Here is a 144,179-nt window from a genome sequence, read left to right as displayed (position 1 = left end):
TACCAATTGTAATCTTTGAGATATCATTTGAAAGATCACATTAGGTACCCTAGGTACATATAACAAGACTTAAAATACTTAAGTTCTACTGAACTTAGTTGTTGTAGACCAAAGGGCTTAGCACACCCTGACTACAACTCCTAGAGAGGTTCTAGTAGGAAAACACATAGTGTAGGTAGGTGCACACACCACACCTCACTAGAATCATGTCTACCACAGGTGAGCCAAGTATGACTCTCCCTGTGGGAGGTGACCCTCCCAGGGCACCCTCTAGATATGAAATGCTCAATTTCCAAGAGATGAGACTCTTGTGTACCTCGAGGAGATTGAAACAAGGTTCCAACCCTACTATTTCCCACCTAATAGAAGTCCTAGAAAGGGCTGATGCTGAGAAGGCCTCTACACAAGGTCCCTCAGTTCATGCAGAAGAGGTCTTTCCATCTACAGATGATGCATCAGACCCCACTATCATAGGTGAGAATGAGGATGAGCCAGAGGAAGAATCTGAAGAAGAGGTTTTTCAAGATAGCCAGTTCCAAGTTGGGAGACTTAGCCAGGCTAACCTAAGCCTACATGGGGCTGAGCATGGGCAAGCCCCATTCAGACCTATTAGTAGACTTAACCAGGGGTATGAGAGGAGGAGGTCTCACTCAGGTGACTCCCACCACTCTAATGCCTCTAGGGGATCCAATACCCTTGCTCAGAGAAGGATGTCCTCTCCTGAAAGGAAAGAGCATCAGGCTAGGATGAGGGAAGCTAATCTGAGGATTGAGAGGCAAGAACTAGAAGTTGCCCTTGCCAAAGAGAAGCTTGCCCTAGCTAGAGAGCAGAAGTTGGGTGGGTTAAAACCCACTGGTGGCAACAATATCCCTAAGGATAAAGACTAGTCCTATGACAGTAGACACCTGAGTAAGATTGTGCTCCCCTACAAAGATGGGGATGACATCCACAAATGGATAACTGCTTTGGAGAGGGCTTGCAAAGTACAGCAGGTACCCCAAAGTCAGTGGGCAGCAATCGTGTGGCTCTCCTTTTCAGAAAAAGGTAGAGATAAGCTCCTCACAGTTAGTTATGAGGATGCTAACAATTACACTGTCCTGAAGAGTGCTCTGATTGATGGGTTTGGCTTAACCACTGAACAGTACAGGTTGATGTTCAGGGATACCCAGAAGACACAGACTCAGGACTGGACTGATTTTGTAGATTGTGCTACTAAGGCTCTGGAGGGCTGGTTTTTGGGCAGCAAAGTACAGGACTTTACAGGATTGTATAATTTGATTATGAGGGAGCAGATCCTTAATAATTGTCAAAACCAGCTTCTACACCAGCACCTGGTGGACTCAGATCTGACCTCTCCACAAGAATTGGGTAAGAGGGCAGACAAATGGGTCAGAACCAAGATTAGGCATAAAAATCAGGGTGGTGACCAGAAGAAAGATTCTACTAAGCCTCAAGAGAAAGGTGGGGATAAATCAAAAGACAAGTCCTACACAGGGCCCCACAACTCCAATGGTGGGGGTGGGTCCCAAAACACTTCCTCTAACCAAAATAAACCTTATTGCCATGTCTGTGAACAGCCTGGCCACTGGAAGACTGACAGCAGTTGCCCAAGGGCCAACAATAAGGAAAACATTCCCCCAAGTAATACTCCCAGACCTCCTGTTACGATTAGTAGTAATCCCCCTGGTGGTGGGAGTGCCCCCAAGAATTTGGCTGGGTTTACTTTGGGAACTCAGATGGACTCTGGCCTAACCAGGTCCCCTACAGTAGCTACTCTTGTCTGTGAGGATGGCATGGGGTTTGCCAACTTCACTGCTTGTCCCAACACTTCGGGCAAGTACAGACAGGGCCCCTCATCAATGGTCAGAACGTTGAGGCCTATAGAGACACAGGGGCTAGCATCACTATGGTGACTGAGAGTCTAGTCCCCTCAAGGCAACTTTTACCTGGAGCCACATACCAAGTGACCAACATTGATGGAGTGCAGAAAGATCATCCCATGGCAGTAGTTAATCTCAGCTGGGGTGGTGTCACTGGCCCCAAGAGAGTGGCAGTGTCTACAACCTTGCCTGTAGATTGTCTACTGGGAAATGATCTAGAGATCTCAGCCTGGGCTGAGGTGGAACAAGAAACCCATTCTAAAATGGTAAATCTCCATGTAAAGGTTAATGGGGCTGAGATGGCCACAGCCCCAGCTCAGGATATCCTCCCTGAAAAGGTTGGTAGGGCTGTGCTAGTCTCAGCCCAATCTCAAGCAGACTCCTTCCCTAGAGAGATTGACAGGGCTGTGATGGTAACAGCCCAAACCCAAACTGAGTCCCTTCCTGAAAAGGTTGGTGGGGCTGTGATGGCCACAGCCCAAACTCAGACATATTTTAGTGATGTGAAGCCTGAAACTATGGATCACTCCACTCAGACAGAGAGTATTGGGGAGGAAGAAAAGTCTCCCTCCCACCAGACATTAGGTGAGAGTCAGCCTCCTCAGGGAACTGACCCTACCCCTTGTGAAGAAACTGCCCCAGAGGTAGCCAGGCCTGGCCAGACAGAGCCTCTGATGTCAGTGGACCCTTCCAAGGTGGGACCCAGTCTGGAGCAGGTAACCTGTCCCTCTCTACCCTGCCTCAGTCAGCCCAGGGCTGTAGAGGTCAGGGAGGCCAGTGGACTCCAAGGGGCCCCCTGTCCACAAGAACACCCCCATCACCAGATTAGGGGCACCAAAGCTAGCAGCCCTAGCAATGTGAAAACTTTAAAAACTCCTGAGGGATCTCCCTTACACTTAGTTAGGAACCTCCCCCAGATGGACACTGTTGGGCACAGCCAAACATGGGACCCAAAGGCCCCAAACCTGATCTGTCCCTCCGGTAAGCCAACAAAAGGGACCCAGCCTCCAGCTGTAGGCAGCCAGAGGTTGACCCTGAGAGCACAGTGCAACTCAGTCTTGGAAAGAAAGGCATGTATGGTGGATAGTGATTGGAGGAAGTTGAGCCCTACATTAGTGGAGCCTCACTTCAGTACTCCATCTCAACACCAGCCTTTACTTTGCCAAAACACACCACCGGTAGAGATTCCCTATGGCGGAGACCCTCTGATACCCCTAGGGTGAGGGGTTGCTTAGTGGACCATGAGACAGGGGGTAACCATGCTAGTGCAGGTACTTCCTTATATGGCCACTTAGGCAATATAGGCTTACCTGGTCAAGGATAGCCTTATCTCCTTTCGTTTGGGGGGGTGGTTGTGTAGGAAGGTGGATACCTGACTATGGTTACCCCAGATTTTTTGCCTTGTGTTTAGCTGGTTTTCGATTTAGTTGGCCTGGGATCCTGCTAATCAGGGCCCCAGGCTATCTGCTCTCTCTGTAAAATGCACTCCATGTACCCTAGGTACATAACTAATTGGATATTGAGTCACCTTATCAGCCCCTGTACAGTGTACTATAGGTACCCAGGGCATAGGTGCACCCCAGGCCTACCAGGGGCTGCAGCATATCTTTTGCCACCCCTGGCTGGCCATCCAAACTGACACAACTGGCTGATCACTCAGCTGGGGCAAGGTCGTGTAATCACCCCTTGCTTAGATATAGTATTCCTATGTCTAACCTTATATCTGGACACATATGCACCTATAAGTCACTCCTATGGCAGGCCTTAACAATCCTGAAGGCAGAGTGCTTGGTTTTATGTGAGATGGTGCTCTAGCATGAGCTGAGCCTGTCTGCAGCTTTCGGAACCATGTCCTTATAGCTGTTCTAGGATATTGCCATACCATATACTCTTAAGTGCATTATGTACCTCGCGGTCAGATGCTAACTTTGGTTTGGCTTTATCAAAACATGTCGTGTAAGGTGTCATACGCTTTGGAATACTACCCCCTCGCCAGTCCTGGTGACAGGGGTAGCATTCCACCCGTCTAGAGGGAGGAGACATGTTACTTCCATTAATCCCGGGGAAAGTTAACAAGAGCCTCAGCATCACAAAATGGATGCTGCTGACACAGACACAAGTGTGACCTCCTGCTGCTGGGAGCCCTTTCAGCGAGGGAGGCTTGGACAATAGGTTTCCTGTTACAGGGAGGTGCTAGCACCACCCCAGACAGGCTATAGTGTATTGGGGCAGGGAGGGCTGAATGAAATGAGACACTGCCTGGGGCACACAAGGTGTCCCATGCATAGTGCAGTTCAAACCGGTGCTGGGGCACTCCAGCCCCAGCTCTGGTGCAAAACTGGACAAAGGGAAAGGGGTGTAACCACCCCCTTCCTGGGTCCCACCCATAGGAGGGACCTAGCAGGTAATCCAGCCCCTAGATTTGGTATACAGGTAGTAGCTGAGTCTCAAGACTTTAGATAATCCTGACTGAAACTCTGATATGAAACTCTGGACCCTTCGACATCCTACTCGACGTAGAAGACTGAAGATTCTCCCTTGTGGTCAAGGAGTGACCACCCTGTGCAAGCAGGCACCATCAAGCGCTCAATGGTTTGCTTTGACATTGCTCCCACCGGAGCTCGAACACAGAGCCTGACAAGACCCAGACTTCCAGACATCCAACAGCCCGAGCCACAGCAAAGCTGAGACCCGTGGATGTGACGAGAGACGTGGGACTGGCCATCTTGGAAAGCCAGCGAATTGCTTTCCATGCAACTTCTGAGGCACCCTCGAAGTTGTGCATTGGGGATTGGGAAGCCCCAGCCCCGAGCACCAACTGCACCAAAGATCACCTCTCTACACTCACCGAGTGCTGCGTGGGGCCCTTATGCATTTTCCTGCTTGATGCATCTGTCCGGTCACTTGCCTGTTGCCTAGTGGCCCCTGTGACGGCGAAACCTTGAATTTCCAATGCTGGTCTGGTTGCTCCAGACCCGCCCTTGCTCCCCTGAAAAGGAGCAGCCCATCAGACCTTGCTGGTCTGATCTAGAAGCCATCTTCGATTCCTGCATGGGTTGCATTTGCCATGGCCTGTTGACTCCGAATCGAGAACTGACACCACCGACTGTGAGAGCCTTTGTGGGACAGTCCGTATCCAGCTCCTGGTCATTGTCGACACCTCCTGGTCCACGTGGCAGTGGAGACAAGCTTCACAAGAGCACATGATCGCATCCCAACATCGCCTGGTTCCTTTCTGGTCACTGGCTAGTGACCCAGACTCTGTCCCCTCTGCTTTTTAGGTACTCTTCATCCTCGATCCAACCTTGGATCCAACCGGACTCTTCTCTCCTGGTCGCCTGCAGCATCTTTTCTCCAAGGCTCCATAGAACTCCACGACGAAACCCGACACACTTTGACACCTATGCACCCGCTTCCTGTGGGTGAGTTAACGTGAGTACTGCGGTGCTCCTGTAAATATTAACTCTCCTACTGTCCTAGTTTCAAGTGGTTAGCTTCTAGTCCAGTCGGAAGACTCCTAAACCTTTAACTTTCTAACTTTTACACACCCATTGACTTCTATGTGTGCACGCGTGTGCATTTAGACACTGCACCTGCATCCCGTGGGCCTCCTGCTCCCTAACTACTGTTAGTCCAGTGTAGCCCCAGCGATTCCCAAGACCCTAGGCCTTACCATTGTTCGTGACGTGGCTCTTATACCACTATTTTAGTATATGGTTTAGTGGGACACCAGGGCCTATCCATATTTGTGCAACTTTTGTATGTTATATTAAGTTACTTGTTATGTGCTTGTGCTCCTGTTCTCATAAAGAGTTCAGTGGGTTGTTTTAGAAATAAATACATATATATTTTGAATATATAACCTGTGTGGTGTCCTTTTATTTGATATTAAAAGGATTGCATATGGTAAAACAGCTGGCTTCACATGCCCTCTTGAGTTTAGCCTAAGACTGCTTTTGTCCATGCTACCCCTAGGATAGCTGGTCTATAAGGTTGACTTTACAACCATCACCATAAGGGTTGTTGGACTGGTGCAAGGTGCTCACTAGAATAGTGAACATCATATACCAGGCCAACTTCTCACATATGCCTATATAAGGATACGGTATTTTATATCTATATAAGAGCATGAATCGGGAAAATTACACTAGGGTCCTAAAACGCTATACAACACCCACTCCCCGTATTATGTCTAATATTACTAAATCTATAAGCATAAGAAACATAACTAAAGCATGTGTTTATAATCCCACCCAAAATACATGAAATGCATTAAACATGGTTTACACACATACATTAGTATTTGTCTTGTACGCATTTTAAAAGCAATGGCTGTCATTAAAAAAATGCTATCTAAATGAAACCTGAAATGACAGTTATGAAATGGCTCTAAATATACAGAAGAAAAAGGTCGAGACCATTCCATAGCATAATATTTGAACAGTTAACGTTTTTATGAAATAATGCCAAATAGTTCTAGTTTTAGCAGATTCGTTTGTGCCAAGTGTAAAGGGTCTATTCTGGGATGAAGAGAAAAAAGTTTTCAAATGTAGATTGTGGAAACATAGAGTTCTCAAGTTTGAGGGTTTGTTTTGAAAAACCGAAGGCCGAATTTCAGAGTTCATGGAACGCTGTGTGCACTTTCAAAAGTTATTCTCGGTGTCGGGAGAAAACATCAAATCATCTAAGCTGGCAAAGAAACTGTCTACCATAGTTGGTGAAAGTGGAACTACTTCATCAAGTAGATCAAATGTGCAAAGATGTGAAGCATCGCCGTCAGCGTCAGTCGCATTAGCAATGTTCGATGTAGATGGTACCTCTGTGCCTGTTGTTCCACGTACCTCACCAAGAGCTGGATTCGCTGGTGAGATCTCAATGAATGCCGTCATCAGGATTGGCAGCCGTTGGGGGCAACACGATGCATGAGTCGTTACCGGACCTAGCAAGGTGTCAACATCCGTTGGCAGTGCTGATGGAAGTGTAAGACAGATATCTAACACGCATTCTTCTCCGCAAAGCAGGCATCGTAGAACAGGTAAGATGCAATCTTGCCAGATTGGTCTGAATGAAAGGAACCAAGTGGTATTCATATCTCTTAAATGAGCCAAGCAAAGAATCTGTGTAATCCTTTCACAATACCGTATGGCTAGGAGCGCTTGTTCCATGGTAGTCTGGGTATCGTTGGTGACTGGACTTGTCATATCGGAGCAGGAGAAATGAAAATAGAATTCCTACTACGAGTCCCAAAATGAGAGGCAGACCGCCGAATACAGAGTGCACGAAATTTGGAAAAATGCCGAGGACTGCTTCGAATGGTGTTAACAGTCCCGAAAAGATAGTCTTAAATACATGTGCGATGCCACTGGTATCAGACATGTTTAAGATTTGACCTAACATTTCTGCGAAATTTACTGGGCAGTTTGTTGATAATAAGGCATGTATCTCTGCAGAAGTCCTTGCAACTTGCAGATCTAACGTTTCTCTAGACGAGGTCAGTGGCACAGTTTTTTGTAAAAGAATGGCTTTCATTCTGCTTAAAGTATCAATTCATATAGAAGAGATATTCAGTGAAGGCCATAACGCCGTCTCCCTGTCTGTAGTAGTCTTTGGATACAATACTTGCATACAACAAGGGACCCTGGCTGACACACTAAGCAGATAGGCTCTTCCTGGCAACATGCCACAACAGCTGTGATCGTTGAGCATAACCTAGCTCCCATTGGAAAGCCGCCTAAAAATTGGCTCTATCACGGCCGCTGGAGTACCGTGCATGTGGCAAGAAAGGTTATTTAAAGAACCTTCGCAGGTTCCATGTAAATTAATACCTTTACATAAAAGTGTACTGCTTAGTGAGTTTTTACAATTTTTTGTACTAAGAAATACCTCCTTTCCCCCACTCCAATATTTGTGTGTATTTGGTAAATTCCAGGTTGACTTAATGTATCCTTTACCCAACCTTTCATACAGGCCTGCTGGTATGTGCTGTAGACAATACTGAAATTGGAAAATCGTCACTGGTATTGAGATGGTGCCATGTATTATCCATTCAATGACAGGTTTCTCAGAAATTGTCAATGGTAATCTTTCCAGTTTTTCAATGCTCAGCACCGTATAGTCTGCTCCTCTTTGTGCCAAAGAGATTTGTTTATCTGTAAGGTTAAGGACAGTAAACAATGACCTAGTATTGATTAGACGCCATGGCACATGGCCTGAACGGAGATTTTGCAACGTCTAGCCTAGTAGCATTATAGAACGCAATTGAGACTGGCCATTTTGTAACATTAGCAAACCCTGTTCTATTATGTCAATGGCAGATGATACAATGCTGTCCAAAGAATAGATTTCTTGAGGACAGAGTCGTTAACCCATTGTCCACTACAGAGAGTGCTTTCTCTAAATTAATACGATCAATTTCTCGTATTTTTTCTGCAGTTTCCATTTGCGTTATTTTCCAAGCTTCGTTGTACGCAGCGTAAATACCGGCGTATATGAAACGTTTTTGTCGTTGTTTGCGAGGCCCGAGTAAGAAGTCTCGCAAGTCAACGTCTTCTTTAAGTAAAGTCAAGTGTTGTTTAATTTCTGGGAGTGTGGATGTCTGTAGCCAATCAAGGCATAGTTTTCCTACACTGTATCTGGTGACTATCCCTGGATGTTGTCTCTGGGAGTACCTTGGATCTGGCCTATTCATTTTGAACCCTTCTCTTTTGTTCATGAATCTATCTTGACAGTTATTTGTGTCTATGGGCCAGATTAACCATTGTTTCCAATCAGGATTGGTTCTGTTGTGTTTTAAAATCTGTTTTACGTCTACCTCCTCATCTGCAGTGCCATTACTGTCAAGTGTGGCCTTAGGTATGGATGGTTTGTTTAAATCTTTTATCTTAGCTAAGCCAAGACATGATGTTTGTTGAACGGTGTCATTCAAAAATATAATTTGTTCTGGTATAATGCAGGCTCTGAAAAAGGCTTCTAAACCCTGCACCTGCCATTCTTTTGTGCCCCAGACAGTTTTTGTCTCAATGTTGTCTTTCCAAAAGTTAAAACCTAATGTAGACAGCTGAGCATAAAAGTTTGCAGAATAAATTTGTTTAGTATTGGTCAACACGGTTTTCATTCCTGTCTTATTCACATTTTTGAAATAAAACATTTCTGGGTTTGTGACATTAAAACCTGTAAAGTATGGAAATTTCCCATAAAATGTTTTAGAGCTGCTTTTGGTGGCGTTGGACTGTGTTCCCATTGATTATAAATAAAAACATTTCTAGGATTTACAGATTTGTGCAAATATTGGTGACCAAAATGATTATAACAATACAGTTCTTCATAACTTGTTGAACCTTCTAAGTGTTCATGTTTTTGAAATTTTGCTGACATTTCTAAGTCTGACATGATATTATTAACAGTTTCAAAGTCCCAATCATCTGAAAAGGTGCTTGATGAAACAAAATCACTTGAAAATTCCACACCAGTTCAAGGTTTGTTTAACCGTTCCACCGGGCCCAAAATGTCATAATCAGTTGTGTCCCATGCAATACCCCCAGGTATAGGAACGGCTGTGATGTTTACTGATGACCGGTCTCTTTGCTCATGATGAGATGATTTGTAAGGTTGCAGGAGTAAGTTGATGTTCTTACTTGCTGTGTCCATTGTACTGTATTTTCCATCTATCATTCGTCCCAAACTTAAAACCAGAATGAGCCATAGTAGTAAAAAAAGTACACCCAATCCTATCCAAAATTCAACCCATGGTGAAACCAGATATGTTTTCTCAAGTTGATGAAAGAGTTCTGTTATTTTTTCTTTGAAAGTTTTATTAACTGGCGTTGTTTCAGGTTCACTTGGATCCTCAGAAAAGTTATCGGAGTTGATAAAATAGCCAGAGGCAGTTCTGTCAATAATTGGTATTGCATCTGGATTCTTTGAAATCACTGGAGTTGCTTCCTCCTGTGACATGTTTCTATAGTCAGATGCTACATCATTGTAGACAGGAGTTTCTTGACAAACTGATATTTGGGTGTCAAGAGGGACGAGCTCCATAGCTTTGTTGCTTAGCCCTTCTTTTCTCTCTGTAAGTTTATCAAACGTGATAAGTCTTTCAGTTTGAACCTCTTGAATAGTAGCCACATTTGATCGTCTGCTACTTCTTGGGAGTCCACTGGGCCTACTACTTATTATTGGCCACATGATGTGGTTTTACCAGGTCAATTGATACTGTTCTGTTCTCCCATTTACCAGCAAGCGACGGTAGTAACACTGATCTTGTTCCAAGAATTGCTAAGACAGGTACTGCTTTTCTATAAGAAGCCCCAAATTCCTTCCTCACCGCGATCTTTTCCCTGACTAGATCCCCAATCTTTGGAATCCAGACAGGTCTTGCTGGAACAGGTGGTTTTTCTTCAGTGGTCGTCGGCTTTTGTGTTGTGTTACTCAGACTTCTTCTTGTTTCATTTAAGTCCTGTAAAACAGCCAAACGGTCTTTGATATCAAAAGGTTTCTGTTCCACCACTGAAGTGCGACAATCAAGGTCCTGGATAAGTATTCTAGTACCAAATAATAATTCATATGGAGTGATTCCCCCCAGAGAATTTCTTGACAGATTATAAAGACTTCTTTGGACACTATTTAGATGTTTGACCCACCCGTCACCCGAACCTAATACCCTAGCTGTTATAGATTGCTTTATGTCATGTTTTTTTCTTTCCACTACCGCATTTCCCTCAGGATGGAAGGGACTCGAAAACTGCAATGCAACGCCCAAGCTGGCCATGGCCTCCTTGTAAGCTCGAGAGCTAAATGCAGGACCCTGGTCAGAATGTAGTGTGCCGATTGCGTATGTGCCGATAAAGACTCGCAAATCTTTTATAATAGTTCTGGCATCAGCCGAGCGCTGGGACCACATCCAAATGAATCTTGTGCAGGAATCCACTGCGACCATGATATATTTATAGTTACCATCCCTTTGTAAGGGACCACAGTGGTCCAGGCAAACACATGCTAGTGGTTTATCTGAAATCAGAAGGGGCGTCTGTGCAGGTCGTTTCACTGTTGAAACTTTTATTTTTTGGCAGATTTCACAATCCAGAACATAGTTTCTAGCTTGTTTCCTCATGCGTTGCCACCAATATCTCTGTTTTAATAATGATACTGTGGCGGAAACTCCTGCGTGTACAGAGGCGAGTCCTTCATGTGCTGCTAAGATTAGTCCTAACCTATGTTCCATGTTTGGAATTGCCCTATCCCCCACTCCAGGGATTCGAGCAAAAGGAACATTATTTACATCAGTTATATATGAGTACTTTACTGGAAGGCCTTTCGGGAGTGTCTTACCACTGTCTTTTACTGAAGCAGTGACAGCTTGCATTATTTCGCTGTCTATTTTCGTTTTTGAACGAGTGATTGCAGCTACGGAAGCCGTTTGCACAGCTGCCTTTGCGGCTTCGTCAGCCAATGACTTCCCTTCAACGTGAACGCCATCACGCTGATGACTCAGTGTATGAATCACATGAGTCTTTTGTATTTGCAAAAGAACTACTTGTTCCCATAGCAGTTTATGCTTAATTGTTCCACCTATAGCGTCTTTGAAGCCGTTCTGAACCCAGTTCTGCAAGTATTCATTGTAAGATTGTACGCAGTAATACGAATCGCAAACTATCAGTGTGGGGAATTCGCGATCGGTATTTTCAAGCGCCATCTTGAATGCCTGTAGTTCAGCTCGCTGAGCTGTACAGTCTCCGAGTGATAGAGTTTTAGTGACCATAGGTCTGAATTTACCTTCGCACCAGCGACCTTTAACAATCGCGCACGCAGCACTATAGGCTTGTTTACCCCCAATTGCGGGTTCTGCTGATCTGTCTGTATATATTATACAGCCGTAATGTTCAAGTGGCAGAATTTCAGTCGGCAGAGGACATTCTAATTCGTTTTGTAGGAATTCTTGTGTTTTTAAATAGGGGTCAAATACGTATTCAACGTCTGTTGCAGCAAGAGAATTAACCCATTGTATCCATCTTGGATGTATAGCTTTAGCATTTGGAATGCTTGCCTTTGTCACTGCCTCTAAGGCAGGTACCAGTGTAACGATTTTTATGCGTTTACCCTGCGCGAGGGCTCTTTCTTTTGCTACAGCCGTCTGAACCGCTGTCAGTATCTTTTCTGTTGAAGGGAATTTCATTTCAGTTGTGTGTACAGGTGTGACTTGTATGCTATTGGTACCGTCTCACCTTCATTAAAGGTTAGGTATGTGAATCCGCATCTCCCTGGGATGATTCGGATCACTAGGTTACGCACGTTGTCGTGTGTTTGTAACTGTGTTTTTGCTAACATGTTTGTTTGCACTGAGCGCAACATTTCTGTGTGTTTTTGTGTCCAATTAGTAGGTTTGAAATCAGGGTTGATTAGTTCGTAGAGAGGTTTAACCATTTCTGCATAATTTAGAACATAAGTTCTTCCTAAATTCAGGAAACCTAGAATTGACTGTAAGTTTTTCAGTGTTTTTGGAGGTTGGAGCAGCGCACATTTCTCTACAAAGTTAGCTGCCAGGCTTTTGCCTTCACTTGATAACTCGTAGCCTAAGAATAGGACGTTGAGGTGGGCAATTCGTGATTTCTTGAAATTGTATTTATACCCTTCAGAAGCAAACCCAAGTATTATGGTGTTCACTCTTTTCAAGTGTACGTCCAAATCATCGTCTGTAAGATAGATGTCATCGACATAGGATAATGCCTCATCATTGTACATTTGTAGTAACTCCGTTACTCTGGCTGAAAATAACCATGGACTATTCTTGAATCCTTGGGGGAGACGGCAACATTGTTGCTGTGCCCCCTTTTTGGAGAAAGCGGTCAAATACCTGCTTTCAGGTGCTATGTTTTGACAAAAGAAACCATTTGAGATATCTAATGTATTTTTATATTTTTTGCGCACAATCTTATTCATCAGTGCTGCACTATGTGCATTTTGTACTGCAAAAGTTTTGCAACAAGAGTTTAGATGTCTGTAATCCAAAACTAGACGATATGAATTGTCTGGTTTGGAGACAGGAAACAAAGGATTATTCATTGATGAGGTGGATGTTTCAATCACCCCTTGGTATTCAAGTTGATTTAAAATCTCCCTGACCTGTTTTTTAGCTTCCTGTTTTACAGGATATTGCCTTTGCATTGTTGGTTGAGTTTTCAACTGGATTTTATGGTGAGGGGTATCCTCATCATATCCTACATGATTTTTGTATAGTGCTGGGGCCTGGCCCACAGCCCATTTCCTTGTATATGTGTATTTTTTATGAATTGGAATGTGATTTGAGAAGGCTGGCATAATTATATCTTCGCCATGTGGGCATTCCCTAACAAATTCAAGTGGCCAGTCTTGTTCAGCTAGTAGGATGTCATAACCCTTAGAGAGTTTCTCCCAAAAGAGTGCTCTAATTTTTCTTGGTTTGTCCCCCTCCATCCGGAGTGTTAATTCATATAACTTATGTGGTTCACTAACCCTGGTATCTGCAGTTTCAACTTAGATGCTTTCATTCAAGTCCACTGTCTCCAGATGATCCTTCAGGATCTTATAAGATATGGTTACCTCTGCTGCGCTGTCTAGCATTGTTTGGGCCCACTCCCCGTTCTTGAGTTGTATCCTCAAGATCCTCGGCATGTCTGATCTTTAGACTTGCTACCTTCTTTTTTGGAAATTGGTTTTTCTTATTTTTTGGAACGTGCTGTTCGTCTTTGGACTTCACCCGTTCTTCTTTTTTTTCTGAAAGTCCTCTTCTTTCGGATTTCCGCAAGGAAGTCTGAAAGGTACGAGAGGAATGTGTATCATTATCTTGATATCTATCAGGTTTTCTCAAATTATCCCTATTTCTAAGGTTATATCTTTTTTCGGAGGGCTCTTGCTGAGGAGACCGTCCTCTGGACTGGGAACACTTCTCTCTAGGAAGTGTCTGTTTAGTGCTTTCCTACTTCTTAGGAGTAGTGAGAGTGTTTTGGGGGTTTTAATGGTTTCCCACCCAAACTATCTCTACCTAGTTCTTCATAGGATTTTTCAATAGTTCTGGCAAGCTCATACGGTTGCTCAGTAATATCTGTTTCTTTTAGTTTGTGGCAGATCGCCACTGATGCTGCTTTACCTTTAATGTTGGCTAATAGTATAGCCGAGACCTTTTTGAAATCCTTCAGTAATTTCATACCCAGATTTAAGGCCGGTTCTGGACCGTATTCATTTTGAATCTGTCTTAGAACGTCTGGTATTACCGCCATAGACGGGACACCATGTGTTTTTGTGTAGATTGAAGTGAAGACTGTATCCCAAGTGTCACAGTCCTCTACATGTGGTGCAATCCCCATTGGTAAACAGATTGTCAGAATTCTGTGTTTCTCATGAGGTTTACTATCAGGGAATACTGCCTCTATTTGAGTAATTTTTTGTGCTAACCAGAACGGAATTTGTTCTTGTTTTGCAGGCAATTTACCAATGACTGACTGTATAGTCTGTGGTGTAATTTTGTCTTTATTGCCCTGGTGAGGGGTGTGCTGGGGAATTTTTACAGCTGGTTGGACTGTTAAAGTCCGCATGACATATTGAACCAACTGCCTGTGTATTTTAATCAGCTGTTTTAGCTGGGTTAACAATTCAGGAGCTGTCATTGTTTCAATGTCAGGATGTGGTGTATAGCTGGCTAGTACTGGCGATGTTGCTCCTGGTCTACCTAGTGGACCGAGCCTGGTAATGTGGTTTTGATGTTGTAGGGCGCCTTTAAAACAGAGCTGATGCTCTTGGTAAGTTAGTGGAATTTCAACGTCCTCAAAAGGAACATATTCCGCTGGAGGTTCCTCTAATTTATAGTAGTGGAACTCATGTGTTGCTGTATTTGCTGCTGGAAACAGAATCCATGAATAGAATACCTCTGTCTGCTGATATTCATGTGCCTCTATAACAAATATTACTTTACCACCTCTTGGTGATATTCTATTTTCTATAAGTTTTATAATAATGGTTTTCCTTATATTTGCCGGCATGAGTATAGCATCTGGGTCATTTTGTTGGAGACTTGTGTCACTCTCTCTAATTCTTCGTCACTCATTGTGTTGACCGAAATTTTGCAGAGCAAGTTTCAAGGAAACAAAGATTCGGTGCACAATATTTTGGAACACTGTATCCTTCAACGTTGAAAAAACTAAAAACTAATACATAGGATTTTTTCGTCCTACTCAGTTTAAAGCGGATATTTTATCCTTTAACCCACTCCAGACTTCTATTATTGTATTTTACGGGAAAAAGAGGTCTGTGTGAAAAGCACGACTGAGTTACTCTAGTATCTAGCATTAAATTATCGCCTTACCAAATATTGGGCGCCATGTAGTGTAGTTCCTATATTCCCAATAGGCTCTGCGCATTGGAATAGTGTATCCTGTAGTTTAGACGTAGGACTGAAGTCAACTAGGTCTCTACCGAATATACTAAACTTAATTGTGTGTGTGCCAGCTAGCTCAGAGGTCACTAGAAACTTTCTTGAATAAACAAGAAGGGATTCGTTTCTGACAACCGCCTAAAACATGACAACTTTGTTTTCCAAGAATAAGAAATATATCTCTAGAGTCGCGGAAACAATAGATAGTTATTTCACTCAGTCAATCGTGCATGCTTTGTTTCACCAGAGGTGCAGAGAAATAGAGAGACGGGCGTTTTCAATAAAAGGGTATTTATTGAACAGTCTTCTTTCTCAAGCATAAGAAATGCGCTGCTGCAATCGTAATACTTGCTGTAAAGTACAGAGCATATAATACGAAGAGTATTATAAAATAGTACCGTAAAAGCATGATATGGTTTCTAAGCCATAAGATACCTAAAATGCATAAAATACATACAGTGATAAATAATGACTAAAAGACATTCTTTATCACTCAACTGGTGCTTCTAAAATACGCCTACCCTGGTGTACCTAACCTAGGTCTAGTACAAGGGAAGAAGTAAGTGAGGTGTAGCCTAGTATTAGTATTAGTTGCCAAGAATCTATTCCAAGAATTCTCTTAGGGTCTAATCAGCTCCGTACCTTGGTTTTAGAATGTAGGAGGACTTTTATCTCTCTCTCAGGACTCAATTTCCCAGCAACCCGCAAGGGTAACCTGGAAACACCGGAGCTGGATTTCTCGACAAGAGAAAAGACAGCGTCTCTCAGTGCGTCAGCTGGAGGGTCGGCTTCCTTCGGCACTTGCTGCAGCAGGGCTCGTCGGGCAAGTAGATAGTTGAACTGCTCCAAACCACTGTGTGTTTGTTTGGACAAGTGTGGGCATATTTATACCTTGAAGGTGCCGAGTTTGACGTAAGATTGGACATAAGAACGCCATCGGAGACTTAATTCTCTGAAAACCCCATGATTTCTTGGCTACCTTAATATTCATGCAGGGGGAAGTCCCTGACTGCTGACAGCGGGTTTTTCCAAGAAATCGTTGTAGATTTTTGGAACTGGTGGAAGTAGCCAAGCCGTATTAGGACTACTTAAGCTATGTCTTAATATGGTTATGATTTCTATGCCTATATAAGGATACGGTATTTTATATCTATATAAGGGAATGAAAAGGGAAAATTACACTAGGGTCCTAAAACACTATACAACAGTGCCTGGGTTGCTGAGACCAAAAATAAAAGAACACATTCCTCAGCACTCGGCCATCCTTTATCCATTGACATGGTAAGTCACATTTACATTGAATTCTTTTCCTTGTCATTAAATAAGTTCATAGCATCTGAGGGCCCTCAGTACCTTTTTAGTGGGGTCTTTGGCATAATTATAATGTGTCGAGACTGTAGCAATATGGATGTTATTACAGTGACCAAGGTATTTTATCAAATACTTTGTCTCCAAGGCTGTCAAAGCCTGCTTTAGACGCATGTGCTAACAATATGTCATCTGAGGACAATACTGTCTTTAAGGCTGGACTGAGTTGCCTTAAGTGAGGCCGATTGAGTTACTTTCTCATGAAGGGAAACTCATTTAACCTGTTTCCCTGCACTCTGTATGTGCGACTCTGATAATCCAGATGGATTGCTGTTTAGGATACTCTGCCGTTCTGTAACTCCCTCCCACTTCCAAAAGGAGGACAATGCTTTCAGTGGTTCAGAATACTTTCCCATTACACCTCCTACTTGCCTTGTTTCCATTATTACAGATAGTTACCTTTTGCATAATAGTGCATATTTGCTGATGTGTCTTCCTTCTGTGTGTCCTCGTCACCCCGGGCGATTGTTCAAGTTGTGTCCCGACATCATAAAGCAAGAGCAGGATGTCATCTGACATGAGGGACAATCTATTCCCTAGAAAGCGCTAGGATACATTTATCATGGGATTGAACTGGGTATCGGGGTAAACAGGTTGCCCACCTGTAGACATTGATGATTAGATGAAAGAAGCTAGGGAGACATGTCCATTTGTTTACGGTGTGATTAATCACAATGTTCTTGACTTCTCTATAGCTTAACCGATAGGGATGTACTAAAATGAGGATTGTCTGTTATTCATGGTTATTATTATTCTCACTAACTGTAGCGTAAACCTTCCTCCCTCAACTCATCAGATAATCTAATTGCTATTGGTGTATCATACGCTAAAATAATTGCACTGACAAGGAAACACCGTCACTTGGCTGGCAATCGCATCCTTTTATCTCCGTCCTGATATAGCTGCTAGAGTTGTGTAGAGAGTGGTAGCAATTGAGGCATAGGATTAAGAGTTGTATGCTAGGTTTAACATTAAAACGGAGATTTTCATTTTGAGTAAGCTGTGGATTTTCAAAATATTACTATCTCTACGGTACTGATTACTAACATTTAGAAAGCCGTTTTTTTATTGCATTGCATTAGTTTGAAAATATTCACGTTCTAATGGACTAACAGTGGACTTTTCCATCTGCAGAAAATACCGACTGACCAGAGGTGGCAGTGTTGCAGAAAAGAATTTCACTGCATTGCTGAGACCAAAAAAAAAAAGAACCCATTCCTCAGCACAAGGCCCAAGTTCTAATGGACTAACAGTGGCTTTTTCCATCTGCAGAAAACACGGAATGACCAGAGGTGGAAGTGTTGCAGAAGAGAATTTCTCTGTGTTGCTGAGACCAAAAAAAAGGAACCCATTCCTCAGCACTACGCCAAAGTTCTAATGTACTAACAGTGGACGTTTCCATCTGCAGACTATACCAAATGACCAGAGGTGGCAGTGTTGCAAAAGAGAATTTCTCTGTGTTGCTGCGACCCCAAAAAAAACCCATTCCTCAGCACTCTGCCCAGGTTCTAATTGACTAACAGTGGACGCTTCCATCTGCAGAATGTCCCAAATGACCAGAGGTGCCAGTGTTGCAGAAGAGAATTTCTCTGCAGTGCAGGACCCAAAAAAAAGAAAGAAACCATTCCTCAGCACTCGGCCCAAGTTCTAATGGACTAACAGTGGTCTTTTTCATCTGCAGAAAATATGGAATGACCAGAGGTGGAAGTGTTGTAGAAGATAATTTCTCTGCGTTGCTGAGACCACAAAAAAAGGAACCCATTCCTCAGCACTAAGCCCAAGTTCTAATGGACTAACAGTGGATGTTTCCATCTGCAGAATGCAGAATATACCGAATGACCAGAGGTGGCAGTGTTGCAAAAGAGAATTACTCTGTGTTGCTGCGACCCAAAAAAAAAAACCCATTCCCCAGCACTCTGATCAAGTTATAATGGACTAACAGTGGACGCTTCCATCTGCAGAAAATACAGAATGACCAGAGGTGGAAGTGTTGCAGGAGACATTTTCTCTGCGTTGCAGAGACCCTAAAGAAAAGGAACCCATTCCTCAGCACTCGGCCCAAGTTCCAATGGACTAACAGTGGGCATTTCCATCTGCAGAATATAACTAATGGCCAGAGGTGGCAGTGTTGCAGAAGAGAATTTCTCTGTGTTGTTGCGACCAAAAAAAAAACCATTCTTCAGTACTCTGCCCAAGTTCCAATGGACTAACAGTGGACGCTTCCATCTGCAGAATGTCCCAAATGACCAGAGGTGCCAGTGTTGCAGAAGAGAATTTCTCTGCATTGCAGAACACCCAAAAAAAGAAAGAACCCATTCCTCAGCACTCGGCCCAAGTTCTAATGGACTAACAGTGGACGTTTCCATCTGCAGAATATACCTAATGACCTGAGGTGCCAGTGTTGCAGAAAAGAGTTTCTCTGGGTTGCTGAGACCAAAAAAACATAAGAACCCATTCCTCAGCACTCTGCCCAAGTTCTAATGGAATAACAGTGGACGTTTCCATCTGCAGAATACACCTATTGACCAGAGGTGCCAGTGTTGCAGAAGAGAATTTCTCTGGGTTGCTGAGACCAAAAAAAGAAAAGATCCAATTCCTCAGCACTAAGCCCAAGTTCTAATGGACCAACAGTGGACGTTTCCATCTGCAGAATACACCTATTAACCAGAGGTACTGTAGTGTAGTTCCTATATTCCCAATAGGCTCTGCGCATTGGAATATCGTATCCTGTAGTTTAGACGTAGGACTGAAGTCAACTAGATCTCTACCGAATATACTAAACTTAATTTTTTGTGTGCCAGCTAGCTCAGAGGTCACTAGAAACTTTCTCGAATAAACAAGAAGGGATTAGTTTCTGACAACCGCTTAAAACATGACAACTTTGTTTCCTAAGAATAAGAAATATATCTCTAGAGTCGCGGAAACAATAGATAGTTATTTCACTCAGTCAATCGTGCATGCTTCGTTTCACCAGAGTTGCAGAGAAATAGAGAGACAGGCGTTTTCAATAAAAGGGTTTTTATTGAACAGTCTTCTTTCTCAAGCATAAGAAATGAACTGCTGCAATCGTAATACTTGCTGTAAAGTACAGAGCATATAATACAAAGAGTATTATAAAATACTACTGTAAAAGCATGATATGGTTTCTAAGCCATAAGATACCTAAAATGCATAAAATACATACAGTGATAAATAATGACTAAAAGTACTCAACTGGTACTTCTAAAATACGCCTACCCCGGTGTACCTAACCTAGGTTTAGTGCAAGGGAAGAAGTAAGTGAGGTGTAGCCTAGTTTTAGTATTAGTTGCCAAGAATCTATTCCAAGAATTCTCTTAGTGTCTAATCAGCTCTGTATCTTGGTTTTAGAATGTAAGAGGTCTTGTATCTCTCTCTCAGGACTTGGTTTCCCAGCAACCCGCAAGGGTAGCCTGGAATCACCGGAGCTGGATTTCTCGACAAGAGAAAAGACAGCGTCTCTCAGTGCGTCAGCTGGAGGGTCGGCTTCCTTCGATACTTGCTGCAGCAGGGCGCGTCGGGCAAGTAGATAGTCGAACTGCTCCAAACCACTGTGTGTTTGTTTGGACATGCTTGGGCGTATTTATACCTTGAAGGTGCCGAGTTTGACGTAAGATTGGACATAAGAATGTCATCAGAGACTTAATTCTCTTAAAACTCCATGATTTCTTGGATAACTTAATATTCATGCAGGGGGAGGTTCCTGACGGCTGAAGGCGGGTTTTTCCAAGAAATTATTGTAGATTTTCGGAACTGGTGGAAGGAACCAAGCCGTATTAGGACTACTTGAGCTATGTCTTAATATTGTTATGATTTCTATGCTGTAGGAAGGTGGATACCTGACTATGGTTACCCCAGATTTTTTGCCTTGTGTTTAGCTGGTTTTCAACTTAGTTGGCCTGGGATCCTGCTAATCAGGGCCCCAGGCTATCTGCTCTCTCTGTAAAATGGACTCTATGTACCCTAGTTACATAACTAATTGGATATTGAGTCACCTTATCAGCCCCTGTACAGTGTACTATAGGTACCCAGGGCATAGGTGCACCCAAGGCCTACCAGGGGCTGCAGCATATGTTTTGTCACCCCTGGCTGGCCATCCAAACTGACACAACTGGCTGATCACTCTGCTGGGGCAAGGTCGTGTAATCACCCCTTGTTTAGATATAGTATTCCTATGTCTAACCTCATATCTGGACACATATGCACCTATAAGCCACTCCTATGGCAGGCCTTAACAATCCTGAAGGCAGAGTGCTTTGTTTTATGTGAGATAGTGCTCTAGCATGAGCTGAGCCTGTCTGAAGCTTTCAGAACCATGTCCTTATAGCTGTTCTAGGATATTGCCATACCATATACTCTTAAGTGCATTATGTACCTCGCGGTCAGATGCTAACTTTGGTTTGGCTTTATCAAAACATGTCGTGTAAAGTGTCATACGCTTTGGAATACTACCCCCTCGCCAGTCCTGGCGATGGGGGTAGCATTCCGCCCTTCTAGAGGGAGAAGACATGTTACTTCCATTATTCCCGGTTAAAGTTAACCAGAGCCTCAGCATCACAAAATGGATTCTGCTGCCACAGACACAAGTCTGACCTCCTGCTGCTGGGAGCCCTTCCAGCGAGGGAGGCTTGGACAATAGGTTTCCTTTCACAGGGAGGTGCTAGCACCACCCCAGACGGGCTATAGTATATTGGGGCAGGGAGGGCTTAATGAAATGAGACACTGCCTGGGGCACACAAGGTGTCCCATGCATAGTCCAGTTCAAACCAGTGCTGGGGCACTCCAGCCCCAGCTCTGGCGTGAAACTGGACAAAGGGAAAGGGGTGTAACCACCCGCTTCCTGGGTCCCACCCATAGGAGGGACCTAGCAGGTAACCCAGCCCCTAGATTTGGTTTATAGGTAGGAGCTGAGTCCCAAGACAGAAACTCTGATATGAAACTCTGGACCCTTCGACATCCTACTCGATGTAGAAGACTGAAGAATCTCCCTTGTGGTCAAGGAGTTACCACCCTGTGCAAGCAGGCACCATCAAGTGCTCAACAGTTTGCTTTGTCGTTGCTCCCGCCAGAGCTCGAACACAGAGCCTGACCAGACCCAGACTTCCAGACATCCAACAGCTGATCCACAGCCACAGCGAAGCTGAGACCCATGGAGGCGACGAGAGACATGGGACTGGCCATCTTGGAAAGCCAGCGAATTGCTTTCCGTGCAACTTCTGAGGCACCCTCGAAGTTGTGCATTGGGGATTGAGAAGCCCCAGCCCCGAGCACCAACTGCACTGAAGATCACCTCTCCACACTCACTGACTGCTGCGTGGGGCCCTTTTGCATTTTCCTGCTCGACGCATCTGTCCGGTCACTTGCCCGTTGGCTACTGGCCTCTGTGACGACGAAACCTTGAATTTTCAATGCTGGTCTGGTTGCTCTAGACTGGCCCTTGCTCCCCTGAAAAGGAGCAGCATATCAGACCTTGCTGGTCTGATCCAGAAGTCATCTTTGATTCCTGCGAGGGTTGCATTTGCCAAGGACTGTTGACTCCGAATCGAGAACCAACACCGCCGACAGCGAGAGCCTTTGTGGGACAGTCCGTATCCAGCTCCTGGACATCATTGACACCTCCTGGTCCACATGGCAGTGGAGACAAGCTTCACGACAGCACCTGATTGCATCCCGACATCCCTGGTTCCTTCCTGGTTCCTTCCTGGTCACTGGCTAGTGACCCAGACTCTGTCCCTTCTGCTTTCAGGTACTCTTCATCCTCGATCCACCCTTGGATCCAACCGGACTCTTCTCTCCTGGTCATCTGCAGCATCTTTTCTCCAAGGCTCCATAGAACTCCACGACGAAACCCGACACACTTTGACACCTATGCACCCGCTTCCTGTGGGTGAAGTACCGCGAGTACTGCGGTGCTCCTGTAAAGATTAACTCTCCTAGTGTCCTAGTTTCAAGTGGTTAGCTTCTAGTCCAGTCGAATGACTCCTAAACCTTTAACTTTCTAACTTTTACGCACCCATTGACTTCTATGTGTGCACGCGTGTGCATTTAGACACTGCACCTGCATCCCGTGGGCCTCCTGCTCCCTAACTACTGTTAGTCCAGTGTAGCCCCCGCGATTCCCAAGGCACTAGGCCTTACCATTCTTCGTGACGTGGTTCTTATACCACTATTTTAGTATACGGTTTAGCGGGCCACCAGGGCCTATCCATATTTGTGCAACTTTTGTATGTTATATCTGAAAGAAACAGGTTAGTATTAGATTCCTTACCTTAGAATATCCCCAGGCGTCAGTCTGGATCCGGAAACTTTTGCGTAGCAGTACCCCTGCGCGTCGGTAGGCGTCGTCTGCAGGCGTCCCCTGCGGCTCCGCGTCGTCGGCGTCGTGCGCCGTGATGACGTCGCTGGAGTATATAGACGCCGCCTCCGCGCGCTGACGTCAGTTCTTCTTTTTTCCGCGCCAGTTAGCGCAGATCCGAAGAGCAGTACTCCGGTCTTTTGACCAAGTTTTTTGTTACCTAACTCTTTCTTCAGGTGCCGGTAGGATGCCCGGTTTTAAGAGTTGCGACGGGTGCGACCGCATGATGTCGGTCACCGACCACCATCGACTCTGCCTCCGGTGTCTGGGCACGGACCACGACGTGGAGTCCTGCGTCGACTGCCGGGCCTTGACAAGTAAAGCTAGGCGGGAGCGGTCCCGCAAGCTGCTCGAGCTCCGAGTGTCGGCCCCGCGTCGAGAGCGGTCCCGGTCCGGTCGGAGGTCGAGGGAGCGGTCGACAGAACGATCGCGGAGCCGCCATGGGCGCTCCGGGAGTCGCCACCATTCCTCCGGTTCATCAGGTAAGCGACATAAGAAGTCGGGGCGTCGTCATCGTACCCCCGACTCCCCCCGACGCCCGCGTGATGCGGCCGGGGGTTCGGGTGGCCCCACCCCCGCGGCCCCGCGTGGGTCGCCGACGCCGTCTGCCCCATACCCGTCGGTCTCTGGGGAAGGCGCGTCACGCGAGGAGATTGAGGAGTTCCTCATGGTTATGAGGGCGATGTCTTCTCCGGCGGGGCCTACGGAGCCTGCGCGCCCGTCGGTCCCGTCTGGGGGCCCGAGCGGTTCGGGGGCACCTGCCCCTACGCCGCCGGGTGCTCCGGCCCCGACGCCGCCGGCGGCTCCGGCCCCGGCGCCGCTGGGCCCTTCAGGGTCGTTGCCGGCTGGTCCACCGGCCTCTCCGGCGCCGATTCCATTGGGGCAACCCGTGGTGCCGCCTCCGCGCGGCGCCGTGACTCCGCCGTCGGTTCCGGCCGGCGTCGGGGCTCCGGCGCCGGCGCCGCGCGGCACCACCCCCATTCCCTCTCTGACTCCTGACGCGGAGTCGGACCGGCATCGTCCGACGCCGAGTCCGGCGCCGTTGGGGCCCATTGGCTCCGAGGAGCCGGTCTATATCGTCGACTCGAACTAAGGCGATGAGGACGATTATGGAGAGGGTTGGGAGGGGTCTGAGGACCCTTTGTCACGTGCATGCCAGTACGACGTGGACTGGGTAGGTGACTTAGGTGATGCCAGTGGTCTGGATGAGTCGCCCAACCCTGGGTTTGTCTCGCCTTCCCCTGTGGCGTCGGAGGCTGGGGCTGCCTATTCGGTGGTACTGATGAGGGCTGCCAAGGCCTTGAGCCTTGAGCTCCCCGTCGCTAAGGTGAAGCCTAACATCCTCACCGAAGTATTTAAACCGCAGTCATGCCCACAGGAGCCTCTGCTGCCGTTTAATGAGGCCCTGACGGATGTCCTCTTGGGCACCTGGTCCAGGCCCGCTTCTGGTTCACCGGTTGACCGAAACGTTGCCAGGTGTCACCGTCCGTGTTCGGACGACCCTGCCTTCCTCTCCACCCATCCCTCCCCGGAGAGTCTGGTGATCCAAGCCTCCACTTCCCAGTCCGCATTCCCGTCGGCCCCGCCCGATCGGGAATCTAAGCGATATGACCAATTTGGCAAGAAGGTCTTTTCGTCTTTGAGTGCAGGACTGCAGTCTTGCAATACCGCATGCCTCTTGGGCCGCTACACCCACTCTCTGTGGGATACGGTCGCGGAGTGCCTGCCGCAATGCCCGCAGGAGGTGCGGGACAAGCTCAACCAGGCCTTGGTTGAAGGCCGGGACGCGGCGAGGTACTCCATACGGTGTGGTCTTGACACGACCGACTCGCTGGGACGGGCTATGTCCACGACAGTGGCGATTCGTCGCCATGCTTGGCTGAGATCCGCCAACTTCTCGCCGGATTTCCAGAATGCCCTCATGGACATGCCTTTCGATGGCAGTCGCCTGTTCGGTGACAAGGCGGACAACGCGCTTGAGCGCTTCAAGGACTCCAGGGTCACGGCCAAGTCCTTGGGTCTTTCGACCCAGCGCCAGCAGACGGGTTCGTTTCGCCCCTTTCGTGGCCACGGAAGGGGCGGTCCCACACGTGCTGCCAGCCACGCGCCGCAGAACGCTCCTCAGCGCGGTGGCGGCCGTGGATTCCGCCGGGGTGGCGGTAGGGGACAGCGGCGAGGTCAGTCCACACCTCCCCCCACAGCAGCCTCCAAATCTTCCTAGTCCGAGCTTTCGGGCCCATGTGACGCCAGTGGGTGGCAGGGTTCGCCATCACCACTCCCGCTGGCGCACGATTACGTCGGACAGGTGGGTGCTGCAGCTCGTCCGAAGGGGCTACTCCCTCCCCTTCGAGTCCACTCCTCCAGCCATGCCACCGCAGAACCACCGTGTGTCGGGGGACCACTTGACACTTCTGCAGGAGGAAGTTACGGCCCTCTTGGCCAAGGGGGCCATCGAGCGCGTTCCTGGGCCAGAAGTAGGGTGTGGTTGCTACTCCCACTACTTTCTGGTACCCAAGAAGGACAAAGGGGGCCTGCGTCCTATCTTGGACCTACGGAACATCAACGGCTTCCTCCGGAAGGAGAAGTTCAAGATGTTGACTTTGGCTCAGGTCTTGGCTGCTCTAGACCCACAAGACTGGATGGTGGCGTTGGACTTGCAGGATGCGTATTTTCACATCCCCGTCCTGCCGGCCCACCGGCGTTACCTGCGGTTCACGGTAGGCCACGAGCACTTTCAGTTTATTGTGCTCCCATTCGGCCTTACCAGCGCCCCACGGGTGTTCACGAAAGTGATGGCGGTGGTCGCAGCTCATCTGCGCCGGTTAGGGGTTTCAGTCTTCCCCTACCTCGACGACTGGTTGTTGAAGGCGGGCTCGCCCCAGACAGTCGTCCACCACCTTCAGATGACGGCAGACCTCCTGCACGAGCTGGGGTTTTCCATCAATGTGCCGAAATCACACCTGTATCCCTCTCAAAAGCTCCTTTTCATCGGAGCGGTTCTCGATTCGGCGCAGTTTCGGGTTTATCCTCCGGAACGGCGGGTCCGGGATATTCAGGCTCTGATTCCCATCTTTCAGCCGTTATACCGGGTCTCGGTCAGGTTGACGCTGCGGCTTCTGGGGCTGATGGCCTCCTGCATCCTTCTGGTGCATCACGCCAGGTGGCGGATGCGGGCTCTGCAGTGGGACCTGAAGTTTCAGTGGGCCCAGCATCAAGGCAACCTATCCGACCATGTCCTGATCTCGGAGGGCACTGCGAGACAGTTGCAGTGGTGGCTTACGGACCGCGATTGGGTCAGAGGCAGATCCCTCTCCCTTCCCCAACCGGAGCACGTAGTTGTGACGGACGCGTCCCTCCAGGGCTGGGGAGGCCACTTGGGAGAGGCGGAGATCAGAGGCATCTGGTCTCCGGCGGAGTCCCGGCTCCATATCAACATGTTGGAGCTGCGGGCGATTCGCCTAGCACTGAAGGCATTCCTCCCCTTTGTCAACGGGAGTGTAGTGCAGGTGTTCACGGACAACACCACCGCCATGTGGTACTGCAACAAACAGGGCGGTGTGGGGTCGTGGACCCTTTGCCAGGAGGCTCTGCGCCTCTGGCAATGGCTGGAACGTCAGGGCGTGACTCTGACGGTTCAACACCTGGCAGGTTCTCTGAACGCCAGGGCGGACGAACTCAGCCGTCGGTGCTCGGTGGATCACGAATGGCGTCTGAACTCGGACGTGGCGAACGGCCTCTTTCAGCAATGGGGAGAGCCTTGGTTAGATCTATTCGCCACAGAAGAGAACGCGCAATGTCATCAGTTCTGCGCGTTGGAGTTTCCAAGACGGCACTCGCTCGGCGACGCCTTTCGGCGCGAGTGGAGTTGCGGTCTGTTGTACGCCTTTCCGCCTATACCACTTCTGCCCAGAGTGCTGAAGAAGATCAGGCGCGACCGGGCCCAAGTTATCCTTGTGGCTCCGGACTGGGCTCGAAGATACTGGTATCCCGAGCTACTCAGCATGTCAGTCGGTCCCTCGATCCGCCTGCCCCTTCAGGAGGACCTTCTGTCGCTGTAGCAGGGGACGGTCCTCCACCCGAACCTGTCCAGCCTCCACCTCCATGCGTGGAGATTGAGCGGCGACAGTTGAGGCCATTCGACTTGCCTCCTGAAGTCTGTGATGTGATTCTGGCAGCCAGGCGTCCCTCCACAAAGTCGGTATACGCCTGCCGGTGGAAGAGATTTGTGGCATGGTGCACAGCAAAGGCTGTGGATCCCCTTTCTGCCCCTCTTTCCGAGGTTCTCCTCTTCCTTCTTTCTCTTGCCCAGCAGGGCTCTGCTCTGGGCACTATCAAGGGCTACCTTTCTGCCCTTTCCGCCTTCTTAAGGCTACCTGATCAGCCATCTTTATTCAAGTCCCCTATTGTGCTGAGTTTCTTGAAAGGCATCACGCACATGTATCCACCTGTTCCGTTCGTGATGCCTCAGTGGGACTTGAACCTGGTTCTGACATTCTTGATGTGTGCTCCCTTTGAGCCGCTTCATTCCTGTCCTCTCCGTCTTCTCACTTTAAAGACGGCCTTCCTGGTTGCCATCACCTCTGCCAGGAGAGTGAGTGAGCTCCAGGCTCTTTCTGTTAAACCTCCTTTCTTGTCCGTCCATCCTGACAAGGTGGTTCTTAGGACTAGGCCTTCTTTCCTGCCCAAAGTAGTTTCTGCTTTTCACATCGGGCAGTCCATCACCTTACCCTCCTTCTTCCCGCCTCCGCATCCTTCAAAAGATGAAGAGCGGCTCCATCGTCTGGACCCAAAACGTGCGCTTTCATTTTATATGGATCGCACACGCCAGTTCCGGGTGGATGACCAACTGTTTGTTGGCTACGTGGGTGAGAAGAAGGGAAGGGCGGTACAGAAACGAACCATCTCTCGGTGGGTCGTCCTGTGCATCAAAGCATGCTACTCTTTGGCTCGGAAGGAGCCTCCTGTTGGGCTGAGGGCCCATTCCACTCGGGCCACGGCGGCTACTACTGCCCTGGGCCGGGGAGTCCCTTTGCAGGACATTTGCCAGGCGGCTACGTGGGCCTCGCTGCACACCTTTGCGAGGCATTACTGCCTGGACAGTCAAGTCCGGAGGGACGGCTTCTTTGGCCGTTCGGTCCTCCAGGATTTTCTGGTGTAGGATTGTATTGGTTCGCAGACCCACCACCGGGGTTGGTATTGCTGGGGTATCTATTCTAAGGTAAGTAATCTAATACTAACCTGTTTCTTTCAGATGAACAAGTTACTTACCTTCGGTAACGATATATCTGTAAGAAACAGTAGTTAGTATTAGATTCCTTACCGCCCCACCCGTCCTCCCCGTTCTGTGAACTGATACCTAGGGTTAAGGACATCCCTTTCAGGGCCCTAGTTTCAGATGGCACCAGTGTTAGTTCTCACATGGCTCTGCGTGTTCTGGCGCGGAAAAGCTGTGTGCAAAGAACTGACGTCAGCGCGCGGAGGCGGCGTCTATATACTCCAGCTACATCATCACGGCGCACGACGCCGACGACGCGGAGCCGCAGGGGACGCCTGCAGACGACGCCTACCGACGCGCAGGGGTACTGCTACGCAAAAGTTTCCGGATCCAGACTGACGCCTGGGGATATTCTAAGGTAAGGAATCTAATACTAACTACTGTTTCTTACAGATATATCGTTACCGAAGGTAAGTAACTTGTTCATTAAGTTACTTGTTATGCGCTTGTGCTCCTGTTCTCATAAAGAGTTCAGTGGGTTGTTTTAGAAATAAATAGATATATATTTTGAATATATAACCTGTGTGGTGTCCTTTCATTTGATATTAAAAGTATTGCATATGGTAAAACAGCTGGCTTCACATGCCCTCTTGAGTTTAGCCTAAGACTGCTTTTGTCCATGCTACCCCTAGGATAGCTGGTCTATAAGGTTGACTTTACAACCATCACCATAAGGGTCGTTTGGACTGGTGTAAGGTGCTCACTAGAATAGTGAACATCATATACCAGGCCAACTTCTCACATTGGTGTGAAGCGGTTGGGATTTGAGCTTGCTGTTGTTTTACCAATTGTAATCTTTGAGATATCATTTGAAAGATCACATTAGGTACCCTAGGTACATATAACAAGACTTAAAATACTTAAGTTCTACTGAACTTAGTTGTTGTAGACCAAAGGGCTTAGCACACCCTGACTGCAACTCCTAGAGAGGTTCTAGTAGGAAAACACATAGTGTAGGTAGGTGCACACACCACACCTCACTAGAATCATGTCTACCACAGGTGAGCCAAGTATGACTCTCCCTGTGGGAGGTGACCCTCCCAGGGCACCCTCTAGATATGAAATGCTCAATTTCCAAGAGATGAGACTCTTGTGTACCTCAAGGAGATTGAAACATGGTTCCAACCCTACTATTTCCCACCTAATAGAAGTCCTAGAAAGGGCTGATGCTGAGAAGGCCTCTACACAAGGTCCCTCAGTTCATGCAGAAGAGGTCTTTCCATCTACAGATGATGCATCAGACCCCACTATCATAGGTGAGAATGAGGATGAGCCAGAGGAAGAATCTAAAGAAGAGGTTTTTCAAGATAGCCAGGTCCAAGTTGGGAGACTTAGCCAGGCTAACCTAAGCCTACATGGGGCTGAGCATGGGCAAGCCCCATTCAGACCTATTAGTAGACTTAACCAGGGGTATGAGAGGAGGAGGTCTCACTCAGGTGACTCCCACCACTCTAATGCCTCTAGGGGATCCAATACCCTTGCTCAGAGAAGGATGTCCTCTCCTGAAAGGAAAGAGCATCAGGCTAGGATGAGGGAAGCTAATCTGAGGATTGAGAGGCAAGAACTAGAAGTTGCCCTTGCCAAAGAGAAGCTTGCCCTAGCTAGAGAGCAGAAGTTGGGTGGGTTAAAACCCACTGGTGGCAACAATATCCCTAAGGATAAAGACTAGTCCTATGACAGTAGACACCTGAGTAAGATTGTGCTCCCCTACAAAGATGGGGATGACATCCACAAATGGATAACTGCTTTGGAGAGGGCTTGCAAAGTACAGCAGGTACCCCAAAGTCAGTGGGCAGCAATCGTGTGGCTCTCCTTTTCAGAAAAAGGTAGAGATAAGCTCCTCACAGTTACTTATGAGGATGCTAACAATTACACTGTCCTGAAGAGTGCTCTGATTGATGGGTTTGGCTTAACCACTGAACAGTACAGGTTGATGTTCAGGGATACCCAGAAGACACAGACTCAGGACTGGACTGATTTTGTAGATTGTGCTACTAAGGCTCTGGAGGGCTGGGTTTTGGGCAGCAAAGTACAGGACTTTACAGGATTGTATAATTTGATTATGAGGGAGCAGATCCTTAATAATTGTCAAAACCAGCTTCTACGCCAGCACCTGGTGGACTCAGATCTGACCTCTCCACAAGAATTGGGCAAGAGGGCAGACAAATGGGTCAGAACCAAGATTAGGCCTAAAAATCAGGGTGGTGACCAGAAGAAAGATTCTACCAAGCCTCAAGAGAAAGGTGGGGATAAATCAAAAGACAAGTCCTACACAGGGCCCCACAACTCCAATGGTGGGGGTGGGTCCCAAAACACTTCCTCTAACCAAAATAAACCTTATTGCCATGTCTGTAAACAGCCTGGCCACTGGAAGACTGACAGCAGTTGCCCAAGGGCCAACAATAAGGAAAACATTCCCCCAAGTAATACTCCCGGATCTCCTGTTACTATTAGTAGTAATCCCCCAGGTGGTGGGAGTGCCCCCAAGAATTTGGCTGGGTTTACGTTGGGAACTCAGATGGACTCTGGCCTAACCAGGTCCCCTACAGCAGCTATTCTTGTCTGTGAGGATGGCATGGGGTTTGCCAACTTCACTGCTTGTCCCAACACTTCGGGCAAGTACAGACAGGGCCCCTCATCAATGGTCAGAAAGTTGAGGCCTATAGAGACACAGGGGCTAGCATCACTATGGTGACTGAGAGTCTAGTCCCCTCAAGGCAACTTTTACCTGGAGCCACATACCAAGTGACCAACATTGATGGAGTGCAGAAAGATCATCCCATGGCAGTAGTTAATCTCAGCTGGGGAGGTGTCACTGGCCCCAAGAGAGTGGCAGTGTCTACAACCTTGCCTGTAGATTGTCTACTGGGAAATGATCTAGAGATCTCAGCCTGGGCTGAGGTGGAACAAGAAACCCATTCTAAAATGGTAAATCTCCATGGAAAGGTTAATGGGGCTGAGATGGCCACAGCCCCAGCTCAGGATATCCTCCCTGAAAAGGTTGGTAGGGCTGTGCTAGTCTCAGCCCAATCTCAAGCAGACTCCTTCCCTAGAGAGATTGACAGGGCTGTGATGGTAACAGCCCAAACCCAAACTGAGTCCCTTCCTGAAAAGGTTGGTGGGGCTGGGATGGCCACAGCCCAAACTCAGACAGATTTTAGTGATGTGAAGCCTGAAACTATGGATCACTCCACTCAGACAGAGAGTATTGGGGAGGAAGAAAAGTCTCCCTCCCACCAGACATTAGGTGAGAGTCAGCCTCCTCAGGGAACTGACCCTACCCCTTGTGAAGAAACTGCCCCAGAGGTAGCCAGGCCTGGCCAGACAGAGCCTCTGATGTCAGTGGACCCTTCCAAGGTGGGACCCAGTCTGGAGCAGGTAACCTGTCCCTCTCTACCCTGCCTCAGTCAGCCCAGGGCTGTAGAGGCCAGGGAGGCCAGTGGACTCCAAGGGGCCCCCTGTCCACAAGAACACCCCCATCACCAGATTAGGGGCACCAAAGCTAGCAGCCCTAGCAAGGTGAAAACTTTAAAAACTCCTGAGGGATCTCCCTTACACTTAGTTAGGAACCTCCCCCAGATGGACACTGTTGGGCACAGCCAAAAATGGGACCCAAAGGCCCCAAACCTGATCTGTCCCTCCGGTAAGCCAACAAAAGGGACCCAGCCTCCAGCTGTAGGCAGCCAGAGGTTGACCCTGAGAGCACAGTGCAACTCAGTCATGGAAAGAAAGGCATGTATGGTGGATAGTGATTGGAGGAAGTTGAGCCCTACATTAGTGGAGCCTCACTTCAGTACTCATCTCAACACTAGCCTTTACTTTGCCAAAACACACCACCGGTAGAGATTCCCTATGGCCGAGACCCTCTGATACCCCTAGGGTGAGGGATTGCTTAGTGGACCATGAGACAGGGGGTAACCATGCTAGTGAAGGTACTTCCTTATATGGCCACTTAGGCAATATAGGCTTACCTGGTCAAGGATAACCTTATCTCCTTTCGTTTGGGGGGGGGGGGGTTGTGTAGGAAGGTGGATACCTGACTATGGTTACCCCAGATTATTTGCCTTGTGTTTAGCTGGTTTTCAACTTAGTTGGCCTGGGATCCTGCTAATCAGGGCCCCAGGCTATCTGCTCTCTCTGTAAAATGCACTCCATGTACCCTAGGTACATAACTAATTGGATATTGAGTCACCATATCAGCCCCTGTACAGTGTACTATAGGTACCCAGGGCATAGGTGCACCCCAGGCCTACCAGGGGCTGCAGCATATATTTTGCCACCCCTGGCTGGCCATCCAAACTGACACAACTGGCTGATCACTCAGCTGGGGCAAGGTCGTGTAATCACCCCTTGCTTAGATATAGTATTCCTATGTCTAACCTTATATCTGGACACATATGCACCTATAAGTCACTCCTATGGCAGGCCTTAACAATCCTGAAGGCAGAGTGCTTGGTTTTATGTGAGATGGTGCTCTAGCATGAGCTGAGCCTGTCAGCAGCTTTCGGAACCATGTCCTTATAGCTGTTCTAGGATATTGCCATACCATATACTCTTAAGTGCATTATGTACCTCACGGTCAGATGCTAACTTTGGTTTGGCTTTATCAAAACATGTCGTGTAAGGTGTCATACGCTTTGGAATACTACCCCCTCGCCAGTCCTGGTGACAGGGGTAGCATTCCACCCTTCTAGAGGGAAAAGACATGTTTCTTCCATTAATCCCGGTTAAAGTTAACCAGAGCCTCAGCATCACAAAATGGATGCTGTTGCCACAGACACAAGTCTGACCTCCTGCTGCTGGGAGCCCTTCCAGCGAGGGAGGCTTGGACAATAGGTTTCCTGTCACAGGGAGGTGCTAGCATCACCCCAGACAGGCTATAGTGTATTGGGGCAGGGAGGGCTGAATGAAATGAGACACTGCCTGGGGCACACAAGGTGTCCCATGCATAGTCCAGTTCAAAAGGGTGCTGGGGCACTCCAGCCCCAGCTCTGGTGCGAAACTGGACAAAGGGAAAGGGGTGTAACCACCCCCTTCCTGGGTCTCACCCATAGGAGGGACCTAGCAGGTAATCCAGCCCCTAGATTTGGTATACAGGTAGTAGCTGAGTCTCAAGATTTTAGATAATCCTGACTGAAACTCTGATATAAAACTCTGGACCCTTCGACATCCTACTCGACGTAGAAGACTGAAGATTCTCCCTTGTGGTCAAGGAGTGACCACCCTGTGCAAGCAGGCACCATCAAGCGCTCAATGGTTTGCTTTGACATTGCTCCCACCGGAGCTCGAACACAGAGCCTGACAAGACCCAGACTTCCAGACATCCAACAGCCCGAGCCACAGCAAAGCTGAGACCCGTGGACGTGACGAGAGACGTGGGACCGGCCATCTTGGAAAGCCAGCGAATTGCTTTCCATGCAACTTCTGAGGCACCCTCGAAGTTGTGCATTGGGGATTGGGAAGCCCCAGCCCCGAGCACCAACTGCACCAAAGATCACCTCTTTACACTCACCGAGTGCTGCGTGGGGCCCTTATGCATTTTCCTGCTCGATGCATCTGTCCGGTCACTTGCCTGTTGCCTAGTGGCCCCTGTGAGGACGAAACCTTGAATTTCCAATGCTGGTCTGGTTGCTCCAGACTCGCCCTTGCTCCCCTGAAAAGGAGCAGCCCATCAGACCTTGCTGGTCTGATCTAGAAGCCATCTTCGATTCCTGCATGGGTTGCATTTGCCATGGCCTGTTGACTCCGAATCGAGAACTGACACCACCGACTGTGAGAGCCTTTGTGGGACAGTCCGTATCCAGCTCCTGGTTATCGTCGACACCTCCTGGTCCACGTGGCAGTGAAGACAAGCTTCACAAGAGCGCATGATCGCATCCCAACATCGCCTGGTTCCTTCCTGGTCACTGGCTAGTGACCCAGACTCTGTCCCCTCTGCTTTCAGGTACTCTTCATCCTCGATCCAACCTTGGATCCAACCGGACTCTTCTCTCCTGGTCGCCTGCAGCATCTTTTCTCCAAGGCTCCATAGAACTCCACGACGAAACCCGACACACTTTGACACCTATGCACCCGCTTCCTGTGGGTGAGTTAACGTGAGTACTGCGGTGCTCCTGTAAAGATTAACTCTCCTAGTGTCCTAGTTTCAAGTGGTTAGCTTCTAGTCCAGTCGGAAGACTCCTAAACCTTTAACTTTCTAACTTTTACACACCCATTGACTTCTATGTGTGCACGCGTGTGCATTTAGACACTGCACCTGCATCCCGTGGGCCTCCTGCTCCCTAACTACTGTTAGTCCAGTGTAGCCCCAGCGATTCCCAAGGCCCTAGGCCTTACCATTGTTCGTGACGTGGCTCTTATACCACTATTTTAGTATATGGTTTAGTGGGACACCAGGGCCTATCCATATTTGTGCAACTTTTGTATGTTATATTAAGTTACTTGTTATGTGCTTGTGCTCCTGTTCTCATAAAGAGTACAGTGGGTTGTTTTAGAAATAAATACATATATATTTTGAATATATAACCTGTGTGGTGTCCTTTTATTTGATATTAAAAGGATTGCATATGGTAAAACAGCTGGCTTCACATGCCCTCTTGAGTTTAGCCTAAGACTGCTTTTGTCCATGCTACCCCTAGGATAGCTGGTCTATAAGGTTGACTTTACAACCATCACCATAAGGGTTGTGGACTGGTGCAAGGTGCTCACTAGAATAGTGAACATCATCTACCAAGCCAACTTCTCACATATGCCTATATAAGGATACGGTATTTTATATCTATATAAGAGCATGAAACGGGAAAATTACACTAGGGTCCTAAAACGCAATACAACACCCACTCCACGTATTATGTCTAATATTACTAAATCTATAAGCATAAGAAACATAACTAAAGCATGTGTTTATAATCCCACCCAAAATACATGAAATGCATTAAACATGGTTTACACACATACATGAGTATTTGTCTTGTACGCATTTTAAAAGCAATGGCTGTCATTAAAAAATGCTATCTAAATGAAACCTGAAATGACAGTTATGAAATGGCTCTAAACATACAGAAGAAAAAGGTCGAGACCATTCCATAGCATAATATTTGAACAGTTAAAGTTTTTATGAAATAATGCCAAATATTTGTCTATAGGAAGTATCAAATGAATCACGTGTTCTCTAAGAATAGTTCTACTTTAAGGAGATTACTTTGTGCCAAGTGAAAAGGGTCTATTCTGGGATGAAGAGAAAAAAGTTTTCAAATGTAGATTGTGGAAACATAGAGTTCTCAAGTTTGAGGGTTTGTTTTGAAAAACCGAAGGCTGAATTTCAGAGTTCATGGAACGCTGTGTTCACTTTCAAAAGTTATTCTCGGTGTCGGGAGAAAACATCAAATCATCTAAGCTGGCAAAGAAACTGTCTACCATAGTTGGTGAAAGTGGAACTACTTCATCAAGTAGATCAAATGTGCAAAGATGTGAAGCATCGCCGTCAGCGTCAGTCGCATTAGCAATGTTCGATGTAGATGGTACCTCTGTGCCTGTTGTTCCACGTACCTCACCAAGAGCTGGATTCGCTGGTGAGATCTCAATGAATGCCGTCATCAGGATTGGCAGCCGTTGGGGGCAACACGATGCATGAGTCGTTACCGGACCTAGCAAGGTGTCAATATCCGTTGGCAGTGCTGATGGAAGTGTAAGACAGATATCTAACATGCATTCTTCTCCGCAAAGCAGGCATCGTAGAACAGGTAAGATGCAATCTTGCCAGATTGGTCTGAATGAAAGGAACCAAGTGGTATTCATATCTCTTAAATGAGCCAAGCAAAGAATCTGTGTAATCCTTTCACAATACCGTATGGCTAGGAGCGCTTGTTCTATGGTAGTCTGGGTATCGTTGGTGACTGGACTTGTCATATCGGAGCAGGAGAAATAAAAATAGAATTCCTGCTACGAGTCCCAAAATGAGAGGCAGACCGCCGAATACAGAGTGCACGAAATTTGGAAAAATGCCGAGGACTGCTTCGAATGGTGTTAACAGTCCCGAAAAGATAGTCTTAAATACATGTGCGATGCCACTGGTATCAGACATGTTTAAGATTTGACCTAACATTTCTGCGAAATTTACTGGGCAGTTTGTTGATAATAAGGCATGTATCTCTGCAGAAGTCCTTGCAACTTGCAGATCATACGTTTCTCTAGACGAGGTCAGTGGCACAGTTTTTTGTAAAAGAATGGCTTTCATTCCGCTTAAAGTATCAATTCATATAGAAGAGATATTCAGTGAAGGCCATAACGCTGTCTCCCTGTCTGTAGTAGTCTTTGGATACAATACTTGCATACAACAAGTGACCCTGGCTGACACACTAAGCAGATAGGCTCTTCCTGGCAACATGCCACAACAGCTGTGATCGTTGAGCATAACCTAGCTCCCATTGGAAAGCCGCCTAAAAATTGGCTCTATCACGGCCGCTGTGGTACCGTGCATGTGGCAAGAAAGGTTATTTAAAGAACCTTCGCAGGTTCCATGTAAATTAATACCTTTACATAAAAGTGTACTGCTTAGTGAGTTTTTACAATTTTTTGTACTAAGAAATACCTCCTTTCCCCCACTCCAACATTTGTGTGTATTTGGTAAATTCCAGGTTGACTTAATGTATCCTTTACCCAACCTTTCATACAGGCCTGCTGGTATGTGCTGTAGACAATACTGAAATTGGAAAATCGTCACTGGTATTGAGATGGTGCCATGTATTATCCATTCAATGACAGGTTTCTCAGAAATTGTCAATGGTAATCTTTCCAGTTATTCAATGCTCAGCACCGTATAGTCTGCTCCTCTTTGTGCCAAAGAGATTTGTTTATCTGTAAGGTTAAGGACAGTAAACAATGACCTAGTATTGATTAGACGCCATGGCACATGGCCTGAACGGAGATTTTGCAACGTCTAGCCTAGTAGCATTATAGAACGCAATTGAGACTGGCCATTTTGTAACATTAGCAAACCCTGTTCCATTATGTCAATGGCAGATGATACAATGCTGTCCAAAGAATAGATTTCTTGAGGACAGAGTCGTTAACCCATTGTCCACTACAGAGAGTGCTTTCTCTAAATTAATACGATCAATTTCTCTTATTTTTTCTGCAGTTTCCATTTGCGTTATTTTCCAGGCTTCGTTGTACGCAGCGTAAATACCGGCGTATATGAAACGTTTTTGTCGTTGTTTGCGAGGCCCGAGTAAGAAGTCTCGCAAGTCAACGTCTTCTTTAAGTAAAGTCAAGTGTTGTTTAATTTCTGGGAGTGTGGATGTCTGTAGCCAATCAAGGCATAGTTTTCCTACACTTTATCTGGTGACTATCCCTGGATGTTGTCTCTGGGAGTACCTTGGATCTGGCCTATTCATTTTGAACCCTTCTCTTTTGTTCATGAATCTATCTTGACAGTTATTTGTGTCTATAGGCCAGATTAACCATTGTTTCCAATCAGGATTGGTTCTGTTGTGTTTTAAAATCTGTTTTACGTCTACCTCTTCATCTGCAGTGCCATTACTGTCAAGTGTGGCCTTAGGTATGGATGGTTTGTTTAAATCTTTTATCTTAGCTAAGCCAAGACATGATTATTGTTGAACGGTGTCATTCAAAAATATAATTTGTTCTGGTATAATGCAGGCTCTGAACAAGGCTTCTAAACCCTGCACCTGCCATTCTTTTGTGCCCCAGACAGTTTTTGTCTCAATGTTGTCTTTCCAAAAGTTAAAACCTAATGTAGACAGCTGAGCATAAAAGTTTGCAGAATAAATTTGTTTAGTATTGGTCAACACGGTTTTCATTCCTGTCTTATTCACATATTTGAAATAAAACATTTCTGGGTTTGTGACATTAAAACCTGTAAAGTATGGAAATTTCCCATAAAATGTTTTAGAGCTGCTTTTGGTGGCGTTGGACGATGTTCCCATTGATTATAAATAAAAACATTTCTAGGATTTACAGATTTGTGCAAATATTGGTGACCAAAATGATTATAACAATACAGTTCTTAATAACTTGTTGAACCTTCTAAGGGGCAGATTTATGACGGCCTTGCGCCGCCGGTGCATCACTTTATTTGACGCAACGGCGGCGCAAACAATGCGCCCTATTTACAACGTGACGCATCTAGGAGATGCGTCACGTTGTAAAGCCCTGCGCCATCAGGAGGCGTTCCGGCGCAGGGTGGGCGTTCCGGGGCAGGTGCGCCTCGCAAAAGTGGCTGAGTGAAATCTATAAGATTTCACTCAGTCACTTTCAGGACAATGCTGCGTCAAAAGCCTGCGCCTGCTTGAAGCAGGCGTAGGTCTTGACGCAGCATTGTGGAGATGGGGCACCCCCGAGCCTTGCTGGAGCTGCGTCGCGCTTGCGACACAGCTCCAGCACTGCGACACCTTTTCGGCACAGATGCGTCACGCATCTGTGCCGTTTTTGCCCCATGGTGCGCCGCATTGTAAATGCGGCGCACCATGGGTGGCGGAGCAGCGGCGCAGGATGACTGGCGCATCCCTGGGGATGCGCCAGTCATCATAAATCTGCCCCTAAGTGTTCATGTTTTTGAAATGTTGCTGACAATTTCTAAGTCTGACATGATATTATTAACAGTTTCAAAGTCCCTATCATCTGAAAAGGTGCTTGATGAAACAAAATCACTTGAAAATTCCACACCAGTTCAAGGTTTGTTTAACCGTTCCACCGGGCCCAAAATGTCATAATCAGTTGTGTCCCATGCAATACCCCCAGGTATAGGAACGGCTGTGATGTTTACTGATGACCGGTCTCTTTGCTCATGATGAGATGACTTGTAAGGTTGCAGGAGTAAGTTGATGTTCTTACTTGCTGTGTCCATTGTACTGTATTTTCCATCTATCATTCGTCCCAAACTTAAAACCAGAATGAGCCATAGTAGTAAAAAAAGTACACCCAATCCTATCCAAAATTCAACCCATGGTGAAACCAGATATGTTTTCTCAAGTTGATGAAAGAGTTCTGTTATTTTTTCTTTGAAAGTTTTATTAACTGGCGTTGTTTCAGGTTCACTTGGATCCTCAGAAAAGTTATCGGAGTTGATAAAATAGCCAGAGGCAGTTCTGTCAATAGTTGATATTGCATCCGGATTCTTTGAAATCACTGGAGTTGCTTCCTCCTGTGACATGTTTCTATAGTCAGATGCTACATCATTGTAGACAGGAGTTTCTTGACAAACTGATATTTGGGTGTCAAGAGGGACGAGCTCCATAGCTTTGTTGCTTAGCCCTTCTTTTCTCTCTGTAAGTTTATCAAACGTGATAAGTCTTTCAGTTTGAACCTCTTGAATAGTAGCCACATTTGGTCATCTGCTACTTCTTGGGAGTCCACTGGGCCTACTACTTATTAATGGCCACATGATGTGGTTTTACCAGGTCAATTGATACTGTTCTGTTCTCCCTTTTACCAGCAAGCGACGGTAGTAACACTGATCTTGTTCCAAGAATTGCTAAGACAGGTACTGCTTTTCTATAAGAAGCCCCAAATTCCTTCCTCACCGCGATATTTTCCCTGACTAGATCCCCAATCTTTGGAATCCAGACAGGTCTTGCTGGAACAGGTGGTTTTTCTTCAGTGGTCGTCGGCTTTTGTGTTGTGTTACTCAGACTTCTTCTTGTTTCATTTAAGTCCTGTAAAACAGCCAAACGGTCTTTGATATCAAAGTGAGGTGTTGATTTCAAATCAGGCCTACATACTCTGCTAAACTCTCGAACACCTTAGTATAGAAGTTGGCACGGACACTGGAAAATGCAAAAGACAAGTTTATTAAGACCCCATGGGGTGGTGGTACATTCCTACAGCACCCTTCGGCAATGTAAGAAGTAGCACACCGAACATCGGTGCGCGACCTCTTTTATACAGTTTAATGACAATAAAAAGATAGGCGGTTACAAGTTACACACTTTAGGTACATATAAGGTCATTTTTGGAATACAGCCAGCATGTGGGAGGAGTTTAATAGCACTGGTCAGTTTACGCTAACATTCCTAGAGAATGACCAGTCGATGCATAGTGCGCATGTGCGCTTGACCAGTACTAAAAATAGCCTGTTGCCGAGCAGAATAAATGACCATGGGTATCGAGAAAGGACAAAGGGGCACGCTGACCACGAGGCAGCGTGTTCATACAAAATGGAAGTCAGAAGAATTCAAAATGGCCCCCGTACATTTTGGTCAAGTTAACGGAAAAGATCGTGTAGCTGAGCTAAACGCTAACTCAGGAGCTGCCAAAACACGACAGACAGCCCTTTTAGCGTTTAGCAAAAGCTACCTCATAACGGACGTAATCAGGATTCTCGTCCTCAATATTGATGGCCATTATTTTCAGCACTTCATCGTTGATCAATTCCTCTTGCTTAATAATAGCTCGTTTGGACGGGATACAGGCTGTGATACATACAGAGCATAAAGTAGGGCCACATTGAATACATAGACAGAGGAAAAACAGTGTTCCAATAAAAATACATAGAATGGTTAATAATTTCCAACCCCAAAGTACTAAATAGGGTCCAGAACCAACCAGAAAGGGTCCAAGTTCCATTTTCTGGGTGGATCTCAGCAGCTATCTTATGTAATTTCGTAATCGAATCATACACGGAAGGTGAATTATCTGGCACGTACACACAGCAACTACTACCGAGAATGCGGCATGCTCCACCACGATCAGCTAGTGTCACGTCTAGAACCATTCGGTTCTGGAGCGTCACAATTCTAGTAATCTGCAATTCTTCAGTTATATTTCCCAAAGCAGAGGCAGTTTCATTAGCAACGGCTTCCACCACACGTGTAAGCCTCCTAATCTTTCGGCTATTCAACGCAGCTCCTACAAATGAAAATAACCCTAGATTGAAATCTACATATTGCTGTAAAGTAGTATCAGTTTGATCTATCCCATCAAGATCTAATGTTCTTTTAACTCTGTTTAGTACGAAGTCATGGTATAAAACGTAATCATTGTGATACATAGGAGGAGCAATGAATACAGGCGGCAGTACAAAAGCTATGTAACATGTCCCTAACCATCCCAGTGGCAGACGATGGTATCCCTTGTTCCCACAAATGAAATATGTATTACGCGAGGCTACAAATGCAATTCCGTTTGGCGTATCAAAAGCAAGTGTAACATTACATTCGCTGCGGCCTACAGGGATTGTACCTTTATTTCTAATACAAAGATCTGCTTTTGTATCAATAACCGTTATCACGTGTAAATCCGTTACATTTATAAGTCTTTGATTCGTATAAACACGAGGTGTAGATACATTGTCCGGACGATATTCTTCCCATTCAAATTTAGTTCCTTCAGCTTGTGGATAACCATCTTTGTCATTAAAACATATCTTGTTCAATCGAAAGAGTAGTCCACCTTTCGTTGGCCATCGTAAAGTAAAAAGAAGAGTGTACCAAGCATTACAAGAACCATTATGAGAAAACGGGAGAGGAATAAGTGGCATTCCTCCTCTCTTCTGATGTCCAGGCAACATTCCACATACCCAACAGTTTGATGTGTTGGTCATGTTGTGAGTGTGATGCAAAATCTGAATAAAACTATTATTCAAATAGGTCTGTCTATGTCTCTCTTCATGATAAGGCAAAGTAAAATGAAAATGTTCGGACGGGCTTGGAGTGGTAGGCAGTAAGTGTTCTCGTGCAGGAAACAATTGTTCTATAGTCCAAGCTACCACTGCAATCACTACTATAGTCAACACAAACAATACAGCACCAAGAATTCTCCCTTTTCGTGTCGAAGGAGATGCCATAATTTGCAAAACAAATGATCTTCAAAAGCAACACTAAGAGAAAAAAACGATGGTTCTGGACTGAGGCTGCCGTTGGTTTGTTCTCCGAGATTCAAGACGGGTGTCGCTACACTGGGCCGAACTGATCCCCCCCCTTGATATTCCCGGCTTCCGTTTCACAAACCTCAGAGCGGTTACCAACCAGTTCAAAAATGCAAAAAGAAATTATTTCCTAGAACGTAGATTGTACTTCACTCCATCAGAAACAGTGTGGTCCGGGAAGGCTCCTTCCAATTCATTGGACGTAACAGCTGGGCTCTTTTCTGCATCCAAAATTTTCCTGTAGTCAGACAGCACCACAGGGCTCACCAGGTCCGGGGAAACACGACGACAATGGGTAGAATGGATCCACCGTTTCTTGTTGGTCACTCGTACTGCTGTTCGGGTGGCGAGCAGCACTTGCTCAGGACCATGCCACCTCGGTTCCAAACTGCTGGACCTCTCAAATACTTTGACCATCACGTGGTCCCCAGGATGAAGATCGTGAGCCTCACCGGTGGAGTTGTCGGGGAGCGCTTCTCGAACCTGCTGATGAATAGAAAGTAAATCATTTGTTAATCGTGCCAGATAGTCATTCATCATTATACAAGGCACATCATGTATCAAACGAGGCTTAGGAACTCCCCAGATATTCATCGGCCTTCCGAACACCACTTCATATGGTGTGAGGCCAGATCGAGAATGTGGCACTGATCGAATAGACAGCAATGCCAAGGGCAAAGCGTCCGGCCATTTCAAAGATGTGGATGCCACAATCTTTGCTAGCTTCAGCTTCAGAGTTGCATTGTATCTTTCTACCAAACCTGCTGATTGCGGATGAAAAACAGCGTGGAATCGTTGCTTGATTCCTAATCCTTTCAGGACGTACTCCACTACTTTCCCAATAAAATGAGGACCATTGTCATTCCACATAAATTTACAAACACCATAGCGCGGGAAGTACTCTTTGAGTAACACCTTAGCTGTTGTCAATGCTGTATTGTCTTTCGTAGGGTAAGCCTCAATCCATTTACTGAAGGCACACACCACCACTAAGACATACTTGAGGTTATTACAGCGTTCCAGCTGGATGTAGTCCATTTGCAATACTTCGAACGGTGCAGTAGGTGGAACAAACCCTCCTTTAGGAGTATGAGTCCCTTGTCCAGGATTGTGCTGTAAACATATCAGACAGGTCTGCACTACTCTCTTAGCCGTACTAGCAATTTCAGGATTTTCCCAAACCCGTGTAAGCAATTTAATAATTGCGAGAGCTCCAATATGTGCCAGCCCATGTGTCATTTGCACCATTGTTTGTAAATAGGCCATGGGTAGTTTCCATCTTTCCATATCTTTACTGCGCCAGCAACCCTCATCATCCAATACTCCTTCAGTGGCCCATTTCGTAAGTTCTACTTCAGATGCTGACTTCTGTATATCTAATATTTCTTCTCTAGCATCATGCCACCGCTCGGCTTGTGATTTCACCACGTACATGGGGGAATTATTTTGTAGCATAGCGGTCTCTCTCGCAATGCGATCTGCGAAAGTATTGCCTTGTCCTACTTTATCCGTCACCTTTTTGTGTGCACTGCATTTGACTATTGCTACTTTCTTTGGACATAATAGTGCATTCAGGAGATCGCGTACCAATTCTCCATGCATGATGTGTACTCCGTGTGAAGTCAAGAATCCTCGTTCCTTCCAGAGTAGGCCAAAATCATGCACTACTCCAAAAGCGTAACGACTATCCGTGTAAATGTTCACACATAGCCCAGCACTTAACTCACATGCTTTTGTTAAGGCTATCAATTCAGCTGCTTGGGCCGATTTCTGGGGTATCCGTGCTGCTTCTACCACTGTCTTAAGTGTCGTGATCGCATAAGCTGCGGAAGTCGTGCCATCTGGTAACTTCACACACGATCCATCGACCCACAGCTCCCCATCTACATCTGGAAATGGTGTATCCTGTAAATCGATACGACCCTTTGTCTGTTCCTCAGTCAGAAAAACACAATCATGTTGTTCTTCCTTCTGGGTCTCAGCAACAGGATCCGGCAGTAAAGTAGCAGGATTCAGTGTCGCACATCTTTTTAGTGTGATGTGCGGCGCCAACAACGTTAGCTCATATCCTGTTAGACGGGCACTGGTTAGATGCTGTGTTTTCGTTTGATTCAACAACGCATCTACCGCATGGGGAACTAACACCAACAATTTGTGTGACAAAACTATTCCTTCACTTTGTCGTATTGCTACTGCTGTTGCTGCAACTGCTCGAAAACATCCAGGCTATCCTCGAGCCACAGGGTCGAGTACCGCCGAGAAGTATGCACAGGGTCTCTGTTTGTCTCCGTGTGTCTGCACTAAAACTGACAATGCGCACCCATCCTTCTCGTGTACATACAATGTGAAGATCTTCGTATAATCAGGTGTACCTGACACTGGTGCAGAACAGAGAGCCTGTCTCAATTGTTCAAAAGCATTCTGACATTCATTTGTCCATTCAATGGGAATCGGTGTATCTTTGGACAGCAATGCTAACAAAGGCTTAACAATGTGAGAAAAACCCAATATCCATTGCCTACAGAAAGACGTCAAACCTATGAAGGCACGAACATCCTTCTGAGTGCGGGGAACTGGTGTATCTAACACTGCTTGAATTCGATCTGGTGTTAATGCACGGCCCTCCTTAGACAAAAGATGACCGAGGTAGGTCACCTTTGGTCTACAATACTGTAACTTCTGGGGAATTCGACAAAATCTATACGATTTATTATTTAATGTAAATCCAAAGAGATATCGACTATCGGGATGTACAGGAATCGAGAAAAAAGCGTTTTTCAAATCGAGAACTGTAAAAGTAGTTGCCGTCGGTGGAACCAACGTAAGCAACGTGGTGATGTCAGACACCACCGGGTACTGAGGCACTACTATCTTGTTGATTTCCCTCAAATCAATAATAAAACGGTAAACCTTAGCATCTGTATCTCTTTTAAGGATCGGTAAAATTGGGCTGTTGCAAACATTGTAGGGAACTTCCTCAACTACTCCTGCCAAAATCAAATCATTCACAATGTGTATCAAAGCAATTTCACCTTCCCTCAAAATTTTATATTGTGGGACACGTGGCAGAGATACTCCCTCCTTTACAGTAATATGTACTGGAGGAATACTCATCTGCCCTACATCAGTATCAGAAGTGGCCCACAATGTTTTTGGTAGGGAGGCTAATACTTCAGATTCATGGAGAAGACACACTCGCTCAATTTCTGGATAATTTTCATTCAACACCACCCGCACTCCTTCCGGGGCACAGCGAATAGTAGCTCGAAAATGTTTTAACATATCAAGTCCCATAATATTATCTGGTGTATTCGGTGACAGTAAAAAGGGACAAGGGGCAGCAAATTTATCAACATGAAATGTAACGGGTTGAGACAGTGGGCTAGAAGTAGGTGTTCCATCGAACCCTATAGCTGTAATTACCTCGCCAGACAGGGGAGCCCTTGGAACCAAGTGTTTGGACAAAGCGCTACGAGTAGCTCCTGTATCGACCAAAAATTGATCAGTGGAACCCAAAACATGTGCTTCTATGTATGGACCCCTTTGATCAACCGGTACCTCAACCGATTCCACACCCCATCCTACGCAATCCTATGCATAGCGCTCATAGCGTGGCTCGACAGAGCCACCCTCATTGATCTGATATTGATTGCGACTATCGAATGTATTATAATCTGTCTGACCACGACCCCTTGCTCCATATCCTCCCCGATCATTCGTCCCATAACCTCCTCGATCATTTGTCCCATAACCTCTCGGTCCTCCATAATTATTCCTGGACCTACCACTTCCTCGTCCCCTCCAATTATGCTGTTCCCGAAACAATGGACAATCTGCAATCCAATGTCCAAACTGTTTACAGTATGCACACTGATTCACAGATATGTCGGAACGAGGAGGAGGAGCGTTATTATACGATCCTCGTCCCCCTCGATTGTTTCCCCTCATAGCCTGAACCTGAGCCAACATTACCTTCGTCTTCAAATCCTTCACTTTCTTATCACTACTTTCTTTTGCCTCCGATTCCTGTCTTTCATAATATTGAGCCATAGTCAATAAAGAAGCAGGGGTTGCCGTGGTCCACGAACTTTCACTCGCTTTTAATCGTTTTGCAATCTCCGGTAGGAGATTAGCCACATATTTGTCAATGAATAAATGTCTGCCTGTATCTTCTGTCAATGATTGTCCACTGTAATCATGGAACGCTTCCTCAAAACGAGAAAAGAAATCTGAAACCGATTCATCCGTTTTCTGTTTACAAGAGGCTAATATGGTCCAATCAATCTTTTTAGCGGGAACGAGCGTTTTTAATTTATTTAGTATGCACCCTGGAAGGTCCAATATTAATTGACAAGGCTTACATGCTGGTTCCCTGTCTAAATCAGCTTGAACTATATCTTTCCAACCTGCCCCAAGAGTCGTGGAATCATCAAACTTACGAATCACTCTCCACATATCAGGGGGCAATATTAGTCCAAAAAAACAGATCAATATCAACTAACGTCATAATACACGATGAAATTGCACTTTCAACACTTTCATAGAAAGCCGCTGGGTTTTTACGAGGATCAGGCAAAGCATTCTTAAGTGCCATAACATCTGCCCTATTCCAGGGCGTATAAACCCAGTTATACACAAAATACCCCTTGGCGTCTTTAGATGTTTTATCATCATCTGTGCCATCCCCTTTATGGGGGACATACAAAGGCGCAGCTTCTCGCATAGGTCTAATATTAATCGCGGCGGTCTTATCTGTTCCAAAGATAGAGCATTCTTTGGATATCTCCGTCGATCCGGACGCAGGCGGACCCTTTGACTTTTCCAACTCCCGTAGTCGTGTCGCCTCATTCCGTAGCTGAACCAAACGTTTGAAAAATTCATCCGCATCTGAAAGAACAAAAAGACCTTTACGAAAATTATCGCGACCCTTGGATATCTCCTTGGGTTCTAACTCTGGAGAATATTTTTTAAAGCGTTCAACAACCTCATCTCCAAAATGATCTAAGAAATACATTCGCTCCTGATCAGACCATTGTTCCATTTGCTTACTAATTTCAGAAACAGTGACAGTATTAATATTTAACTTTCGTGCAAACGAACGCAATTCCGCAGTTCGTTCCGCATGTAACCTTGTACGCCGTGTATTCTGGTCGTCCTCATCCGCATCCTTGTTCGGAGCCGTAGGTGCGACGTACGGAGGCGGACAACGATCTAGTAATGAAAAATCATCTGTTTCATTAGTAAGGACCGGATAAAGAGGACGCCGGATGGGAAACTGACCATTAACCTGTAAATTATGTTCCCGAGTCTCCCTCTCTTTCTGTTCCTGCAACTCCTTCTCCTGTAGCTGTAAAGCTTTGTCACGTGCAGCCTTTCGCTGCACCTTCTCCGCCAAGGCTTCCTCACGCTTCATTCGTTCACGCACCTCTTTCTCCCACATACGCACACAATCAAACATATCTTGTCTAGACCTTCGCTGAAACAAACACTGCTCCACATACTGAACCTTTCGTAAATCAAATGACCCATGTAGTGGCCACTGTAATTCACGATCGGCTTTGCTGTATTTGTGCCATAAAGTGCTGTACATTATTGGCGGGATGCCAAATTTTACATACATCTCGCGATTAGGAGTCCCCTCTGGGGGAGCCGGCTGTGATTTATTTAATCGATAATTGGTACCATTCTCAAAGCAGCACATCCTTCGGAGCGTGCTGAAAACAGGCATGTTCAAAAGTACCACGGAAACGCGATACTACATAAAATGGCACTTAATGTGCTTCATACACGGTGTGCCGTTCAAATCAAATAAATTAGAGAAATATCCCTACATGCCTGCCTATGTGAGGTGCACTCCACATATAAATCAAATTCAAAGATTCAAATGTTAGCTAACTCAACAAATTCAAATTCAAAAAGCCATAGTAAGTGTCAGTAGACTACCTCACCAATCAGAAGCTTACAACATCTCTTCAACAAATTCAAATTCAAAAAGCCATAGTGAGTGTCAATAGACTACCTCACCAATCAGAAGCTTACCGAATATCTTCAAACGTCCAAGATCCATCTGCCAAGTTCTGTGATCGAATCAGCCAAAACGGCACTACACGACAATCCAAGATCGGAATCTCAGTCGAGGACCGGCGCCACCTGGAAGGTCAGATCAGAAGGAAGGAAAGAAACACCGTGGATGCCAAGACTCGGGTCACTCAATGGCAGCGATCGCTTCCATGGCGAGTTTCCAAACCTTCGTCGCGACCTCTCCTTCGGGCATCCGAGTCACCGATGAGTCCCTTCGTGGTCGCCAATTGAGGTGTTGATTTCAAATCAGGCCTACATACTCTGCTAAACTCTCGAACACCTTAGTATAGAAGTTGGCACGGACACTGGAAAATGCAAAAGACAAGTTTATTAAGACCCCATGGGGTGGTGGTACATTCCTACAGCACCCTTCGGCAATGTAAGAAGTAGCACACCGAACATCGGTGCGCGACCTCTTTTATACAGTTTAATGACAATAAAAAGATAGGCGGTCACAAGTTACACACTTTAGGTACATATAAGGTCATTTTTGGAATACAGCCAGCATGTGGGAGGAGTTTAATAGCACTGGTCAGTTTACGCTAACATTCCTAGAGAATGACCAGTCGATGCATAGTGCGCATGTGCGCTTGACCAGTACTAAAAATAGCCTGTTGCCGAGCAGAATAAATGACCATGAGTATCGAGAAAGGACAAAGGGGCACGCTGACCACGAGGCAGCGTGTTCATACAAAATGGAAGTCGGAAGAATTCAAAATGGCCCCCGTACATTTTGGTCAAGTTAACGGAAAAGATCGTGTAGCTGAGCTAAACGCTAACTCAGGAGCTGCCAAAACACGACAAAAGGGTTTCTGTTCCACCACTGAAGTGCGACAATCAAGGTCCTGGATAAGTATTCTAGTACCAAATAATAATTCATATGGAGTGATTCCCCCCCAGAGAATTTCTTGGCAGATGATAAAGACTTCTTTGGACACTATTTAGATGTTTGACCCACCCGTCAACCAAACCTAATACCCTAGCTGTTATAGATTGCTTTATGTCACGTTTTTTTCTTTCCACTACCGCATTTCCCTCAGGATGGAAGGGACTGGAAAACTGCAATGCAACGCCCAAGCTGGCCATGGCCTCCTTGAAAGCTCGAGAGCTAAATGCAGGACCCTGGTCAGAATGTAGTGTGCCGATTGCGTATGTGCCGATAAAGACTCGCAAATCTTTTATAATAGTTTTGGCATCAGCCGAGCGCTGGGACCACATCCAAATGAATCTTGTGCAGGAATCCACTGCGACCATGATATATTTATAGTTACCATCCCTTTGTAAGGGACCACAGTGGTCCAGGTAAACACATGCTAGTGGTTTATCTGAAATCAGAAGGGGCGTCTGTGCAGGTCGTTTCACTGTTGAAACTTTTATTTTTTGGCAGATTTCACAATCCAGAACATAGTTTCTAGCTTGTTTCCTCATGCGTTGCCACCAATATCTCTGTTTTAATAATGATACTGTGGCGGAAACTCCTGCGTGTGCAGAGGCGAGTCCTTCATGTGCTGCTAAGATTAGTCCTAACCTATGTTCCATGTTTGGAATTGCCCTATCCCCCACTCCAGGGATTCGAGCAAAAGGAACATTATTTACATCAGTTATATATGAGTACTTTACTGGAAGGCCTTTCGGCAGTGTCTTACCACTGTCTTTTACTGAAGCAGTGACAGCTTGCATTATTTCGCTGTCTATTTCCGTTTTTGAACGAGTGATTGCAGTTACGGAAGCCGTTTGCACAGCTGCCTTTGCGGCTTCGTCAGCCATTGAATTCCCTTCAATGTGAACGCCATCACGCTGATGACTCAGTGTATGAATCACGTGAGTCTTTTGTATTTGCAAAAGAACTACTTGTTCCCATAGCAGTTTATGCTTAATTGTTCCACCTATAGCGTCTTTGAAGCCGTTCTGAACCCAGTTCTGCAAGTATTCATTGTAAGATTGTACGCAGTAATACGAATCGCAAACTATCAGTGTGGGGAATTCGCGATCGGTATTTTCAAGCGCCATCTTGAATGCCTGTAGTTCAGCTCGCTGAGCTGTACAGTCTCCGAGTGATTGAATTTTAGTGACCATAGGTCTGAATTTACCTTCGCGCCAGCGACCTTTATCAATCGCGCACGCAGCACTATAGGCTTGTTTACCTCCAATTGCGGGTTGTGCTGATCTGTCTGTATATATTATACAGCCGTAATGTTCAAGTGGCAGAATTTCAGTCGGCAGAGGACATTCTAATTCGTTTTGTAGGAATTCTTGTGTTTTTAAATAGGGGTCTTTTTTTTTTTTTTTTTAAATTGTTTTTTTATTTATTGCAAGAAAAAAGAGCATGGATACAACAAGTAAAATCATCTCGATCGTATACATATACATAGTTCTCGATAGATATTATTGTCATTGGAAAGAGAAAAAAAAAAAAAAAAGAAAAATGAAAAGAACACAAAAGTTAACAAAACAATTTTACAAAGAAAAAAAAAATCGTGTCAGAGGAGTGTGGCATGTCGGTCTCACAGTATATTTATCCATTTAGCTAGTAAATGTACCCCACATTTTCTCCCTTTTTTTAAGCGCTTTAGGGCCTCTTAATTTAGCCAAAGAGAGTTCCATAGTGTATATTTCATTAATGAGGTACCACCATTCATTAATGCTAGGTGGTTCATTCGAAATCCATGTACGCGCGATAACCAGTCTGGCACATGCAAAGACGATTGTTAACAGATCTTTATGGATACTATTCGTATCTTGTATGTCCAGCAAGACCAGATGGGAAGAGAGTACAGGCATAGTTATACGTTTCCTGCTGAGGGCGTCCACTATTCCCAACCAAAAAGTTGTAAGCTTAGGACACTCATAGAGCATATGCTCTATGCCAGCTGCTTCTAAATTGCATTTTGGGCATTTGGTACGTTCAGTAGAGATATTGCCTGATGACCAGCCGGAGATTCTTTGAGGCGTGTAATAAATTTGGGTTACTGTCCTATAATGTTGTAGCCTCAGGTTTGATGACTGGACAACTCGATTTATTTGTTTTAGTGAGCTTTCAATCTGGTTGGGATAGATGTTGATTCCTAGCCTAGTGGTCCATTTATCTGCCATTTTCTCGCAATCTCCAGCTTGACCTTTATTAAGGATGATATAGCTCTTACTAATAATCGCTTTGGTCTGATTAGAGAAAATAAATTGTAAGATATCTGAATGTTCAACATTCTCAATTTTCTTGTGATTAGTTAAGAAATTTTGTATCTGAATATATTTAAAATATGTTGTCTCATTGATGTTATATAGTGCTTTTAGAGCATTAAAACTTAGAAGGCCATCAGGGCCATAAAGATCCCCTAGCTTGTTGATGTTCTGATCTATCCATAAGGTGCAAGCACTATCTGCGAAGATGGTTGGCAGCCCAGGGTTTCCCCATATTGGGAGTTCAGCATTGTAGAAGGACATTTTTTCAATGTCCATAATTTGGTCCCAAACTCTTTTAATGGCTCTCGCGGTCTTGAATTTGACTCTCTTATAGTAATTTGGATCGTGTACCCTGAATAGAAACTTATTGCTATGTGAGCCTAGCATAAATTGGTGATAGAATGTGGAGACCTCACTAGCCAAAAGGCTACGTATGCGTTGAATAAAAGTCGCAAGAAAGTACATTTTTAAATCCGGGAAATTTAATCCCCCTTTATCGACAGGTGATTTCAGTATCGTCATTGACCGACGGGCTTTTTTGTATCCCCAAATGTATCTACTGCAGATACTTTCTATTTTCTTAATGTATGATTTATTAAGTTGCAGTGGGATAGATCTAAATAAGTATAATATTTTCGGGACTATCTTCATCTTTATTATATTAATACGTCCAATCAGGCTAAGGGGTATTTTGTTCCATTTTTTAAGCATGGAGTCGATATCTTTGAATAGGGGGTCGTAATTTAAAGGGACGATCTTCTCAATATTTGCAGTGAGTTTGACCCCTAGATAAGTAGCATTATGACAAAGTCCTATTATCGGGTGTGCAGGTTGATAGTTAGCTATCACTTGTGTTTTGTTTACGTTAAGTCTATATCCCGATATGTCGCCAAATTCTCTAGCTTCCTGGATGATTTTAGGTATGGCCCGCACCAAGTCTGTAGTATATATAGCAATGTCATCAGCGAAGGCTGTGATTTTAAGGCACATGTCTTCATGTTCTATTGGAGTTATGTGTACCTGAGCAGTTAGTGCGTTAAGGAATGGCTCTAGAGCTATAGCGAATAATAATGGTGATAGAGGGCACCCCTGTCTGGTGCCTCTTTTTATTAGAAAATTATCGGAATTCTTGTGTTTTTAAATAGGGGTCAAATACGTATTCAACGTCTGTTGCAGCAAGAGAATTAACCCATTGTATCCATCTTGGATGTAAAGCTTTAGCATTTGGAATGCTTGCCTTTGTCACTGCCTCTAAGGCAGGTACCAGTGTAACGATTTTTATGCGTTTACCCTGCGCGAGGGCTCTTTCTTTTGCTACAGCAGTCTGAACCGCTGTCAGTATCTTTTCTGTTGAAGGGAATTTCATTTCAGTTGTGTGTACAGGTGTGACTTGTATGCTATTGGTACCGTCTCACCTTCATTAAAGGTTAGGTATGTGAATCCGCATCTCCCTGGGATGATTCGGATCACTAGGTTACGCACGTTGTCGCGTGTTTGTAACTGTGTTTTTGCTAACATGTTTGTTTGCACTGAGCGCAACATTTCTGTGTGTTTTTGTGTCCAATTAGTAGGTTTGAAATCAGGTTTGATTAGTTCGTAGAGAGGTTTAACCATTTCTGCATAATTTAGAACATAAGTTCTTCCTAAATTCAGGAAACCTAGAATTGACTGTAAGTTTTTCAGTGTTTTTGGAGGTTGGAGCAGCGCACATTTCTCTAGAAAGTTAGCTGCCAGGCTTTTGCCTTCACTTGATAACTCGTAGCCTAAGAATAGGACGTTGAGGTGGGCAATTCGTGATTTCTTGAAATTGTATTTATACCCTTGTGAGAAGTTGGCCTGATGTGCAGTGCTCACTATTCTAGTGATCACTATATATCAGTCCAAACAACCCTTATTGATGATTGGTTGTAAGTCAACCTTATAGACCAGCTATCCTAGTAGCATGGATACGAGCAGTCTAAGGCTAAGACTCTAGAGGGCGTGTTAAGCCAGCTGTTTTACCATCACATTACCCCTTGAACACCCAGTGAAAGGACACCACACAAGTGTTATGAAAATAAACAATGTATTTATTAGAATCACAACAACCCTGTACTCTTTATGAGGACAGGGTGCTAAGCACACAACAAAACTCTTATGAAAATACTTAAGTTAGCACGTTATACACAAATGCCCGAGGGGCACGAAAAACCATATACTCTAAAAGTGGAATGCGAAATTACTAGCAGGTAAGTACAGTACTAATAGGCTTTGGAATCGCTAGGACTTGACTAGGGAATCGTTAGATTACTTCTAGGAGACCTAGGGGACTCGGGTGCAGAGTGTGCACTCTCACGCGGGATGCGGGACAAAGTCTATGGAGGCTAGATTTCACAAAGTTAGTGTTCACGGGCGAACCCGACCTGGTAGGGAGAAAACGACAGTGGATCCTGACCCTTGGATAGTGAGGCTATGCTGGGACACCGAAGTGCCGAAGTTACCTAGCCCAGGGGCTGCAGCTGCATAGGTCTGAAAAGACGTCGGGAATCTCGTTGCCGGACCAGGAGCCTGGAAGAAGGAAGTTGCTGGCAGGCGACCAGTGAAGAAAAGTTCGATGGATCCAAGCCTGGATCAAGGAAGAAGAAAACCTGAAAGCAGAGGGGACCAAGTTCTTGAATCACTAGCCAGTGATTAAGTGGGCACCAGGATGGCACCGGGCGAAGTCACCGCAGTCAGGTGAGTGGGCGCTGCTGGGCTCTGCAGTCTCTCGGACCAGGAGGCGTTGTCGGCGACCAGGATGGAGGTGCGAGCTGTCCCACGAAGGTTCTTGCTGTCGACGTCGCTGGACCCAGGATTGGGCAACAAGTCTTGGCAAATGCAAGGCCCACGCGGTGGACCTAAAATGGCGTCTTAGCCGGACCAGGAGGGTCCAGGGTACTTCTCCGATGGAGGGAAGCAAGGGCCAGTCTGGAGCAACCAGACTAGCAGCAGTGTTGTCGTCGGGCGTCGTTCGGAAGGCCACAAGCCAGCGGGCTAGTAGCCAAACAACGCGGAGAGCAGCAAAAAGCAGAAGGGCCCCACGCCGATCGTGGAGATGCTGGGGGGCTGCTCTCCGGTGCTGGAGCTGCTCAGGGTGGGGGCTTCTCGGACCCCAAAGCACTCACCAGGAAATTACTCGGTGGGCTTGCTGTGCAGAAGTCGTGCAGTCTTGGCGATGGCCGGTCCCTCGAGGTCTCGTCGCACCCACGGTTCTCAGCTGTGCTGTAGAGGTGGGTAGAGGTCAGAGGTGCCAGGGAAGCCGGGTCTCGTCGAGCTGGGCAGTCGGATTCCGGAGGAAGGACGTGCAGCAGACCGCAGTGTTCTTGGATGGTGCCTGCGGATGCAGGGTGACTACTCCTTAGCCACAAGGGAGAATCTTGAGGAAGAAATCGTGAAGTCCTTTCGTGGAAAGTGGTATCTTGATTCCAAAGATGATCTGCCTTGGAAGGGGGCCAGTCTCTACCTTTATCTTGGAAAAGGGGGCTGGCACGCGACTAAGTCCTGCCCTAGGGGTGGGACCAGGAGGGGGGTGGTTACACCCACTTCCTTGGCGGGCTTTTCCCCAGCACAGGGTCTAGAGTGTCCCTGGAACTGGTTTAAGCCAGCCTATGCACAGTGAGCACCGGGGTGCCACGTGCAGTCACCTTCCTCTGAAGCCCTGCCTACCTACAATACACAAAACCCTGTCTGGTACGGTGCTGGCACCGCCCCTGGCAGGAAACCCTTTGTCCTTATCTCCTGCTCTGGGAGGACTCCCAGCAGCAGGAGGGCAGACTTGTGTCTCGGTGGCAGCATCCATTTTGTGGATGCTAAGGCTCTGTCTGACTTTTAACCGGGTTATAGGTTACATGCATGTCGTGTCCCTCTAGAAGGGTGGAATGCTAACCCCGTCGCCAGAATTGGCGAGGGGTTAGTATTCCAATTCGTATGACACCTTACTCGACATGTTTTGATAAAGCGATACCAGAGTTGGCATATAACCGCGAGGATTATAATGCACTTAAGAGTATATGGTATGCGATATCATGGAAACGGCTAAGGGATGGATCCCGAAAGCCGCAGACAGGCTCAGCTCATGCCAGAGCACCATCTCACACGATTCCAAGCACTCTGCCTTCAGGATTGTTAAGGCCTGCCATAGGAGTGACTGATAGGAGATCTGTGTGTCCATTTTAGGGTTAGATATAGGTATACTATATCTAAAGCAAAGGGTGAGTACACCACCTTGCCCCAGCTGTCGTGCAGCCAGTGGTGCCAGTTTAGTTAGTCAGCCCAGGGGTGGCATAATACATGCTTCAGCCCCTGGGAGACTTCTGGGTGCACCTCAGCCCTGGGTACAGGGACTTGGAGAGGGCCCAGTGCCAATTCAGTACCTGAGTACAATTTGGATAGAGAGAACAGCTAGGCTGTGGGTCTGATTAGCAGGCCCACAGCCAGGGAAAGTCGTAAACCAGTGCAGCGAAAAGCAAAAATCTGGGTGATCATAGGATTGCAGACCCTACTCTCCTACAACCCTTCAGAAGCAAACCCAAGTATTATGGTGTTCACTCTTTTCAAGTGTACGTCCAAATCATCGTCTGTAAGATAGATGTCATCGACATAGGATAATGCCTCATCATTGTACATTTGTAGTAACTCCGTTACTCTGGCTGAAAATAACCGTGGACTATTCTTGAATCCTTGGGGGAGACGGCAACATTGTTGCTGTGCCCCCTATATGGAGAAAGCGATCAAATACCTGCTTTCAGGTGCTATGTTTTGACAAAAGAAACCATTTGAGATATCTAATGTATTTTTATATTTTTTGCGCACATTCTTATTCATCAGTGCTGCACTATGTGCATTTTGTACTGCAAAAGTTTTGCAACAAGAGTTTAGATGTCTGTAATCCAAAACTAGACGATATGAATTGTCTGGTTTGGAGACAGGAAACAAAGGATTATTCATTGATGAGGTGGATGTTTCAATCACCCCTTGGTATTCAAGTTGATTTAAAATCTCCCTGACCTGTTTTTTAGCTTCCTGTTTTACAGGATATTGCCTTTGCATTGTTGGTTGAGTTTTCAACTGGATTTTATGGTGAGGGGTATCCTCATCATATCCTACATGATTTTTGTATAGTGCTGGGGCCTGGCCCACAGCCCATTTCCTTGCATATGTGTATTTTTTATGAATTGGAATTTTTTATGAATTGGAATGTGATTTGAGAAGGCTGGCATAATTATATCTTCGCCATGTGGGCATTCCCTAACAAATTCAAGTGGCCAGTCTTGTTCAGCTAGTAGGATGTCATAACCCTTAGAGAGTTTCTCCCAAAAGAGTGCTCTAATTTTTCTTGGTTTGTCCCCCTCCATCCGGAGTGTTAATTCATATAACTTATGTGGTTCACTAACCCTGGTATCTGCAGTTTCAACTTAGATGCTTTCATTCAAGTCCACTGTCTCCAGATGATCCTTCGGGATCTTATAAGATATGGTTACCTCTGCTGCGCTGTCTAGCATTGTTTGGGCCCACTCCCCGTTCTTGAGTTGTATCCTCAAGATCCTCGGCATGTCTGATCTTTAGACTTGCTACCTTCTGTTTTGGAAATTGGTTTTTCTTATTTTTTGGAACGTGCTGTTCGTCTTTGGACTTCACCCGTTCTTCTTTTTTTTCTGAAAGTCCTCTTCTTTCGGATTTCCGCAAGGAAGTCTGAAAGGTACGAGAGGAATGTGTATCATTATCTTGATATCTATCAGGTTTTCTCAAATTATCCCTATTTCTAAGGTTATATCTTTTTTCGGAGGGCTCTTGCTGAGGAGACCGTCCTCTGGACTGGGAACACTTCTCTCTAGGAAGTGTCTGTTTAGTGCTTTCCCACTTCTTAGGAGTAGTGAGAGTGTTTTTGGGGTTTTAATGGTTTCCCACCCAAACTATCTCTACCTAGTTCTTCATAGGATTTTTCAATAGTTCTGGCAAGCTCATACGGTTGCTCAGTAATATCTGTTTCTTTTAGTTTGTGGCAGAACGCCACTGATGCTGCTTTACCTTTAATGTTGGCTAATAGTATAGCCGAGACCTTTTTGAAATCCTTCAGTAATTTCATACCCAGATTTAAGGCCGGTTCTGGACCGTATTCATTTTGAATCTGTCTTAGAACGTCTGGTATTACCGCCATAGACGGTACACCATGTGTTTTTGTGTAGATTGAAGTGAAGACTGTATCCCAAGTGTCACAGTCCTCTACATGTGGTGCAATCCCCATTGGTAAACAGATTGTCAGAATCCTGTGTTTCTCATGAGGTTTACTATCAGGGAATACTGCCTCTATTTGAGTAATTTTTTGTGCTAACCAGAACGGAATTTGTTCTTGTTTTGCAGGCAATTTACCAATGACTGACAGTATAGTCTGTGGTGTAATTTTGTCTATATTGCCCTGGTGAGGGGTGTGCTGTGGAATTTTTACAGCTGGTTGGACTGTTAAAGTCCGCATGACATATTGAACCAACTGCCTGTGTATTTTAATCAGCTGTTTTAGCTGGGTTAACAATTCAGGAGCTGTCATTGTTTCAATGACAGGATGTGGTGTATAGCTGGCTAGTACTGGTGATGTTGCTCCTGGTCTACCTAGTGGACCGAGCCTGGTAATGTGGTTTTGATGTTGTAGGGCGCCTTTAAAACAGAGCTGATGCTCTTGGTAAGTTAGTGGAATTTCAACATCCTCAAAAGGAACATATTCCGCTGGAGATTCCTCTAATTTATAGTAGTGGAACTCATGTGTTGCTGTATTTGCTGCAGGAAACAGAATCCATGAATAGAATACCTCTGTCTGCTGATATTCATGTGCCTCTATAACAAATATTACTTTACCACCTCTTGGTGATATTCTATTTTCTATACGTTTTATAATAATGGTTTTCCTTATATTTGCCGGCATGAGTATAGCATCTGGGTCATTTTGTTGGAGACTTGTGTCACTCTCTCTAATTCTTCGTCACTCATTGTGTTGACCGAAATTTTGCAGAGCAAGTTTCAAGGAAACAAAGATTCGGTGCACAATATTTTGGAACACTGTATCCTTCAACGTTGAAAAAACTAAAAACTAATACATAGGATTTTTTAGTCCCACTCAGTTTAAAGCGGATATTTTATTCTTTAACCCACTCCAGACTTCTATTAGTGTATTTTACGGGAAAAAGAGGTCTGTGTGAAAAGCACGACTGAGTTACTCTAGTATCTAGCATTAAATCATCGCCTTACCAAATATTGGGCGCCATGTAGTGTAGTTCCTATATTCCCAATAGGCTCTGTGCATTGGAATAGTGTATCCTGTAGTTTAGACGTAGGACTGAAGTCAACTAGGTCTCTACCGAATATACTAAACTTAATTGTGTGTGTGCCAGCTAGCTCAGAGGTCACTAGAAACTTTCTCGAATAAACAAGAAGGGATTCGTTTCTGACAACCGCCTAAAACATGACAACTTTGTTTCCCAAGAATAAGAAATATATCTCTAGAGTCGCGGAAACAATAGATAGTTATTTCACTCAGTCAATTGTGCATGCTTTGTTTCACCAGAGGTGCAGAGAAATAGAGAGACGGGCGTTTTCAATAAAAGGGTATTTATTGAACAGTCTTCCTTCTCAAGCATAAGAAATGCGCTGCTGCAACCGTAATACTTGCTGTAAAGTACAGAGCATATAATACGAAGAGTATTATAAAATAGTACTGTAAAAGCATGATATGGTTTCTAAGCCATAAGATACCTAAAATGCATAAAATACATACAGTGATAAATAATGACTCCGATTGGTGCCGTAGGGATGCCCGGCTTTAAGCACTGCGAGGATTGCGACCGCCTGATGTCGGTGACGGATCCTCACCACCTGTGTTTAACTTCTCTAGGCGTCGATCACGACGACAAGGCCTGCTCCGACTGCCAGGCCCTCTCTTCGAAAGCCAGGCGGGAGCGGTCCCGCAGGTGGCTCGAACTCCGGCAGTCGGTCCCGCGCCCCGAGAGGTCTCGGTCCCACGGGAGGTCGCGGGACAGGTCGCGGGCTCGGAGCCACCACAGTTCCGAGAGGAGGCCGCACTCCTCCGGGTCGAAGTCGTCGTCAGGTAAGAAGCACAAGAAGTCCAAGAGGCGTCATCCGACTGCCCCCGACGCTCGCGCGATGCGGCCGGGGGTTCGGGTGACACCACCCACGCGGCTCCGTCGGAGTCGCGGACGCCGCGTCCAGCTCCACACCCTCCGGTCCCTGGGCAAGACGGGACGCCGGAGGAGATCGAGCGCTTCCTCATGGCCATGAGGAAACTCTTTCCTCCGACGGGCTCCGTGGCGCCTTCGGGCCCAGCGGACCCGTCTGGGTCCCCTAGCGGGTCGGGGGTTTCGGCCCCGACGCCGTCGGATGCTTCGGCCCCGACACCGCTGGACCTTCTGCGGGATCTGGATCGTCGCCGCTGGACCTTACGACCTCCCCGGCGTCGGACCGTCAGGTGTCGCCTCCGGCGCCGTCCTCGGGCGGCGCCGTCCCCGATGCCCCCTTCATTCCTGTTCCTACGTCGGGACGGCCCCGATGGGCGCCGCTCCAGACGTCGTTTGGGGAGTTTCACTTCTATGAACAGGCCCCATTAGTTGAGAATGTTAATGTTAATGTTAATGTTATAGTGATTTGTATAGCGCACGGCTGCCCCAGCCAAGGGGCGTCCCGGCGCTGCGAACAAACATGATGCAGAGAATCAGATGCACAGAAAAGAAAAAGGTTTATTGAAAAAGATGAGTTTTGACGGCCTTTCTGAAGGCTAAAAGATCCTGCATACCACGGATAGCTTCAGGCAGACTATTCCATAACTTGGCAGCCAGAAAGCTGAAGGAACGGCCGCCAAAAGTTTCAGGAGATGGGTGATGAAGAGGATTGGGAGGGGTCTGAGGACCCTCTGACCAGAGTGTCAGTCTCATGAGGATTGGGCAGGAGACCTTGGGGAGGCCATTGGCCTGGACACCTCTCCAGACACTGGTTTTGTCTCCCCTCCTACCGTGCTTCGGAGGAGGGGGCTACCTACAGTGTGGTGTTGATGAGGGCTGCCAAGGCCTTGGGCCTTGAGCTCCCCGTCGCGGCCATGAGGACTAATCTCCTCACTGAGGTCCTTAAACCGCAGTCAAGCTCGGCCGAGCCTCTGCTGCCCTTTAATGAGGCCTTGACCGACGTTCTTCTGGGCACTTGGTCCAAGCCCGCTACGGGTTCGCCCGTAGATAGGAACGTGGCCAGACGCCACCGCCGGCCCCGGGCGACCCATGTTTCCTGTCCACCCACCCTACCCCCGAGAGCCTGGTCATCCAGGCCTCTAATTCCCAGACCGCATTCCCGTCGGCACCGCCGGACAGGGAATCCAAGAGGTACGAGCAGTACGGCAAAAAGATCTTCTCGTCCCTAAGCCGGGGACTGCGGTCTTCCAACACCGCATGCCTCTTGGGCTGCTACACCCACTCTCTGTGGGATACGGTCGCGGAAGTGCTGCCAGAGTGTCCGTTGGAGGTACGGGCCAAACTCGGCCAAGCCCTTGTGGAGGGCTGGGATGCAGCCAAATATTCCATATGGTGTGGGCTGGATACCACCGACTCACTGGGTAGAGCTATGGCAACGACGGTGGCGGTCAGACGCCACGCCTGGTTGAGGTCCGCCAACTTTTCGGCCGATGTCCAGAACACATTGATGGACATGCCGTTCGATGGCCGTCGCCTCTTTGGCGACAAGGCAGACCATGCGCTCGAGCGCTTTAAGGACTCCAGGGCTACGGCCAAGTCCTTGGGCCTCTCGGCCCCGCGCCAGCAATCGGCTGCCTTTCATTCCTTTCGTGGCCACGGAAGGGGTGTACCCACACGTGCTGCCAGCCACGCTCCGCAGGGTAATACCCAACGCGGTGGCGGCCGTGGGAACCGTCGTCCCGGCGGTCGGGGACAACGGCGAGGTCAGTCCACACCTTCCCCCGCAGCATCCGCCTCAAAACCCTCCTAGTCCGTGCTTTCAGGCCCATGTGACGCCAGTGGGGGGCAGGGTTCGCCATTACCTCCTCCACTGGCGCACCGTCATTTCGGACAGGTGGGTTCTGCAGATCGTCCGAAGGGGCTACTCCCTCCCCTTCGAGGCGACTCCTCCAGCCATGCCACCGCAGAACCACCGTGTATCGGGGGATCATTTGCGACTTCTGCAGGAGGAAGTTACGGCCCTCTTGGCCAAGGGGGCCATCGAGCGCGTTCCTGGGCCGGAAGTAGGGTGTGGGTGCTACTCCCACTACTTTCTGGTGCCCAAGAAGGGCAAAGGGGGCCTGCGCCCTATCTTGGACCTACGGAACGTCAACGGCTTCCTCCGGAAGGCGAAGTTCAAGATGCTGACACTGGCTCAGGTCCTAGCTGCCCTGGACCCAGGAGACTGGATGGTAGCGTTGGACTTGCAGGACGCTTATTTCCACATCCCCGTCCTGCCGGCCCACCGGCGCTACCTGCGGTTCACAGTTGGCCACGAGCACTTTCAGTATACCGTGCTCCCCTTCGGCCTTACCAGCGCCCCACGGGTGTTCACAAAGGTGATGGCGGTGGTCGCAGCTCATCTGCGCAGGTTAGGGGTTTCAGTCTTCCCCTACCTCGACGACTGGTTGTTGAAGGCGGGCTCGCCCCAGACAGTCGTCAGCCACCTCCAGACTACGGCAGATCTCCTGCATCGGCTGGGGTTCTCGCTCAATGTGCCGAAGTCACACCTGTGCCCCTCTCAGAAGCTCCTTTTCATCTGAGCGGTTCTCAACTCGGTGCAGTTTCGGGTTTATCCACCCGAGCAGCGGGTCCGGGATATTCAGGCTCTGTTTCCCATCTTTCAGCCGTTATCCCGGGTCTCGGTCAGGTTGACGCTGCGGCTTCTGGGGCTGATGGCCTCCTGCATCCTACTGGTGCATCACGCCAGGTGGCGGATGCGGGCTCTGCAGTGGGACCTGAAGTTTCAGTGGGCCCAGCATCAGGGCAACCTATACGACCACGTCCTGATCTCGGAGGGCACTGCGAGACAGCTGCAGTGGTGGCTCCCTTCCCCAACCGGAGCACGTAGTTGTGACGGATGCGTCCCTCCAGGGCTGGGGAGGCCACATGGGAGAGGCGGAGATCAGAGGCCTCTGGTCTCCGGCGGAGGCCCGGCTCCACATCAACCTGTTGGAGTTACGGGCGATTCGTCTAGCACTGAAAGCATTCCTCCCCTCTGTCTGGGGGAGTGTAGTGCAGGTGTTCACGGACAACACCACCGCCATGTGGTACTGCAACAAACAAGGCGGGGTGGGGTCGTGGACCCTTTGCCAAGAGGCTCTGTGTCTCTGGCAATGGCTGGATCGCCAGGGCGTGACCCTGGTGGCTCAACACCTGGCAGGTTCTCTGAACGCCAGGGCGGACGAGCTCAGCCGTCGGTGCATGATGGATCACGAATGGCGTCTGAACTCGGACGTGGCGCAAGGCCTCTTTCAGCAATGGGGAGAGCCTTGGTTAGATCTATTTGCCACCGAAGAGAACGCGCAATGTCATCAGTTCTGCGCGTTGGAATTTCCAAGGCGGCACTCGCTCGGAGACGCTTTTCGTCGCGAGTGGAGCTGCGGTCTATTGTACGCCTTTCCGCCTATACCACTTCTGCCCAGAGTGCTGAAGAAGATCAAGCGGGACCGGGCCCAAGTCATCCTTGTGGCTCCGGACTGGGCTCGAAGGTACTGGTATCCAGAGCTACTCAGTATGTCAGTCGATCCCCCGGTTCGTCTGCCTCTTCAGGAAGACCTTCTGTCGCAGCAGCAGGGGACGGTCCTTCACCCGAACCTGTCCAGTCTTCACCTCCATGCTTGGAGATTGAGCTGCGACAGTTGAGGCCATTTGACTTGCCTCCTGAAGTCTGTAACGTCATTCTGGCAGCCAGGCGTCCCTCCACGAAGTCGGTATACGCCTGCAGGTGGAACAGATTTGTGGCATGGTGCACAGCAAAGGCTGTGGATCCTCTTGCTGCCCTTCTTTCTGAGGTTCTTCTCTTCCTTCTTTCTCTTGCCCAGCAGGGCTCTGCTCTGGGCACTATCAAGGGCTACCTTTCTGCCCTTTCAGCCTTTCTGAGGCTGCCTGATCAACCTTCTTTGTTCAAGTCCCCTATTGTAAATAGATTTCTTAAGGGCATCACAGACACACTCGTTTCCTCCTGTTCCGTTTGTGATGCCTCAGTGGGACTTGAACCTGGTTCTTACATTTCTGATGTGCGCTCCCTTTGAGCCACTTCACAACTGTCCTCTACGCCTTCTAACTCTGAAGACTGCTTTCCTGGTTGCCATCACCTCTGCCAGGAGAGTGAGTGAGCTCCAGGCCCCTTCTTGTACTCCACCTTTCTGTCCATCCGGACAAAGTGGTGTTGCGTACTAAGCCATCTTTCCTGCCCAGGTTGTCACGGCCTTCCACATCGGGCAGTCTATCACCTTGCCAACCTTCTTCCCGCCACCGCATCCCTCTAAAGAGGAAGAGCGGCTCCACCGTCTGGACCCAAAACGTGCGCTCTCATTTTACTTGGATCGCACACGCCAGTTCCGGGTGGTTGACCAACTCTTTGTTGGTTACGTGGGCGCGAAGAAGGGGAAAGCGGTGCACAAGAGGACCATCTCCCGGTGGATCATCTTGTGTATCCAGGCATGCTACTCCTTGGCTAGAAAGGAGCCCCCTGTTGGATTACGGGCTCATTCCACCCGAGCCACGGCAATTACAACTGCCCTGGGCCGGGGAGTGCCCTTACAAGACATCTGTCAGGCAGCTAAGTGGGCCTCGCTGCACACGTTTGCAAGACACTACTGCCTGGACAGCCAAGTCCGGAGGGATGGCTTCTTTGGCCGTTCTGTCCTCCAGGACTTTCTGGTGTGATTATTGGTTCGCAGACCCACCACCGGGGTTGGTATTGCTGGGGTATCTATTCTAAGGTAAGGAATCTAATACTAACGTGTCTCTTTCAGATGCACAAGTTACTACTTGTGTAACGATATATCTGTAAGAGACATTAGTTAGTATTAGATTCCTTACCGACCCACCCATCCTGCCCGTTGTGCGAACCGATATCTAGGGTTAGGGTTTACCCCTTTCAGGGCCCTAGTTTCAATGGCACCAGTGTTGGTTTTTGACATGGCTCTGCGTTTCTGGCGCGTAAAAGCTGTGTCTAAGAACTGACATCAGCACGCGGAGGCGGCGTCTAAGTACTCCGACGACGTCATCACGGCGCCGACGACGGACGCGGAGCCGCAGACGACGCCTACCGACGTGCAAGGGTACTGCTACGCAAAAGTTTCCGGATCCAGTCTGACGCCTGGGGATATTCTAAGGTAAGGAATCTAATACTAACTAATGTCTCTTACAGATATATCGTTACACAAGTAGTAACTTGTGCGACTGAACAAGAGGCCTGAACTAGTATAGAAAAAAGCAGCGGAAATTTTACAATGGTGTTTTTCAAATAAAAGGTCAGATTTAAACCACCAGCAAATATCTGAAAACTGGAAAGCTGGAAGTAGTGAAGTTGTAAGGAAATAAAGAATTTGTAGGGTAAAGTAAAGGAGAAAGAGTGAAAGAAGGAAGAAAAGTGAGAAGAGGACTGAAACAGAGGCCTGAACTAGCATAGAAAAAGCGGCGACCATCTTAGAACAGTGTTTGTCAAATAACCGGACAAACTTAATGCCACCTGCAAAGATCTGAAAGCAGGAAGTAATGAAGGTGTAAGGCTGGCTCCACCTTGTTTAATTTTGGAGCCAGATGGCTCCAACCTTGGGCGCAATTTCTTTAAAGGGCCTCTGAGAGCCCATGCCGCATTGTTCCCTACTCCACAGCTGCCCAGCAAGTAGTGGGCAGCTGCACCTTTTAGGTTCTTCACTTTAAGGGGACATGGGCTTAATCTAGGAGTGAGACGCACTCCTTCGCCCCTACCTTGGCCTGCACAACTGCGCAGCACTTAGTGCCAGCTGCAACGTTTAGGCCCTTAATTGAAGCTGCCCAGCTGCCCAGCAAGTAGTGGGCAGCTGCCACGTTTAGGTTTGTGCCAAGTGCGCACCCGTGACTGTCGCTGCATTGGCAGCGCGCCCTGACTTTGGACAGAGGGCATTTGGGCCCCTTAGAGATGGCCAGTTGGCCCAGGGGACTATTACATTTGTAGGGCGCAAGGCCCTAGAGTGCTTTTTATAGGTGCTAGGAAATGTAATGTTTGCAGTATGTTTTATGCACCTTGATTTATGCTTATAGGTGTGCTTTTATGCTTATTAGGTTTTTACCTACTACGTCTCGACTTTTCTACATTCAATCATGCGCCCGCCTAACCCCACCCGAAACTCTACGCTCGTGCGCTATGGACCCAACTCCTAGTCCATGAACTACCCTAACAAAATGTCCAGCAATGCTAAAAAGGACTTCAAACACAGTACTCTAAAACAACACCCGGAAACACTCATTGTAGATAACTACGACTCAGCGTCCAACGGCAGCACGAAAACTAACTTCATTTTTTACACCAATCGCCCGGCTAAATGGAAAAACACCTTCTCTCTTCACCTCCAAGTCACAAAGTCAGTAATCATTCCCTATGGTGAAAAAATCTCCACTACCATATCCCCGACCTTCAAAGGGGAACTCACCATTTCCATCTACAGAACTGGAACCATTCTCATACAAGCCACTGACCTGCATCTCACCACTTTTTTTTTCAAAACCAGATTTTATTGACATTTCAAATATGGATTGCAGAAACATTCACAGCACTCCAGACACTGGAGAGGCTGTAAGCAAAGAATCAAGAATCATAGTGGCAGCAATCAGCAGATAATCTATATAAGACGAATGGCATTAACCTCCCGGATCCCTCCCTCCAACCCCACAACAACCCCCCACCCGGTTCCCACCCCCGTCCCGTTCACGATGGTCACCAGTATCTAAAACAACATGAGCTGTACAGAAGCATGTATGCACTCTCACTCCCGCCCCGGTATACATGGCCGTTGGTCCACTAACATGTCCTGCCGCAGCGGCGGCTCCATCCACAGCCCCCTATATTCTGCCCATCTCTTCCATATTTTATAATGTTTTCTGGGGCAGCCTCGGGCCTCAAAGACGGGGCGTTCCAGTCCCATACAATAGTCCATGCCCCGTTTCCAGACTCCAATCGGGGGCGCCCCCGGATCTTTCCAGGCACGGGCCACATCCCGCTTAGCAACTGTAAGGCCCAAGAGCAAGAAATGTCTCTTATAGATGTTGCCGCCCACCTGCTCCAAGACATGCTGAAGACCCAGCTGCGACGTGCGCGGGAGCTGCCAGCCCAGGACCTCATCCAAGCAATCCCAAACACGCTTCCAATAGCGGGCTATAACCCCACATGACCACACCATGTGCAGAAACGTGCCCATCTCCCTACCACATCTCAGACAGTCAGGAGAGGCAATCAATCCAGCCCGCCACAGCCTCTCTCTCGTGTAGTATGCCCTGTGTAAGTATTTAAATTGGATAAAGCGCAGCCGCACGGCGACAGCCGCCTCCCTCGGGGCCGCAAGAGCCTCCCTCCACCCTTCCTCATCAATCTCACCAACATCGCTCTCCCATTTAGACCGCAGGCCATCTAAGGAGGACGCACAGTGTGTGACTAGGGACTGGTATATGCACGATATCTTCTTCTCCGTCAATTCACCCATGAACAGTTTAGCTTCTATGGGACTAAATTCCGGTAGGGAGTCCAACCCCTCCAATGCGGGGGAGATAGCATGACGGAACTGCAAGTATTGGAAGAACTGGGTACTCAGCATTTCAAATTCGTCTCTCAGTTCCTGGAAGGACTTCAGGGTCGTGCCCTTCATAACGTGTCCCAATGCCGAGATGCCTATCAGGTCCCAGCCTCGAAACCCCAATAGGGTCGACAAGGCCGGCAGGCGGCCATTCTGCCACAGCGGGGTCTCCCCCATCAGCCTATTCCACCACCCCATACGACCAAGCGCTCGACGCCAGACCTGAAAGACAGTTTGCGTAACTACCGGAAGCTTCTTCCTTTTCCCTGCTGAGTAGAGGAGCGTGTACAGGGTGTCGGGTTCCATTAAGTACCTCTCCAGAGCGTATGCCGGGTCGCTCCGATCCCCATACCACCATTCATTAAGTATCAGGAGATGGGATGCCTGGTAGTAGGACAGAATGTCCGAAGACGCCAGGCCACCGCAGTACGAGGACAAGAAGCAGGTGCGTAGGGCCACACGCACCGCTCCCCCAGCCCAGAGGAAGTGACCCAGGGCCGAATTGACCTGGCGGAACCATTGTGGCGAGATAGGATATGGATGGTTCTGCAGTTGATAGAGTAAGCGCGGGAGGGCGACCATCTTAAAGATGGCTGATCGGCCATATAGATTCAAGGGCATATGGGACCACGACTTCATGTCCGATCGGACTCGGTCCCAGACCGGAACAATATTACGCTCCCACGATACCCCAGGGATGTCGGTCAGGAACACCCCTAGGTACTTAAGGCCTCCCGTTGCTATTTGTAGAGCCGACGCCCAGGTACCGGGAGCTACCCCTCCGCCCAGGGTCCACAGAACAGACTTCCTCACATTGAGATTCAGCCCAGACACCTCACCAAACACTCTCATGATCTCCAGAACTCTGGGGCCCGACCTGTCTAGGTCTGTAAGAAAAAACAGTACGTCGTCCGCGTATAGCGCGATGCGGTCCGACGGCCCAGCCACCCACTCGAACCCCTTCAGTTGCGCATCAATTCGCACCCACGCCGCAAGGGGTTCCATTGCGAGAGCAAATAGGTATGGCGAGAGCGGGCAGCCCTGCCAGGTGCCCCGTCCGATGGCAAATGCGTCGGAAATCGCACCCGCACGGACGCCGTCAGATCCGTATAGAGCAGTCGCACATACGAGAGGAAGTGAGGGCCAGGATTCAAGCGAGGCAGAAGCGCCTGTAGGTATGTCCAGCTCAGGGAATCAAAGGCCCTATCTATGTCAGCTAACAGGAGCGCCGCCTGGGTGCCAGTGGCTTTCATCATTTCCAGAGCTACTTGGGCCCGCCTGATGTTGTGCCTAGTGGCCCTGTGGGGCATGAAACCAGCCTGGTCCGGATGGACCAGAGTGGTAATGAGAGGCAGGAGACGATTGGCCAGTGCCTTCGCCAGGATCTTCGCCTCTATATTTAGGAGAGAGATAGGGCGGTAAGATTCGTGTCTATCCGGCGGCCTCCCCGGCTTACAGAACACCACTATCTTGGCATGTCTCCAATCCGGCGGCATCCGACCTCGCTCCCTTGCAGCATCCAACGCCTTCTTGAAGTGGGGCCCCAACTGGAGGTGGTATTTCCATACAAACTCGCACGGGAAACCGTTCGGCCCAGGGGCCTTCCTGGCATTCAGCTCGCCCAATGCCCTACCCAGTTCCTCCGCGGACAGAGGGAGCTCTAGATCAACACGCTCCTCATCGGAGATCCCCCGCGCCGGGAGATCCGCCAGAAATTTGTCCACCTCCGCCGCCAAAAGGGAGTCCCTGGGGGCGTACTGCGCCTCATAGTAATGTGCAAAACTGGCAGCCATGGTCCCAGGGTCAGTGATAGGGGTCCCGGCTTCATCTATCAGTGCCGGCAGTGTTTGAGCCTGGAACGCGCCCTGGCTTGGCCTGTACAGCATAGAGCTGGATTTATCCCCCCACTGGTAAATTCTAATCTGCGTGGCAAGCCATATAGTGCGCGACTCCTCAAGCAATATGGAGGCAGCATCATTCTGTGCCTGCAGGAGCCGTCGCGTATCCTCCTCCGCCCCCGTCTCCGTAGACCGCGCTTCCAGAGTGCGGACACGATCCTCCGCCTTCTCCAGGTCTTCCTTCCTAATCCTACGGGCCCTCGCGCACCAGGCTATGTCCACGCCTCTGAGCGTTGGCTTCATGGCCTCCCACAGGGTCACCGCATCCGTGTCCGGCCCCTCATTCTCCTCCCAGTAGTGAGCTATAGCTTCACGCATGCGGGATTGGTAGTCATCCCGTTGTAAATGCCAAGTAGATAGGCGCCATCAAAACGGCTGTCGCCGCCTGTCGAGAAGGATATCAACCGTGACCGGGGAATGGTCCGAAAGCCCCCTGGGCAGAATAGCGGTCGATGCCACCCTACCTATGACGGCGCGCGGGACAAACAAATAATCCAGCCGCGAGAATGAGCGATGTACCACAGACACGTATGTCAATTCTCTACTGTGTGGGTGTTGGCAGCGCCAGGCATCCATCCATCCCATACCTCCAACCATATCGCTCAGTTTCGTAGGAGCAGCCGCCAGCGGTCCGCCAGCAGGCCTGAAGCGATCCGCAGAACCATCCATTACATCATTCCAGTCTCCGCCAATCACCGACAATACGTCCGGCACCTCGGCCCAGATCGCAAACAGCTTCTCCACTAGAGACCATTGCAAGGGGGGGGGGGCATACACACTACCAAACACCACTTGTTCCTCACCAATCATTCCCTTGATGATGACATACCTTCCCTGGGCATCAATCCACTGCGAGGAATGGGTATAAGAAACCCTACGATGGACCAAGACCGCCACCCCCCGGGACCCCCGGGCAAACCCTGCGTGGTACACCTGGTGATACCCATATCGAGAGTTTTCGTACCTAGCAGATGGGTTTCTTGTAGTAGGAGGACATCCGCTTTTTCCCTTTTCCCCTGACGCAGCACAGCCCCACGTTTGATTTTGTCGAGCATGCCCCTCACGTTTCAACTCACAACTTTCAACGTAGCTCTGGGGGGCTCCAAAGATTGACCCCTAACCGCCATTAAAATCAAACGGGTGCAGCCGCCCGGGCATAGGAGAGCGCACCTGCTCATGTGACAAGAGTCGAACCTGGCGAACCATCGTGTGTGAACAAGTTACCCCTGTGGACCCAAACATTGTGCATCCCCCCTCCCCCAACCCCCAGACCCAATCCCAACTCAACACCCCGCAAACCAACCACCCCCCTCCCCTATACCTCAACAACATTGAAGTACCTGTCACGGTGTAGGAACGCCCCAGCCCCCAACCGGAGGTCAGCGGCCACCCACTCCAATGGATCCCCAAGAATCTCTCCCCCAACAGTCCCAACTACCCACCCAACTAATCGACTCCCCCCCCAGCATCTCCCACTTAAGTAGGAGGCAAAGCCCTTATATAAGAGCTATCCGAATCCCCCCCGCCCCCACACCGTCCCATGACTGATAAAATGTATAGCAAGCAGCAATGACACAGTTCTAGTAGCAAGCCGCAGTCCAAACAGACATAGGAAATCCCTTCTCCCAAGGGAGCTTGAAATCATCACGAGTAAGGTCAGTCCCCTGAGGTACCACCATCCTTGCCAGAGTGGTCTGAGTCTGCGGGCACACCATCTCGCTTCCCACCCCGTGAAGGGGAGCGTTTTCGTGACCTTGCCCTTCTATTTCTTCTGCCCTTGACGGCTGGATCCTCGCGCTCCGGCGACGGGCCCCTCGAGCGGCCCGGCTTCATGCCTGGCTGATTGTGCGGCCGGACCCTTACTGTCTCATCCGTCCATTTAAATACATCCTCCGGAGTGTCAAAGAAGTGAGTTCGCGACTGGAATATTACCCGCAGGCGGGCCGGGTAAAGGAGGGAGTACTGGATCTTCAGGCCTCGCAGCTTTGCCTTGGCTGCGATGAACGCGTGGCGCTGTTGTTGCACAATCCTGGTATAATCCGGGAAGATCATTATCTTCTGGTTTTTAAATAAAAGCGAGTCCTTGGTCCTTGCCTCCCGTAGGATAGTGTCCCTGTCGTGGAAGTTTAGAATCCTTTCGATCACTGGTCTGGGCCGCTCCCCCGCCGGCGGTTTCTGCGTCAGGGCCCTATGTGCACGCTCAACCACAAAGCATCGTGACAGTACATCGGGGGGAAGCCAGGACTCCAACCGTTGGGACAAGAATAGTTCCATGTTACCCTTCTCGCAACCTTCCGGGAAGCCCACGAAGCGCAGGTTGTTTCTGCGCGCCCGTCCTTCCGCATCCTCCACGCGGAGCGCAAGGCCTCTCTGAACGTTTTCCATCGCCGCCATTTTCCGCTTCAGGGTCACAACGTCGTCCTCCACCCCCGATATTCTGGATTCGGCTTCTGTAATGCGCACCACAACGTTCCGCAGGTCTTGACGTAGGAGGGTCACATCTGCGCCAACCGCCCCGATCTTGGCGTCCAGCATGTCCCTGGACTGGGTAATTGCCCGGTAAAAAAAGAGAGTCCCTGTAAAGGGTAGCAGACAAGGATAGCTGTGGCTAGAACTCAGGGGGAATGATTTTGACCTATAACTGCTGACTTAGCAAACATAAGTATCAAACACAAGGGTATGCAGTGCACTGTGACTGAATCAAATGATGAAGAAAAAATTTATAAAAATATGAAGAATTTATTCATGAGTACCTCCCACTCGGGTTACAATCTATTGCAAAGTTAAAACTTTCTTACAATACCATTCCGGATAGTACCACATATAAAAAATAAACAATTAAAACAAGATATACAATAAAAAGGGTCTTAACAAAAGGTCGACGCGGCGTTTCGGTGTCACTTTATCTCGGCACCTTCATCAGGACATTTAAGACTTTTGGACTTTGTATCTAAGAATAAATGACAGTATTTTAGTGTACTCACAATTATGCCTCTGAATACAATCATTTGAACGTGTTCTTGCAGCCCCCAGATTGCACACTCTAATGGTCACTCCCCTGGTTCCCAGAGACTTTATAACTATTTTGCCTCAGGTCAACTTGTTTATGGTCAATACTTTGGTATACATAGACTAAGTATCTCCCAGACAATATCGTATTCAAAATGCAATTCTGGTCAATATACCTGAAAATTACGGTTGAGGCAGCTTTTCAATTGCTGTCCGTTTAGCGTACTTTCTATAGTGATGCTTTCGAATATCTATGAATCAGACGTTCTACTGCTCACCAGTCAACTAAAAAAACATAAATAATTACATCTTTAGTCTATGTTTTCTCTATACACATCACGGTAATTCAATGCACACCCAGCCTCTGGCGCTAGTTACCTTTGATTATGGAGTTCGTTTTTATACATTTAGTACGGAGAAACCACCGTATATGGGGTCAATGTCCATCGATTCAACAGGTTGTGGATGATCTGAGTATACATAAAACAGGAATCATCTTTAGTCTAAAACGGGATTTGTTACCAATGCCACTTCTTGACTTTACAGCTCTCATTCTGCTGTTGCAATTGCTACTCGGTTACTCACCGGCTTATTCGTGAGTGTTCTTAATAAAATCGGTGTACCCTGAAGATAGGACCGAGTTCTCCTGTTGATTCTGGTTAAGGCTCAATTTTCCATGTATAGGAGGTCTGTGCAATGGAATAAAAGGACGTTCATTATGAAGCTCCTGATTTCCATTATATTCAACTTTATCACTACTTGCCTCCTTCTTTTGGTTTAATTAAAACTATACTTAGAGATCCTATGCAAGTCCCATTGCCTCACAATGTTACCAGAGTTACTGATAACTGCTTGGTATACCAGGGTTTTGACAAGGTTGCCCGTTTACTCAAGAGCCCACTCTCACTCTTAAGCCTCCCGACCGAGCCCTACGTTTTTCATACCTTAAATCCTCAGTTCGGCCTCCCTGTTCCTCCGTGCTTCGTCCTTCCTTTCCATTCGAAGTGGAATGAATGGAGAACGGGGTCGCGTTTTTATGCTGCCACTACCAACATTGACCCGGAAGTTTAAACTTTTACCGAACGTCGTCCCTGGTTATGATAATAGTAGATAAAGTGCCAATTTTATATCGCGTCTGTCCTTCGTAAAACTTTTATTACGATCCATATCGGCTATTCGGCATCATTACTGATTTTAATATTATTGGTGTGGCCGAGTAACCCCGGAACCCGGAAGTGAATCATACTGCCTTTCTTACGTAGTTACCATTCTTCCATGGATTAATAACGGAATAATGCATAACACGGGTCTAATAGTTGGCAATCGCTGATATTAAGGAATTCCGTAAATTAGCATAATGCAGTATGTACTCTTCTTTATAATTTGTTCACGTCTATATTTACGTGGCGGCCATCTTGGATTGGGACGCTCTCGGCCTCAGTTGTTTTGACCATTACTACCTATTGTATATCGACAGTTTCTAGATGCATGTTCGTTTTACATATGTTAAAAACGGAACCTGTTTACCAACAACGAGTATATACTCGAATAATCGAGAGTGTGGCATTAATTACTATTACACACAACATTCCTGTCATATCGTGCAAACTGGCTTCAGTCTATGTACATTTAGATTTCTGGTGGTTCAAATAGATACCTCTAGATCATAATAACTAGCCATTTGATCTAATATGTATTTATGGTTATCTTCACATTCCATTTATAAAAAACAATGTGTATGATGGTACAGTTTCTATAATACAGTAATCAGATTAAGACCGGCAGTTAACCCTCAGATAATTGACATCATTTGTAAATAAAACACTCAACATCAGGATAATACACATGATTCACAGTCTATTGGTCATATTACCGTTCTTATAGTTGTCCTCACATTTGTCTCATAAATCTAATTGGAACAGTATAGTTTTAAGGCTCGACTCTCAGTGTCACTATACTAGCCTAAGGGAAATTCATCTAAGGGTAGTGAATAGGAGAATTCACAGGAATAATCGTTCCCACTCTTCCCTGTTATTAAGCCCAGTTCTGAAGGTATTAAAAAGGGACATATAAAACTGCTCCCTCTTCTTTCTTTTTGCAGTGTCATTGCCTCCTCTGATGCTGTGGGTGATGCATTCCACCCCACCCCATTTCAAATCCTCTATTTTGTGATCAAACGTGATCCAATGCTCTACTAGGGGGGCTGTCATTTTTTTAGTTCTGATGGCGGATTTGTGCTCTGTAATCCTAGTTTTAATTTCGCGTCCTGTCTCGCCTATATACGCTTTATTGCAAGGGCATTTAATTATATAAATCAAATTTTTTGTTCTGCAATTGATAAAACTTTTGATCTTATGCTGAACTCCATTATGGGTGATTGTATTGCCCTTAAGTTGCGAAGCACAATTACAGCACATATTACACGCGAAATTCCCTGTGGGTAGAGGATTATTGTCTATGGTTCCATGGGTGATTTGTTTATTTTCTTTGAAGGTATGAACAAGACAGTTTCTTATTGTCTTGTTTCTGCGGAAGCTGAACATTGGTTTTGGTATACTGACATACTGTCTGTCGTTCAGTAGTGACCAGTTACGGTTAATTATATTTTTGATTTGATTACTCACTGTACTAAAATTAGTTACAAAAATTAATTTATCCTTCGTGTTATCCTTGTTCTGGTTATCTTTATCAAATAATGCTTGTCTGTCGTAATATTTGGCACGCTTGTATGCCTTTCTGATCAGGCTTTTGGGATAACCCCGGTTTCTTAGTTTACTAGACAGGGCATCTGCGTGTTTATTAAAATCGTGTAGGTTGGAGCAATTGCGTCTTATTCTTAGATATTGGCCAAAGGGTATGTTATCTTTTTGGCTCCTCGGGTGATTGCTTTTATAGTGTAGGAGCGTATTCCTATCGGTAGGCTTGGTATAAAGATCTACGCCTAGGATCGCATTTTCAACTCGAATTTTAATGTCTAGGAACTCTATCGATGTCTTATTATAATTTTTTGTAAATCTGAGATTTCTATCGCCACAGTTAAGCCATAAAATAAAATCATTTAAGGTTTCTAGATTTCCTGTCCAAATAAAGAAAATATCGTCGATATACCTCGACCAGTGTGATATATTTTCACTAAATGGCGCTAATTCGTTAAAAACGTGCTTGTCTTCAAAAGCCGCTACGTATAAGCAGGCCAAACTTGGGGCACAGGTGGCCCCCATGCTGGTCCCTTTTATTTGTTTAAAAAATTCTTTTTTAAAAAGAAAAATATTGTTTTTCAAAATTATTTTTGCACAGTCACAAATGAAAGTTGCATGGGTGGTCAAATCCTCGTGTCCAATTTGTAAGAGGCCCTCTAACATTCTAATAGTGTCGTCCTGCGGAATGTTAGTGTAGAGGGCCTCTATATCGAGGGTCACTAACCATTGGTTGTTCTGATCATAAGGAAGGCCCTCGATTTTTTCAATCATGCTAGTGGTGTCTTTAATGTATGCTTGTTGGGATACCACTAATGGTTGTAGAAATTTATCTATATATTTACTGAGTGGCTCTGTTATAGAATCGATACTTGACACGATTGGGCGCATGGGGGGGTCAGCTAAGTTCTTGTGAACTTTAGGCAGCCCGTACAGAGCTGGGATTATTGGTGACTCATTTTTTAAAAATTTATACTCGTCTGGACAAATTATATTGTCTTCTCTGGCATGATCTAATAGATTATTTACTGTAAGGATCAGATCATTCCACTCATGTCTGCTGGAACGACAATAATGTTCGGTATTATTTAAAAGAAGCATCATCCTATTCTCATAGTCATCAGTTTGCATAAGCACAATACTCCCGCCCTTATCTCCTGGCTTAATTGTCAAGTTGTTATTGTTCTCTAAATTGTGTAGCGCTACTCTTTCCTCTTTGGTCATATTGTTGCTACCTGGATTCGGATGTGACAATAGATCATTGATATTACTTTCGACCACCCTTTCGAAAAGATCTACTTGTTTATGGACCATGTTGATATTAGGTGTCCACTCGGATTTCAGTTTTAAACCCGATTTATTTTCAGGTCCAATTCTTTGTGTTTTATCTCTAAAGAAGTCTTGTAGCCTAATTTTTCTAAAAAAACCTTTAAGGTCTTTTTCTAGATTGTATTTGTCTACCTTAGTTCCTAACGCAAAACCTAATCCCTTTTCAAGGACATTTTTTTCTGTTTGGGTTAAAATGATGTTAGACAGATTTATAATTGCTGCCTTTTGATTTAATCCCATTTGGGCTGGCTCCTCGTGTAATATCTTTTCTGTTGTGGAGGTTGATGGTAAGACCTCCCTCTCCCATTCCCTCTTGTTTGGTTCTGATGGGTCTGGTGGTTCCCTCGTCCCCTTTGTCCTAAAAAAGGCAATAAATCTCTATTGGGAGTTGAGGTGGATTCCCCTGTTTTGCTCTTTTCATTAGTGTTGTCGTTCTCAGAATCCGTACTTGTGTAGGACGAATCTGTGAACGTCACTCTTTTCTTGGGGTATGTTCGTCGTGGATGTTGCCATTGGTTTCGACTTTGGAAGTTTTCTCTTGGGCGATCGAAAAAATCTACTTGGGTATATGGGTATACTATCTCCGTGTTGTAATTTGCTACGTCCTTACAAAATTTATTGCTCTTTTTACCAAAGAGATAGTCCCTGTAGCCTGAAACATCTTTCTCGATTTCCTCGAGTTTCTTTTTAGCCTCATCAAGAGCTGTGGTGTCTAGCTTAGCTTCCAGTTCGTCTATCTCTTTCTTTTCAATTATGAGAATGGCATTTGCTGTCTCAATTATGAGGAGCATCCAGTCCCTGCTACACCTATTTGCAATCAGGGTCCAATTCTCAATGAATTTCTCATGTCGTATAAATACGCCAGGTTCGTTCTTAATTTGTAACCCCCTAGGAATTATGCCTTTCTTTAGATAATCAATTAAGAAGTCAGCATGGAGTTCGGTGCGGACTAATTTCTTTTTCTTATTCCATAATTCTTTCCATTTGTCCTCATCATTATTGATATTTGAAATGGATGTATAATTTTTTGAGGTGCCATTGACGATTTTATTAAAGTCATCTTCAGAAAATCCATAGGTTTTTAAGGCGTCCATTGTGATCTGGATACGCCTAAAAGGTAATAATGACCTGAACTGATTTGTTCTGAAAAGTATTCCTCCCAGCTAACAAGCTGTACAGTAAAACATCAACACAAATGGAGGTTCCCCTATGTACTGTGTAACAGGGAGGGGGAATTCACTCGGTAAAAAAAGAGAGTCCCTGTAAAGGGTAGCAGACAAGGATAGCTGTGGCTAGAACTCAGGGGGAATGATTTTGACCTAAAACTGCTGACTTAGCAAACATAAGTATCAAACACAAGGGTATGCAGTGCACTGTGACTGAATCAAATGATGAAGAAAAAATTTATAAAAATATGAAGAATTTATTCATGAGTACCTCCCACTCGGGTTACAATCTATTGCAAAGTTAAAACTTTCTTACAATACCATTCCGGATAGTACCACATATAAAAAATAAACAATTAAAACAAGATATACAATAAAAAGGGTCTTAACAAAAGGTCGACGCGGCGTTTCGGTGTCACTTTATCTCGGCACCTTCATCAGGACATTTAAGACTTTTGGACTTTGTATCTAAGAATAAATGACAGTATTTTAGTGTACTCACAATTATGCCTCTGAATACAATCATTTGAACGTGTTCTTGCAGCCCCCAGATTGCACACTCTAATGGTCACTCCCCTGGTTCCCAGAGACTTTATAACTATTTTGCCTCAGGTCAACTTGTTTATGGTCAATACTTTGGTATACATAGACTAAGTATCTCCCAGACAATATCGTATTCAAAATGCAATTCTGGTCAATATACCTGAAAATTACGGTTGAGGCAGCTTTTCAATTGCTGTCCGTTTAGCGTACTTTCTATAGTGATGCTTTCGAATATCTATGAATCAGACGTTCTACTGCTCACCAGTCAACTAAAAAAACATAAATAATTACATCTTTAGTCTATGTTTTCTCTATACACATCACGGTAATTCAATGCACACCCAGCCTCTGGCGCTAGTTACCTTTGATTATGGAGTTCGTTTTTATACATTTAGTACGGAGAAACCACCGTATATGGGGTCAATGTCCATCGATTCAACAGGTTGTGGATGATCTGAGTATACATAAAACAGGAATCATCTTTAGTCTAAAACGGGATTTGTTACCAATGCCACTTCTTGACTTTACAGCTCTCATTCTGCTGTTGCAATTGCTACTCGGTTACTCACCGGCTTATTCGTGAGTGTTCTTAATAAAATCGGTGTACCCTGAAGATAGGACCGAGTTCTCCTGTTGATTCTGGTTAAGGCTCAATTTTCCATGTATAGGAGGTCTGTGCAATGGAATAAAAGGACGTTCATTATGAAGCTCCTGATTTCCATTATATTCAACTTTATCACTACTTGCCTCCTTCTTTTGGTTTAATTAAAACTATACTTAGAGATCCTATGCAAGTCCCATTGCCTCACAATGTTACCAGAGTTACTGATAACTGCTTGGTATACCAGGGTTTTGACAAGGTTGCCCGTTTACTCAAGAGCCCACTCTCACTCTTAAGCCTCCCGACCGAGCCCTACGTTTTTCATACCTTAAATCCTCAGTTCGGCCTCCCTGTTCCTCCGTGCTTCGTCCTTCCTTTCCATTCGAAGTGGAATGAATGGAGAACGGGGTCGCGTTTTTATGCTGCCACTACCAACATTGACCCGGAAGTTTAAACTTTTACCGAACGTCGTCCCTGGTTATGATAATAGTAGATAAAGTGCCAATTTTATATCGCGTCTGTCCTTCGTAAAACTTTTATTACGATCCATATCGGCTATTCGGCATCATTACTGATTTTAATATTATTGGTGTGGCCGAGTAACCCCGGAACCCGGAAGTGAATCATACTGCCTTTCTTACGTAGTTACCATTCTTCCATGGATTAATAACGGAATAATGCATAACACGGGTCTAATAGTTGGCAATCGCTGATATTAAGGAATTCCGTAAATTAGCATAATGCAGTATGTACTCTTCTTTATAATTTGTTCACGTCTATATTTACGTGGCGGCCATCTTGGATTGGGACGCTCTCGGCCTCAGTTGTTTTGACCATTACTACCTATTGTATATCGACAGTTTCTAGATGCATGTTCGTTTTACATATGTTAAAAACGGAACCTGTTTACCAACAACGAGTATATACTCGAATAATCGAGAGTGTGGCATTAATTACTATTACACACAACATTCCTGTCATATCGTGCAAACTGGCTTCAGTCTATGTACATTTAGATTTCTGGTGGTTCAAATAGATACCTCTAGATCATAATAACTAGCCATTTGATCTAATATGTATTTATGGTTATCTTCACATTCCATTTATAAAAAACAATGTGTATGATGGTACAGTTTCTATAATACAGTAATCAGATTAAGACCGGCAGTTAACCCTCAGATAATTGACATCATTTGTAAATAAAACACTCAACATCAGGATAATACACATGATTCACAGTCTATTGGTCATATTACCGTTCTTATAGTTGTCCTCACATTTGTCTCATAAATCTAATTGGAACAGTATAGTTTTAAGGCTCGACTCTCAGTGTCACTATACTAGCCTAAGGGAAATTCATCTAAGGGTAGTGAATAGGAGAAATTACCGCCATCAGTGCTGCGTTGTCAGGGCCCGATCCGTGGCCTCCGCCCGAGGCTCCCGACGCCCCACTCATCCCGGTAAACTTATCCAGGGTCCCTTGTTTAGCGGATCCGCTGCCGCCCCCACCTCTGGTCATGGCCACAGCACCCCTGGGTCCGACCAATGTCCGATCAGCTATGGCTAGACTCGGGGCCTATCCCCGTACCCCAGACCAGAGGCACGCGCACACCACAGGATGATCTCCAGGCCCACAAGTCCTCAAACTCCGTCCGCCACCAGGGGGGGGGGAGGGGGGAGGGGCCGGGGGGGGGGGATTCTTCTTTTCCCCGTGCTCCACTAGGTGGCCTCGAGGGTATAGGTGCACTACGGTGTGCCAGCCGGGCCCAGGCTCCGCTCCGCTTCACCCCACTTTCACTCCAGGCACAAGCGGGGGGTCCCGTGGGGCCACTCCAGTCCACACTGCTAACCACCACCTGTATCCAGTCGGGTGCCCCCCCCGTCCTGCCGGCCAACTGTCTCGGCGTCTCCCGGGCCCGCCGCCGGCGAACCCCCCTGCCTACCAGTGCCACCAACTAGGATATCGTCCAGCCATGCGTCTCCACCGGGTCCTCTCAGGATCGAGTCGAAGGGAGCACCCCCGACCACTGGGCACTGTCTCTGCTGTCGCTCCAGCCGGCCCCGCCCCCTCCGCACTGCCTCTGTGGTTGCTGCTGGGGACCTCGAAAATCGAGGTCCCGGTCTCTCGGCCCGATGTAGGCCGCGGTGCCCTCCAGTCGTCTCCTGAGGCCAGGACAATGCACCCACCACTGCAGATGGGTCCGTCCAGCAGCTCTTTGTTCCGCCTGCAAGGAGAGCCCCGCCGGCCCCGAGGTAGCGGAGACCCAGCGGCCGGCGCGAAGACTCTCCGACCGGGAGGCGCCAAACTTTAGGTCCCGGCTTTCCCTCGGGGACAAGGCCGCAGACTGCCGCCGCTGCTTTCAGCTCTGCCAATGATCCGGGAGCACCGAAAAGTACACCGGACAACACTTCCTGCCCTCCGCTGCTCTCACCGCCGGTGTGGGCAACTAAACGGGTCCGGAAGCCAGGATAACACGTCGGATAAAGAACGGGCCGGTGGGAGCTCTAACAAGCTGCGTCCACCATCTTCGCCCGCGTAGCCACGCCCCCCCATCTCACCACTTTTGACCGCGACTTCCCCAAACTTCTCTCCTCGTTAACTCAACTGAATCATCAAACCCTATCCTCCCCCATTCTCCACCACCATCACTAATAATGTGGAACTGATCCAATCTCCCTGACCTGAAGACCCTCCCTTCAACTCATGGACATCCACCATCACTCACTACAATCACTCTACCCCTAACATTACTCTCCGTCGCCTAACACCCACCATGATCACATCAACTGAGCCATACCAGGAGCATCAACCTCACAACTAACAATCCCCACAAGGCCGACCCCGACAGTTTGGCCCCTAACCTTAGCCCTGCTGCGACTGAAATCCCCTCTGACACTCCCCTCCCCACCCCTGATAATCTGAACCCTCACTCACAATCTTCCCCGACCCCTTACACAGTCCCTGTTCCCCTGACCCTTACTCCCCCCGGGTCTAACGCCATTTCTAATCCTACGGTCTCTCTCCCCCCTCCTTCCTCTGCACACTCCCCTTCCGCTGCTGCACTCCCACATACACAACCTACCTCCACCACTTATCTCTCTGATATGACCCAGAACTCGGGCGCCCTGCCTAGAATTTCTCTCCCTCCTCACCTGGACACTAGTCCCACTTCTCCTCCTCTAAACTCCTCGAATGGGAACAGGACTAATCCAGCTCCCTGTGTACAACCACTCCCCTCTCCTAATCCCAGAGATTCCATCCTATCCCTGACCGTTGTTAAATCTCCCTCCATAGACCCAAGTCAGTCTCAACCCCTGCCTAAAACCTCAAACCTTTTCAGTTCAATATCTCAGCACCTGAACAGATTTGAGATGAAAATTAACTCCCTTACTGCTGATCTCCTTCTCTTACAGCAAAACCTCCTCAACAGAGCCAAGCCAATGTGCTCCCTTCCCCTGGGTATTTCTGCCCCTACCCCCACTCACTACACTTCCCATGGCCCCCCTCAATACACCTCTCATGGCCCCTACCCCACTCAATACACCTTCCATGGCCCCACTCAATACACCTCTCATGGCCCCCCAGAGCACCCCTCGACCTCCCAGTGCAGCAGCGAGTCAGACACTTAGTCCCAACTGGGATAGCCAGGCCTTTGCTGTACCGAAACCAGATGAGATTAATGACTCTTATCTCGCTTCCAAATTGAAGTCTGCCCCATTCCACATCCCTGTTATTATTGGCACAAACAGAATCCCTAATACTGTCAACTCGCCTAGACCCCCTGCTCAATACACCTCTATCCAACTTACTCCCCCCTTCATCGAGGCTCCCCGCCCTCTCTCTTGTATGCTCCTCAACTGCAGATCAGCAGTACAACACGCTACTGACATTGCTGAAGCTCTTCTCGCTGAAGAAATTGACATCGCTTTCCTCACTGAATCCTGGCTCAATGTTCACTCTACCCCCATCCTTGACATCCTCACCCCCCAGGGGTACAACATAATCAGACAAGACAGGCCAATCAAAACGGGGGGGGGGGACTAGCCATCATCCAAAAAGCTGGAATACAGATTACCAATCTCAAACCTGCAGAATACCAATTGTTTGAATACCTGGGTGTCGAACTCACCACTAATGGCACCTCATCCATCAAATTCCACACCATCTACCATCCGCCTGGAGAACGTACTTTTTTTCCGAGGAACTAACAGACCTAATAACATGGTTCTCCTTGACAGATACCAAACACCTATTCCTGGGGGACCTCAATATCTACTGGAACGACCCAAAAGACTCCACTGTTCCGAACCTATCCAACCTTCTGGAAATACATAACCTCAAACAACTCTGCAATAAGCCAACTCACATCAAAGGTGCAACACTAGATGCGATCATTACCAATAACGAACTGGTCTCTCTGAGAGCGATTTCTCCCATTGACTGGTCCAAACCACCACCTCATTCTGTTCAGGATTGACACACCGGTCAGCCACCAACCTATTTGTGACGTCAAACCTAAACTCTTGACCAGAAACATCAAAAAAGTCCCTTTAGCCGAACTTGATTCCTTGATTCATCCCCATCTTCAACTCCATCCCTCATCATGGACGGCGAATGACCTCACTACACACTTTAACTAAAAAATGACAGAGGTTTTAGACCAAGTAGCTCCACTCAAACTCAAACAACAGAGGCAAAACAAATTGAATCCCTGGTTTAAAGTGGAGCTAAACAATGAACGGCACCAACTCAGACAAACGGAAAGGACTTGGAGGCTTACCCCCTCGACCTTATACCTAACACAACTTAGATCTGCTCGGCAGGCATACAAAAAAACACATTTTCAGTGAAAAGGCGTCCTTTTTCCGCAGCCAACTAGATCTGGCGAAAAACAGACCGAGAGAACTATTCAGCATTGTCAAAAGCCAAACTATTTGCACCCCCTCTCAAGTTATCGAAGCGACAAATGAGCGATGTGAAGAAATTACCACCTTCTTCACCAATAAACTCGCTAAAATTGATCAATCCTTCATACAAACCGGAAACACTCCTTCCCTCATAACCTGCCCCCTTCTTACTTCCCTTGACCACGCAGAAAGAGTTCAGTATAAGGACAATCAGACCGGCCTCCAGCTAAAAAACAATGCGCACTGGTCCGACTTTGAGCTAATGGCGGAAAACGAGGTCTTCAAGATAATTTCTAATCTAAAAGTTTCCTCCCACACCATGGACCCCCTCCCTTCCACAATCATAAACAAACTCAACCACACCATTTCCCCTTTCTGGAAAAAAATCATCAATGCCTCTCTCACCTCTGGCTGTGTCCCAGTCTCCCTTCAACTAGGACAAATCACGCCCTCTTGGGAAGAGGTGTGGCGCCGCGGCCAGGGCGACTGACGCTGGACGCTGGAGATCACGGCTCGATCCCTGGCTACGGCAGCAGGGGTGTGCCCAGCATCATGTGACTCTGGGCAATAGATTGCTTAATCTTCCCAACCGCACCCATCACCGAGATACCCCTTCGGGGGTGATTCGTGTGCTATACAAGTACTGGATTTACATTTACATTTTATGCCCATTCTCAAGAAACCAGGGGCCGTCCCTAATGATCTGAACAACCTCAGACCTATCTCAAACCTCCCATTCCTTGCAAAAACATTGGAGTCATGTGTTCTCCACCAACTCAATAAACACATTGAGGAGTTCAACCTCCTCGACACCTTTCAATCGGGATTCAGGAAAGGCTGTAGCAATGAAACAGCAATACTCAATGTCTCAGACCACATTCTCAAGGCCTTAGATGATGGTGATGCCTGCCTACTCATCCTTATTGACCTGTCTGTGGCATTTGACACAGTTAATGATCCAGCTCTTCTGGAGACCTTGTCAAAGCGCTCCGGCATAAATGGTACTGTACTAAAATGGTTCACCTCTTTCCTCCAGCATCGCTCGCAACAAATTAAAATCAACTCCTGTCTCTCGAAGCCAACAAAAGTCACACTTGGGGTACCACAAGGCTCAATCCTCTCCCCATCCCTCTTCAATCTGTTCATGGAGCCCCTCACAATCATCTTGAAAAAAGCTGGAGTGAGTTACCACCTTTACGCGGATGACACCCAAATCTATTTCAAAATCAAGTCCCCCGATGACATCCAACACCTCAATACCACTCTAACGGAGATCCAAACTTAGTTCAACATCAATCACTTAAAGCTCAACCCAGATAAAACGGAACTGATGCTATTCTCTCCAAAAAGCAACCATCGTCCTATCCAAGAGTGGCTCAAGAATCTGGTTGCCCTAAACTGCCCCCTCGTTCTATCTGACTCAGTTAAGTCTCTAGTCATCACCCTTGACAAGAACCTATCAATGGAGGCCCACATCAAAAACTCTGCAAAAAGTACCCTTTTCTCTCTAAAACACCTCAAGAAACTGAAACCTTTTCTTCCCCATGATGACCTCAAGACAGTAGTTCAAAGTTCAATCCCTGGGACTCCAAAAGCTCACCTAGCCCCTCTAAGGGCAGTGCTGAACATGGCGGCTCTACTTGTATCTGGAGTAAAAAGATTTGAACACATCACTCCAGCTCTCAACTCCCTAAAACGGCTTCCCATGGAAGGGAGATGTATTTACAAGCTGGCCTGCATCACTCACAAAACTCTCCACTCTCCGGCCCCCAACTACCTGAACAACAAACTGGTAAGAGCAGGTCAAGTCAGAACACTAAGAAGCTCCAACTCACTCCTTCTCATTCCGCAAAAATGAAAAACAAAACCACCCAATACCGATCGTTTTCTGGCAAAGCTCCCAGGATATGGAACGCTCTCCCTGGAGTCCTCTGATGCAACCCCTCCTTCTCCTGTTTCAAAAGGGACCTCAGACTCTATCTCTTTAACAAATACTTTCCTGAACAACGTCAACTAACCTAGACCTCAATATTCCGAGTTGATTCCCATCCAAGGATTGTTGGTGAACGGACTATGCTAATCACCTTGTTTTTCTCTTTTTGTTCTCTCCCCCTCCGTTGCACAGTTATTTATTGTTCATGCTATATTCTTTATCCATGGTTTGCTTACTTACTGTCAGCCTTCTAGGTAATGTTAGGCCCTTCTGCTTTTTACTATTTGTGTGTGAAGTGCTCTGATACCTACGGGTCTAGCTAGCGCTATACAAAAATTTTAAAATAAAAAATTATAAAAAATCTGCGCAGATCGGGGGTTTCTGTCTTCCCCTATCTCGACGACTGGTTGTTGAAGGCGGGATCACCCAAGACAGTCTTCAGCCTCCTCCAGAGTACGGCCGACCTTCTGCACCTACTGGGGTTCTCCATCAATGTGCCGAAGTCACACCAGTGTCCCTCTCAGAAGTTCCTCTTCATCGGAGCGGTTCTGGACTCGGCGCACTTTCGGGTTTTTCCTCCCGAACAGCGGCTTCGGGATATTTAGGCTCTGATCCTGACCTTTCAGCCTTTATCCCGTATCTCTGTCAGATTGTGCGACTCTGATATTCCAGATGGAATGCTGTTTAGGATACTCTGCCGTCCTGTAGCTCCATCCCACTTCGAAAAGGAGGACAAGGCTTTCAGTGGTTCAGAGTACTTTCCCATTACACCTCCTACTTGCCTTGCTTTCATTATTACAGATAGTTACCTAGTGCATAATAGTGCATATTTGCTGTGCTGATGTGTCCTCGTCCTGTGTGTCCTCGTCACCCCGGGCGATTGGTTAAGTGGTGTCCTGACATCGTAAAGCTAGAGCAGGATGTCATTTGACAAGAGGGACATTCCATTCCCTAGAAAGCGCTAGGATAAATACATCATGGAATTGAAATGGGTAGCGGGGTAAACATATTGCCCAGCTGAAGACAGAGATGGTTAGATGAAAGAAGCTAGGGCATTATTTGAGACTTGTCCATATGTTTGAAGGTGTGTTTAATCACAATGTTCTCGACTTCTCTATAGCTTAACTGATAGGGATGTACTAAGATGAGGATTGTCTGTTATTCATGGTTATTATTATTCCCACTAACTGTAGCGTAAACCTTCCTCCCTCAACTCATCAGATAATCTAATTGCTATTGTTTTATCATACCCTAAAAGAATTGCACTGAGGAGATACCGTCACATGGCTGGCAATCGCATCCTTTTATCTGCGTCCTGATATAGCTGCGTGAGTTGTGTAGAGAGTAGTTGCCATTGAGGCATAGGATTAAGAGTTGTATGCTAGTTTGAGCATTAAAACGGAGAGTTACATTTTGAGTAAGCTGTGGATTTTCAAAACATTACTATCTCCACAGTACTGATTACTAACTCTTAGAAAACCTGTTTTTTATTGCATTGCATTAGTTTGAAAATATTCAAGTTCTAATGGACTAACAGTGGACGTTTCTATCTGCAGAATGTACCGAATGACCAGAGGTGGCAGTGTTGCAAAAAAAGAGAATTTCTCTGTGTTACTGCGACCACAAAAAAAAACATCCCTCAGCACTCTGCCCAAGTTCTAATGGACTAATAGTGGACGTTTCCATTTGCAGAGTGTCCTGAATGACCAGAGGTGCCAGTGTTGCACAAGAGAATTTCTCTGCGTTGCGGAGACCACAAGAAAAAAGAGCCTATTCCTCAGCACTCTGCCCAAGTTCTAATGGACTAACAGTGGACGTTTCCATCTGCAGAATACACCTATTGACCAGAAGTGCCAGTGTTGCAGAAGAGAATTTCTCTGGGTTGCTGAGACCAAAAAAAACAACAGAACCCATTCCTCAGCACTCGGCCCAAGTTCTAGTGGACTAACAGTGGCCTTTTCGATCTGCAGAAAATATGGAATGACCAGAGGTGGAAGTGTTGCAGAAGAGAATTTCTCTGCGTTGCTGAGACCAAAAAAAAGGAACCCATTCCTCAGCACTACGCCAAAGTTCTAATGGACTAACAGTGGACGTTTCCATCTGCAGAATATACCGAATGACCAGAGGTGGCAGTGTTGCCAAAGAGAATTTGTCTGTGTTGCTGCAACCCAAAAAAAACCATTCCTCAGCACTCTCCCCAAGTTCTAATGGACTAACCGTGGACGCTTCCATCTGCAGAATGTCCCGAATGACCAGAGGTGCCAGTGTTGCATAAGAGAATTTCTCTGCGTTGCGGAGACCTAAAAAAAAGAAAGAACCCATTCCTCAGCACTCGGCCCAAGTTCTAATGGACTAATTGTGGACGTTTCCATCTGCAGAATATACCTAATGACCAGAGATGCAAGTATTGCAGAAGACAATTTCTCTGCGTTGCTGAGACAAAAAAAAGGAACCCATTCCTCAGCAATCAGCCCAAGTTCCAATGGACTAACAGTGGACGTTTCCATCTGCAGAATATACCTAATTACCAGTAGTGCCAGTGTTGCAGAAGAGAATTTCTCTGCATTGCCGAGACCAAAAAAAAAGAACCCATTCCTCAGCACTAGGCCTTCCTTTATCGATTTACATGGTAAGTCAAACTCACATTGAAAACGTTTGCTTGTAATTAAATAAGTTCATAGCATCTGAGGGCCCTCTGTACCCTTATAGTGGGGTCTTTGACATAATTATATTTTGTCGAGACTGTAGCAGTATGGATGTTATTACAGTGATAATGGTATTTTCAAAGACTTTGTCTCCAAGGCTGTCAAAGCCTGCTTTAAGCGAATGTGCTAACAATATGTCATCAGAGTACATTACTGTCATTAAGGCTGGACTGAGTTGCCTTATGCGAGGGCGATTGAGTTACTTTCTCATGGAGTGAAACTCATTTAACTTGTTTTACTTTCTCATGGAGTGAAACACATTTAACCTGTTTCCCTGCCCTCTGTATGTGCGACTCTGATACTCCAGATGGATTGCTGTTTAGGATAATCTGCCGTCCTGTAGCTCCATCCCACTTCCAAAAGGAGGACAATGCTTTCAGTGGTTCAGAATACTTTCCCATTCACCTCCTACTTGCCTTGCTTCCATTATTACAGATAGTTGCCTTTTGCATAATAGTTAATATTTGCTGATGAGTCCTCCTCCTGTGTGTCCTCGTCACCCTGGGCGATTGGCCAAGTGGTGTCCTGACATCATAAAGCTAGAGCAGGATGTCATCTGACATGAGGGACAATCCATTCCCTAGAAAGCGCTAGGATACATTTATCATGGGATTGAAATGGGTAGCGGGGTAAACAGGTTGCCCAACTGAAGACATAGATGGTTAGATGAAAGAAGCTACGGCATTATTTGAGATGTGTCCATTTGTTTTATGGTGTGTGTAATCACAATGTTTTTGACTTCTCTATAGCTTAACTGATAGGGATGTACTAACATGAGGATTGCATGTTATTCATGGTTATTATTATTCCCACTAACTCTAGCGTAAACCTTCCTCCCTCAACTCATCAGATAATCTAATTGCTATTGGTGTATCATACGCTAAAAGAATTGCACTGAGAAGGGGACACCGTCACTTGGCTGGAAATCGCATCATTTTATCTGCGTCCTGATATAGCTGCTACAGTTGTGTAGAGGGTGGTAGCAATTGAGGCATAGGATTAAGAGTTGTTTGCTAGGTTGAACATTAAAACGGAGATTTACATTTTGAGTAAGCTGTGGATTTTCAAAATATTACGATCTCCACAGTACTGATTACTAACTCTTAAAAAAAACTGTTTTTTATTGCATTGCATTAGTTTGAAAATATTCAAGTTCTAATGGACTAACAGTGGACTTTTCCATCTGCAGAAAATACCGACTGACCAGAGGTGGCAGTGTTGCAGATGAGAATTTCACTGCGTTGCTGAGACCCAAAAAAAGAAAAGAACCCATTCCTCAGCACTCGGCCCAAGTTCTAATGGACTAACAGTGGCTTTTTCATCTCCAGAAAATACGGAATGACCAGAGGTAGAAGTGTTGTAGAAGAGAATTTCTCTGCGTTGCTGAGACCAAAGAAAAAGGAACCCATTCCTCAGCACTACACTAAAGTTCTAATGGACTAACAGTAGACGTTTCCATCTGCAGAATATACCTAATAACCAGAGGTGCCAGTGTTACAGAAGAGAATTTCTCTGCGTTGCTGAGACCAAAAAAAAGAACCCATTCCTCAGCACTCTGCCCAAGTTCTAATGGACTAACAGTGGACGTTTCCATCTGCAGAATAATCTAATGACCAGAGGTTCCAGAGTTGCAGAAGAGAATTTCTCTGCGTTGCTGAGACCCAAAAAAAAGGAACCCATTCCTCGGCACTACGCCAAAGTTCTAATGGACTAACAGTGGGTCTTTCCATCTGCAGAATATACCAAATAACCAGAGGTGGCATTGTTGCAAAAGAGAATTTCTCTGTGTTCCTGAGTCCCAAAAAAAAAAGAACCAATTCCTCAGCACTTGGCCCAAGTTCTAATAGACTAACATTGGCCTTTTCCATCTGCAGAAAATACAGAATGACCAGAGGTGGAAGTGTTGCAGAAGAGAGGTTCTCTGTGTTGCTGAGACCCAAAAAAATTAACCCATTCCTCAGCACTCTGCCCAAGTTCTAATGGACTAACAGTGGACGTTTCCATCTGCAGAATATACCGAATAACCAGAGGTGGCAGTGTTGCAAAAGAGAATTTCTCTGTATTGCTGCAACCCAAAAAAAAACATTCCTCAGCACTCTGCCTAAGTTCTAATGGACTAACAGTGGACGCTTCCATCTGCTGAATGTCCCGAATGACCAGAGGTGCCAGTGTTGCAGAAGAGAAATTCTCTGCGTTGCAGAGACCCAAAAAAAAGAAAGAACCCATTCCTCAGCACTCGGCCCAAGTTCTAATTGACTAACAGTGGACGTTTCCATCTGCAGAATATACCTAATGACCAGAGGTGCCAGTGTTGCAGAAGAGAACTTCTCTGCGTTGCTGAGCCCCAAAAAAATGAACCCATTCCTCAGCACTCTGCCCAAGTTCTAATGGACTAACAGTGGACGTTTCCATCTGCAGAATACCCCTATTGACCAGAGGTGCCAGTGTTGCAGAAGAGAATTTCTCTGGATTGCTGAGACCAAAAAAAAGAAAAGAATCCATTCCTCAGCACTCGGCCTTCCTTTTTCCATTTACATGGTAAGTCATATTCACATTGAATAATTGTCCTTGTTATTAAATAAGTTCATAGCATCTGAGGGCCCTCAGTACCTTTTTAGTGGGGGCTTTGGCATAATTATAATTTGTCGAGACTGTAGCAATATGGATGTTATTACAGTGATCATGGTTTTTTATCAAAGACTTTGTCTCCAAGTCTGTCAAAGCCTGCTTTAGACGCATGTGCTAACAATATGTCATAAGAGGACATTACTGTCTTTAAGGCGGGACTGAGTTGCCTTAAGTGAGGGAGATTGAGTTACTTTCTCATGAAGGGAAACTCAATTAACCTGTTTCCCTGCACTCTATATGTGCGACTCTGATACTCCAGATGGATTGCTGTTTAGGATACTCTGCCGACCTGTAGCTCCATCTCACTTCCAAAAGGAGGACAATGCTTTCAGTGGTTCAGAATACTTTCCCATTACACCTCCTACTTGCCTTACTGCCATTATTACAGATAGTTACCGTTTTCATAATAGTGCATATTTGCTGATGTGTCCTCCTCCTGTGTGTCCTCGTCACCCCGGGCGATTGGTCAAGTGGTGTCCTGACATGATAAAGCTACAGCAGGATGTCATTTGACATGAGGGACAATCCATTACCTAGAAAGCGCTAGGATACATTTATCATGGGATTGAAATGGGTAGCAGGGTAAACAGTTTGCCCACCTGCAGACATAGATGGTTAGATGAAAGAAGCTAGGTCATTATTTGAGACATGTCCATTTGTTTGACGGTGTGTTTAATCACAATGTTCTCAACTTCTCTATAGCCTAACTGATAGGGATGTACTAAAATGAGGGTTGTCTGTTATTCATGGTTATTATTATTCCCACTAACTGTAGCGTAAACCTTCCTCCCTCAACTCATCAGATAATCCAATCATATGTTAAAAGAATTGCACTGACAAGGGGACACCGTCACTTGGCTGGCAATCACATCCTTTTATCTGCGTCCTGATATAGCTGCTAGAGTTGTGTAGAGAGTCATAACAATTGAGGCATAGGATTAAGAGTTGTATGCTAGGTTGTTCATTAAAATGGAGATTTACATTTTGAGTAAGCTGTGGATTTTCAAAATATTACTATTTCCGCAGTACTGATTACTAACTCCTTAAATAAAACCTTTTTTTATTGCATTGCATTAGTTTGAAAATATTCAAGTTCTAATTTACCGACTGACCAGAGGTGGCAGTGTTGCAGAAGAGAATTTCACTGAGTTGTTGAGACCGCCCCCCAAAAAAAGAACCCATTCCTCAGCACTCAGCACAAGTTCTAATGAACTAACAGTGGCCTTTTCCATCTGCAGAAAATACGGAATGACCAGAGGTGGAAGTGTTGCAGAAAAGAATTTCTATGCGTTGCTGACACCCAAAAAAAAGGAACCCATTCCTCAGCACTACGCCCAAGTTCTAATGGACTAACAGTGGACGTTTCCATCTGCAGAATATACCGAATGACCAGAGGTGGCAGTGTTGCCAAAGAGAATTTGTCTGTGTTGCTGCAACCCAAAAAAAACCATTCCTCAGCACTCTCCCCAAGTTCTAATGGACTAACCGTGGACGCTTCCATCTGCAGAATGTCCCGAATGACCAGAGGTGCCAGTGTTGCATAAGAGAATTTCTCTGCGTTGCGGAGACCTAAAAAAAAGAAAGAACCCATTCCTCAGCACTCGGCCCAAGTTCTAATGGACTAATTGTGGACGTTTCCATCTGCAGAATATACCTAATGACCAGAGATGCAAGTATTGCAGAAGACAATTTCTCTGCGTTGCTGAGACAAAAAAAAGGAACCCATTCCTCAGCAATCAGCCCAAGTTCCAATGGACTAACAGTGGACGTTTCCATCTGCAGAATATACCTAATTACCAGTAGTGCCAGTGTTGCAGAAGAGAATTTCTCTGCATTGCCGAGACCAAAAAAAAAGAACCCATTCCTCAGCACTAGGCCTTCCTTTATCGATTTACATGGTAAGTCAAACTCACATTGAAAACTTTTGCTTGTAATTAAATAAGTTCATAGCATCTGAGGGCCCTCTGTACCCTTATAGTGGGGTCTTTGACATAATTATATTTTGTCGAGACTGTAGCAGTATGGATGTTATTACAGTGATAATGGTATTTTCAAAGACTTTGTCTCCAAGGCTGTCAAAGCCTGCTTTAAGCGAATGTGCTAACAATATGTCATCAGAGTACATTATTGTCATTAAGGCTGGACTGAGTTGCCTTATGTGAGGGCGATTGAGTTACTTTCTCATGGAGTGAAACTCATTTAACTTGTTTTACTTTCTCATGGAGTGAAACACATTTAACCTGTTTCCCTGCCCTCTGTATGTGCGACTCTGATACTCCAGATGGATTGCTGTTTAGGATAATCTGCCGTCCTGTAGCTCCATCCCACTTCCAAAAGGAGGACAATGCTTTCAGTGGTTCAGAATACTTTCCCATTCACCTCCTACTTGCCTTGCTTCCATTATTACAGATAGTTGCCTTTTGCATAATAGTTAATATTTGCTGATGAGTCCTCCTCCTGTGTGTCCTCGTCACCCTGGGCGATTGGCCAAGTGGTGTCCTGACATCGTAAAGCTAGAGCAGGATGTCATCTGACATGAGGGACAATCCATTCCCTAGAAAGCGCTAGGATACATTTATCATGGGATTGAAATGGGTAGCGGGGTAAACAGGTTGCCCAACTGAAGACATAGATGGTTAGATGAAAGAAGCTACGGCATTATTTGAGATGTGTCCATTTGTTTTATGGTGTGTTTAATCACAATGTTTTTGACTTCTCTATAGCTTAACTGATAGGGATGTACTAACATGAGGATTGCATGTTATTCATGGTTATTATTATTCCCACTAACTCTAGCGTAAACCTTCCTCCCTCAACTCATCAGATAATCTAATTGCTATTGGTGTATCATACGCTAAAAGTATTGCACTGAGAAGGGGACACCGTCACTTGGCTGGAAATCGCATCCTTTTATCTGCGTCCTGATATAGCTGCTACAGTTGTGTAGAGGGTGGTAGCAATTGAGGCATAGGATTAAGAGTTGTTTGCTAGGTTGAACATTAAAACGGAGATTTACATTTTGAGTAAGCTGTGGATTTTCAAAATATTACGATCTCCACAGTACTGATTACTAACTCTTAAAAAAACTGTTTTTTATTGCATTGCATTAGTTTGAAAATATTCAAGTTCTAATGGACTAACAGTGGACTTTTCCATCTGCAGAAAATACCGACTGACCAGAGGTGGCAGTGTTGCAGAAGAGAATTTCACTGCGTTGCTGAGACCAAAAAAAAGAAAAGAACCCATTCCTCAGCACTCGGCCCAAGTTCTAATGGACTAACAGTGGCTTTTTCATCTCCAGAAAATACGGAATGACCAGAGGTAGAAGTGTTGTAGAAGAGAATTTCTCTGCGTTGCTGAGACCAAAGAAAAAGGAACCCATTCCTCAGCACTACACTAAAGTTCTAATGGACTAACAGTAGACGTTTCCATCTGCAGAATATACCTAATAACCAGAGGTGCCAGTGTTACAGAAGAGAATTTCTCTGCTTTGCTGAGACCAAAAAAAAAGAACCCATTCCTCAGCACTCTGCCCAAGTTCTAATGGACTAACAGTGGACGTTTCCATCTGCAGAATAATCTAATGACCAGAGGTTCCAGAGTTGCAGAAGAGAATTTCTCTGCGTTGCTGAGACCCAAAAAAAGGAACCCATTCCTCGGCACTACGCCAAAGTTCTAATGGACTAACAGTGGATCTTTCCATCGGCAGAATATACCAAATAACCAGAGGTGGCATTGTTGCAAAAGAGAATTTCTCTGTGTTCCTGAGTCCACAAAAAAAAAAGAACCAATTCCTCAGCACTTGGCCCAAGTTCTAATAGACTAACATTGGCCTTTTCCATCTGCAGAAAATACAGAATGACCAGAGGTGGAAGTGTTGCAGAAGAGAGGTTCTCTGTGTTGCTGAGACCCAAAAAAATTAACCCATTCCTCAGCACTCTGCCCAGGTTCTAATGGACTAACAGTGGACGTTTCCATCTGCAGAATATACCGAATAACCAGAGGTGGCAGTGCTGCAAAAGAGAATTTCTCTGTATTGCTGCAAACCAAAAAAAAACATTCCTCAGCACTCTGCCTAAGTTCTAATGGACTAACAGTGGACGCTTCCATCTGCTGAATGTCCCGAATGACCAGAGGTGCCAGTGTTGCAGAAGAGAAATTCTCTGCGTTGCAGAGACCCAAAAAAAAGAAAGAACCCATTCCTCAGCACTCGGCCCAAGTTCTAATTGACTAACAGTGGACGTTTCCATCTGCAGAATATACCTAATGACCAGAGGTGCCAGTGTTGCAGAAGAGAACTTCTCTGCATTGCTGAGCCCCAAAAAAATGAACCCATTCCTCAGCACTCTGCCCAAGTTCTAATGGACTAACAGTGGACGTCTCCATCTGCAGAATACCCCTATTAACCAGAGGTGCCAGTGTTGCAGAAGAGAATTTCTCTGGATTGCTGAGACCAAAAAAAAGAAAAGAATCCATTCCTCAGCACTCGGCCTTCCTTTTTCCATTTACATGGTAAGTCATATTCACATTGAATAATTTTCCATGTTATTAAATAAGTTCATAGCATCTGAGGGCCCTCAGTACCTTTTTAGTGGGGGCTTTGGCATAATTATAATTTGTCGAGACTGTAGCAATATGGATGTTATTACAGTGATCATGGTTTTTTATCAAAGACTTTGTCTCCAAGTCTGTCAAAGCCTGCTTTAGACGCATGTGCTAACAATATGTCATAAGAGGACATTACTGTCTTTAAGGCGGGACTGAGTTGCCTTAAGTGAGGGTGATTGAGTTACTTTCTCATGAAGGGAAACTCAATTAACCTGTTTCCCTGCACTCTATATGTGCGACTCTGATACTCCAGATGGATTGCTGTTTAGGATACTCTGCCGACCTGTAGCTCCATCTCACTTCCAAAAGGAGGACAATGCTTTCAGTGGTTCAGAATACTTTCCCATTACACCTCCTACTTGCCTTACTGCCATTATTACAGATAGTTACCGTTTTCATAATAGTGCATATTTGCTGATGTGTCCTCCTCCTGTGTGTCCTCGTCACGCCGGGCGATTGGTCAAGTGGTGTCCTGACATGATAAAGCTACAGCAGGATGTCATTTGACATGAGGGACAATCCATTACCTAGAAAGCGCAAGGATACATTTATCATGGGATTGAAATGGGTAGCAGGGTAAACAGTTTGCCCACCTGCAGACATAGATGGTTAGATGAAAGAAGCTAGGGCATTATTTGAGACGTGTCCATTTGTTTGACGGTGTGTTTAATCACAATGTTCTCAACTTCTCTATAGCCTAACTGATAGGGATGTACTAAAATGAGGATTGTCTGTTATTCATGGTTATTATTATTCCCACTAACTGTAGCGTAAACCTTCCTCCCTCAACTCATCAGATAATCCAATCATATGTTAAAAGAATTGCACTGACAAGGGGACACCGTCACTTGGCTGGCAATCACATCCTTTTATCTGCGTCCTGATATAGCTGCTAGAGTTGTGTAGAGAGTGGTAACAATTGAGGCATAGGATTAAGAGTTGTATGCTAGGTTGTTCATTAAAACGGAGATTTACATTTTGAGTAAGCTGTGGATTTTCAAAATATTACTATCTCCACAGTACTGATTACTAACTCCTTAAATAAAACCTTTTTTTATTGCATTGCATTAGTTTGAAAATATTCAAGTTCTAATTTACCGACTGACCAGAGGTGGCAGTGTTGCAGAAGAGAATTCCACTGAGTTGTTGAGACCGCCCCCCAAAAAAAGAACCCATTCCTCAGCACTCAGCACAAGTTCTAATGAACTAACAGTGGCCTTTTCCATCTGCAGAAAATACGGAATGACCAGAGGTGGAAGTGTTGCAGAAAAGAATTTCTATGCGTTGCTGACACCCAAAAAAAAGGAACCCATTCCTCAGCACTACGCCCAAGTTCTAATGGACTAACAGTGGACTTTTCCATCTGCAGAATATACTGAATGACCTGAGGTGGCAGTGTTACAAAAGAGAAATTCTCTGTGTTGCTGAGACCCCCCCAAAAAATTCATTCCTCAGCAGTCTGCCCAAGTTCTAATGGACTAACAGTGGATGCTTCCATCTGCAGAATGTCCTGAATTACCAGAGGTGCCATTGTTGCCAGAGAGAATTTTTCTGCGTTACTGAGACCAAAAGAAAAAAAAGAACCCATTCCTCAGCACTCACCCAAGTTCTAATGGACTAACAGTGGACGTTTCCATCTGCAAAATATACCTAATCACCAGAGGTGCCATTGTTGCAAAAGAGAATTTCTCTGCATTGCTGAGACCAAAAAACATTGAACCCATTCCTCAGCACTCTGCCTTCCTTTATCCATTTACATGGTAAGTCAAACTCACATTGAATACTTTTGCTTGTCATTAAATAAGTTCATAGGATCTGAGGGCCCTCTGTACCTTTTTAGTGGGGTCTTTGGCATAATTATAATTGGTCGTGCTGTAGCAATATGGATGATATTATAGTGATCATGGTATTTGATCAAAGACTTTGTCTCCAAGGCTGTCAAAGCCTGCTTTGGACGCATGTGCTAACAATATGTCATCAGAGGACATTACTGTCTTTAAGGCTGCACTGAGTTGCCTTAAGTGAGGGCGATTGAGTTACTTTCTCATTGAGTGAAACTCATTTAACACCTTAAGTGCTCATATCTGAAAGAGACACGTTAGTGATAGATTCCTTACCTTGGAATATCCCCAGGCGTCAGACTGGATCCGGAAATTTTTTGCGTAGCAGTACCCTTGCGCGTCGGTAGGCGTCGTCTGCGGCTCCGCGTCCGTCGTCGGCATCGTGGGCGCCGTGATGACGTCGTCAGAGTACTTAGACGCCGCCTCCGCGTGCTGACGTCAGTTCTTCTTTTTTCCGCGCCAGTAGCGCAGATCCGGAAAAAGTGGTACCTTAGTCACTTTTTGACGAAACTTTTCTGATCTTTTGATCTTCCTTTTTCGAAGTCTTCGACTGCGAACGGTGCCGGTAGGGATGCCAGGTTTTAAGCCCTGTGAGGATTGCGACCGGCTGATGTCGGTCACGGACCCTCACCGTCGGTGTCTCCACTGCCTCGGCGTCGATCACGATGACAAGACCTGTTCCGACTGTTGGGCCTTGACTTCGAAGGCTAGGCGGGAGCGGTCTCGTAAGCGTCTCGAACTCCGACAGTCGGCCCCGCGCCGTGAGAGGTCCCGGTCCGGACGGAGGTCGAGGGACCGGTCGCAGGAGCGGAGCCATCGGAGCTCCGGGAGTCGACATCACTCCTCTGGGTCGAAGTCGTCAGGTAAGCACAAGAAGTTGAAGAGACGTCATCGCTTTTCCGACGCTCGCTCGACGCGGCCGGGGGTTCGGGTGACACTGCCCACGCGGCTCCGTCGGAGTCACAGGCGCCGCGTCCGGCCCCATACCCTTCGGTCCCTGGGCCTAACGCGACGCTGGAGGAGATCGAGCAGTTCCTCATAGCCAAGAGGTCCCTCTCTTCTCCGACGGGCTCCGCAGCGCCTTCGGGCCCGTCGGTCCCGTCAGGTGGTCCTAGCGGGTCGGGGGCTTCGGCTCCGACGCAGCAGGCGCCTTCGGGCCCGGCGCCGCAGGGGCCCACCGGATCCGGTTCCGGATCCGGGTCGTCGTCGGTGGACTGGATGACCTCCCCGGCGCCGACCCCTCAGGTGTCACCCCCGGCGCCATCCTCGGGCGGCGCCGTCCCCGATGCCTCCCTCGACCCGGTTCCGGTGCCGGAGTGGTGCCGCTGGGCGCCGCTTCAGACGCTGTTTGGAGAGTTAACTTTCCATGAACAGGCCCCATCATTTGCTGACCCTGAGTACCAGGAGATCGGTGATGAGGAGGATTGGGAGGGGTCTGAGGACCCTCTGACACATGAATGTCAGTCCCAGGAGGACTGGACAGGTGAACTTGGGGATGCCAGTGGTCTGGACACTGGCTTTGTCTCACCTCCTACCGTGACTACGGAGGAGGGGGCAACCTACAGTGTGGTGTTGATAAGGGCGGCCAAGGCCTTGGGCCTTGAGCTCCCCGTCGCGGCCGTGAGGACTAACCTCCTCACTGAGGTCCTTAAACCGCAGACAAGCTCGGCCGAGCCTCTGCTGCCGTTTAACGAGGCCTTGACCGACGTTCTTTTGGGCACTTGGTCCAAGCCCGCTACAGGTTCGCCTGTAGATAGGAACGTGGCCAGACGCCACCGCCCGGCACCGGGCGACCCTTGTTTCCTGTCCACCAACCCCACCCCTGAGAGCCTGGTGATCCAGGCCTCTAACTCCCAGACCGCATTCCCGTCTGCGCCGCCTGACAGGGAATCCAAGAGGTACGAGCAATACGGCAAGAAGGTATTCTCTTCCCTGAGTCTGGGACTGCGGTCTTCCAACACCGCCTGCCTCTTGGACCGTTACACCCACTCTCTGTGGGATACGGGCGCAGACGTGCTGCCAGAATGCCCGTTGGAAGTACGGGCTAAACTCGGCCAAGCCCTTGTGGAAGGCCGAGATGCGGCACGTTATTCGATCCGGTGTGGACTGGATACCACTGACTCTCTGGGCAGAGCGATGGCAACGACGGTGGCGATTCGTCGCCACGCCTGGTTGAGGTCCGCCAACTTCTCGGCTGATGTTCAGAATACACTCATGGACATGCCGTTTGATGGCCGTCGCCTTTTTGGCGACAAGGCAGACCATGCGCTTGAGCGCTTTAAGGACTCCAGGGCTACGGCCAAGTCCTTGGGCCTCTCGGCCCCGCGCCTGCAATCGGCTGCCTTTCACTCCTTTCGTGGCCACGGAAGGGGTGTACCCACACATGCTGCCAGCCATGCTCCGCAGGGTAATATCCAACGCGGGGGCGGCCGTGGAAACCGCCGTGGCGGCGGTCAGGGACAACGGCGAGGTCAGTCCACACCTTCCCCCGCAGCATCCGCCTCGAAACCCTCCTAGTCCGTGCTTTCAGGCCCATGTGACGCCAGTGGGGGGCAGGGTTCGCCATCACCTCCTCCACTGGCGCACTGTCACATCGGACAGGTGGGTGCTGCAAATCGTCCGAAGGGGCTACTCCCTCCCCTTCGAGGCGACCCCTCCAGCCATGCCACTGCAGTACCATTGAGTATCGGGGGATCATTTGCGGCTTCTACAGGAGGAAGTTACGGCCCTCTTGGCCAAGGGGGTCATCGAGCGCGTTCTTGGGCCAGAAGTAGGGTGTGGTTGCTACTCCCACTACTTTCTGGTACCCAAGAAGGGCAAAGGGGGCCTACGCCCTATGTTGGACCTAAGGAACGTCAACGGCTTCCTCCGGAAGGAGAAGTTCAAAATGCTGACACTGGCTCAGGTCTTATCTGCCCTGGACCCAGGAGACTGGATGGTAGCGTTGGACTTGCAGGACGCTTATTTCCACATCCCCGTCCTGCCGGCGCTACCTGCGGTTCACGGTTGGCCACGAGCACTTTCAGTTTACCGTGCTCCCCTTCTGCCTTACCAGGGCCCCACGGGTGTTCAGGTGATGGCGGTGGTCGCGGCTCATCTGCGCAGGTTAGGGGTTTCAGTCTTCCCCTACCTCGATGACTGGTTGTTGAAGGCGGGCTCGCCCCAAACAGTCATCAGCCACCTCCAGACAACGACAGACCTCCTGCACCAGCTGGGGTTCTCCCTCAATGTGCCGAAGTCACACCTGTGCCCCTCTCAGAAGCTCCTCTTCATCGGAGCGGTTCTGGACTCAGCGCAGTTTCGGGTTTATCCTCCCGAACAGCGGGTCCGGGATATTCAGGCTCTAATCCCTCTCTTTCAGCCTTTATCCCGGGTCTCTGTCAGGTTGACGCTGCGGCTTCTGGGGCTGATGGCCTCCTGCATCCTACTGGTGCATCACGCCAGGTGGCGGATGCGGGCTCTGCAGTGGGACCTGAAGTTTCAGTGGGCCCAGCATCAGGGCAACCTGTCCGACCACGTCCTGATCTCGGAGGGCACTGCGAGACAACTGCAGTTGTGGCTCACGGACCGCGATTGGGTCAGCGGCAGATCCCTCTTCCTTTCCCAACCGGAGCACGTAGTCGTGACGGATGCGTCCCTCCAGGGCTGGGGAGGCCACATGGGAAAGGCGGGGATCAGAGGCCTCTGGTCTCCGGCGGAGGCCCGGCTCCACATCAACCTTTTGGAGTTGCGGGCGATTCGTCTAGCACTGAAAGCGTTTCTCCCCTCTGTCCGGGGGAGTGTAGTGCAGGTGTTCACGGACAACACCACCGCCATGTGGTACTGCAACAAACAGGGCGGGGTGGGGTCGTGGACCCTTTGCCAGGAGGCTCTGCGCCTCTGGCAGTGGCTGGAACGCCAGGGCGTGACCCTGGTGGCTCACCACCTGGCAGGTTCTCTGAACGCCAGGGCGGACGAGCTCAGCCGTCGGTGCATGATGGATCACGAATGGCGTCTGAACTCGGACGTGGCGCAAGGCTTCTTTCAGCGATGGGGAAAGCCTTGGTTAGATCTATTCGCCACCGACGAAAACGCACAATGTCATCAGTTCTGCGCGTTGGAATTTCCAAGGCGGCACTCGCTCGGAGACGCTTTTCGTCGCTAGTGGAGTTGCGTATTGTACGCCTTTCCGCCTATACCACTTTTGCCCAGAGTGCTGAAGAAGATCAAGCGCGACCGAGCACAAGTCATCCTTGTGGCTCCGGACTGGGCACGAAGGTACTGGTATCCAGAGCTACTCAGTATGTCAGTCGATCCCCCGGTTCGTCTGCCTCTTCAGGAGGACCTTCTGTCGCAGCAGCAGGGGACGGTCCTCCACCCGAACCTGTCCAGTTTTTACCTCCATGCTTGGAGATTGAGCGGCGACAGTTGAGGCCATTTGACTTGCCTCCTGAAGTCTGTAACGTCATTCTGGCAGCCAGGCGTCCCTCCACAAAGTCGGTATACGCCTGCAGGTGGAACAGATTTGTGGCATGGTGCACAGCAAAGGCTGTGGATCCTCTTCCTGCCCCTCTCTCTGAGGTTCTTCTCTTCCTTCTTTCTCTTGCCCAGCAGGGCTCTGCTCTGGGCACTATCAAGGGCTACCTTTCTGCCCTTTCAGCCTTTCTAAGGCTGCCTGATCAACCTTCTTTGTTCAAGTCCCCTATTGTAAATCGTTTTCTAAAGGGCATCACACACACGTTTCCTCCTGTTCCGTTTGTGATGCCTCAGTGGGACTTGAACCTTGTTCTTACGTTTCTGATGTGCGCTCCCTTTGAGCCACTTCACAATTGTCCTCTCCGCCTTCTTACTTTGAAGACTGCTTTCCTGGTTGCCATCACCTCTGCCAGGAGAGTGAGTGAGCTCCAGGCCCTTTCTTGTACTCCTCCTTTCCTTTCTGTCCATCCGGACAAGGTTGTGTTGCGTACTAAGCCATCTTTCCTGCCCAAGGTCGTCACGGCCTTCCACATCGGGCAGTCTATCACCTTGCCAACCTTCTTCCCGCCACCGCACCCCTCTAAAGAGGAAGAGCGGCTCCACCGTCTGGACCCAAAACGTGCGCTCTCATTCTATTTGGATCGCACACGCCAGTTCCGGGTGAATGACGAACTCTTTGTTGGTTACGTGGGCGCTAAGAAGGGGAAAGCGGTGCACAAGAGGACCATCTCCCGGTGGATCATCTTGTGTATCCAGGCATGTTACTCCTTGGCTAAGAAGGAGCCCCCTGTTGGATTGCGGGCTCATTCCACCCGAGCCACGGCGACTACAACTGCCCTGGGCCGGGGAGTGCCCTTACAAGACATCTGTCAGGCAATTACGTGGGCCTCGCTGCACACGTTTGCAAGACACTACTGCCTGGACAGCCAAGTCCGGAGGGATGGCTTCTTTGGCCGTTCTGTCCTCCAGGACTTTCTGGTGTGATTATTGGTTCGCAGACCCACCACCGGGGTTGGTATCACTGGGGTATCTATTCTAAGGTAAGGAATCTATCACTAATGTGTCTCTTTCAGATGCACAAGTTACTACTTGTGTAACGATATATCTGTAAGAGACATTAGTAAGTGATAGATTCCTTACCGACCCACCCATCCTCCCCGTTCTGCGAACCGATATCTAGGGTTAAGGTCTTCCCCTTTCAGGGCCCTAGTTTCAATGGCACCAGTGTTGGTTTTTAGCATGGCTCAGCACTTCTGGCACGGAAAAGCTGTGTCTAAGAACTGACATCAGCACGCAGAGGCGGCGTCTAAGTACTCCGACGACGTCATCACGGCGCCGACGACGGACGCGGAGCTGCAGACAACGCCTACCGACGCGCAAGGGTACCGCTACGCAAAAAAATTCCTACTTGCCTTTGATGCAGCGCTACTCCGGAAATCATTTCTAAACCCTCGTCACCTCTCCGTAAAGTATTAAATCACACATTTACTCATCAGTGGGGCCCATAACACTGTGAGTCACTTTCACACTTTTTTTTTCCAAAACCTTTATTGAAACAAACAAAGGCGAATAAGGGTGAACAGTTAGTCTGATACAAATCATTATGTGCATGTATACAATCGTTTCCTTTGGTTCACAATAAGTTCAGAGTACACAATTTGAGCACCTAAGTAGAAAAGGCAAAGTGAAACAAAGCGAGGAAGTCCATTCGCAGAGCCCAGTTGTCATCCAGGTCCAGGGCGACAGGAAGGAAAATAAAACACTGTGATATCAACATTAGTCCAGCGATCCCGGATGACACAACAAAGGTGGAACAGATATAAGGGCAATGTTCCTTCACCCATTCGCCCATAACCTCCCCAACACCCTCCCCCCTCCCCCCCCCCCTTGCTGCCGGGCCTAGCAAAAAGAGCAAGGAGATGAAAAATTATTATTATTATTATTTTTTTGTTTTGTTTTGCGGGCTTTAGTTTTCAGCTGTTCAAATTCTTCCATTTCAGTTTTATTCAGTACAATAGAGTCTTTCATGTCTGCTTTTGTTCATTTCTGCAAGGGTTTTGCTATTAGTGAGAATCCACTAATCCACTGTCTACAGTAACCCACCATTCCTAGAAACATTCTAACTTGCCTTTGTGTTTTTGGTGGTTGCATTCCCTGTATCATTTTGACTCTCTCTGCGGTGACTTGTCTAGTTCCTTTAGCAATCTTATGACCTAAGTATTGCACTTCTTTCTGATAGAATTGTAATTTTGATGGAGACACTTTATGTCCCTCCTCTGCTAAATGGTTCAACAATGCAACAGTATCTGAAATGCACTCATCCTTTGTCTTTGATGCCACTAGCAGGTCATCAATATATTGAACCAATACAGAATCTCCAGGCATGCTCAAACCTTCTAATGTTTTCTTCAACAGCTGATTGAAAATGGATGGATTTTCAGTATACCCTGAGGAATTCGGCACCATGCCGGAACGCAAATATGGGCTGGCTTTCTCGGTGTAATGGAATCTTAAAGAATGCATTGCACATGTCAATCACGGTTTACAATTCTGATTCATGTGGAATCTGATATAGAATCACAGCTGGATTTGGTACAATCGGACAACAAGGGACAACGATTTTATTAATTTTTGTTAAGGTTTTGTACAATTCTAAATGTTCCGTTTGGCTTTTTCAATCCCATTATCAGTGAATTACAAGGATTGCTTTCTATTTCTCTCAAAATGCCTTGTTCAATAATTTTGTCTATCACTGGTGTTTTTCCTTCAATTACTTCTACTGTCATTTTATATTGGGGAATGTTTGGGTAACTGACTCCTTCTTTTACGGAAACTTTCACAGGATCTACATCTTTTATCAATCCAATATCTTCTCCTGTAAAATCCCACACTTGCTCTCTTTCTGTTTCTTTTAGTTCTGCAGGTATCTTTTCTCGATCAAACACAGGAAATAATTAACTCTTTTCTGATTCTATCATTGACATAGTCATTTTATACAGGCTATCTTCATCTGGGGTTTGGAGCTCGATGCCATCTGGTGATTAATATATGGCACAGTTCATCTTACATAAAATGTCTCTGCCTAACAAATTTACAGGACTACTATCACACACCACAAACCGATGCATGTCTTTGAAATTTCCAATTTCTACTTCAACTGGTTTTGTTAAGGAGGTTTTAATTTGTCTATTAGCTACGCCTGCAACTTGGATCTGCTCTCCCGAGAGAGGAAGATTTTGAACTTCCACTGATCTAACAGTAGAACCGGTAGCACCAGTGTCCACTAGGAAAGTTACTTTTACATCATTCACTTTTCAATTCACAAACGGACCAGACTGATCTACCTCAAGAGTGGCTCCAAGCACACACTCTTCTTTCTGTCTCAGTCACCATCAGAAGCTGTCCTCCGACTCACTCCAGCCTTCCTCTTGTAACCAATACTGAGCACTCACATTCACTCTGGGTGATCGGTTTACATGCTCACCTCGGCTGAATCCTGTCTCTGCACTGTATCTATTCAGATTTACACTGTGTGGAAGTGGCGGTTTTGGCACCTGACTCTGTTGAGTAACTACCTGCTGCTGTTGCGGTGGTTGCTGAATTATCTAATTCTTCACCTGTGGATTTAAGGATGTATTTTCGGGATTAACTCTTGGTGGACATTTACACTCTTTCTTCCAATGCCCTATCCTGCAGCAATTATGACAAGGGTACTTTTTCTTAAGCTCCTCTATGTTCCCTGCTAATTTAGTTCCTTTCGATTTTCCTTGACTCGCATCTGTATTTTTATTTTGCAATTGTGCCTCTCGATGTTCTGCTACTTTCACATGTGCCCACATTGCTTTCTCTTTTAGCTTTCTTTGTTTGACTTCAATTTCATCACTGCAATATTTGGCATGTCTCAGTACTTCGTCAAATGAGCATGACTGCCATCCTATTAAATTAAGCTTAATCATGTCCCCTATTTCGAGTCTTAATCCGAACACAAATCGATACACAAAATGACTCATATCTTTTTCGCTCAACTCTTCATATCCACTGTATTGTTTAAACACTAACAACAGTCTCTCATAAAATGCATGTACAGATTCTTTCGGTTCTTGTAGAGTTTTATCTATTTTAACCCAATCTGTCTCTTTTGGTGGAATTTTATTCTTCAAAAACACTATTACTTGTTCATATTTGCGCATCACTTCATGCGAAGGAGCACCTGTCACTTTGTCTCGAGGATATTCAGTTTTAGGCCAATTCACTGTTACTTTACATTCAGTCCACAAATCTGCTGGTACTACTATGTCAAATAATCCATCTAAATCCTCCCATAGTAGCTTTGAAACCTTTACGAATCGATCCACCTGTCGATGCCATTCTACTGGGTTTTCTTTCAATCTGGGGAAATCATTAGTAACTGATATGTCCTGCCTAGACCAAGGAACATGTACATATCCTCCTCCCTGTATTTCTCTCATAGGAAATGCATTTACTACTGCCTCTTTTTCTCTCATTGGGAACTCTAATGTAGATTTATCACTGGCTTCTTCGTTTTTCTTTGCCCATTTTACTCTCCATTTAGTAACATCTCCCCATTTCCTTAATAAAACAATTAGTTATTTTATTTGGGTTAATCTTCCTACAGTATGCATATTTTCAATGTCCTCTTTCTGAAAAATCTACTCTGTAGGATTTCTGTAATGTTTTATTCTTTGTAAAATCTACATCTAATTCACTAGCTAATCATTCCAGCTGGTCATGTACAGATTTGGCTTTCCAAGTAATACTTTTGCACATGAATATTAATTCATCGTCCTGATATGTTTTTAGTCAATCAGTCCCAATTGTTCCAATAATTAATTCTTCCATGTCAACTTTTAGTCTAGCCACATCTAATACTTTAGGTTCATGATCTTTAACTTTCAGAGTTTTAAGCCAATCACTTAATTCTTGCTCCGATGGTCCTACTGGGGTTTGTATTGAATCTATTTTCTCTACACTTCTTTTAGGTGTCGCAGAATCAGATTCTGCTCCGGTCGGGAACTTATATGGTAAGCTCTGATTAAAAGTCAAATCGGGTGGTATTATGTTGCTTGTTCGCCTAATTTCAGACAAATCTGGATAAATCTTTTCTCTTACTTTTTGCAAACTCTGGTTTATTATTATTATTTATTATTTGGACATTTATAAAGCGCCTGGTTACGCACACCGGCGCGTCCCCGCGCTATGATAAGTGGAAATTACAGCCCCAGCCACCCTCAGAGACGCCTACCTGCTATATAAGTGAGTTTTAAGTCTTTTTCTGAACATGGTCTCAGATGGTTCCAGCCGTAGATCCAGAGGCAAGGCATTCCAACACTTGGGAGCAAGGTACCTAAAAGACCTCCCTCCCATACGGGCCTTCCTTACTCTCGGAACCTTCAGTAGCCCGGTACGGGAGGAGCGAAGATTGCGCGTAGGCTCATACCAGGTCACCAGGCTCTGCAGCAGAACAGGGGCTTTACCGCTCAAAATGCGGTGACAGGTGGAAAGGGCTTTAAACTCTACCCTTTTCCCTACAGGGAGCCAGTGTAGTGCCTGGAGCGCTGCTTTGGAGGAAGATCTCCTAGGGAGCCTCAGAACCAAGCGCGCAGCTGCATTTTGCAGCACCTGGAGGCGATTTATGACCTTTCCCGTCGCCCCCAGATACAGCAAATTCCCGTAATCTAGGCGCGACGTGACTGGGCATGCACCAGCATTCTGCGAGCTGCAATAGGCAGGAGATCTAATACCTTCCTTAAAGTTCTCAGAACGCTTAAGCACACCCCTGCCACCCGGCCAATCTGAGGGCCAAAGGCCAAATCCACATCCAGCCACATTCCAAGATTCCTTGCCTCCTGACAAGGAACTGGAATCTCTCCCAGACAGGGTGGCCACCATGCCGATGACCAGGCAGACGGCCCTCCCCCCACCACGAGTACCTCGGTCTTGCTACCGTTCAATTTCAAACAGTTGGCAGACATCCAGGTAGCCAGTTCTTGCATGCAATCCCTGAAGATGTCCGCCGCAAGACCGGGCATACGTGAGAGGGAGATGACCAACTGCGTGTCGTCGGCATAGGACACCAAGCGCAGACCGAATCTTTCCACAATAGTCGCTAGAGGGGAAACATAGAGATTGAATAAGGTCGGGCTCAGGGACGAGCCCTGAGGAACGCCCTGGCCCAGCCCAATCTCCCTCGAGTAGTAGTCACCCAGACAAACCCGAAAGCACCTGTCTATCAAGAACGATCGAATCCAACCAAGTGCTGCGCCTGATACCCCTCCTTCATTCAGACACTGTAGCAAGGTGGAATGTGCTACAGTGTCGAATGTGGCGCTTAGGTCCAGTAGGATCAAGGCCATAGTTTGGCCTTCATCCACACCCTGTCGCAAGGCTTCTACCGCCATAAGGAGGGCAGACTCCGTCGAGTGGCGGGGACGGAAGCCAAACTGAGAGTCGTGGAGCAGGGAAGCCTCCTCTACAAACTTCATAAGTTTAATAAGGAATCGTCAAAGTTGGTTCTTTTATTTTCTGATTTTCAAACACTGGGATTTTCAAACACTGGGTACAAGACCTATTGTTACTGGAACTGTTACAGCTTCTATATTTTTAGTAAGTTCCTGTATCTTCTCGGTTAATTCATTTGTGGAATGTATATATTCAGAAGTATTCGGTTGGTCTTCAATTTGCCTATTTATTCCTGCTGTACTTTTTCGAATTTCATTATTTTGTTTAGGAGTAACAGTAAGTCTAGTTTCTATCACGGGTGTGTTTGAATCATATCTCATTTCTACTCTTTCTGGAAAGTCTCTAAAATTTGAAAATTGCTTTGGGGATTCATTAAATCTGTCCTCTACTGGTGGAGCATTTGGAGTGGTCCATATAGAAACCGGTTGATATGGCGGTGGTCTCCTATTTAATATCTCTTCTAGCATCGTATCCTCTGATTTACTTTCTCCATAATTTTTTCTTCCTGTCTAAACATTATTCCTTATCTCAGTGCATTTACGCCCTTCTATTTTACCCGCTAATCTAACCGGATACATTCCAACACACATATCAGCGTTTCTCCATCTTCGTAATCTACTCTCATGTGTTTCTCCCCACAACCCACATAATCTACCTCTTGTTCCTCTAGAATTGCCAAACCTTTCTCATTCTAATTCATGCATCTCGTCTTCCCACTCAACTAGTGCTTCAAATTGAGTTGGTCTGGGTCTCGGTTCAAGCTTCATAATTTTTTCTCTCAAATTTCGTAAAACTGCCGAATTAAAAGATCCAACTTCTAGAAATGCTAGTGCACCATCATGTCTGGTATATCTAGCCCAATTCTCCAGCCAAATGCATGTGTGATAGCCATATTTCGTCATTAAATTAGAAGCAGGCGTCTTTGGCGGAGGAAGCAATTTTCCCTCTCTTGTTACAATCGCCTTGTCTTTTGCGAATACATTTTTCAATCTCTTAAACCATGAAGGTTTCTCCTTTTCTTCTCCCTAATAAAACTCCATATTTCTGATAATTTCCTGTCTTTCAAAAGATTGCGCACTCTTCCGTATACTGCTTCGTAACACCAGCCTATCACAGCGCGGTTTACACTATCGTACCAATTAGAACAAGATACGTTTCACTAGTGCTTAACCAATTACTTCGCTTCTTTCGCTGATGCACCAATAAGCTCTTACTCTGTCTTGGTCACGAGGACAATCCCTACGCGATACTTTTGACGTCAGCAGTGCTCCGGCTTCTGCAGCGCTGACTGACCCCTCCTTTACAAGGATTATCGAGAAGCCGTATTTACACTTTTATACAATTAAATCAGTTAGTAACTCCATAAAACAACTCCATTCGTCTGTTTCGCTAAACCAAAGTGATAGTTTTCTCAATCGCACAAGTATTCTGTATTTCCAGTAGACAGCACTTACCTCTTCTTTACCACAGAATTTTAGATTCAACGATAAAGTAGCACATCCCTCTACCTTACCCTTCTCTCAATCTCAGGTGAAGCTATATTACTCTCTCAGCAGTATGTTTTAAACCAGGATACACAATGATCCCTGTACTTGAAGGCTAAGGTTTTATAGACTGTCCTCGCTATGCATTTTTCCTTTCACACGTAAAGTCCCTAAATTTGTGATGTGCGACGATACAACTGTGATATATGATAATTCTACTACCTTTTGAAACAGACTATGAGTTGTGCGACTTCACTTGCCACACTTCCTCTGCCTGCAGACAGAGTAACTAGCTTCCCACACTTTCCGGAAGCCTTTTCAGGACTACATATAACATAATACGAACTCAACAGATGTTAGTCATAATTCTGTACATCAAATCCTGTATACATCGCTCTATACATCATCCTAGCTAATTTTATAGCAACCAATGCTCTGCTACCAAGCTAATTACTGATGCAGCGCTACTCCGGAAATAATTTCTAAACCCTTGTCACCTCTCCGTAAAGCACTCTAGTGTTCCACCTTCCTTGTCTGACCGGTGTCCAGCAGAGAGCTGCAGAGAGCCGCGGAGAATTGCAGAGTCGCAGAGCGACGGAAGGAACCTGAGCAGCAGCCACCGCGGCTGCAGTGTTGTGCCGCAAGGGGTTACCGAAAGAGTCCGGGAAGCGCCGGTAACCCGCCGGTAACTTTAAAAAAGCCCTTGAGAGCGGTTGGAGTGGCTCTGGCAAGGCGACCTGCAGAGCGGAGCGGCAGGGGGGCTAGCAGTGAGACTCGCCCTGCCCCTCCTATGTGTTCGCCTGAGTCCGCCTGAGTCTGCGAACCCACCTGGCCCTTGGGGGGTGCTCATCTAGCTTGGTCGCCTCCACCAGCGGGCCAGAGTGAGGCTGGCTTGTGCTCAGAGAACGCCCGCAAAGGATAACAAGCGTTGCCGTCAGCCGTTAAACCTCAGGGGTTGCTGAGACTCGTGGCTCGTGTCTCGCCCCCTCTTCTTCTTGCTCTTGCTCTTCATCTCTTCGCCTGAGGACTGCCTACGGACAGCCGAGCACCAGAAACATGCACTGAGTGCCAGCATACTTCAGACGGAACAGGAGGCAAGAGGTAAAAGGGGCAGGGGAGTGCGACAATAAGGACAGGCCGGCCGAGAACGGTTGCACACTTGCCCTTTAGTCCTAGCCTTCTGCCCTTGCCCTCTTAAACAATTCTGTTATCATTCTGTTACCATTACCTGCCACACTGTTGCTGTTTTCCTTCTAGTACGCCCCTACTTCCCTCCATTGCTCACAGAGCCTTCTAAGCTTGCCAAGGGCATCCTAGCGCCTTCTAGTGTCCCGGACTGGGATTGGGGCTGTGACTGCGTCTTAGGCTAGCCAGACTGATCAGTTAAGATTCCTACCTCGGTCTGTTAACCTCTTCAATCATTTCTTCACACCTCAGTAACCTCAGTAATCTCTCGGGGAGAGCCAAGCAGGATGTAGTCAGGATAAGCCAAGGACCTTAACATATTCAAAACTTTAATCCTAATTGTAACCAAAGTACCGTGTTAAAGCTCAAGGCTCCAACGACAACTACACCCCAGCATCGAAATCAGTTACATTATTGACATTTCAGGCCCAATACTAAAGACCGAGGATTTGGTTTAAGTGAGAACCCCCGTGGTAGATTTTGCCAAAGGGGAGGCACCACGCGCCACAACCAACAAACTCGACATAACTAATTAAACAGTACATAGGAGCAATGAGATCCAGCAGAGTTAGGCAACCTCTACTCAAACCAAAATCAAACTCTAAGCCTAAGTCGAGGAAAAGGAAACTGGAGCCAATAATGTCATCACACCCAGTCAATCCTCAGGAAGCAAACCCCAATGTTCATAATATAGACAAAGAAGGACCAATTATGGCAACTTCAATGCCAACTGCAACCTTAACATTAACCTCAATTGTAACCTCAAAGGAAAATGAAAACAAAAGGGATATTGCACCACCGATGGCCAACGCCTCTACCACTTGTTCAATTATGGCTCATCAGCAACCATTGAGATCATCGACCCCGCCAAAGATATTACAGCAACTCCCACAACTCTCATCGCTCCCAGTATCAAAGTCATCATCAAAGGACCTAAACAACCTCATAACTATTGAAGGAATGCCAGTGAGGAAAAAGATATGCACTCATCAACCAAAGAAATATACTAAGTTTTCCTTTCTAAAAGATCCTGGAACAGTAATTTACTCCAAGATTGGGAACATAAAAGGACTGCATACACCGCTCCCATCGAGCAAACCTGACTGCAGTCCTACCCACAGCAACCTAGCTGATTCACCCTGGCTCGCCGGAGGTCTCAACCACCCCATCACTGTGGTAACATCAGTAGCATTAACATCACCCGCAACCAGAAGAAAGGCTATACCCACCTGCTCAGCAAGCCAAGGAGCCAACAACTATATCAACCATATTATCCAAATATAACTTGGACACGGCATGCTCTAGGAAAAAGACCGCTAAGGACTGCTCTTGGAGTCCATTGAAGACAGCCGAGCTTGCCGAGACAGCGATCCATTCATATCCAGCCAGTCAAGCTGAGACACACTCTAGACAAGTAAGTACATCGCATTTAGAAAATCAAGACTCATTAAGAAAAATCAAGGCTCAGATCCATAATGGCGGAAAAAGACAAGATTCACTTCCTTCCCAACTGTTTAGTAGCTCACCAAACTTAATGAAGACAACTCGAGAAATACAGACAGAACAACCAACAACGACTAAAGAGCAGGAATGCAGGGAAGAAAAAACGCAATTCTTCCAATCTACTAACAGTCTACCTATTCAAACTAAGACATCTCAAACATTCTCCAATGGCACCTGGGAACAAACAGTGACAAATAGTAGACCAGCAGCACAAATGTCATCTGCACGCCGTACTTTATTACCATATAATGACTCCCAATCCATGAACAACTCCTTAAACAATGACATGACTTTCATAGCAACGCAGGAATGGGAAGAACTAGTTGCTTCTTACAATTTTAAACCAGCCCACGTTAACTCACTGTAACCTGCGGGGTAGGGAAAGGCAGGAGACTTGTCTTTGTTCTAGAGGGTTTCATTTGGTGGAACAGTAAGTCGGTACAAGTCTTTCTTGGTACACCCCTCCTCGGAGATCTACTCCTCTCTCTCCTTGTTCTCCGCCGTAGCCCTTCCTCCCTTCTTCTAATCCGACTCCTCCTCCGGCTTCTCTCCTCGGGCTCCCTTGTGACCCAGGCTCCGTAGGTAAGGGGAAAACACAAGAGAGGGGTGTATCAGAACACGCTCTAACCGCACGGCAATCAGGGGAAGGGGAGTGAGGGAAACCCAAAGTGCTGGATAACACACAGGACGTGAGGGCGGTGGACACCGGGTGTCGGGGAAAAGCTCAGGGGATGCTTCTACCCTTCTTCCCAACCCAGCCCACGATACGAAAACGCACCTCGGATAGCCACACCCCTCCTGGTGTGCGGCTGGGCGAAGCGTGGTGTCGGTGGCCTCCTGGCTTTCTCTTCTCCGCCGGGTCCCGTCCGTCCTCGGCCTCGGCTGTTCTCCACGGCTCCTCCGCCTCCGATGACCCCCGCGTTGTTTTCGCCTCCGTAGTTTCACCCGTCTCCGCCTTCTCCTCCTCCTTCGCTCTCGTTCCTCCGCTCTCGGTCTCTTCACTGCTTCCTGACGCTCCTCTCTCCCACTCTCTGTCCGCTCCTCCGGTGTAGTAACACACCTGTGCTCTCTCTCTGCTGTCGTTTAAGGCAGGTCTTGACTCCTCCTCCTCCGCACTCTCGCTAGTCCAGTTAAAGGGCCCGATACTGTCTTCCTCATCGCAACTGTATTGCTCGTCAATCATGTTCCAGGCTGGGGGCCTCGGGGCTGTGCAGACAAGAGGGGGGGTTAAAGGTTAAAGGCTCACCCCGGGTTTCGGGGTGCGGCGGCAGTCCTACGCCCTCCTGGTTACACACCATCCCCCCTGGATACTTCCGTTCGGGAAGTGGATTTCTGGAGAGATAATCTGCTACCGTATTGTCGATTCCTTTTTTGTGACAAACGGTGAAGGCATACGGCTGCAGAGCCAAGAATCAGCGCATCACCCTTGCATTGTTCGATCTGTTGCGAGCCATCCATTGGAGGGGCGCATGGTCGGTATAGAGGGTAAATGGTCGCCCCTCCAAATAGGCCAGTTTGTCCACTGTATCGCTAGACATTATTTCTCTACCGTGGGGTACCTGAGCTCCCTGGGGAACAACTTCCTACTTATGTAGAGGATAGGATGATCAAGCCCGTCTGCCCCCGATTGTGACAATACCGCTCCTATCCCATAATCCGAGGCGTCAGTGTGCAGTGAGAAGGGACGTAAAAAGTCTGGGGATGAAAGAATGGGGGTAGTCGTGATCATGCGTTTCAGGGCGGCGAAGGATTCCTGCATTTCGGGGGTAGGGGACAATAGTTCCGTTTGTTTGACTCGGGTTTTTAGGGTCTCCGTGAGTGGGGCTGCTAGTTGGGCGAATTGGGGGATGAAGCGTCTGTAGTAGCCAATGAGGCCTAAGAACGCTCGCATCTCCCTTTTCGTTCTGGGGAACTGCGTTTCTGCTATGGCCCGAACTTTTTCGATTTGTGGCTCGATAAGGCTATGTCCGAGGACGTAACCCAGATATTTTACCTTTTGAAACGCTATGCAGGACTTTTTAGCATTGATTGTCAGACCGGCCTTCTCAAGGGTGTCCAAGACTTGATGGAGATGGGTTAAATGCGTCTTCCAGTCCGGGCTGAAGACGACAATATCATCCAAATATGCGGACGTGAAGGTTGTCGTCTCTTGCAGCGTGTTATTCATAAGTCTTTGGAATGTGGCCGGGGCTCCGTGCAGCCCAAACGGCAACACCGTAAACTCGAAATGTCCGTCTTCCGTGGAAAAGGCGGTTTTGTGACGGTCTTCTTCCTTGAGGGGAACTTGCCAATATCCTTTTGTTAAGTCTATTGTGCTTATATATTTGGCTTCCCCTAGCTTCTCGATTAATTCATCTATGCGGGGGATGGGATATGCGTCGAATGTGGAGATCTCGTTGAGGGCTGGGAAATCCATGCAGAACCAGCGGGTTCCGTCAGGCTTTGGAATCCTTACGATGGGACTTGACCAGTTACTGCGTGAGGGTCGTATGACGCCGAGCTTCAGCATGTCCTGCACTTCCTGCCGGATTCCCTTCCTTCTGGATTCCGGGATGCGATACGGTCGTATCTTGACGGTCTTTCCGGGTATTGTTTGTAACTGGTGTTCCGCAAGTGAAGTTCTTCCGGGTTGGTCTGAGAACACGGTGGTGTGTTCGTTTAGGGTCTTCATCAGCTCCTCCTTCTGCTTCTCTCTCAGGTCCTCGTTTATCACGAGTCGTCCTATGGTGTTCGTTGCTTCTGGTGTTTCGGGGTTTGCCAGATGTGCCCCTACTGGCGGCGGACCCAGCCATTTTTTTAACATATTGATGTGATAGACTTGGGTCTTTCGTGGATTGATTTGTAGTCTGTAACTTGTTTTACCTATTGTTGATATTATCCGATATGGGCCTCCCCATTCTGCCTTGAATTTCTGAGTTGAGGAGGGCAGGAGAACCAATGCCCATTCATCCTTCTGTAGTCGTCGCCATTTTTTTCCTTTATCGTATGTCGTCTTTTGCTTCCCTTGGCTCTTCTCCAGATTGGTGTACGCCAGATCTCTTAGCTTCCCTAGCTTAGAGCGAAGATTCCGGGCATACTCCAAGGTTTTCAGGGTTTCTTCTGGAGTCTCTTTCTTCCAGGCCTCTTTTGTCATATCAAGTAGTGAGCGGGGTTGTCGCCCATACAGTAGCTCAAATGATGAGAACCCCAGGCTGCTTTGCTTTTGACCCCGGATGACATACAAGCCAGGGGCAGTATTTGATCCCAGTCAGCTCCGTTCACCTCCAGCATTTTCCTGAGCATGGTCTTTAGGGTCCTATTGTATCTCTCCACGAGACCGTCCGTTTGGGGGTGATATACGGCTGTTCTTATTTGATGGATGTTCAGGAGCTGACAGACCTCCCTCATCAGTCTTGACACGAAGGGGGTTCCCTGGTCCGTGAGAACCTCTTTGGGGAACCCCACCCTAGAAAACAGCTCCAACATCGTGTCTGCTACGTGTTTGGTCGTGGTGGACGTCAGTGGAAAAGCCTCCGGAAACCTCATGGAGTAGTCCACAATCACGAGGACGTATTGGTGTCCCTTTCTTGTCTTTGGGAGAGGGCCGATAAGATCCATGCCCACCCTCTCGAAGGGAACCCCGATGATGGGGAAGGGTTGCAGGGGCACTGCCGGGGGCTTGGTCATATTCCGCTTCTGGCATATCTCACATTCATGGCAGAAGGACAGGGTATCTTTATATATCCCTGGCCAATAAAAGCACCTCAGAATGTTCTGTGTCGTTTTTTCGGCTCCAGTGTGGCCGGCCACCAAGTGGGAATGGGAATAGAAGAGAACCTGTTCCCTAAATGGCGCGGGGACGAGCAGCTGCTCAGGTTCATCCTTTTGTCCCTGCCTGTACAGCAGATCATTCTTTACAAAAAAACGTGGGTATCTCAGGGGCGTTTGTCCTTGATTCTGATGCGCGTTTTCCCACGCGTTAAACAGCGTCGCATCGTTCGCCTGTGCAAAACGAAAACTTCGGTCCAGTACCCAAGGCTCAGGGGACACCAACGCCGGTATAGGTCGGCTGTTAGCGATAACCTTGTTAGGCGGTTTGAGGTGTCCTAAACTCTGGTGAAACATTTCTAGAAATGCAGGATTATCTGTCCCTATAATCAGGTCCTCAGGGAGTGAAGCCAACACGCCTACCCTGATCGTATGGGGGGAGCCCTTCAAGGGGACTATAGGAAGCAAAGCCACCGGGTATGGCCTCACGTCCCCATGTACATACCTAATGTTCACTTATTCCTGTGGTAGAACCTGGTGGGGCCTCACGTGCTGGGACTGTACCACCGATTGGCGGCATCCTGAGTCTAAGAGGGCCTGTATGGGGTTACCATTTACCTCTATACTTACTCTGTACGCATGCCCCATCTCTGCTGAATACAATACTGTCTTCGGAAGGTATCCGACCTCCATTGGTTCTTCGGCAAGTCTCCTTCGGGGACACATACGGGCTATGTGACCCCAGGTGCCGCATTCAAAGCATGGTGGTCCGCTGTGGGATGGGGGTTCGGGTCTCCACGGCTTTGTCTTCATGGATTCTGGGACTTTCAGCGGTCTCTTCTCGTTTTTATTGGCGGCCTGTTGTTTCTCCATCTTCCACGGGCGGGGGGGGAGGGGGTGGTGGTTGTTGTACCCGAGAGAACGTGGTAGCCATTTCCACTGCTTTGGTGGTGGTAAGGTTGTGGTGTTGTTTTAACCACCTTTGGGTTGCGAACGGTAGTGCCTCTAGGAATTGTTCTAAATAGACCCAGTCCATTATTTCCTCTTTTGTGCAGACGTTGGGGGTTAGCCACTTGTCGGCGGCCATTTTTAGGCATACAAACAGCGTTTTGGGGGTTTCCCCTGGTACTCCTCGTTCTTTTCGGAATCTGAGGCGGTAGGCCTCCTGATCAAGTCCTAAGTGGTCCAGTATTATTCGCTTAATATCTGCATAGGGGGTGTCACCTGTTGGGTTCGCCACCTGATACGCGGCTTGAGCTTCCCCTACCAGCAAAGGGGCGAGAAAAAACGGCCACTTCGCCCGGGCCATCCACACGCCTGGGCGGCCCTCTCAAAGTTCAGCAAAAAGGCGTCGGGGTCTTCCCCCGGCTGGTACTTCTGGAGGGAAACTCCGCTGATGCTCTGAGGAGTTCCTCCCAACGTTACTGGACCGCTAACCATGGAAGGGTCGAGGGCACGGGCCGCCATGGCCGCCTTCATGATCTCTCCGTCTGCATCCGCCAACTGGATCTGCTGTTCCGCGAGCCATTCCAGTCTTTCCTGACCCTTCACCAAAGCCTGCACGACCTCGTCCATCTTTGTTATACAGATGGGTGAGCTGCCCGCATTCTCCACCACTGTAACCTGCGGGGTAGGGAAAGGCAGGAGACGTGTCTTTGTTCTAGAGGGTTTTATTTGGTGGAACAGTAAGTCGGTACAAGTCTTTCCTGGTACACCCCTCCTCGGAGATCTGCTCCTCTCTCTCCTTGTTCTCCGCCGTAGTCCTTCCTCCCTTCTTCTAATCGGACTCCTCCTCCGGCTTCTCTCCTCGGGCTCCCTTGTGACCCAGGCTCCGTAGGTAAGGGGAAAACACAAGAGAGGGGTATATCAGAACACACTCTAACTGCACGGCAATCAGGGGAAGGGGAGTGAGGGAAACCCAAAGTGCTGGATAACACACAGGACGTGAGGGCGGTGGACACCGGGTGTCGGGGAAAAGCTCAGGGGATGCTTCTACCCTTCTTCCCAACCCAGCCCACGATACGATTACGCACCTCGGATAGCCACACCCCTCCTGGTGTGCGGCTGGGCGAAGCGTGGTGTCGGTGGCCTCCTGGCTTTCTCATCTCCGCCGGGTCCCGTCCGTCCTCAGCCTCGGCTGTTCTCCACGGCTCCTCCGCCTCCGATGACCCCCGCGTTGTTCTCGCCTCCATAGTTTCACCCGTCTCCGCCTTCTCCTCCTCCTTCGCTCTCGTTCCTCCGCTCTCGGTCTCTTCACTGCTTCCCGCCGCTACTCTCTCCCACTCTGTCCGCTCCTCCGGTGTAGTAACACACCTGTGCTCTCTCTCGGCTGTCGTTTAAGGCAGGTCTTGGCCCCTCCTCCTCCACACTCTCGCTAGTCCAGTTAAAGGGCCCGATACTGTCTTCCTCATCGCAACTGTATTGCTCGTCAATCATGTTCCAGGCTGGGTGCCTCGGGGGCTGTGGAGACAAGAGGGGGGGGTTAAAGGTTAACGGCTCACCCCGGGTTTCGGGGTGCGGCGGCAGTCCTACGCCCTCCTGGTTACACTCACCCAATGAATCAAATAATTCCCCAAGATCGGATAAAAGCAACAATATTGGAAATTCGTTTCCCGAATCCGTATGGACAACAATTTTAAACATCTTGCAAAACTCAGCTACAGCCCTAGAATTTCAATCACATAAAATGGACTTGCAGCTCTCAGTCTTACAGACAATGGCCGACTCTATTTCTGGAATTGACTGGAAAATATCAGAATTAAATGGTCTCATAAAGAGGGGCCAAGACGCGGTTTACACGGCTCAAACGATACCACCACCATGTCCCTGCAATCCGATCGTAGACAAACTATCATCTCTACCATCTATGCTAGGGGACCTGGTATGCGATCTACAATCAGCAGTTCCACAAATTTCAGTCCCACAAATTTCAGATCTTAGCTCAGAACACTCTACAACACAAGCAGCGTTAGCGAATGAGACGCCATCCGAACAGACAGCAGCAATCAATCCGCCCTGAGGTGGTAGAATAGCTTTACTATCATTGTCAGGAGTCACGGAACTTGAACCCATGAACTAAACCGCAACTCTAGTTGAATCGGCACCAGTCAATGCTCAGGCTCTCAACAAGACTCGTAGAAAGATAAAAAGGAAAGGAAGTAACCGGTTCATAAATGACGCAGGATCCAGCACAGAAATACAACTAAACTCATCTCATGTAGTAACGACTTGTGGTCGGAAATCCAAAGACATGGAACAACTTCTACTCTTATCCTTGCACAAGAACCCAGAGAGTCTTCCTCCATCGCCTCCAGCAGTTTTGATAAAATCAACAGGCAGTGCCATTCAGGAATCTCGACCGAGTGAAAGCAAGCAGAAGCTTCTTCAACAAAAAACAACTCAACCAGCACACAATATTGACCTAACAACGCTTGAACACATTCCAACAACTGAAACTCAGGACAACGTTAGGACTAACAACACAGAGCTAACCCAGCAACCAATACGAAGATCAAATAGCAACACAAGAGCACTGAGGACAGATAACCATCAAAGTGAGCAACCAAATTACCCATATACTGGCAGCCTAAGCCGTCCCCCCCAGTCCGCTCAACATGGCCATGAGGTACCATCAATAAACCTAACAACTGACCACCATCAGGACAGTCCGACAATCATCCTTTTCACTCCTGAATATATATCCCGAGGTAGGGACGACATATTGAACAGGGGAAACATATTAAGACTTCTACACTCTGTTACAAGCCTAGAAAACATCAGCTCCTCTGACCTCATTCAAATAGAGTTTCTGTCAAGCAACGACTCACAACGCTCAGAAACAACAAAAGCAACCTTGAACTCCTTTGAGACAGCTAAGAAAATCTTGGAAGAAGAAGCAACGTTCCAACAATGGGGGATAAAATTGAGACTTGAAAAGCAACCTCGCTATCCGACGCCCTTTTACCCCTCATTAGGCCACCGGCGCGAAAAAATACCAACTCAGTACTAAAGGGAGCTAGGAGTAATTCTCCAAGGGCGTACTCCCAAGATACAAAAACATTTTTATCTGAACAAGAACAAAGGCACTGTGGTCACATTTCGCCAGTCACTCTCCTTAATTGGAAGTCAATCCAACGAACAATCAATATAACAAATGATACAAATTGACAAAGGGGAAAAGACTTTGATAATCCCTCAGCAAAGACCAGGGAAATCAGCGTGTGCACCTGGAACATCAATGGCCTAGCCAGTAAAAGCAACGATCCAGAGTTCTTACAATATCTGAACTCATTTGACCTGCTACTGCTCCAAGAAACCTGGGAGGAAAAGGCACTCGAGCTGCAAGGGTTTACATCCTGTTGCCTTCCAGCAAACAAACACTCCACCTTTGGTCGCAGATCGGGAGGCCCGATGATTTTTGCCTCAATAGCAACAATAGGCGAGATTATGACAATAGAATCTCCTATACCTCCTCATAGTGCAATACAGGTGGTAAAGATTTCGCTTTAGTTACATAAACAGACTCAAGAAGTAATAATAATCAATACGTATATCCACCCCAAACAGAAATAAAAAGCAGCCAATGATCTGATAAAAGCCTTTGAAAAAATAATGGAAGAAGAGGACTCCGATTTAATCATCTTGGCTGGAGACTTCAACATGTTCCTCGTTAGCTCAGACCCAAATAACGACCTTATCCAAGAATTGAATGCTGCAAGGGGCGTGCCAAGACAAGGCTCCGCAAAAATTAACAAATCAACGAAGCACTCAAAAAACGTACTTCGACAACTAGAACACCTTAATCTAAGAGCCTTGAACAGGTGTTATGTCGAAGCTGACCCACCAGTCGCAACTTTTCATTCCAACAAACAATCCTCCCACCTTGACTATACGTTTACATCCTTAAATATGCTTGGCTGCCTAACAGCGTTCAAAATAGGGATGAGCGACCTTAGTGACCACCTGCCCCAAGAAGTCACAATAAAAGTCAACTTACTACCGGAAACTGATCCACATGTAGGCATTGACATTGATGTTACCTCAAATCTAAGGCGGCTATGGTGTAACGCCGATAACATCGACTCCATATTCCTTGCAGCGAAAACTCTTTTCACTCAAACTGCCAACTCTACAACTAAGTTGTCAGAAGTTTGGCAAAACTTTATTCAATACATCAGTGAAAAATTGCTAAAAACTCCGCCAAATTGCTTACGTCAAGGGAAGGGAACTTCAAACAAACTACAATTTACCTAAGAAATGAAAATGCAAAAACGGTTAATAAACCAAACATTGAGGCAGATGCGAAAGGATCCAACAAATCGCGACTTACAAACTGCTAAGGAAAGCAAAAAAAACTGTTAAAACAGAAGAAATGGGAAAAACAGAAACAAAGAAATGCGGACCAATGGGCGGAACTTCTTTATGAAGGAAAACGGAAAAATAGCTCAAGGTTCTGGCAAATGATTAAAAGAATAAGGAACCAAGAACATCTCGGCCTGAATTCAAACATATCGGAGAAGGTATGGACAAAGTATCTACTTAAGCACTTTAACAATGAGGATAGCCTTGAAGAGGTGGCGACAAAAACCCCAGTGAAGAAGTTCTGAGGGAGAAAACAGAAAAAACAGACAATTGCTACACGGCGACAAGGACCCAAGAAACATGTGAGCATGGGGTCATGCTTATACCTAGATCTGACAAACTAGTGCCGGAAGCAAGTTCTTCTCACTACATCGAGTCTGGACGACTGATGACTGTGCCAGCCAACCTCAAAAGGCAAATAGCAAGGGGTAGATCTACAGGAACCCCCGGGCCAAATGGCATTCCACCAATGTTGTATAAATCAGACGCGGAATTCTGGAGCGCAGCACTAACACCAATATTTAATACCATAAAGAACACCCAGACTCTTCCTGAGTCCTAGCATGGGTCAGTTATCAGCCCAATTTTCAAGCATGGCAGCAAGAAACACCCAAACAATTATCGGCTTATTGTCCTCATAGATGTGGAGGTCAAGTATTTTGCAGGAACCATTCTGGAGGAGTTAACGTTATGAGCATCTGAAAATTAAGTAATCCCGATCAACCAAACGGGGTTCTGCAGGGGCCAAGGGACCACAACTAACATCATGGCACTGACCCTGCTAATGGAAGCAGCAAAAGAGATCAAAAAACCCCTATATCTTTCCTTCATTGACTATACAGCTGTATTCGACCATGCGGATCGCAACAAAATTGGATAAATGGGGAATACCTAAACACCTCCTAGACGTGCTGATACTACTCCAGTCAAACACCTGGATTAAAGTCAAACTAGGAGCGGGCACACACCTCTCTAAGCCCATCCGGACAACAGAAGGGTTAAAGCAGGGGTGTGTGCTAGCGCCAATTTTGTTCAATCTTTTCCTTGCTGATCTACCAGGGGAACTCGATAAATGCATTAGTCATGCACCAAAACTAGGGAAAATTACCCTGTCCAATCTGCTATATGTGGACGACTTGGTGCTGATAAGCCGGACACCTATGGGCCTCCAGCATCTCTTGAATGTAGCCCACACCTTTTCAGTAAAGAATGCCCTGCAAATAAATTTCAACAAATCAAAGGTCATGGCTGTGAATTACAAGAAAAAAAGGAAAACTAATTGGCACTTAAACGGAGAAAAACTGGACCTGGTTACTACTTACAAGTACTTGGGTGTAATCCTGGACTCCAAAAATACATTTAAACCACAATTAGACTCCTTACGAGGAAAGGGAACCATGACCTACCTGGCTATAAAATCCTGAAAGGGCAAACTCCCTGACCTAACGCTCAACCCTCTCCTCCAGATCCTGCGGGCAAAGTTACAGCCGACTCTCACATACGGGAGTGAATCCCTTCACGGGAAGGACGCCGCACTACTGGACATAGTCATAGCCAACTCATACAGGGCCATCTTTAACCTGCCAAGATACGTCTCACCTGCACAGATCCGGCTAGAATTCGGTATTCTTAAACAAACACTAGAAAGGCAGAGTGCGTATGTAACCAGCTGGCATAAGATTCACACTGCTGAGGTTGGCTCTTTAAGTTCCAACGTATGGGAAGAGCTGCTTCGACATCATAAATCTTCATCCAGAGACTACTTACTTGATTCACTTCAAGTCCTAGGTCTGTCTGACGTCTGGGATACCCCAATAGACTTCTTGTCCTTCAAAAAAGATGTGAAAAAATCAGCATGCATTATTTCAGCTATTGAGGACAAGGAGGCACTAGCAAACAGAGCGCATGGCTGGATCACGCTCAGTAACTACGCAATAACGCAACCACAAGCATACCTCAACATTGGTATGAAGCTAAAAACCAAAGAAAGTTTTTTAAAACTACGCCTTTGCGTAATTCCAGTAATCCCACATCTACCACCCTGGGTGAGAAAAAACTTTTCACAGCAGTGCCGCCTGTGCAAAGCTGGCAAGGAAGACTTGGTCCACGCTAATTGTATTTGTCCCAAGCTAAAGGATTTGAGGTACAATTTATTATGGTCCTCTTTCAAATTATACGACGTTCGGACATGCAGGCAGGCTGTTAAACTGTGTTTAAACCCCACCAACACGAAATTAAACTGCCAGGTCGTAAAGTTTTTTGATTTAGCAGAAAAAAGACATAAGAGCGCGTGATGAACATTGAAAGATTTTAAGGACAATCAAGAATTGATCTTAACCAAACTTTTAATTTGACGAGATTGCGCACAAATGAACTTACTAAAGAATTTTTTGTAATGTTTTAAAGTTTTGTAAAAATTGTAATTAATCATGTACAAATAAACGATTACTTACTTACTTACTTACCTCTCCGTAAAATATTAAATCACACATTTACTCATCAGTGGGGCCCATAACACTGCAAGTCACTTTCACACTTTCTCACTACTTCATGGATTGGTGAGACTCAAAGGAGAGCTGCTGGATCATAGCGTAGTGTCTAAATCTAACTAACTATTTATAATATATACATCTGCAGATTAAAGTTTTATTTACCATGGTTTTATCAACGAGAGAAATTTATTCAGACACACCACCATTGTTTGTCGACGGATCTGCTAGTAAAAAATTAGGATAAGGATGAACAAGACCAGCTTAATTCTTCATTTATCTTATTTTTATTTAAATAAATTCTCCTAGCATGATCTCTATTTCTTCACTCATTTATTTTATTAAAGGCAGACTGATTTATTAATACAGATTGTTACCTAGTGCATAATAGTGCATAATTGCTGATTACTCCTCCTCCTGTGTGTCCTCGTCACCCCGGGTGATTACTCAAGTGGTGTCCTGACATCATAAAGCTAGAGCAGGATGCCATCTGACATGAGGGACAATCCATTCCCTAGAAAGCGCTAGGATACATTTGTCATGGGATTGAAATGGGTAGCGGGGTAAACAGGTCGCCCAGCTGAAGACATAGATGGTTAGATGAACGAAGCTAGGGCATTATTTGAGACTTGTCCATTTGGTTGAAGGTGTGTTTAATCACAATGTTCTCGACTGCTCTATAGCTTAACTGATAGTTAGGTACTAAGATGAGGATTGTCTGTTATTCATGGTTTTTATTATTCCCACTAACTGTAGCGTAAAACTTCCTCCTTAAACTCATCAGATAATCTAATTGCTATTGCTGTATCATACCCTAAAAGAATTGCACTGAGAAGGGGACACCGTCACTTGGCTGGCAATCGCATCCTTTTATCTGCGTCCTGATATAGCTGATAGAGTTGTGTAGAGTGGTAGCAATTGAGGCATAGGATTAAGAGTTGTTTGCTAGGTTGAACATTAAAACGGAGATTTACATTTTGAGTAAGCTGTGGATTTTCAAAATATTACTATCTCCACAGTACTGATTACTAACTCTTAAAAAAACCAGTTTTTTATTGCATTGCATTAGTTTGAAAATATTCAAGTTCTAATGGACTAACAGTGGACTTTTCCATCTGCAGAAAATACCGACTGACCAGAGGTGGCAGTGTTGCAGAAGAGAATTTCACTGCGTTGCTGAGACCAAAAAAAAGAAAAGAACCCATTCCTCAGCACTCGGCCCAAGTTCTAATGGACTAACAGTGGCTTTTTCATCTCCAGAAAATACGGAATGACCAGAGGTGGCAGTGATGCAAAAGAGAATTTCTCTGTATTGCTGCGACCCCCCCCCCCCAAAAAAAAAACCCATTCCTCAGCACTCTGCTCAAGTTCTAATGAACTAACAGTGGCCTTTTCCATCTGCAGAAAATACGGAATGACCAGAGATGGAAGTGTTGCAGAAGACAATTTCTCTGCGTTGCTGAGACAAAAGAAAAGGAACCCATTCCTCAGCACTCGGCCCAAGTTCCAATGGACTAACAGTGGACGTTTCCATCTGCAGAATATAACTAATGGCCAGTAGTGCCAGTGTTGCAGAAGAGAATTTCTCTGCGTTGCTGAGACCAAAAAAAAAAGAACCCATTCCTCAGCACTCGGCCTTCCTTTATCCATTTAAGTGGTAAGTCAAACTCACATTAAATACTTTTTTTATAACTCTTTTTATTGAAAGAATCATCAGTAAAATCACATTACAGAGGGTCAAATAAAGCAGCCGAGCATACATCAGGAGGCAACAGATTAAACAACGCTCATAATTGGATGGGACCCTCACAGAGAGGGGGGATCATCCAGAGCAGCATCCAGGGGTGGTGTACAGATTTCCCCTCTGTAACTATTCCAAGGCCCTCATACCAATGACCACTTTTGAGGGCATCCCCTGGCCACATGTGCAGTTTTCTCCCTAAACATGCACCAATCTAAATTGTTTTCCCACACTTCTAGAGTGGGAGGTTGCTCAGCTCCCCACAATTGGGCTATATTTCATTTGGCAATCATGAATCCCAAAGTAGCCCATTGCGTCTGTGAGGTATTCAAATCAGTAGGCTCCCAGATGTTAAGTAAGCACCTCCTCGCCTCCAGTGAAAGGGAGACCCCGAGGACTTTATGTATGGTGTCATGTATGTTGCGCCAGTATGTAGTGATGTGTTCACACTCCCAGAGGATATGTATAAAGGTGCCCACATGACCACATTGTTGTTTGCATAGCCCCCTGTTGGAGAGTCCAATATGCACCAATCGGGGTCCCGTGAGGTAACTCCTGTGGATAATTTTAAGCTGAACTAGTCGCAGGCAGGCCGGAATTGTGACTTATCTTGGGGGGGACACTGCTGTCTGCCAATTTTCCCCATCTAGCTCTATTCCGTCCTACATCCATTTGTCTCTTTGCACCTCAAGGGGGTCAGGTCTGTGATTGATCAGTTTTTTATATATCAAGGAGATCGTTTTGTCAGGAAGGTGTCCGTCCAGTATCCTATCTTCCAGAGGGGAAACCTCTGGGGGCTCTGTCCCTTCGGGTAGTGCAGAGAGAAGGGAGTGACGAATCTGCCCATAACGAAAGTATTCAGACTTCGCCAGATTATATTCCACCTGCATGTCCTCAAATGATTTAGTTCTCCCCTTCCCCCAAATATCCTTGATCGTGGAGATTCCTATGAGATCCCATTTATCGAAACCTTTCATCTTCCAGAGCATACCCAACTGCTTCAAGTCCCACAGCGGGGTGGCCATGATCAGCTTATTTTTCCAGCCCAGTGAACCCGTGGCCACATGCCAGACCTTGACCGAGTGTTTAGTCGGCCCCGTCAATGCCAGTCTATCAGGTTGAGAATATAGGGCTATACCTACCCCCTGGAAGAATCCATTTATCCATACCATATCCAGGGTCATCAACCCGGCCATACGTGCCATGGTTAATCACTGCCAGCTGGGACGCCCAGTAATAGCTCTTGATATCTGGCAGGGAAATGCCTTCGTCATACCAGGAAAGTGTTAACTTGTGTAGAGCAATGCGGGGCCTACCTTAACACAACAGACTCCACTGTAGGCTCTCGATCTCACGGAAGTATCTAGATGGTACCACATCCAAGGTGTTTTGCAGGGCATAGAGAAAACGGGGAGGGCCATCATTTTAAAGAGGGCTGCCCTACCCCAACAATGAAAGAGGAAGCTTCTTCCAGTTGGAAACATCACTCTTGAGTCTTTGGAGAGGGGGAAGAAGGTTTTGGGTATTCCTAATCGAGGGGTCTAGTGAAACAAAGACTCCCAAATATTTGAATCCTTCTGTGCTAAACTGTATAGGACAGTTTCGCAGAGGGACAGGGGGGTCTCCCTTCACTACAAACAACAAGGATTTCTCCCAGTTGATGGAAAGCCCCGAGTTTCTCCTGAAGGAGGCCAGGACTTCATAGATCAAGATAAGGGACTCCCGAGGAGAGGTCAGATAAAGTAGCATATCATCTGCATACAAAGATATGCGGTCCTCCCATTCAGGGGACCACCACAGACCTCTGATCGAAGGCTCGCAACGTATCCAAGCAGCCAGAGGCTCCAAAGCCAAAGAAAATAGAAGGGGGGACAATGGGCAACCCTGGCGGGCACCCCGTCCCAGCAAGAAGGGAGCTGAAGCTCTATTATTTACTACTACTTGAGCAAGCGGCTCCGAGTACAGCAGACGTACCCATCCAATAATCCCGGGGCGGAACGCAAACTTTGCTAAAACTGCCCACAAATAAGGCCATTCAATTGTGTCAAATGCCATTGTTGCTTCGAGTGATGTAAATATAGCTGGCTACTGTGAGCTCTGGCTAATACCCCATGCATTCTACGCAGATTTAGGGCAGTGTTCCTATGGGGCATAAAGCCTGACTGATCGGGGTGCACCAGATCGCTGATGACTTTTACCATTGTATTTGCCAGGAGCTTGGCCAAAATCTTTGGCTCGGCGTTTAGGAGAGAAATAGGCCTGTAGGAGGCATAGTTTGTTTTGATCTTGCCCTCCTAACGGATCACGACTATCGAAGAAATTCTCTGACCTCTAGGGAGAATCCCTGCATCCCTGGTTTCCAAAAACATTTCCTCAAATAATGCGCGAGTTTATCCGGTTTAAAGTTTATAAAGTTCAATGGGGAGCCCGTTGGGGCCCAGTGCCTTACCAGAATTTAATGAGTGGATGGCCAGGGCAATCTTGTCTGCGGTCAGCGCGCTATCCATAAACTGTCGGTCATCGAGGGAAAGACACGGGAGTTGCATATCACGGAGCAACAGATGGGAGTCAGCTTCCGAGCAGGAAGAGACCGATGATTAAACGGCCTGGAAGTGGTCAGCAAATTTATCTACTATATCCTGTGGTTCAGTGAGTCGTGTCCCCTCCTACGTTAGGAGCTCAGGGACCAGCCAGCAAGCCCAGTCTCTCTTATCCAGCCATGCAATAAGCTTCCCTGCAGCTTCAGGCTCAGCTGGTGAAGTTTAGCCCGCGTCACTCCCTTCTCCAATTCCCCTTCCAGTCTACAGATTTCAGTCTCGAACTCCACCACTTCCCTCTGCTTCTCCTTCTTAGAACCCGCTATCACAGACAGGGTGTGGCCCCTGATAACTGCCTTTAAGGCCTCCCATAAGGACCCAGAAGAAGACACGGATCCCACATTATTGGTAAAGTAGTCATCTAGTTTAGCAATGAGGTCTTTGCGGGTCTTGGGATTACGCAAATACCACAGATGTATTGGAGCCACCCTTCCCGCCGTGCCCCGGGTTATGACTATGGGAATACAAAGTGGAGAATGGTCTGAAATGCCTCTAGCTAAGTGCGTAAGTTCTGTTGCATTTGAAGCTTGTGCAGCAGGGACCAAACAGTAGTCCAGTCGTGAGAGACTATTATGTACCCCAGAGTAAAAAGTGTATTGTTTTTGATCTGGGTGGAGTAACCTCCAACTATCAACTAGGCCCATTGCGTCTATAAAGTCTGGCAGCTGCCACATTGCCCTCGCCGTTTCCCATCGGGGATTCCAGTCTACCATACCAGAGACGACTGCGTTAAAGTCGCTCCCTAAAAGTAAAAGTCCCTCAGGGAGCGAAAGTAGGACCGTCCCCAAATCTGCTAGCGTTGTGCCTTGTAACCCCGGCGGAACATAAACAGATAGGAAGGTTATATGCTGACCCTCCCACATGCCCGTAACTCCGATATACCTGCCACATCCATCCTCCCATGTGGAGGTCACTGCCAGTGGAAATGCTTTACGAATCAAAATACCCACACCCCTGGAGCCTGACGTGAACCCAGAGTGTGCGATTAATTTGTACCCCATTCTGTGCAGAGCATTGCATGAGTTTCCAATGAGATGTGTCTCTTGAATCAGGACCACATCCGGTGCCTGCCTTATAAGGAATTGAAGAACTACACTTCGTTTAATTTTGTTCCCCAACCCGTTAACGTTCCAACTCAATACTTTTATTTTCTCTACCCCCATCGTCAACCCGGTACTGCCAGTGCACCCCGCATTTTGTCTATTGAAACAGAATTCTGTGCTGATGCGACGAACAAACCAACCATTATGAAGACCAAACCTCCCCCCCAGAACCTCCCCATCCGCTGCCGTGCCGGCTGGGCTTCAAACTGCCCATTGAAAAATGCAGAGTGCCTGTCGTCCCAAACGATTCAAAGAAAGAAAAAAGGGAGAGGGTTCGGCCTCACCACCCCCTCCCCGGACCCCTTCTAAACTAATAAGTCCCCCCGGAGCCCCGAATCCCAACAACAAACCCAACTCCCAGAGAGTCACGCGGCAGTTCAAAGGTCACACAGTCACTGATACCTGACAGATTCAAGTCACACAGCGGAATAAAAGTCAGTATTATTACCGTTGCACTGTCTCTTGCTCTTCTGATCGGTCTGGTGTTCCTGTTCCGTCCCGAGGGAGAGTGTCTATCCAATCAGCCACAGTATCTGGGTTATCAAAGAACCAAACCCTCCTGTTGACCTCCACCCTCAGACGTGCTGGGAACATCAAGGCGTATTTCAACCCCTTGTCTCTCAGTTTCTTCTTAACAGCCAAAAAGTTGTGTCGCTGCTTCTGGACTGCCTGCGTAAAATCTGGACAAAAGGAAAGGGCAGCATTCTCATACCGGATGGGGTCCCCGGAACTTGCAGCTAGCAGGATAGCGTCTCTCTCCATGGAGTTCAGGACCCTGGCGATCATGGACCGCGGCGGGCCCCAGGTCTCGGCCTCCCCCCAGGAACCCTGTGGGCATGCTCGATAGTGAAAAAATTGCTTAGGCCTTTAGGTTGGAGATGTTTGAAGACAAGGTCCTTCACAAATAAATCCGGGACGGGCCCTCCTACCTCTCGGGCACCCCCTAAATACGGATGTTGTTTCGCCGGGCCCTACTTTGGTAATTGTGCAGCTTGCATTCTGCCAGTTCATGTGAGGATTTAAGCACACATACGTCCTGTTGCAGCTGGGCCACATCATCTATCAGGCTGGAAGTCTGAATATCATGGGAGAGGAGTTGGCCTAACGGCTAGGGCGCTCGACCTCGGACCTGGGGATCTGGGTTCGAGTCTCGGTAACGACGCCAAAAAAACAAACTCCTGTGATTCTGGACAATCTCTTAATCTCCCCGTGCCTAAAATGAATGCGTGTCCTCATGTAACATAACTGGTGCTATGTAAAGCGCTCTGATACCCGATTCAGTTCGGGTCTAGTTCGCGCTATATAAAACTCTGGGGGGGGGGGGGAAGTGATTTAACCTTCTTGTTGACCTTGGTGAGGTCTGCTCTTATGAGGTTAACTTCCATAAAACTGTGTCCAGCTTGGCGTCTAGCGTCACCATTTGCTGTCCCAGGGAGGATTTGACACTGTCTATGGCAGCCATGATGTCATGCAGCGTGACTTTCTCCCCCGGATCCGGTGACCCCCCCGGCAGGGACAGTGGAAGACCCCGGGCTGGCCGGTGAACCCTTCGGCAAAGTATAACGGTCCAACTTATTAGATTGTACCGGCTTTGGTGCCCTCGTTCCCCTGGAGGAGTGCTTCTCCCTATCCTGCCTGGACGCCATTTCGTGTGGTGTGCACTGGAAAGTCTGATATTCAGTCTGATTACTCCGCGCCAGAAAGTTCGACACTCCAGGGTCTTAGGCACAGTCCTCACCCCAGAAGGATATCTCGAGCAAGCCTCTCACTGGGGGGGGGGCTCCGCACACTCTGCTGCCCAGTTGCAGTCAGTCGCCACCAGCACCGATACACCACCCACCATTGACTCTCTCCCTCAGGGCCTCTTATTATTTGACAGCGCTGGATGTGCCACCGCTCCTCTTGCCGCACCTCAGCCGGGCAACTCTCTCCCCCTGCTTGCCTATTCCCAGCTGAGTGTGCTCCAACTCATGGGCAAGGAGACAGGTATCTCAGAATTCACCAGCATGCCGTGTTTCTCCCTGTTGTTGCTGGCATCAAAGCACCGATGGAAAGATCAGGGGGGGGGAACAGCGTTCCCCCGATCCACACTCACCCCCGTTATAGCCAGGATGGCATCCGCCTGCTTCTGCCAATCTCTGGAGCTCCGCCGGACCCAGGGCCTCCCAGCTACTCACTTTACTTTGCGGCGGGGGGAAGGGGGTCCCGCAGTCACTGTGGCTCTGTACACGGCCGCCGCCACCTCCGAGGCTTCTCTTCAGGTGGACCCCGCCGGCGACTTCTGGTTCGGGTCGCCGTTATTGTTTGACTCGGGAGCGGCCGGAGCGCCAACTCCAGCTCCTGGCTTTGGCTCCTCCGCAGGCCCAGATTTGATGCGGGCCAAACTCCGGTTCCTGGCATCTCCGGGACTCCAGAGTCAGTCCCAGATTCTCCGCGTGACCTCCGGTCGCGACTGCGGGGCTCGGGATACAGGATGAACTGCAGGATAGTAGGGCCGGCAGACAGACTCGGCAGAGCCGAGGGTCTACGCAGCCATCTTTGTCAGGCACGTAACTCCTCCCCACATTGAATACTTTTGCTTGTCATTAAATAAGTTCATAGCATCTGAGGGCCCTCTGTACCTTTTTAGTGGGTCTTTGGCATAATTATAATTTGTCGAGACTGTAGCAATATGGATGTTATTTCAGTGATCATGGTATTTTATCAAAGACTTTTTCTCCAAGGCTGTCAAAGCCTGCTTTAGACAAATGTGCTAACAATATGTCATCAGAGGACATTACTGTCTTTAGAGCTGGACTGAGTTCCCTTAAGTGATGGCGATTAAGTTACTTTCTCATGGAGTGAAACTCATTTAACCTGTTTTACTTTCTCATGGAGTGAAACTCATTTAACCTGTTTCCCTGCACTCTGTATGTGCGACTCTGATACTCCAGATGGATTGCTGTTTAGGATATTCTGCCGTCCTGTAGCTCCATCCCACTTCCAAAAGGAGAACAATGCTTTCAGTGGTTCAGAGTACTTTCCCATTACACCTCCTACTTGCCTTGCTTTCATTATTACATGTAGTTACCTAGTGCATAATAGGAGGAGGAGACATCAGCAATTATGTACTGTGTGTCCTCGTCACCCCGGGCGATTGTTCAAGTGGTGTCCTGACATCATAAAGCTAGGGCAGGATGTCCTCTGACATGAGGAACAATCCATTCCCTAGAAAGCGCTAGGATACATTTATCATGGGATTGAAATGGGTAGCGGGGTAAACAGGTCGCCCAGCTGAAGACGTAGATGGTTAGATAAAAGAAGCTATGGCATTATTTGAGACTTGTCCATTTGTTTAAAGGTGTGTTTAATCACAATGTTCTCGACTTCTCTATAGCTTAACTGATAGTGCTGTACTAAGATGAGGATTGTCTGTTATTCATGGTTTTTATTATTCCCACTAACTGTAACATAAACCTTCCTCCCTCAACTCATCAGATAATCTAATTGCTATTGCTGAATCATACCCTTAAAGAATTGCTCTGAGAAGAGGACACCGTCACTTGGCTGGCAATCGCATCCTTTTATCTGCGTCCTGATATAGCTGCTATAGTTGTATGGAGAGTGGTAGCAATAGAGGCATAGGATTACGAGTTGCATGCTAGGTTGAACATTAAAACGGAGATTTACATTTTGAGTAAGCTGTGAATTTTCCTAATATTACTATCTCCACAGTACTGATTACTAACTCTTAGAAAACCTGTTTTTATTGCATTGCATTAGTTTGAAAATATTCAAGTTCTAGTGGACTAACAGTGGCCTTTTCCATCTGCAGAAAATACTGAATGACTAGAGGTAGAAGTGTTGCAGAAGAGAACTTCTCTGTGTTGCTGAGACCAAAAAAAAAGGAACCCATTCCTCAGCACTACACCCAAGTTCTAATGGACTAACAGTGGACGTTTCCATCTGCAGAATATACTTAATGACCAGAGGTGGCAGTGTTGCAAAAGAGAATTTCTCTGTGTTGCTGTGATCCCAAAGAAAAAACCCATTCCTCAGCACCCTGCCGAAGTTCTAATGGACTAACAGTGGGCGTTTCCATCTGCAGAATATACTGAATGGCCAGAGGTGGAGGTGTTGCAGAAGAGAATTTCTCTGCGTTGCTGAGACCAAACAACAAGCATTTACAATGCAACAGTCTCGCCTTTGGAAAAGTTAGAGCTATTGTCATTGTAAATGTCAAACTTTTTATTTATGTGTTGGTTTTGAAAACAGATAAATGGCATTGTCATTTACAATGCCAATAGCTTAATTTCTGGCAAATGTGAGACCTATTGCATTGCATTTCGCTGCCTATGCAAGAAAAGTGAGGGTTGCAGAAGGAGATACAACAGGATACATGCATATTCCTCTAACAAGAAAATCAATAGTGCTGGGGTTTGGCTTTACTAAGTGTGAGGGGTTAGAGGAAGAGGTGCGGGTATCCTCCACGGGAGTGGGGTGGGGTGGTAATTGTGCAGGTATGCACACAAGACAATGGCGGGTGGGGTTATACACAGACAATGGTGGGCGGGGTTATGCACACAGACAACAATGGGAGGGCAGGCGGGGTTATACACAGGGACAACCGCAGATAGGGATATGCACACGGACAACAGAAGGTGTGCAGATGGGGATACGCACACAAACAATAGAGGGTGGTCGGTTGGGATTCTGTACAAGGACAGCAGCAGAAGGGCATGCAGGGTTATGCACATGAAAAACATTGGATAGGTTGGGTTATGCACACAGACAATGGCAGGTGGGTGGGATTATGCACACGAACAACAGCCGGATGGAGTTAGGCACACAGACATCGGAGGATGGGCGGGGATATGCACAAGGACAACACCATGCACAGTAATGTACACAGAAAATGGCGGGTGGTGTTATGCAAACAAACAATGGCTTTATGCACAGCAACAAAAACAGGCTGGCAGGGTTAGGCACATGGACAACGGTGGGCAGGGTGAGGCACATGGACAATGGCGGGCAGGCGAGATCATGCATACAGACAATAGTGGGAATGGTTATGCACATTGACAATGGCGGGCGTGGTCATGCACACGGACAACATAGGGTGGGCGGGGGGGTTAGGCACACGGACAACGGCGGATGGAGTTAAGCACATAGACAATGATGGGTGGGCAGGTGTGGTTATGCACACGGAGAATGATAGAGGGATATGCACATTGACAACAGAGGGCGAGCGGGGCGGGGTTAAGCACACGAACATCAGAGTTAGGCACACAGACAACAGAGGGTGGGGCGGGCGGGGTTAGGCGCACGGACAACAGAGAGTGGGCGGGCAGGGTTAGGCACACGGACAACGGGAAGCAGGGTTAGGCACATGGACAACGGTGGGCAGGGTTAGGCACATGGACAATGGCGGGCAGGCGAGATAATGCATACAGACATCGGTGGGTAGGTTATGCACATTGACAATGGTGGTCGGGGTCATGCACACGGACAACGATGGGTGGACAGGTGTGGTTATGCACACGGAGAATGACAGAGGGATATGCACATTGACAAGAGGGTGGGCGTGTAGGGTTAGATGCACGGGCAACAGGGGGTGGGCGGGCGGGGTTAAGCACATGGACAACAGAGGGTGGGCGGGTGGGGCTAGGCACACGGACAACAGAGGGTGGATAGGTGGGGTTAGGCACACGGACAACAGAGGGTGGGCCGGCAGGGTTAGGCACACAGACAACGGCGAGCAGGGTTAGGCACATGGACAACGGTGGGCAGGGTTAGGCACATGGACAATGGCGGGCAGGCGAGATAATGCATACAGACAACGGTGGGTAGGTTATGCGCATTGACAATGGTGGTCGGGGTCATGCACACGGACAACGATGGGTGGACAGGTGTGGTTATGCACACGGAGAATGACAGAGGGATATGCACATTGACAAGAGGGTGGGCGTGTAGGGTTAGATGCACGGGCAACAGGGGGTGGGTGGGCGGGGTTAAGCACATGGACAACAGAGGGTGGGCGGGTGGGGCTAGGCACACGGACAACAGAGGGTGGATAGGTGGGGTTAGGCACACGGACAACAGAGGGTGGGCCGGCAGGGTTAGGCACACAGACAACGCGAGCAGGGTTAGGCACATGGACAACGGTGGGCAGGGTTAGGCACATGGACAACGGCGGGCAGGCGAGATAATGCATACAGACATCGGTGGGTAGGTTATGCACATTGACAATGGTGGTCGGGGTCATGCACACGGACAACGATGGGTGGACAGGTGTGGTTATGCACACGGAGAATGACAGAGGGATATGCACATTGACAAGAGGGTGGGCGTGTAGGGTTAGATGCACGGGCAGCAGGGGGTGGGCGGGCGGGGTTAAGCACATGGACAACAGAGGGTGGGTGGGCGGGGTTAGGCACACGGACAACAGAGGGTGGATAGGTGGGGTTAGGCACACGGACAACAGAGGGTGGGCCGGCAGGGTTAGGCACACAGACAACGGCGAGCAGGGTTAGGCACATGGACAACGGTGGGCAGGGTTAGGCACATGGACAATGGCGGGCAGGCGAGATAATGCATACAGACAACGGTGGGTAGGTTATGCGCATTGACAATGGTGGGCGGGGTCATGCACACGGACAACAATGGGTAGGTAGGTGTGGTTATGCACACGGAGAGTGACGGAGGGATATGCACATTGACAACGAAGGGTAGGAAGGCTGGGTTATGCACACGGACAATAGAGGGTGGGAGGGTGGGGTTAGGCACACGGACAATAGAGGGCAGGCGGGGTTAGGCACACGGACAACAGAGGGTGGGCATGTGGGGTTAGGCACACGGACAACAGAGAATGGGCGGGCGGGGTTAGGCACACAGACAATGGCGGGTGGGGTTAAGCACACAGACAATGATGGGTAGGCCGGTGTGGTTATACACACGGAGAATGGCAAAGGGATATGCACATTGACAACAGAGGGTGGGCGAGCGGGGTTAGGCACACGGACAACAGAGGGTGGGTGGGCGGGGTTAGGCACACAGACAACAGAGGGTGGGCGGGCAGGGTTAGGTACACGGACAAGGTGTCCGGTTGCTACAGACGCCTTTCCGGTTGCCAGGGGCTGACCGGATGTGATGTCAAGGGGAGGGCACCTTCTTGCAGGCAGCTGCTCGGTCAGGTTGGTTCTATTGGAAAGTAAACAAGGGGGAGGCGATCACACAACAGTTGGGCAAGGGAGGGCAGTGGGAGCGCTATTATAAACACGAGAGGAGGGAGGAGAGAAGGGACGGGTGAGAGCTCGGGGCACCGGTACCAGCACGTGGGCTGGTGAGCACTCAGGGAGGGTGAGGGCATAAGGGCAAGAAAACAATAGCGCAGGAGTAGGTGAGAGCACAAGAGCGTAGAGGATATCGCGGCAACCGCGCTTTACTTGTAACATTTTAAAAGTAAAGCGTGGGTGCCGCGATTATACTAAAACAAAAGAAATTTCTCTTTCAGAGCCGTCCTGTTCGGACGGGCTCGGGCTGACTTGCTGCTGTGGTAAAAGTTTTCTCATCTTCTTTATGGGGCAAAACAGATGGCCCCATAAAGAAGATAAGAAAGCTTTTACCACAGCAGTAAGTCAAGGAAGCTAGTCCATGTGGGACGGCTTCAAAACAGAAAAGAGTATGTCAAATGGACCTCTTTTCCAATGGCTGGCCACCGTCTAGCTGAACAGTGATGCCAGCCAATGGAAAAAGGGGGCGGGGCTTAACCTCGCTAGTGAAAGTACTCTACCTCATTAAATCTCGCCAGCGGATTGCGCATGTGCACAGCCATCGCAGGCCGAGACCTAAAAAGGAACCCATTCCTCGGCACTACGCCAAAGTTCTAATGGACTAACAGTGGACATTTCCATCTGCAGAACATACCGAATGACCTGAGATGACAGTGTTTCAAAAGAGAATTTCTCCGTGTTGCTGCGACCAAAAAACAAAAACCCATTCCTCAGCACTCTGCCCAAGTTCTAATGAACTAACAGTGGACGTTTACATCTGCAGAATATACCTAATGACCAGAGGGGCCAGTGTTACAGAGGAGAATTTCTCTGCGTTGCTGAGACCAAAAAAAAAGAACCCATTCCTCAGCACTCGGCATTCCTTTATCCATTTACATGGTAAGTCAAACTCACATGGAATACTTTTGCTTGTCATTAAATAAGTTCATAGCAACTGAGGGCCCTCTGTACCTTTTTAGTGGTGTCTTTGGTATAATTTTAATTTGTCAAGACTGTAGGAATATGGATGTTATTACAGTGACAGTAAAGGAAGTTCTCCCTTGGCAGATTGTTCCTACATGGGACAAACCCAAATGTCTGTCTCAAACTACCCAATAGGCCCACTAGATCCCTTAGGCAACCTTCCTGTCTTATATACTCATGCAACAGAAATGTAGTTCATGTATTTTATTATAAAAAAAGGGTTTCATACAAATACACTCAAATGTTAAAAACAAATCATTGTACACATGTTAAAAAGTCCTGAACACAATCATGGAGTGCGGTGACTCCTGCAGAAAACCATATGAAGCTAAATTATTAAAAAACAATTAATACATATTGTAACAAGGTAAAAAACTACAAAAAGGGGAGAGAAATACATAGACATAAAATTGTCAATACCTATTGCACGTTATTTGAGATTTTTGACATAAATACCATCCTGGACATATACAATTCTTTGTCTACAGGCTAGGTTTTTTAATTTCCTGATCGTGCAGAAGTTTCGATGGTTTTTATCGATGTATTACCATCTTTATCAAGACAATATTAATAGGTCTCTCCTACAAATGGCACTGGTTGGTTGCAACCAACCATCGAAACGCGTCGACGCTCTTCTGCACGATCAGGAGATTAAAAAACCTAGCCTGTAGACAAAGAATTGTATATGTCCAGGATGGTATTTATGTCAAAAATCTCAAATAACGTGCAATAGTTATTGACAATTTTATGTCTATGTATGTCTCTCCCCTTTTTGTAGTTTTTTACCTTGTTACAATATGTATTAATTGTTTTTTAATAATTTAGCTTCATATGGTTTTGTGTAGGAGTCACCGCACTCCATGATTGTGTTCAGGACTTTTTAACATGTGTACAATGATTTGTTTTTAACATTTGAGTGTATTTGTATGAAACCCTTTTTTATAATAAAATACATGAACTACATTTCTGTTGCATGAGTATATAAGACAGGAAGGTTGCCTAAGGGATCTAGTGGGCCTATTGGGTAGTTTGAGACAAACATTTGGGTTTGTCCCATGTAGGAACAATCTGCCAAGGGAGAACTTCCTTTACTGTTAAAGTACCCTATTCCCCTGGCTGCAGGGGGTCTCTCTCTAATTTGAAACACTGTTATTACAGTGATCATGGTATTTTATCAATGACTTTGTCTCCAAGGCTGTCAAAGCCTGCGTTAGACGCATGTGCTAACAATATGTCATTCAGAGGACATTACTGTCTTTAAGGCTCGACTGAGTTGCCTTAAGTGAGGGTGATTGAGTTACTTTCTCATGGAGTGAAACTCATTTAACCTGTTTCCCTGCACTCTGTATGTGCGACTCTGATACTCCAGATGGATTGCTGTTTAGGATACTCTGCCGTTCTGTAGCTCCATCCCACTTCCAAAAGGAGGACAAGGCTTTCAGTGGTTCAGAGTACTTTCCCTTTACACCTCCTAATTGCCTTGCTTTCATTATTACAGATAGTTACCTAGTGCATAATAGTGCATAATTGCTGATGTCTCCTCCTCCTGTGTGTCCTCGTCACCCCGGGCGATTGGTCAAGTGGTGTGCTGACATCATAATGCTAGAGCAGGATGTCATCTGACATGAGGGACAATCCATTCCCTAGAAAGCGCTAGGATACATTTATCATGGGATTGAGATGGGTAGCGGGGTAAACAGGTCGCCCAGCTGAAGTCATAGATGGTTAGATGAAAGAAGCTAGGGCATTATTTGAGACTTGTCCATTTGTTTGAAGGTGTGTTTAATCACAATGTTCTCGACTTCTCTATAGCTTAACTGCTAGGGATGTACTAAGATGAGGATTGTCTGTTATTCATGGTTTTTATTATACCCACTAACTGTAGCGTAAACCTTCCTCCCTCAACTCATCAGATAATCTAATTGCTACTGGTGTATCATACCCTAAAAGAATTACACTGAGAAGGGGACACCGTCACTTGGCTGGCAATCGCATTCTTTTATCTGTGTCCTGATATAGCTGCTAGAGTTGTGTAGAGAGTGGTAGCAATTGAGGCATAGGATTAACAGTTGTATGCTAGGTTGAATATTAAAACAGAGATTTACATTTTGAGTAAGCTGTGGTTTCTCAAAATATTACTATCTCCACAGTACTGATTACTAACTCTTATAAAACCTGTTTTTATTGCATTGCATTAGTTTGAAAATATTCAAGTTATAATGGACTAACAGTGGACTTCTCCATCTGCAGAAAATACCGACTGACCAGAGGTGGCAGTGTTGCAGGAGAGAATTTCTCTGCGTTGCTGAGATAAAAAAACAAGGACCCCTTCTTCAGCACTCGGCCCTATTTCTAATGGACTAACAGTGGTCTTTTCCCTCTGCAGAAGATATGGAATGACCAGAGGTGAAAGTGTTGCAGAAGAGAATTTCTCTGCATTGCTGAGACCAAAAAGAAAGGAACCCATTCCTCAGCACTGCGCCAAAGTTCTAATGGACTAACAGTGGACGTTTCCATCTGCAGAATATACTGAAAGACCAGAGGTGGCAGTATTGTAAAAGAGAATTTCTCAGTATTGCTGCGACCCCCCCAAAAAAAATCATTCCTCAGCACTCTGCCTAAGTTCTAATGGACTAACAGTGGACACTTCCATCTGCAGAATGTCCCGAATGACCAGAGGTGCCAGTGTTGCTGAAGAGAATTTCACTGTGTTACTTAGACCAAAAAAAAAGGAACCCATTCCTCAGCGTTCGGCTCAAGTTCTAATGGACTAACAGTGGCCTTTCCCATCTTCAGAAAATATAGAATGACCAGAGGTGGAAGTGTTTCAGAAGACAATTTCGCAGTGTTACTTAGACCAAAAAAAGGGAACCCATTACTCAGCGCTCGGCCCAAGTTCTAATGGACTAACAGTGGTCTTTTCCAGCTGCGGAAAATATGGAATGGCCAGAGGTGGAAGTTGCAGAAGAGAATTTGTCTGCGTTGCTGAGACCAAAAAAAAGGAACCCATTCCTCAGCACTACGCCCAAGTTCTTATAGACTAACAGTGGACGTTTCCTTCTGCAGAATATACTGAATGACCAGAGGTGACAGTGTTGCAAAAGAGAATTTCTCTGTGTTGCTGCGACCCCCAAAAAAAACCCATTCCTCAGCACTCTGCCCAAGTTCTAATGGACTAACAGTGGACGCTTCCATCTGCAGAATGTCCCGAATGACCAGAGGTGCCAGTGTTGCAGCAGAGAATTTCTCTGCGTTGCTGAGACCAAGAAAAAAAAGAACCCATTCCTCAGCACTCAGTCCAAGTTCTAATGGACTAACAGTGGACGTTTCCATCTGCAGAATATATCGAAAGACCAGAGGTGGCAGTATTGCAAAAGAGAATTTCTCAGTATTGCTGCCACCCAAAACAAACACTCCTCAGCACTCTGCCCAAGTTCTAATAGACTAACAGTAGACGTTTCCATCTGCAGAATGATCCGAATGACCAGAGGTGCCAGTGTTGCAGCAGAGAATTTCTCTGCGTTGCTGAGACCAAGAAAAAAAAGAACCCATTCCTCAGCACTCAGTCCAAGTTCTAATGGACTAACAGTGGACGTTTCCATCTGCAGAATATACCTACTGACCGGAGATGCCAGTGTTGCAGAAGAGCATTTCTCTGTGTTGCTGAGACCAAAAAAAAAGTATCCATTCCTCAGCACTCCGCCTTCCTTTATCCATTTACATGGTAAGTCAAACTCACATTGAATACTTTTGCTTGTCATTAAATAAGTTCATAGGATCTGAGGGCCCTCTGTATCTTTTTAGTGGGGTCTTTGGCATAATTATAATTTGTCGAGACTGTAGCAATATGGATGTTATTACAGTGATCATGGTATTTTATCAAAGACTTTGTCTCCAAGGCTGTCAAAACCTGCTTTAGACAAATGTGCTAACAATATGTCATCCAAGAAGATTACTGTCTTTAAGGCTGGACTGAGTTGCCTTAAGTGAGGTGGATTGAGTTACTTTCTCATGGAGTGAAACTCATTTAACCTGTTTCCCTGCACTCTGTATGTGTGCCTCTGATACTCCAGATGGATTGCGGTTTAGGATGCACTGCCGTCCTGTAGCTCCATCCCACTTCTAAAAGGAGGACAAGGCTTTCAATGGTTCAGGGTACTTTCCCATTACACCTCCTACTTGCCTTGCTTTCACTATTACAGATAGTTACCTAGTGCATAGTAGTGCATAATTGCTGATGTCTCCTCCTCCTGTGTGTCCTTGTCACCCCTGGTGATTGGTCAACTGGTGTCCTGACATCATAAAGCTAGAGCAGGATGTCATCTGACATGAGGGACAATCCATTCCCTAGAAAGCGCTAGGATACATTTTTCATGGGATTGAAGTGGGTAGCGGGGTAAACAGGTCACCCAGCTGAAGACATAGATGGTTAGATGAAAGAAGCTAGGGCATTATTTGAGACTTGTCCATTTATTTGAAGGTGTGTTTTTTCACAGTGTTCTCGACTTCTCTATAGCTTAACTGATAGGGATGTACTAAGATGAGGATTGTCTGTTATTCATGGTTTTTATTATTCCCACTAACTGTAGCGTAAACCTTCCTCCCTCAACTCATCAGATAATCTAATTGCTATTGGTGTATCATACCCTAAAAGAATTGCACTGAGAAGGGGATACCGTCACTTGGCTGGCAATCGCATCCTTTTATCTGCCAGTTGTATGCTAGGTTGAATATTAAAACTGAGATTTACATTTTGAGTAAGCTGTGGATTTTCAAAATATTACTATCTCCACAGTACTGATTACTAACTCTTAAAAAACCTGTTTTTATTGCATTGCATTAGTTTGAAAATATTCAAGTTATAATGGGCTAACAGTGGACTTCTCCATCTGCAGAAAATACCGACTGACCAGAGGTGGCAGTGTTGCAGGAGAGAATTTCTCTGCGTTGCTGAGACCAAAAAAACAAGGTACCATTCCTCAGAACTCGGCCCTAGTTCTAATGGACTAACATTGGACTTTTCCAACTGCAGAAAATACCGACTGACCAGAGGTGGCAGTGTTGCAGAAGAGAATTTCTCTGCGTTGCTGAGACCCAAAAAAAAGAACCCATTCCTCAGCACTCGGCCTTCCTTTATCCATTTACATGGTAGGTCAAACTCACATTGAATACTTTTGCTTGTCATTAAATAAGTTCATAGCATCTAAGGGCCCTCTGTATCTTTTTAGTGGTGTCTTTGGCATAATTTTAATTTGTCGAGACTGTAGGAATATGGATGTTATTACAGTGATCATGGTTATTTATCAATGACTTTGTCTCCAAGGCTGTCAATGCCTGCTTTAGACGCATGCGCTAACAATATGTCATCAGAGGACATTACTGTCTTTAAGGCTGGACTGAGTTGCCTTACGTGAGGGCGATAAAGTTACTTTCTCATGGAGTGAAACTCATTTAACCTGTTTCCCTGCACTCTGTATGTGTACCTCTGATACTCCAGATGGATTGCTGTTTAGGATACTCTACCGTCCTATAGCTCCATCCCACTTCCAAAAGGAGGACAAGGCTTTCAGTGGTTCAGAGTACTTTCCCATTACACCTCCTAATTGCCTTGCTTTCATTATTACAGATAGTTACCTAGTGCATAATAGTGCATAATTGCTGATGTCTCCTCCTTCTGTGTGTCCTCGTTTCCCCGGGCGATTGGTCAAATGGTGTCCTGACATCATAATGCTAGAGCAGGATGTCATCTGACATGAGGGACAATCCATTCCCTAGAAGGCGCTAGGATACATTTATCATGGGATTGAAATGGGTAGCTGGGTAAACAGGTCGCCCATCTGAAGTCATAGACAGTTAGATGAAAGAAGCTAGGGCATTATTTGAGACTTGTCCATTTGTTTGAAGGTGTGTTTAATCACAATGTTCTTGACTTCTCTATAGCTTAACTGATAGGGATGTACTAAGATGAGGATTGTCTGTTATTCATGGTTTTTATTATACCCACTAACTGTAGCGTAAACCGTCCTCCCTCAACTCATCAGATAATCTAATTGCTATTGGTGTATCATACCCTAAAAGAATTGCACTGAGAAGAGGACACTGTCACTTGGCTGGAAATCGCATTATTTTATCTGCGTCCTGATATAGCTGCTAGAGTTGTGTAGAGAGTGGTAGCAATTGAGGCATAGGATTAACAGTTGTATGCTAGGTTGAATATTAAAACGGAGATTTACATTTTGAGTAAGCTCTGGATTTTCAAAATATTACTATCTCCACAGTACTGATTACTAACTCGTATAAAACCTGTTTTTTATTGCATTGCATTAGTTTAAAAATATTCAAGTTATAATGGACTAACAGGGGACTTCTCCATCTGCAGAAAATACCGACTGACCAGAGGTGGCAGTGTTGCAGGAGATAATTTCTCTGCGTTGCTGAGACCAAAAAAACAAGGACCCATCTTCAGCACTCGTCCCTAGTTCTAATGGACTAACAGTGGTCTTTTCCATCTGCAGAAAATGTGGAATGACCAGAGGTGGAAGTGTTGCAGAAGAGAATGTCTCTGCGTTGCTGAGACCAAAAAGAAAGGAACCCATTACTCAGCACTGCTCCAAAGTTCTAATGGACTAACAGTGGACATCTGAAAGAAACAGGTTAGTATTAGATTCCTTACCTTAGAATATCCCCAGGCG

At 46.9% G+C, this 144,179-nt stretch overlaps 1 long non-coding RNA gene across 2 annotated transcripts; it reads left to right on the top strand.

The window, feature by feature from the left end:
* The first annotated feature begins 95,031 nt into the window (after positions 1-95,031).
* On the top strand, positions 95,032-142,591 carry LOC144798672 (uncharacterized). 2 transcript variants are annotated; one of them, XR_013603606.1, is made up of 4 exons: positions 95,032-95,171; positions 124,934-125,469; positions 139,738-141,211; positions 142,383-142,591. It is a non-coding gene; the product is annotated as an uncharacterized LOC144798672 (long non-coding RNA). The 2 variants fall into 2 exon arrangements; XR_013603605.1 differs by lacking the exon at positions 95,032-95,171 and adding an exon at positions 96,845-97,027.
* Positions 142,592-144,179: the final 1,588 nt, after the last annotated feature.

The sequence above is a fragment of the Lissotriton helveticus genome, chromosome 12 (assembly GCF_964261635.1).
Source record: "Lissotriton helveticus chromosome 12, aLisHel1.1, whole genome shotgun sequence".
In the NCBI taxonomy this organism is placed as follows: domain Eukaryota; kingdom Metazoa; phylum Chordata; class Amphibia; order Caudata; family Salamandridae; genus Lissotriton; species Lissotriton helveticus.
The sequence above is the reverse complement of the archived record's forward strand: the minus strand, read 5'-3'. Positions and strand labels throughout refer to the sequence as shown.